The 144,179-nt window shown below is 39.8% G+C and overlaps 3 protein-coding genes across 5 annotated transcripts; 1 reads left to right on the top strand and 2 right to left on the bottom strand.

Annotated features, from left to right (window-relative positions):
• Positions 1 to 47,685: 47,685 nt before the first annotated feature.
• LOC117554885 (protein turtle homolog A-like) lies at positions 47,686 to 109,003 on the bottom strand. The gene is given in 22 exon segments (XM_034229454.1): positions 47,686 to 49,260; positions 50,112 to 50,185; positions 50,654 to 52,876; positions 53,185 to 53,221; positions 53,618 to 53,788; positions 56,890 to 56,974; positions 57,327 to 57,535; positions 60,037 to 60,230; positions 61,949 to 62,060; positions 62,748 to 62,898; positions 64,586 to 64,702; positions 65,120 to 65,260; positions 68,194 to 68,336; positions 68,992 to 69,028; positions 69,030 to 69,138; positions 77,967 to 78,108; positions 84,870 to 84,981; positions 85,911 to 86,059; positions 88,750 to 88,896; positions 97,911 to 98,120; positions 98,250 to 98,344; positions 108,779 to 109,003. Coding segments are annotated over 21 exon segments (4,761 nt in total). The 5' UTR covers positions 98,311 to 98,344; positions 108,779 to 109,003; the 3' UTR covers positions 47,686 to 49,123.
• On the top strand, positions 99,955 to 102,802 carry LOC117554886. Of its 2 annotated transcripts, XM_034229456.1 has the most exons (3): positions 99,955 to 100,013; positions 100,750 to 101,634; positions 101,719 to 102,802. In XM_034229456.1, the coding sequence occupies exons 2-3, from the start codon at positions 101,287 to 101,289 to the stop codon at positions 102,049 to 102,051; spliced, it is 681 nt and encodes a 226-aa protein (XP_034085347.1). In that variant the 5' UTR covers positions 99,955 to 100,013; positions 100,750 to 101,286; the 3' UTR covers positions 102,052 to 102,802. The 2 variants fall into 2 exon arrangements, with proteins under 2 accessions (XP_034085347.1, XP_034085348.1); XM_034229457.1 differs by lacking the exon at positions 99,955 to 100,013 and having other exon boundaries at positions 100,339 to 101,634.
• Positions 109,004 to 109,855: 852 nt separating the features above from the next.
• LOC117554888 (transmembrane protein 230-like) lies at positions 109,856 to 121,417 on the bottom strand. 2 transcript variants are annotated; one of them, XM_034229459.1, is made up of 4 exons: positions 121,285 to 121,417; positions 114,528 to 114,624; positions 114,040 to 114,162; positions 109,856 to 110,665 (listed from the first exon to the last, which is right to left on the bottom strand). In XM_034229459.1, the coding sequence occupies exons 2-4, from the start codon at positions 114,606 to 114,608 to the stop codon at positions 110,525 to 110,527; spliced, it is 345 nt and encodes a 114-aa protein (XP_034085350.1). In that variant the 5' UTR covers positions 114,609 to 114,624; positions 121,285 to 121,417; the 3' UTR covers positions 109,856 to 110,524. The 2 variants fall into 2 exon arrangements, with proteins under 2 accessions (XP_034085350.1, XP_034085351.1); XM_034229460.1 differs by having other exon boundaries at positions 121,299 to 121,415.
• Between the last annotated feature and the right edge of the window lie 22,762 nt (positions 121,418 to 144,179).

The raw sequence follows: 144,179 nt of genomic DNA, 5'->3' as shown, positions 1-144,179 counted from the left end.
ACAACTGGTTTCCTCTCTGTGACCTTTTCTTTAGTGCAGTCATCTGCAATGAGTTAGAGAGAGAGACAAGAAGTGGGGCTGCAGGCTGACATGCTTAACTAACAATAATGCTTATGCTTAATTTATTATATCTGTCTATCTAGCATACAATCCCAATAAGCTGCTAGCAACTGTAAAACACTAGTGCTAGCTAATGTTTTGCAAACTATTAAAAGTGAGGCTATTACAGTAGACCTAACGTTAGTCTAGTAGCCTCACTTCTAATATGTTGCTAAACATTTGCTAGATACATGTTGGCTAGCTAATGAGCTTCACATATCAACCTGAAAAACTGCGAGGCTCCACTCGCAGCCCCTCCCCCCTTCCGCACCACAGTTCCGCTGCACGCACCCCCACCTCTGACTGACTTCCTGCGTCCCTGTGTAACTGGGAAACTGATAGAATTGGATCATAAGATCGTGGTGTTTTTGCAACTTCAACATAGGGGATTGGGATGTTTATTGAACTTCGGTTTAACACATGTATGGCTCTGCCGCTCAGCGCTGCTGCTTGCTTCAGTCTGTGTCTGCGTTCTTTCGCACCTGCCTGTAATCTGAGAAGGTCCCGCCTCTCTGGCTGGCTCCTGCCCGGAAAATCTTCAGTAATAGCCTATCAGATAGCGCTGTGGGCGGGACATTGCTCGTGTACACAGATGCCCCTTTCACACTAGCGCTTTTTCAGCTCCGGCTCGGAGCTGGAGCCTGAAAAGCGCCGGTTTTTCCTGTTCACACCGCAGCGGCGCCGGCTCTTAGCTCCGGAATCGGGTTCACTTCCAGCTCCAAAAAATTGTCGGTCTAGAGGCAAGAGCTTTGGAGCTAAGAGGTGGCGTCGCTTACGTCTCTCTTACGTCGAGGCGTGCAGGAAAGTAAACCCTCCTCCCCTGAACATGGGTCGACTGTCATGCCTGCCTACAAGCAGTAGTGCTTATAAACACACTTTATAAAGTCAGGCAACACTAACCAGGCTTCGTGTGATTCTGTTTATTTGTACCTTACTTTGACCATCCATTCATTGTTATTGATCATTGTGGAGAGAGGCAGACGTTTTGTTTTGTATTATAGCAGCTATCGGATGGAATCAATACATGGGCTGCACAGGTTGTCGTGTCCGACTATCACAAGTAGAATCATAATAAAAATACGCCGGTAAAATGTGCCTGTAGAAAACGGTTTATGCCACAATAGGATAGCAATAGCAAGTAGTCAGTTTAGCTTCGGTTGCTATGCTAACATCATCCATTTTATACCAGAGAAACTTTCATAACAGCGTTGTGATACCAAACAGCGTCAATTCAGACTGACACACATTCACTTAGGCTAAGAGGAACTGGGGATATGTATCAGCTGCTTGTGTGAGTCGGACAGTGAATACTTTAGAGCGGCCGCAGCAGTGTGAGCTAACCGGGAGCTAACGGAGGAGAATAAACTCCCGTGGAAGAGCAGCCAACACTGCAGCGGTCGGTAAATGCTGCAGAAACACATTAATAAACAATGAACCACGGCACTCTGGAGCAAAGTATAAGGTTGGAGAAGTCGTTATTCAATTTAATCTGGCTTCGTGTGATTAAAAGCAACACGATCATCGACCCGACGCAGTTCCCTGTTGTTATTGTGAGCGCCGTAATGCCGTTGGGGAGCAAATCAGCGATGTAAACGATGACGTCATGACGCAGCAGCGGCAGCACCAGTCGGGTGCTGGGCGGTGTGAACAGAACGGGAGCAGAAAAGGGAAACCGGAGCTGAACCAGAAAAGCTCTAGCTCGGAGCTAGAAAGGGAAAAGCGCTGGTGTGAAAGCCGCAAGAGTGGTGACTGCAGCCAGAGAAACGGCCGCATCAGAGCCAAAGTTTTATCGGCAATTTGATAAAAAAAAGGCCGATACCGATAATCGGTCAAATGCGGAATATCGGCCCCTACTTTCCACGTGTTGTGTCCCTGTTCCTCGTGTCTCCCTGGTCAGGTTCTGTATTATTTTCGCCGTGAATGCTAACGTTAGCGCTGCTAGTTAATAAAACCGCGCTGTGCTACTGTAACACACCTACGGGCCTCAGCGGTGGCATATTTCGAGAATAAAACAGTTATTTTTACACATTTTTCACCCAGTGCAAGTGTGTTTTTTTAAGTTCATGTTTGGTGGAGCAATTTATTCTTTTGAATATGCCAGGCATTGCTGGCAAAGTTATATTTCATACCCGCTCAATGTCCTACTTCCACCCTCACTTGACCTCACTGCAGAGGATCATGGGAGAAAATGGCTGCTTGTTTTGGGCTGCATATTCAAATATAAAGTTGAAATAACTTTAAATCAAAGTCAAGCGTCATGGAGAATGAACTCAATCGTCAATCGTAAAAGACAAGGTTATAATTATTTGTATCATCAATTAACCATAATCGTCAACAGGTGCACAATGGTCAGATATTTCATAGGGGAAAAAATCCATGTATGGATTCCCACAAAGTAATCACTTCAACCAATATTTCATGCTTTATTATAAAAAAAAATTCAGCAAATGTGGATTTATTGATTTTTAGCTGTAATTATGTCTAGAAAATGTGATTAACACTAAGCTGAATTTGCTTGATAAAGGTAATCTATCATACCTCTACAGTGTTTCCCACAGATATGAAATATACTTGGGCGGGTGGTGGCAAGAAGGGGGAGGGGGGGGGGGGGGTGCGCGTGCGCGCGCGAGAGAAAAAGAAAAAAAAAGTTTTAACAACATTATTTATTGACTTTTCATTCCGGTATAATCATTTTGCGCAAAGATGGCACTGTTTGTCAGAGCACTTCATCCTTCTGGGATTTCATGAAGAACAGCTCCAACGCCTGTGTGTATGGGAATGCCTCTGGTGCTGGTCCATTAACTGCCAGTGTTTCCCACAGATCTGAAATATACTTTGGGGGGTGGTGGTAGCGGGGGGGGGGGTTGAGGTGACGTGCAACAACATTAACCTTTCTGTTGGTCGCTTGTTAGCAGACCCTTCACGCGATGGCAGAGCGAACAGGTACAGGCAGGGTCCATAATGATATCCCTATAGTTTAAATCTACTACCCACACTTGAACATATGGAAATGGGCTACTATTTAAAAAAATAAATGTATTTATTAATGTATTTAGGAACCTATCCATGTGATTTTTAGTGGGGGTCGACCTCAAATACTCTAGGGGGGTCCAGGGGCATGCCCCCCCGGTAAGATTTTATTTTTTATTTTGGAGTTAAATGCATCAATCTGGTGCATTTTGAGGGGAAAATAAAGAGACTAGATCTATGGAAACACCTATATTAAACAGAACTGTATACATTTCAATAATCATAAAATCAAGGCCATAACCAACAACATCCCATTTCCAATATGAAAAAAACACTGAAACTTGTTAATTTATTTTTGGTTCATCAGCCTCTCCTGTCTCCCTCCTCTCCCCCCTCTCCATCCTCTCCCCCTGCTCCTCTTTGAGGCAGCAGCAAAGACTAGTTTTCTCTCAACAAGTTTTAAAAGTGTATCTTACCTTTTTTCACCTAGTTAACTTTTTATTTATTTATTCATGCATATTTTACTAATCACATTACATTTCATTTAGCTGACGCTTTTATCCAAAGCGACTTATAATGACCGATTACAGGGACATTCTCCCTGGAGTAACTCAGGGCTAAGTGCCTTACTCAAGGGCACACTAGTGGTGGTGTTCCTGGCGGGATTTGAACTCACAGCCTTCCGATCTTCAGCCCACCTCACTATCCATTAGACCAATCACTACCCTCTCAAATGGAAATATGTGTTTACATAAATGGTGACCACACCGTTTGAGACCCACTGAGAACTTAGACTAAGTTAACTATCTAAACACTCAGAGAGTCCTTTACCTCACCTGAGCTGAGGTTATCCCGAGCTTGAATGACACACAGAGACCAATCAAGGGCTTTGATTTATGATCTGTATGACAGTGGCCATGTCGGCAGGCCACATCATGTGGACAGCCAGTCACCCTGTGTGAGGCAGGCCACTTAACAGGCCAGAAGGAGGCGAGATCAGATCAAGGGAGCGAGGGATCATTGTCTACAAGTTAATCGATCGCAGATGGCGTCGTGGTCACGGACGAATACAAAAAAAAAACATTAAAAAAAAAACATTAAAAAAAAAAAAAAAAACGAAATGGGTCGCGAAATATACTTGGGCGGCCGTTAATATACCTGGGCGGCCCGCCCAGGTATATTCTATGTGTGGGAAACCCTGCTCTAGGTTAAGTAGGCTATTGTTTGCATTAAGAAGATAATGTAGATAGAAATGCTGCCTTGAAAAGGGAAAAAAAACATTAATCAGATGTTCTTTTGGAGCCTAACAGTGAGCAGGTTGCCTGTGTGCCTCACATTGTTCGTCATAGATTCTTCTGAATAATAGTGCTATCCAACCTTGATGACTTAATTAAATTCAGGTGGTGGCTGATTTTGTCCTTCATTTCAAGACATCAGTACTGAAAAAGTAATCCATTGTATCAGTGTAATGATAGATAATGTGATAATGGAAGAATTATCCACATTATTTCATTATTATAATTATAAATCACTTAAATAAGTACAATTACTACAATACGAAAAAATATATATAATAAAACACGTGAACAGTGAACTTAAAGGTTATTCAAATGATTATATTATAATATTACTGCTATATTGTGCGTGTTCATATTCATAAATAGCAGTACATCTGATATTGGATATATATTATATTCTCTGCATTACAAGAAAAGTATTTTCAATTTCACCTGGTGAGCAGAGTGTCACTCACTGTGGTGCATCAGGGCAATGAAAGAGCTGCACCTGAGCAGTAAACCTTATCGGAACTGTTTTAGGATGATGTGATCCTCTGTTGAGCTCCGGAAATCCTTTTATCACTTGCCCCTCCGCAGAAGGGTCGGTGCTGCTGGAAACTGGAAGATTTATCCGCCTTGAAGGACAGTGGTTTTCAGCTACTGCCTGCTAATAAAGAAAATACAGTTGAAAAAAGACTTTGAATGATACTTGGTGACATTCAGAAGGTGTGTCCCTTTGTCAATTTGCATTGCAAACTTTATTGATATGCATATTTGTATATGTTTAAGGGCATCTGATCACCATACAGTGAAAGACTGTCCTCAACCGAAAAAATATTTTCTTCTTGCCATTTTAAGGAAGCAGAAACAACACATTAGACCCTTCAGTTAATTTGTCAAACTACTTAGCAACATTAGCTATGTACTGTACACATCCTCATTTAAATAGCAACATTAGCAAGTCATAAGTAAAGCTTAAAGGTGGGGTAGGTAATTTTGGAGAAAGCAGCTCGACTGCGCTAGAATTTGAAAATACACAGCTAGAGAAAATCTGCCACTTTCTTACAGAGCCCCTCCTCCAACACACACGAACGTACACATGACCAATGAGGGCACGAGATAAGTTTGTGCACAGATGGAAGGCTGACAGGCAGGTAGGCCATCCAGTTATTTTAGCCAGGCCGGCTAAAATGATTGGTCATGCTTTTTACAGTGCTACGGCTTCCACAGATGACATTTTTTAATGGATTTTTTGTCAAAGCACTTTAAGAGCATTCCATGGAATATAACAAAACATTCCCTCTCAGAGCCCAATATGATCAGTCGACCAGGATCAAAATTAAAACTAAATATCGTTCCAGGGAAGGCTAACCGAGGCTAACCAATGAGCACCTGCATGTGTGTATGAGAATGGCCCTGACACCATACCTCATTCACACCAACGGTGTTTCAGGGCCGGTTCGGAGCTGGAGCTTGAAAAGCACCGGGTTTTCCTGTTCACACCGCAACGGAGCAGCCTCTTAGCTCCGGAATCCGGTTCATTTCGAGCACCAAAAAATTGTCCGGCCAGAGCAAAAGCACCGCATACGTCACGCTTACGTCGAGGCGGGGGCGGGGGCAGGGGCAGGGGCGGGATCAACTCCTGAACAACAACAAAAAGCCGGCGTTTTATCCAGCTTGTACACAACGATGGAGAAACTTAACAAGCAGCAGTGGTCCACTGAAGAGACCAGCTACCTACTGGGAATCTGGTCTTCCGAAGAGGTACAGAGGAAGCTGGAGCACAATCGGCCATTGTTGTTGTTGTCGGTGTCAGCTGTGAGGGGTTTCCGCGCAGTTTGGCTTTATGAAGCAGGTACGCAAACAGTTACGTCATGACGCAAACGATGACGCAATGACGAAGCACCAATCAGACTCTGGGCAGTGTGAAAAGAGCCGGAGCTAAACCAAAGAACCGGTTCTGAACCTGAAAAGCTCTAGCACGGAGCTTGAACCGGAGTTGCTTTGGTGTGAATGAGGTACATTTCAGCCCAGATTTACAAACTCCTGGCAGGACAAGCTCCAGCTCAATTCTCGCACTGAACAAAAAAAAAGTGAGTGAGGGACTGCAATATAAGAGGGAAAGAAAGAGAAACTTTAAACTGTTCAATTGTTATGATGTGTAAAGAAAGACTGATATTGTTCTATAATCGGCTGATGTGAAACGGTTAACAAAGAAAAAGGGAAACTCAAGCTGCTGCTACACTTTATTTTATTTATCTAAAATTAAGCACTTTTAAGATGCACATATTTTCAAAAGCTATTTTATTTATTTTCTCTATAATATTTTTAAATGCAGCCCGAGAGGAACATTACACATATCCACAGTATTTTACTGTATATCTATATAGTTCAATGTTAATCGACAATAAATAGTGTTGTTTTTTAATGTTACTTTCTTTATTTGATTGGCAGTCAGATGTTGATTACATGCAGACGTTGATAAAGCTACAGGCTACTTCAATATATATCACACTAATTCATAAAGCAAGTTAGACATTTTGATATTCCGGACCTTTGCATGGGGAGATTTTCTCTAACTGGACCTCGTTGAATTTTAGTTGAATAGGCTACCCCTGCTTTAGCTGAAAGAGAGACAAAGCAGGGTCCCCTAAAATGTGTTGCACATTGAGCTGGGCCTACAATAGAGATTTAGCATGCTAGCTAACGTGATTGCACAAAGATTTTTTAACAATTTTACGTGGGGCATATTATTTAATCCTTATAAAGAATGTGAATTAATGGTGAAAGAAAACATCTTATCACCTCCTTATGTTAAGACATCATTGTAATATATATGTACAATCTTCTGTGCTTCATCCACAAAAATGCCCTGGCTGTTTGTTAGGGAGAGTTTTTTTGCTCATGAAAGAGATGTACCTGTCCATAAATCCTTCACATCGCTTACAATCTGGCTGGCAGATATAAAGTCTGGATGGCTAGTAAATTCCTCATGTTGAATGTAGATACAAACTAAAATGAAGTGGTAAAGCACATAGGGCAGGCTCCAATCATTTTTGGAATTTTTTGGCCATTTGGAATTTGAAATGGTATCATTATTCAATACATTACCCCATACATCAAATACCCTCACTCTAATTTTGGAGAAACCAGCTCGAGTGCGCTAGAATTTGAAAATACACAGCCGGAAAACAAATCTGCCACTTCCTTACAGAGCTCCTCCTCCAACACACACGAACGCACATGACCAATGAGGGCACGAGATAAGTTTGTGCACAGATGGAAGGCTGACAGGCAGGTAGGCCATCCAGTTAGCTGGGCCAGCTCATATGATTGATCGTGCTTTTTACAGTACTACGGCTTCCACAGATGACTTTTCTTTATGGATTTTTTGTCAAAGCACTTTAAGAGCATTCCATGGAATATAACAAAAAGTGTATCTCGAGCCGGTTTCTCAAACGTACCTACCCCACCTTTAAGAGTAGGCCTAAACCTCAAACAGACAACGGTATCAACTCATTAATCACACTGCAGCACTGCCATGAAGCATATGCTGCTTTATATCCTTTTTTCACACTGAGTGACACCATCATTTCCTACATTTCCATGATTCTACATTGAAGGAGATTTGTAACTAGCAAATAAGATCCTTAACTCATTGGAAATATATATTCTGAGGTAGTGAAATAAGTGAAAAATAGACACATTTTCTCAGAGACTTCTATACAATCAGACTTATTTTGCAACCAGTGAAGTCACCATTTGAGAAAAGCACATTTAAGGCTCTTTGACCTGGCTTCACTCTTCAGACCTGTTGGTTGCTGCCTGTGCCTTGGCCTTGTGAGAGTCGATAGACTGGAAAGTGAGACATACAAATAATAACAAAGAGCTTGAACACACTATGAAAAACTATTTTTCTTTTACCCTTACAAAATGAAATTTATAATAATACACTTGGCGGATTTAATCATTGTTGGTTCATATGTCATTAATGTGCATGATCATTGAGTTTGCAGTTGATGAATATTCTTGTACCTCAGTAAGTGTTGTGAAATGTAAAACATGTTGGTACAAAAACCTTGACTTCTTATACAAGCACAAACTATAAACTAAAAGGATTTACCGCACACTATTGTTATTATTTTTCTATAAAACAACATTTATTGTAGGTTCTCATTATATTTCTCTCTGAGACCATGGAAGGCAGAGCCAAAGTAACAACGGTGGGTTGAGAGTCTTGCTCAAGGACACTTAAACAAAAGATCAATAGACAGATTGATTTTTCCACAAAACCAAACCTGTGACTTGCCAGGAAGCAACTCTGAAAGGTGGATTAAGTCTTAAGATAACACTCTTCTCCCACTGCTTGTTTCCAACATAATTAACATTATTGACGCCTACAGTGGAGCTTACTCACATTCATCTCGCACTGATTTGTTTTCATTTACGCTTTCCTAAAGCAGTGGGCTATGTGCGCTCTATTCTTCCCCACTCAGGGATGCGATACAGAGAGAAAACAGTTTACCAGAACATTCTGCATGTCAGCTGTCACTAGTCAGCTTGTACGTCAGTGAGTTGTGTGTCTCTCGGCAGCAGATGGACACACAGCAAAGCACTGTCAAGTCAGTATAGAGTACATGTATTCTGAGGGAAAGACAGGAGCTCCTGGGATCGGGCCTGTAGAGTAAGGATATCATGGACATTACACAAAATCACATTTCATCTGTTTCCGTTGTTGTGAGCTTTCTTCTCTGTAGGGTATACACAGTGTGTGATCAAAAAGGAACAGAGTGGAAGACTTTAGTTATATAACACATGATTGCACTACGGCTGAGGATTTATATTGGAAACTCACTGTAAATGAGACTGAGGGAAATGTATCTTGTTGTATTTCTCAATTGAAGCAATCTACTGGTTTGCCATCAACTAATACATTCAAATATTACTTTTTTTCACAAGAAATTTAAAATCACTTTAATTTATGACGCTAGAATATTAAGGACTGTATTTTTCTTATTTTATAGGACTCGCCCTAAAAGCCTTTTCAAATTAAGATAAACCAGGATGTTTTATGGGTAATGCAAAAGGCAAATATACCTACTGTTATCTTGCGCTGAAAGCTCTTCCCGCTAAGATTTCCTTGGACTGCAATGTGCTTGGTCTGCATTTTTCTTGATTTAGGCCCAGCTTATCTTAAGCTTATAGAGATGTCAGCAAAAACCCCTTTTAATAGCGCAAGGCTCTTAATTCATTACCAAATGTAAACTTTGCTGCAGAGGAAAGCAGGATGGGCTGAGGGAAAATTAGAGGGTGTATTCTACTCAACTAATTGCACTGCAAATTCAAGCCCCCCTTGGGAGGAGAGAAAAAAAAATTCAAAACACTCAGACGTTTCTCTCTGCATTTATTAAACCCATCTACCCAAAGGGTGTCATTTTTCCTCATTTTAAATGCCATTTAATAAACCTTTTTTTTCGACAACAAAAATAGACACATCTTTCTTTGCTTATATCAAAGTTTCTCCACTTGACAAGGAATTAAAGGAGGTTGGAACAAAAGGCAGCTTGCCACACCAGTGCCTCCGCCTTACACCACAATTACCCAAGCAATGCTAATTCCACATGAATAGCAAAGATGTCAGGCATATCTTGCCTCAAAACGATGCAGAGAAACTAGTCCATGCATTTGTTACTTCAAGGCTGGATTATTGTAACTCCTTATAATCAGGGTGTACCAAGAAGTCAGTCAAGTCGCTTCAGCTGATTCAAAATGCTGCAGCTCGTGTACTAACCAGAGTTAGGAAAAGGGACCACATTACTCCTGTTCTGGCTGCCTTACACTGGCTCCCTATAGAACACAGGATAGAATTTAACATTATTCTTCTCGCCTACAAAGCCCTTAATGGGCAGGCGCCATCTTACCTTAAAGAACTCATTATACCCTACTGTCCTACTAGGGCATTGCGTTCCAAGAATGCAGGGTTGTTCCTAGAGTCTCTAAAAGTACAATGGGAGCCAGAGCCTTTTCTTATCGAGCTCCACTTTTGTGGAATCAGCTTCCAGTTTGTGTTCGGGCGGCAGACACCCTATCCGTTTTTAAGAGTGCGCTTAAGACCTTCCTTTTTGATAAAGCTTATAGTTAGGGCTGATTAGATTCAGCCCCTAGTTTTGCTGATATAGGCTTAGTTTGTCGGGGGACATCTTACTTCTTCCTTCTCTCTGTCTATACCTGTGTACTCTCATGTTCCGATTAACCCAGCTTCCCTGTCTATATACGCCGGGATCCGGAGTCATGGATGATCCTGCGGTCCTGTGTCTTGGATCGCGAGCCCTGGATCTTGAGTCGTGGCTGTGGTCCTGGATCATAGGTCCTGGATGGATATCCTCGTGGATTAATCTTCCTATTATACACACATGCATTTCCAAACATTTGGACTACCTATGTTGCAAATGTATTATCTTTTCAATTTACACACGGCATCTATTGCACGTCTGTCCGTCGTGGGAGAGGGATCCCTCCTCTGTTGCTCTCCCTGAGGTTTCTCCCATTTTTCCCTTTAAACTGTGGGTTTTCTCCGGAAGTTTTTCCTTGTACGATGTGAGGGTCTAAGGACAGAGGGTGTCGTATTGTCATACTGATATTCTGTACACACTGTGAAGACCACTGAGACAAATGTAACATTTGTGATATTGGGCTATATAAATAAACATTGATTGATTGATTGATTGAGATGTGCAGCTTTGTGCATAGGCATCCAACCAAACTCCGCTGAGAAAAGATGAGACCTATCGACAGTGCTGCTATGGTCACAAAGTGGAAATGTTCAGATACCTGCTTGTGATGACTGGGATGATTGGACCCTTTGATGCAGAGCTTTCATCCTGTCAGGCGAAAGGACTGATGTGAGGACAGAAATCCTGGCAAATTGGTCATTTAACAGCAGACATCAGAGTGGAGCATAAGCCAGAGCAAGTGCTGCTCCTGTCGCCGGCTCTCAGCCACCCTCTTATCTTGTCTGAAGAGACAGGTTTCAAGGTCAGACAGTGACCCCCCAATGCTCCATGCTGTCACAGTGCTCACCTCACGCTCACACACACTACAATCACCTAACTGGGACACATGTTGTTGTCCCTATCACAGTTTGTGTAATAGAGGGCTTTGAGGTGGCCCTTATAAAATGATGTCTTCCTGGAAAACAGTGAATCTTAGAGGAAATATCAAATACTTACCGCCTTGTGGGCTTCGGAAAATCTTGAATCTGGCCCCTATGCAGAGGAAGACAACTGTTGTCATCTTGGATTCTATGTTGATGCAATGGCTTTCCAATATTCCTTAGTTACCTCATTCTGCACTAGTGTCTTGACCAAAAAAAGAGACTTTTTGGACCCACAGGCTAGCGAAATGGTTGTTGCGATGGCAATGTAGTTTTGACTACTTTGGTTTGGATGGAAATATCCCATCAAATATTGATAGCTAACCATAACATGTACAGATATCCATAACAGTGTCCAGAGAATAAATTATGTTGACTGTTGATGATCTTACTTTTTCTTAAATGCCATCAGCAGGTGGATTTGTTTTATTCATTGAGTAATACATATATCCCAACATTTACAGGACGGATTGAAAAAAAACATGATTTAAAAAATGAACATTCTGCTCTATTGCAGAAGACTTAAATTCATAAGAAAAATGTAATAAATCAAGTGAGAAGTGGGGTCAATTTGTCATTGAACTTCTATACAATCTGACCTATTTTCACTAGAAATAAATAAAAATTGTAGAAAATGCAAGAACACTTTTTCTAATAAAGATGGTGGACTTGATACATATGATACTTGCTAAACATCTGCATGCCTGCATTGTCTTTGTGAGAATAGCAGCATGCTGGCTCTAGCTTTTGGCACAAAACAACCTAAACTAAAGAAGTAATTTTTCTAAGTAATCATGGTGCAATGAAAGTTTATTTTAAGAGGCACAAGGTAACTATTGTGCATCTTGCCAACCCTAGCCCGACCATAATTATTAGCGCTGTTCAACAACAAGGTCTCTGAAAAAATAGTTTTTAGTAATAGAGTTTGGCCTTTCGGAAAATGCCTATAAAGAAGGGGAAAATATGAAAGCATGATTGCACGTTATCAACTCGCTTGGCTCATATGTATTTATGATTTAAACAGGGACTAAACTGCAGTGTATTTTTGGTCATCTTGTTGTGGGCGGGTTGAGGATTTGTATGCACTGTACTATATGTGTAATATATGCTGGTAAAGGTAGGAACAAAGACTGCAGATGTACATGATAGATAGCAAGATGGATGGATGGAGTGTTCTGTTTAAGTCTTTTAAAAGAGTAAAGTTACAGAAAAATACAATACATTAACAGATTTTGGAGTCCTCCTGATTAATTTTTTTATTGATAATCACCGTACAATTTTGTCAGTGCTGATTTCAAACAGTGCTACATCCTAAATGATGACATCACTTTATTATTAGTATGCAAGACCATACTCTTGGAATATCATCTCACCTTTTCCTGTGGAGTTAAATGGAAATGGTTTAAGAGTTTTTGCTTTTTATCCATTTCCCAGACATCGATGCAATAACACTCAATTCAGTCACGTACTTATGGAATACACCTATATTGTAATTTATATTAAGTTACATTATATATTTTTCTCTTTTTTGAGGTTTTGTTACGAACAATAAAAGTCTGGCCACACCTTAATTCAAAGTAAACTTCCTTGAGATACTGAGAATCAAAGGTAATGGGAACTAAATTAACTTTATAATTCCACAACACAGAGCAATATCTCTTAAAATGCAATTATACTCTTGTGTCTTTTCACTATGAACCATTCATATAGCTTATTGTCTTAACAAAACAAACAGTATAAAATATAACTTCAATAAAATTAAACAACAGGTCCAAACTGAGCTCTCTATCATAATAAAGGTCTGTCACTGCAGAAATATCCACATATTACATAGTTAAAGTACTAAGTAACGTGATCATGTCCTAAAATATCCAATTAAAGTATGTTTTTCTACACATATACAGTAGAGAAGGCGCATATCCCTTTTCTAGTTGGTACTGCACTGAGTGGGTTAGAGTTCACATTTCCACTGATGATCCCAATGAAACAACACCAATTGAGAGCTTAGCAATTCAATATGCAGTGGAACTAGCAGTAACCTGCATGGGATTAGCATGCACACACAGCCATTCTTTTGATTGGGTTGCGCCCCCTTGAATAATAAAGACATCAATGGTTTACCATGACAGCCCAAGGAATCCATTTAATTGCCTTCCTTGCAGCAATATGTCTCAATACTTGCAGGGACAGATAACAAAGATGAATATTCATGGCTGTAGAAATACAGCTTACGTTACTTTCGGTGGCACAGGAGACGAGAAATGAACTCTGAATTGTCTTCTCTCAATCTCATCCAGCATGTTTAAAGCTCTTGTTCACTTATCTGTCTTCATGAGTGTTGCCTGAAGTGATTTCTTGTACCCATGACTAATACTGTGTGAGTTGCACAGATTGAGACTTTTGAGGAAATGTTAAAGTGGTATGCATACAAGGGAAACTCTTATTTTCTTAAAGCAATGGAACAGAGTAGTAAAAATAGAGCTGGTTATTAAACCTCAGGTCTTTCTTTGTATTGATTAAGATGTGTATCTTAGCATCAAGTTTCAACAATACGTCTACTGAAAGCTAGCATCAACTGCTGTAGACTGCAGTGTCATAACATGTGGTCGCAATAGTGAAGCAACAATTTGATTGGTTTTGATCATAGATGTGTCCAAATCTTTAAAATAATGACTAAGCTGCAACCACTGGCTCTAAAAAGTAGAACTACCTTAAAAAAGTTATTATTTTAAATGTCCAGCAGGGGGCGACAACTATGGTTGCAAAACAATTTGTGAGTCAGATTGTATAGAAGTCAATGAGAAAATGACTCCACTTTACACTTGATTTGTTACCGCTCTAAACAACTTATTAATTAATTTATATTCTCAAACTAGTTTCACGTCTACTTCAATGCAGCATGGTGTTATTTTTTTAATGATGGTCCTTTTTGGATTAAAATAGAACATAAGGCAAGGCAAGTGTATTTATATAGCGCCTTTCAACACAAACATTAAAGACATTAAGAAACAAATTATAAAATAGCATTTAAAAACACTCATTTAAAAGCAAAGATAATAAAACATGAAAAACAAAGGTATGAATTAAAGTTACAGTGCAGTGTGAGATACACACATCTGAAATGTTTAGGTCTGAGTCTCAATCGTTGCTAATTTGTTAGCAGAAATAGTTTTCTATGACCTCACTTTCTTTCTACTTCTTTGTTAACTTATCCTTTAGTTATTTCAAGTGTTTCATGCTAAACGAACCCCCCTTTGGAAATGTGTATTCAGACCCCATGGTACCTCTTAGTTTTTGCCAAAACTATTCCTTGTTTTTTTTACGTTTACCTTGTCTTTCTGGGACTTTTTTGGTATCCTCCGCGAACCAGGGTCTTGAAACCAAAATGGAAGTGAGTATGCTTTAAGGCTGTGCTGCCTTGTGATTCACAGGTCCGGTTTGAGCGTTGTTTGGTGTATTTTGGTCGCCAAAAATGTCTTGTTTATCATTCAGTTGTAGCTAACTCTGACTCTTGACAAAAAACCAAGATGGCGACAGCGAAAAAGCCAGAATTGAGGCTTGACATTGAACTGTGCCCCTTCTTATTAACAATCCAAATCACTTCTGAAACTAACCACATTAGCCTCAGGTGTTTTATTTAGATTTGTGTACAAACAATCCAGGATTCACATTCAGTAAGATGGGTAGAAAACCAAAACAAAATGTCAACATAGATATAACTTTATTGGTCCCAATTTGGGAAATGTTTGTGTTGCAGCAGCATAAAAAGACATGGCATTGTAGCAGTATTAAGACATATGTTGACTGGTTGGAAACAAGACCAGTGAATGTGTTTAAGTTTATATGTGGCACTTTTCCTTGAATTTCCAAAACCTTTAATAACTTCTGCATTAGCAGCTGGGGCTAGCTGACAAAACAGATGGCATTGAAGAGCCTGCAGCCTGTACCAGTGTTAGCTATATGTTAGCATACACATTACATGTCTGCTTCTTTACTTCAGCAACATAATAAGCAAAGAACATTTCTCATACTGGATAGTAATTAGGGCTGCACGATTTTGGGAAAAAATCTAATTGCGATTTTTCTGACAAATATTGGGATTGCGATTCGAATTGCGATATTTGTTTTTAAGCGACCCAACGGAAGTTTATTGTAAAATGCGGCCACAACTCCGGCTAGGAAGGTCGTATCAACGTGCTCCCGTCTCTAGCACCCTCGCAGCCCGAGCTACGAGTGAAAAAACTAAACTTACATGAAACTTCAGTTGGGTTGCTTTAAAGTCAAGCTTCAGTTTAAGATTCACCCTGTAATAGAAACATGTGATGGAGCATTACTAACCTGACTCAGATGGTTTGTTTCACCAAAGCATCTAAAGCTCCATTGGAAGCCATTTGGAAAGGGCAGGCACTTTCAGAAGCACTTGGCAGGTGATTGGATCAATCTGTCTATCACCTTCCATCATGGGCTACTTCTGATTGATTAACAATGGCTGGTACATGTGGAGCACAGCACTTCTGATTGGTGTGGATGACTGACACACAAGAAGAAAAAAGTTGTAAAAAAAAAAAAAAGAAGAAAATTAAAAAAAATCGCAGGCTTTGCGATTTGATAATCGCATCACTTCAAATTGCGATTTCGATTTAAAATCGATTAATCGTTCAGCCCTAATAGTAATAACGCCAGCCTGTATGAAACTCCCACTTTCATGAAAATATACCAGTCAACAATACATTGTTGTTACAATTTGTGTTTGATGAATGCCATGTAAACAAGAGACAAGATGTACTCATACATCTACTATGTGAAATTACTCACAGTGTGTACAAGTACTGCATTGTCATGTCCTTTTGTGTGGATTAACTCCCGCTTAGCGGTTAATTGGGATCAACTGGTAGACACCTTCAATTAATGATAACAATGGGATTAATAAGTATAATAAACACAGGACAATGCTGTGAATGGATCTGACAAATTGTCTTCTAAGAGCGATGCAAAGCACTGCAGGGGGGGATTTTTTCACTTGTTTAAGACACTATTTTAAAAGTGTAAGCTATGGTACAACATGATTTGATAAGATGATGATTTCCAGAAGCAATTTGACACAACAAGACCATGGAAGAGCAGGGCTGTACACAAAGAGACAGAATAACAGTTAACTGAAGCATCAGAGTGAATAATGGAGGTTATTTGTTGAAGTGCGTGTCAGTGTGACGGCGTGTTCAAATTCAGTATTTACCACTTCCAACTGTAAACTTACTTAATTATTATTCTCCTCGCAACTGTTGCATTGGTTTGAAACCCAGCAAGGGCTTTTAGTCTTTATGGCTTTCTTTCTAAACAATATGTGATGTCAGGGCTTTGGGAGTAACGGATTACATGTAACAAGTTAACGTAATGAAAACAAACTCCCTCTGGAGGGAACTTGGGGATTGTAGCCTTTGCAGACATGCACAAACAACTTTAAAACACACTAAAGGAAAACACATGTTATTGGTATTTATTTTAGTTTTTATTTGCTTTGCATTTGACATTGAGGTAATCAAAAAGAAACAGAAAGTAATCAAGTTAGATTAGTTTTATATTTTGATACTCAGAATATGTTACATTTTGTACAGGTAACTAGTCATTGTAATTTAATTAGTTTTTAAGGTAACCCTTCCAACCCTGTTTTGTTCTACTTATAGTAAGTTCAACTGGATATTCTAGACGCATTAAAGGGAGCAAACTGTGTGAAGTTTAGTCAAAACAAGAAAGTTTAGTCAAAACAAGAAAGGCCTGATGTTGACTTTTAATTACAGGCTGCGGGTGAAGTGAAAATAAATCAGGGGTAGTAGAGGTTAGTTTGTGGCTTTATTTATTGCGGTTTTATCACTGAAAACACCTTGTATGCAGACAAGCCCGCCTTAACCTGCCATCAGGCCCTGGGGCTGATAGTTTTTGTAGGTCCCCTATTTAAACAACAAATCAAAGTCATTTATAGCCTCGGCAGGCTCTGTGATCGCACTTCTCCACTCTGCTCTACGCGCGCCTGGTCCTCTCCTCCAGATGAGTGACGTATCGGGCCTCCCTCATGTATCTGTCCGGTTGCCGTTGGCTCCCCTCCACGTAGCAAGTCCTCGTCGTCCTCCCATCTCCTCCAACAGATAATGTCCCTCCTGTCTGTTTTTCCTCTCCCGCTACTCCAGCTACTCCATCGCTATCAGAACCAGACGGCCTACTTGGCTCCGAGGCCCTGCGGCCGGCACCGCTGCCGCTCGGTACAGAACTCAACTGTCCTTCCTCCTCATCCTGGCCTAGAGGTTTAAAATAACCTGTAAGCTTCGGCATGTTTTGTAATAGCTGCTTGTCTCGAAACTCCTTTTCCCTCAACAATTTCCTTTTCCGAGCGCCACTCTCAAACTTTTTCTTCTCCGACATTTTCTCCTAAACAACTTTCATCTGTCACTCAATCACTCGCAATTTGAATAAGTCACATGTGAAACATATTCTCATTCTGATTGGCTGTTAAGTGGTGCCCACTGACTGTTACGGAGTCATCTCTGGAATCCATCGATCAGATTGATTAGCGGAGCAAATGATCAAAATAGTATGGAGGGAAGATATTTTCGTTTGGATTACTGTTCTGGGGGAAGCTCACGAGTGTGTGTGTGTTGTGTGTGTGTGTGTGTGTGTGTGTGTGTGTGTGTGTGTGTGTGTGTGTGTGTGTGTGTGTGTGTGTGTGTGTGTGTGTGTGTGTGTGTGTGTGTGTGTGTGTGTGTGTGTGTGTGTGTGTGTGTGTGTGTGTGTGTGTGTGTGTGTGTGTGTGTGTGTCATTTTGCGTTTGTGTGTACTGTGTTTGTTTCCCGGGGAAAACACTCATGAGAAACACCGGCTGTTGTTATGCCTGCTGTGACGTCAAGTTACTCTGTTCTCCGCTTGTAATTATGCCGTTACAAGCTTCAAAGTTGTATTTATCATCTGAATTTGCCGAAACAAGTTTGATATTCTGAAAGCCAAGACTTTTTTAATTTGAAATCAGATGAACACAAACTGTAACGGACCCTGCCGTGTTATCTATGATTACTATACACCTTACATTCATAATTTCAGCCGGATGGAGGGGGGGCGGCGCTGTGGAAGTGCAGGGTGGTGAGTGAGAGCTGTCATCTTCCCTTTACAAGCTTCAAAAATGTATTTATCGTGTGATTTTGGAAATAAAAGTTTCATATTCTGAAAGCCAAGACTTTGTTTATTTTTTAAAACACCCGGAAAAAAAAAATATTATATATTTAAAAAACAATTTTTTTGTATTGGCTCATGATAGGCCCCCGATCTCCGTAGGCCCCTGGGCTTCAGCCCAGGTCAGCCCGTGCATTAAGGCGGCCCTGTATGCAGAGCATGTGGAGCTGCTACTGAGAGACAGAAGACGGGAGGACGGGAGGGAGGGAGGTTGGAGAAAAAAAAGGCGTTATCTCACAGAGATGCCTTGTCTAGAGTAAATTACCAGCTGCTCGGGGAAGTAGCCTGTGTAGAAGTGGCTTGTGAGGCGAATCACTCCAGTGGTTTGCGGCCTGCAGGGAGCTGTGTGGGGACAGCAGCCGGGCACTGAGCGATGAGTGGCAAACAAACAGTTCACTGAGTGACATGCAGCGTACGCAGCATGGACACCCCGGGTAGGAGGTTAAAACAGCAAGTGCAGGGAACTCTCCAGGGTGGCAGGAGAACGAGCGAGAGGGGGAGAGTTTCTATGTGTCAGACATGAGGGTGTGTGGGTGTGTGCCTACTGCAGAGAGAAGGGGGGAAAAGCGAGGTAGAGGCAGATAAAACAGCAAAGATTAAAAAAAGTCGTCATTTACTAATTACATGTTATCCATTTTATGATTGGGTGTTACGTCATTTCTATTTTCCTAGGCTACTGCGTGTTTACACAAGTTGCGATTAATTATGATTGTACTTAATTACACATCACAAATGATCTGAAGATTAGGATATCAAATTGAATCTTTAGAGTGTAATTTTCGTTTAAACACTTTTCTTATGAAACGTCTTAATTATTTCCCCACAGGAGTATGAACAGGAGCCGACAGCAATGCTAGCTGCTCTGTTGAGAAACAAAGTAGCTTTGCGCTAAAGGGCTAATGCTAGCATGACACAACATGACTATAATGCTGATATTTATTTTTATTTTTTAACACTTTAATCTCAACCTGAAATTGCAGTTCAAATGTATAACTTATTACAATAAAAATACATTTCTATGTTAATAGAAGTATTTGTTTTCCATTGTATTTAATGCCATCTTTTTATTGTATATTTTTAATTAAACTTCTTGTGTTTAAATACATATTTGTTATTCTATTTAAAATGTTTTGTATTATTACTTTATTCAAATGAATGAAGTATGCTGACAGAAATTAATTTATAAACGGGTGTACTTCGGTCTTGTTTTTGGAGTTCATTTAATAAAAACCCAGACATTTTTCACAAAAAAAGATTGAGCCTCAACATGGATAGGAGAATTGTTAATCTTTTTACAAAAACTAAATCATTTTAGAATATTTTAAATATTGTATATCCTCTTTGTGAACATAATACTCAGCTAAAAATCTAAACATACTCTTATTGATCCATTAAAAATGACATTTCTACTAAGCTACTGTATAAGGGACAGTTATTCAGACTTTTGTGATAATGCAAAAAAATAGGTTGCAAGACAAACGAAAAAAAAAAAAAAAGGTCCTTGTTGTTTTAACTCCATTTAAGCCGGTTTCTGTTTGAAGGGCTTTCTGAGGTGAGAGTACTAACGCCTACATTCGAAGATCATTTTATGTGCATCTTTCAGCAAATGACTTCCAAACTGCACTCTTAATTGCTTTTTTGACATTCTGCTCCAAAGCACTGAAGAAGAGTGTACTCAAGAGCTCAGAAAAACACAAATAGAGTGACTACATTTGACTCTGCTTATCCATCTTATTTACACGGCTTTGTGACATTGAAAATAAGGAGGACACAGGAAATCAGTAATTGATGAAGACCAACAAAACTTCTCTGCTTGAGAAAACATCAGCCAAAAGGTGTCAAAGTAGCCCTTGTGCAACAACAGCTAAATGAATGCCTTGTTATCAAACTAAATGTATCATCCTAACTCATTTCAATTTCAATGTGGATTTAATAATCAAACTGAAATGAAAACTGTTTTTGTATTTGATTACAGGGAAATTATAGTCTTTAGATCTGATGACTGCAAGTGTTGACAAGTGTTTGCTAAACTAATCATAATTGAAGCACTGTTTGCTGATTTCATTTTTATTTTCAGATACTTTTTTCTTTGTTGAGTAAGTTAAAAATAACTGTGGGGCATCCCGTTGCTGCTTCTGTGTGGGAATCAAAAGTCTCTTTCCAATTAAATGTAACACTGAATACATTCAGCGTTTTGTTTCTTTAATTTAACCTGATAATAGTTTGACGTTAATTAATGAAAAAACCATGGTATCCAAAGTATTCTCCTGTTCTACTTGCACATGGAGAATAGTATATTTAATTATTGTGTGCACAGCAAAGTGAACTTACTTTTGAATAGCAGTCCAAATGCATCAGTAAAATAATGAAACTGTTTTGTCTTTTTTGTAGTGACATTTCTAAAGCTAGATTTAAACGCTCTTTTCTTTTGGAACTATGCAAAGTAAAATCTTTCCCAGGAGGCAGCTCAAGTCTCAGGCTCTACAGTCATAGATGGATGCCTTCACTTTCTGAGACGACACTTAAAGCGAAACAAACAAACCAGGAAGATGATCAAATTACCGTTAACATAAAACGACTACAATGAAACAAAAGACTGCAGACCAAAGAGTTCAGAGCAGCTGAAAGGAGACCACAGAAAGACTCAAACAACTGGGAACAGAGGCCAAACATATCAACAGAGAACTAAATAAATCTAAATGAGACTCAAAATGTCAACAAAGAAACACAAAACCATACTAAAGAGACACAAAATAACCATAAAGAGACGATAAATAACTAGGCCCAGGGGCCAAATATCTCATAATTCAATTTAGCAGTGGGTACTCGCAAGATACATATTAAAAAGGAAATATTCAAATGGTAGCACCAGAGTCCAAGATGTCTGGCTTTCAGACCCTTGTATATAAATGTATCTACAAAACACCAAATCCTACAAGTCCCATAATGTGACACTATAACATCCTTTACCATGTTTAACATCTGGTAAATGCCCCCTCTCAAGCTCTGTGCTCTTAAAGCTGGATTACGTAGATTGTACGTCTTAAAGGTCACCTGTCATGCTATTTTTATGCAATAGCATAGGTCTCAGATATATAAAAAAATATAAAAAACATGTTTATGAAGTGTTTTGGTCAAAAAACCAAACCGATCAATCAATCAATCAATCAATCAATGTTTATTTATATAGCCCAATATCACAAATGTTACATTTGTCTCAGTGGACTTTACAGTTTGTACAAAATATCAGTATGACAATACGACACCCTCTGTCCTTAGACCCTCACATCGTACAAGGAAAAACTTCCGAAGAAAACCCACAGTTTAAAGGGAAAAATGGGAGAAACCTCAGGGAGAGCAACAGAGGAGGGATCCCTCTCCCAGGACGGACAGACGTGCAATAGATGCCGTGTGTAAATTGAAAAGATAATACATTTGCAACATAGGTAGTCCAAATGTTTGGAAATGCATGTGTGTATAATAGGAAGATGAATCCACGAGGATATCCATCCAGGACCTATGATCCAGGACCACAGCCACGACTCAAGATCCAGGGCTCGCGATCCAGGACACAGGACCGCAGGATCATCCATGACTCCGGATCCCGGCGTATATAGACACCAAAAAGAAAGACATTTGGGGAAGCTGGGTTAATCACAAAAAAAAAAGATCACCCATTCTAGCCATGTCTCATATCCCTCTATTTCACTTCCTGTTTCAAAAGTGCTGATTCTGGGTATAAACAGGTCTCTCTTGAGAATGAGAACCTGTGTCTCAATGAGATTTTCACCTGTATAAATAAAGACTAAATAAAAAATAATACGTTTATCTGCGAAATATACCTTTTATAACTCAATCAAATGTAGCCCTGTTTTGACTAATGATTTGTATGTGTACACACATATCACTTACATTATTCAATACATCCTTTGTACTGAAGTATTCAAAAGTAAAAATTACATTTTTAATATAAATGAAACTCTCTGATTGTAGAACCACGCAAACAAAAAAGCAGATAGCAACACCTATACAAACTGTCAACAAATCTTTGCTGAGTCTAAAAATAATCACAAATAAATAACATAATGAAAATAAATATATTGCAATGCTCAAAACAACAGCATCCAACAGTCTCTAATCCTTGGATATTACATGTCACTGCATGCATGCACCGAGCACCCGTAGCGCGGAGATGATCATATCATTCTGTCTTGTATTACTTAACAAAAAATAAATAAAAGCTCTTTGAGCTGTTACAACCTGCCTTAAGGCTGGAACAAATAGGGAGGCCACACAGAGTTAAATGCCAAATATCTGTTTATTCGACTCGTTCGCGACCGACACATCGCTACTGGCAGATACTGTCTAAAATTCTACGGTGATGAAACACAAGGATTATTAGATCAAGGATTATTTCTGAAACAGTTTGGAGCTCAAAGGCTTTCTCTCTTGCCGGTTATACCACAAGGTGAGTTCCTTTTTATTTCCTGCTTCTTCACACACATGCTCTCTCCAGTACAGGTTAGCTCTGAGTGTTAGCGATGCTAATGTAAACACCGACCATATTACGTCCAAAACAGTCAGGCATTGTTTCTGATAGCAACGTTTCTGATAGTGCTGTGGGTCCGCCGCCAATATTACGTCATATCGGACGCAAATCTGGATCCGCTCCGTTGTACCCCCGTTTTTAGAGATTTGGGTACGGAGGAAAAGAGAGAGGGTTTTATTTTCTGACGCTGCTTGAGTTCCCTGACACACCGGGGACACATATTTATGTATAAAATACATCAAAAAGTGCATTTTGCATGATAGGCCCCCTTTAAGACAACTCAAGATCAAACTTCCTTCAAAATCCTTCTAAACAAACAGAAGCCCATACACAACTTTTGACAAGCTCAGTCACACAATTGTTGAATTGTTGTGTTGAAATGTTATGCAGCACACAATACCAACAGATGGCCACCTCCAAAATAATTAAAAAGACGTCAACATACACCCAAAATGATAAGAATGTCATAACTTTCCAATGTTTTCAAGGGAGTTATACTGAAAAGCAATCTCATTTACAGGCTTTCCATGTCAGCTGATTCTACAACAGTGTGTACCAAAGTGAATCATGACATATTATATTTGTTCAGACAAGCATAAGAAAGACTATCCAAGCAAGGACCTCCAGAACTCTCTTTCTTCTCTTGTCTAAGAAAGGATCGTTCTTCTATTGCTGGGTTGAAGTATCACTAAAACCTCCTTCTGTGTAAGAATAAAGACACCTTGACAGGCTGTGGTTTTAAAATGGTTCCCTCATTCACTGAAGTTCCCCCTGAGTCGAGAAAGTATTGTTCAGACTTTGCTCGCACTATAACAAGATGCCCGGTTACGAGTCAGGCCCTCCATAACCTCAAACATGCGGTGAGTGTTATTCTCAAAGCAAAAAAAACCTTGGTTTCTCACCATGTGAAGGCTTATGTTTTGTTCACGGAGAATTCTAAGATCAGTATGAACTAAATGAGTCTGACCAGAAGCAGCTTGTCACAGAGAAGGTCAAGTCAATCCCTATCCTTGCTCTGTGGTGGGTCGCTGACATCCTGTCTCAGTCCCAACGGTGCATCCATGACCTTCTTACTGAATAACCACTTCAGCACACAAAATGTGCCAATGTTCTGCCCCCATCTTCCTGCTTCATTCACAGATAAGCTTAAAAAAGTTCTCTCCCTTTCGGTTGCCTAGCGGCGGCAAAGTGTAAGGCTCACTCCAATCGAGCATTTTCCCTGAGGCTACTATTACACTTGTTTTTGTACAACTACTTTAATGTTTTAGACCTTTTCACAGTGTTTGTGTATAGTTTGATTCACCTTCTCTTGTCACTCCTTTTCCCAAAATAACTAGATGGTCAAAAACCAAAATGGAGATGGGCCAGACCCCAAATGTGAGGCTTCACAACCATAGTCCATGTACTCATTGGTGACATCAAAAGAAGTAACTCCATTTATTATGTAAAGTGAATGGTTTAGTAGCCAAAATATAAGGGCTAATGTTGAGGGGAAAGATAATGGATTGGGTTCAAATGTATAGTTAAAATAGGCAGGTACATCTGTTACTGTACCTCGCATAACATAATGTGAATTACTCATGTGACGTAAATTAATTAAATTACAAGAGGTCAATGCCCTCTTGTAATTCCTAATAATTGAGCAGCCAGGTAAATAAATGACCATTCCAACACATTTAGGACATGCTTATCACCACTAATAACTACTTATATTGCCATTTATGGGCTGATGAAAAGATGCAATTGAATATTAAAGTCCTGCCACAACGTTATTTTTTAACTGTTGTTATGCATGTTGTATAAACCCCTGCTAGGTGTCACTAGCAAACCCCCAATGCTTTGTTTTTCTTACATGTGTGGTTATGATAAAGCGCTTGGGCTGAGTAACAGAAAACACCACAGGTCCCAGATAAAACCTTTTGAAGTTGAATATTCCAAACTACATTCAAGTATTTAAAAACAAATTACCATTTGTATCCAGTAGCTTAGCAGGCTCTTGTGATCTCTGCCTGATGGAAATCAAGTGACAAAGCAAAGTATTTGTTGTCCCTGCCCACACGGGGAATGAAAAGAGATATTTGATTGTGGAAACAAATATTTCAAAACCTGTTGTGTTTACAAAGATAATAATTATGGTTGGCAATGGGAGGGAAGTAATTCAAGTTATGTCTAGTTTCAGTGCTGAACAAAAACAACTTTTTCTCTTTTAAATGCTGTGACATCTTCGTGGCTTCGAGGACATGTTTGACCAATTGTTCTTATTTTGACACGCAAAAAATATAATCATGATGGCAAGGTGGTAAAATGATGACATTCAGCAAAGCCCTATATCCTGAAATGAATTGTCAATGTTAAGCACACAATAATAGGTAGGAAGTACTTTATGACTTCCCCTCTCATTTAAAATTCTATGTACTTGAAATATTAAAAGTAACTTGTTGAATGTTTGTGTAAAAAAACTGTTAATGGGATGGGTTGGGGGTTGTTATATCCTTTATAAAAGTATGTAATACCTCTATATTACATTACATTACATTGCATTTAGCTGACGCTTTTATCCAAAGCGACTTACAATAAGTACATTCGACCAGGAAGACACAACCTTGAAGAAAACAGAATCATATAAGTACATCAGGTTTCATAGAGCCAAACATTTCAAGTGCTACTCCACTGGCTTTAGGTAAGCCAGTCCTTTATTAGAATAAAAGTTAATAGTTCTAACGCTCGAAGTGGAGTCGAAAGAGATGAGTTTTCAGTTTGCGCCGGAAGATGTGCAAGCTATCTGCCGTCCTGATGTCAATGGGGAGCTCATTCCACCATCTTGGAGCCAGGACAGCAAACCCACGTGTTTTCGCCGATGGGAACTTGGGTCCCCCTCGCAGCGAGGGCGCAACGAGTCGTTTGGCTGATGCAGAGCGTAGTGCACGCGCTGGGGTGTACAGTTTAACCATGTCCTGGATGTAGGAAGGGCCAGATCCATTCGCAGCATGGTAAGCAAGTACCAGTGTCTTGAAGTGGATTCTAGCAGTTACCGGAAGCCAGTGAAGGGAGCGGAGGAGCGGAGTGGTGTGGGAGAATTTAGGAAGGTTGAAGACCAGACGAGCCGCTGCATTCTGGATGAGCTGCAGAGGTCGGATGGCACATGCAGGTAGACCATCCAGGAGGGAGTTGCAGTAGTCTAGGCGTGAGATGACGAGAGCCTGGACCAGAACCTGAGTCGCTTTCTGAGTCAGCTGGGGACGCATCCTCCTGATGTTGTAAAGCGTGTATCTGCAGCAACGGGTTGTAGCAGCGATGTTTGCAGTGAAGGACAGGTTGTTATCTAGGGTCACACCCAGATTCCTTGCAGTCTGAGTCGGGGAAACAACTGAGGTGCCGATGTTGATTGTTAGGTCAAGAGTGGGACAATCTTTTCCCGGGAGGAAGAGCAGCTCAGTCTTGTCAAGGTTGAGCTTGAGGTGGTGAGCAGACATCCACTGAGAGATGTCAGCTAGACAAGCAGAGATGCGTGCAACGACCTGGGTCTCTGAGCGGGGAAAGGACAGAATTAATTGGGTGTCATCAGCGTAGCAGTGGTAAGAAAAACCATGCGGGCTACTGACTGATCCGAGCGAGTTTGTGTACAGGGAGAAGAGGAGGGGACCAAGAACAGAGCCCTGAGGGACCCCCGTAGTTAATTGACAAGGGTCGGACTCAGACCCTCTCCAAGTCACCCTGTAGGTACGGTCTTTCAGGTATGAGGTGAGGAGGGAAAGTGCAGAGCCTGAAACTCCATGTTTTTGGAGAGTGCGAAGGAGGATCTGATGATTCACCGTGTCGAATGCAGCAGACAGGTCCAATAGGATGATGACAGAGGAGAGGGATGCAGTTTTGGCAGTGTGCAGTTCCTCCGTGACAGCAATGAGAGCAGTTTCTGTGGAGTGACCTGCCTTGAAACCAGACTGGTGCGGATCCAGAAGGTTGTTCTGATTGAGATAACAGGAGAGTTGTTTGAAGACAGCGCGTTCAAGTGATTTAGACAGGAACGGGAGGAGAGAGACAGGCCTGTAGTTTATAACATCAGACGGGTTGAGAGTGGGTTTCTTTAGGAGAGGGTTTACTCTTGCCTCCTTGAGACTGTTTGGAAAGTGACCAGAAGTTAGAGAAGTGTTGATGAAATGGGTGAGAAACGGTAGAATATCAGGAGCGATAGTCTGAAGGAGGTTTGAAGGGATGGGGTCCAGAGGACAGGTGGTAGGGCGGGCAGAGGTAATGAGGGTAAGAACCTCACTTGGAGAGAGAGGGGAAAAGGAGGTAAGTGTGTTGGTGGAAGGAGGGTCTGGTGACCCAGCGGTGAGTAAAGGTGAGTCAGAAAAAGAAGAGCGAATATCATCAACCTTTTTTTCAAAGTGGGTAACAAAGTTGCTTGACAGAAGTGAGGAGGGGGGAGGAGCTTTTGGAGGGTCCAAGAGGGTGGAGAAGATGGAAAATAGTTTTTTAGGATTGGAATAGGAAGATTGGATCTTATCTTGAAAGAAAGTGCTTTTTGCCTGAGAGATCGAAGCAGAGAAAGAGGAGAGGTGATAGGTTAGGAGGTCGTCACGGTGTATATGCATCACAAATGACCATAACAAGCGTCCATGGACTTCTTAGCTTCTGAAGTGTGAGTTTAATAGTGTGTCGCATCTCCCGCTGAGATGCTTGCTGTTTCTGCGTTGCCTCGCTGACACACTTCTGGAGATGCTAACGCTAACAGAACTTTTTTTTTTTTTTTTTTAAACTTTATTTATTTTTATTTTTTTATCAACAAACAGCCAGACAGACAACACAATAGCAGTTGGCAAACAAGTTAGGATGACAACAGTGTGATTTGTGTCCGACAGGATAAAAAACAGAGACAAAACAAAAAATAAATGAATAAAACGAAACAAAAAATGGACTGCGACAGGACAAAAACAAAAAACAAACAAAAACAAAGTCAGGATCTAAAGGCTCTGAGTCTAAGTCCATTATTAATACCATAATGCAATTTAGAGATCAAATAATGTGTATAAATGGAACAAAAAGACCAAGTATATCAAATAAAATAAAAACACAGCACTTGTTGGTCAGTCAGCCGCCTGCTAATCACAGTTTAACACCGCAGGTCCATCACCCTATTGTACAGAGACATCCGGCATGTGCAGCTCCCGTATATACTTGTAGAAGGGGTTCCACATCTTGTGGAATTTCCCCAAGGAGCCCCTCACTATGCACCTTATTTTCTCGAGTTTGGCTGAATTTAGGACTTCTTTTAACCACGAGGTGTGTGAAGGGGATGTTGGAGACTTCCACATGAGCAATATCAGGCGTCTGGCTAGTAAGGTAACAAAGGCTATGTAGGCTGTCTCCAGAGAAGAGAGTGGGCATGTGGGTGGGGTTACACCAAACAGTGCAGTCATGGCATTAGGAGTGACCGGTTTTCCAGTAATTTCTGACAGTGATCTAAAGATGTCAGTCCAATAAGAGTGTAAGACCGGACAAGACCAGAACATGTGTGCGTGACTCGCCGGTGCTTGTCTACATCTGTCACAAGTTGGGTCCACTTCCTTATATATTTTAGAAAGCCTAAGCTTAGTGAAGTGTGTGCGATGTACTACTTTGCACTGAATCAGTCCATGTCTAGCACAAATAGAAGATTTGTGTACATTAGCAAGGGCTTTTTCCCAAAGTTCTTCTGAAATCTCCTCCCCAAGATCTGTTTCCCAAAGAGATTTAATGGAGTTCAGGGTAACCAAACGAAGAGAGTAAATCTGAGCGTAAATACACGTCATCATTCCCTTCAGCGTAGGTAACGGCCTAAGGAGTGCGTCTAGCGGCGAATCAGCTGGGTGATTAGGAAACTGAGGAAATCTATTATTAACAAAACTGCGAATCTGTAGATACCTGAAGAAATGTTGCCTAGGTAGTGCAAATGTGTCAGATAGCTGTTGGAAAGAGGCAAATGTGTTGTGAATATAAAGGTCTTTGAATGTTTTAACGCCTTGGTTAAACCAAATAGTAAATGCGCCATCTACTAAGGATGGAGGAAACACATGGTTTGCAGTTACGGGGGCTAGTGTAGAGTATGTTTGGAGATCAAAGAAACGTCTGAACTGATTCCAAATGTTCAAGGTTGCTTTGACAATTACATTTTTAGTGTAAGCAGAGGAGGGGGTCTTAATGAGAGAGTGAGCCAATGCTGAAAGAGATACTGGACTACAGGAAGCAGCCTCCATTTCAAGCCAAACAGGCGGAGAGTGCTGTGAGTCAGACTGCAGCCAGGACTGTATTATTCTCAGGTTTGTAGCCCAATAATAGAACCTCAAATTCGGCAGAGCAAGTCCACCCCGCGCCTTTGGTCTCTGTAAAAATTGCTTGCGTATCCTTGGGGTTTTCTTGTTCCAAATAAAGTTAGAAATAATAGTGTCAGTTTTACGAAAAAAAGTTTGAGGTAGGAAAATGGGCACACATTGAAATAAATATAGAAATTTGGGGAGTATATTCATCTTTATAGAGTTAATTCGGGCAACCAGAGACAGATTTAACACTGACCAACGGTCGAAGTCTTCCTGTACGCGGGACAAAAGGGGGGCAAAATTTGCTTTATAAAGATCTTTAAATGTATCGGTCACCTGGATCCCGAGGTAAGTGAAGCTGTGTAGTGCAATTTTAAATGGTAGACTATGTAGAGGGAAGTCACGCGCCGCTCTATTTAAAGGGAACAATTCGCTTTTACTTAAATTGAGTTTATAACCGGAAACAGCACCAAATGAGCTAAGGATAGAGAGAGCTGCAGGGACAGACACAGATAAATTAGAGACATAAAGAAGAAGGTCATCCGCGTAAAGAGAAGCTCTCTGTTCTACCCCATTTCTGAAAATACCTCTAATGCGGGGGTCACAGCGAAGAGCGATGGAGAGGGGCTCAATAGCTAAGGCAAATAAGAGAGGGCTCAAGGGACAACCCTGCCTGGTGGAGCGGTGGAGCGGTGGAGAGGGAAATATTCAGAGTGCGTATTATTTGTTCTCACTGAAGCTAGGGGAGAGGAGTACAATAGCTTCACCCATGAGGTAAAGTTCTTTCCAAAGCCACATTTCTCCAAGGTGTGAAAAAGATACCTCCACTCCACACGATCAAATGCCTTTTCTGCATCTAAAGATATCACAGCTTCAGGTACAGAATTTGCGGAAGGTTGGTAGATTGTGTTAAAAAGTCGTCTTAAGTTAAAAAATGAGTGCCTATTTTTGATGAAGCCGGTTTGATCGGGAGAGATAATGGTTGGTAACACGGTTTCCAAACGTAAAGCGAGCATTTTAGACAGGAATTTAAAATCCACATTTAACAAGCTAATTGGTCGGTAGGAGGAGCATGCAAGGGGATCCTTATTCCTTTTTAAAATGAGGGAGATCGAGGCCTGATTAAGCGTTGGGGGTAAACTAGTATAATTAAACGATTCACTAAACATATCTATCAAAACAGGGGATAATTTCTGTTGAAACTTCTTGTAAAATTCCAGTGGATAACCGTCCGGCCCCGGAGATTTTCCGCCTTGCATCGATGCAATAGCAACGGAGAGTTCGACAGCAGTTACTGGCTTCTCCAAATCCTCAGTCATATCAGGATGTATCAAAGGGACTTCGAGGGTGGTAAAAAAATTGTCCAAATCCTGCGTGTCTGAGCTGGTTTCAGATGTGTATAACGAAGTATAATAGTCTCTAAACTCATCGTTAATTCTTTGGGGATCGATCGTAATGTCCGAGGATGTTTGGATTCTGGGAATCTGGTAAGAGGCAACATTCTGTCGTAATTGATGCGCCAGTAATCTGCCAGCTTTGTCACCCTGTTCGTAATAATTACTTCTAGCCTTAAGAAGAAGTGCAGCAGCCTGGTCTGCGGTCAGCGTATTAAATTCCGATTGAAGAATGAGGCGTTCCTTATACACATCTGGAGTTGGTGAAACGGAATAGAGGTCATCCAGTTGAGCAATACGCCTCGTTACTTCAGTTAGTCTCTCTCTTTTCTGTTTTCTCTTATGGCATAGGAAATAATTTGCCCTCTAATGTAAGCTTTCAATGTCTCCCATAACACAGATGCAGAAATGTCCGGAGTCTTGTTAATGCTAAGAAATATGTCAATTTGGTTGGAAATCAGCTCTGTAAAATGTTCATCCGAAAGCAAATGCGTATTTAAACGCCATGGGGTTTGCGTGCGTACAGAACCCTTAAATCTGATACTCATTACGACAGGGGCATGATCCGAAATAACTGTAGTTTCATATGAACAGGAGCTCACGGAAGGGAGAAGTCTGTCATCTACATGGTAGTCCACAATATTGTCAACAAACTCTAGCGATCTCCAGCTGAAGAATGAACGACCATCATAACTGTTTTTAAACAGACCCACTGTAGGATAGGCAGTCTATTTACAGTTCTTATTAACAAAGTCAGTGGCCACCGTAGGATCCTCAAACCTGTGTGACGTTCCGTTCGGCATGGTAATTTTGAGAGTTGCCGGGAAGAGGAGACCAAACTTCACATTTGGGTAGGAATGTAGAGTACGCTTAACTGGGACAAAAGCAGCTCGCTTCTTGGCAACGGAAGATGTATAGTCCGGGAAAATGGAGATCCTCTTGCCGTTGTAGAGAAGAGGAGAGGATTCACCAGCCTGCTGCAGAATCTGGCTCCGGATATGAAAGAAGTGTACCCTTACAACAAAGGGCCGAGGTAAGGTCCCCTCCTTGGGTCTCTCTCGCAGGGTCCGATGGGCACGGTCAAGTAGAGGTTTATCGTCCAGCTTGAGCAAGTCCCGGAGCAACTGCGCGACGAAATCAGTGGCACGGGCTCCCTCCAGTCCCTCCGGAATACCCATCACACGCAAATTATTCCTCCGCGATCTGCCCTCAAGATCCTCACATTTGTCACCCAAGCATTTCACTTGTGAAGTTAGCATGTCAACTGTAGCTTCCAGCTTATCTATCCGAGTGTTGTGGTCAGTGGCAGCTTGCTCCAGATCACGGATCGTGGCTTCGTGTGCCTCTGCTGCGCGCTGAAGTGGTTCAACTGAGCTCTTCAGTTCTTGTCTCACTGACAATATTTCAGAGTGCAGACTCGCGGCCGATGCATCAATTTTCCTGAATATGTCATTCTTGAGAGATTCCATCATTGACTGTAGCAGCGAGGCATCTAGGGTGTCCCCAGCAGCGTCAACAGTAGCAGCGCGAGCCGATTCAGGAAGGAGTGAGGGTTTGAGGCCTCCTTTTGCGAGGTCTTGTTTAGATCGAGTAGTAGTCATTTTGGCCGGTTAAAAATCAAAATAATTGAGCTAGAGTAATTTATAAGTACCTTATGAGTTATATTGCCTACTATTAGTGAGCCAAACTGCACAATGGGAAAGTATTTTGAAGTCACTAATCTCGGAGCTGTCAGGACACAGGTCTACTCGCCTCCGTGCATTTTTGAAGTCTTGCTAACACTAACAGAACATGGCATTGAGAACAATTGAAAACCTCATGACGCAGTGTACCAATTACAGTAAATTTAGCACCCTCGTTATCGTGGACTGACTGACTCGTCCACCGCTGAGGCGCATGGTGTCTGAACATCTCTGTGCTGCCTTGAAATCATTTGTTCCACTTTGTAGCCTACTCACGCAGTGGGTGTTCTGTAACGAGGTCTCTTTTTATGTTTATTACACAATGAAACACACACTGCCTAAGATATCTTCACAAACCACATAGTTCGGTTGTTGTTTAATGATGTATTGAACCATACAAAGCCACGACAATACGACATTGTTGAAAGCATTGGTTGAAGAGGACATATTGTTTTCATTTTCAAGTTCATATTTGAATGTATGCTTTACTTTGACATGTGTATGCTTTAATATTCAAAAAGGTCTTTATTTTTCTCATACTGCTTGTGATGCAGTAGCTCTTTTCACCCTCTGTCTGAAACCAGAGCCCAGTCTGCTCTGATTGGTCAAAAAGTATACACCCCTTAGCCTATCAGTACAATGTATTGGAGAGCTCGCCAATAGAAGCACAAGTGTAACATAGGGATGTCATTTACGGAAATAAACAAAGGAATCCAATGCAGGTGTTTTACGTGGAAGGGGTGGGGGAGTATGTGGGACATAAAACTATATAACACACTACAGGAAAGGTAAAACCCAAAAAGCATAATAGCGCCTCTTTAAGCCTCAACCTGGTTAAAAAAAATCCTGGAATTTGATGGCGAGATGTGAAAGTATACGTTTATGATTATTTTGTACTCGACTCCCAAAGGTGGCATAATGTGAATCCAAGTGCTGTCCTTCTCACTAATCTAATTCTCCTTCTTTTTTTTTGCATGTTTAGACTTTGGTGTCCTGTGATTGGTGTTAAGTTTAGCCTCCCCTTTCACTTTTGAATTTATATTGCCTTTTTCCCCCAACTGCAACATTACATAAAGGCGCACAATGATCATTTCCAGTCCGGTGCAGATTCTCTGGCATGTTTTCACTGCACAGATGATGTAACTGTCCATTGTTTTAGAGTGTAGAAGTATGAGTGTTGAATTTCTAAGCAATACACCAAGTCTCAATAGTGGGTTCAGCATTTTACAATATGACCTGACGGTTTTACCATTAGTTAAATAAAAAATCTAGTTCATGAATATTTGAAGCTCTTAAGGAATGTATGCACCTACAGTCAGCTCATACTCGATCTAGTCAGAATCAAATCCGCCACAGAGGTTATGTTTTTGGTTCGGTTTGTTTTCTTGCAGGGTAAAATAAAAATTGCTGGACCAATGAATCATGGACGGATATTTGATTCACTTACAGAAGTAATAGTCTGCTTTTCTGAGTGCTCTAGTTGTGACTGTGATTGCTCAAGGACATTCTGGAAAAAAGCATTGAAAAAGTCTTATTCCCTTATTTTATTAGAGGTTTTTGGTTTAATCTTGTTTCACCAAACCAAATGAGTTATCTATCCTGTGGTGCCAAATAGATTTTGTCCCTGTTTCAACAACAAGATCAGTGCCACTGTTACATGGACTTGTTTCAGTACTCAAATGACCTCTTTAGTTACAAAAAAAAATGTTGATTTAATCCGAGGTACGCTTTTACAGCATTCGAAAGCAGGGCTTTGCATCTGACTGATGTCTTTAACTGTAATGTATTGTACACTGGCATCTGTTGTCTTTTCCGTCTGGCAGAAGTTATAGACAAGCACAAACGCTCCGGGCATTGTCCAATCCCAGATACTGAGAGTTAGCGGTGATGGACGAACACAAAAGACAGAACGGAAGAACTCAGAAGGGCGAGCAGCTGGAGACGACAAGCAGATGCTTGCAGAAATCAGAAGACAAACAGCCAGATGTGAGCACCGGTGAAGGGTTACACAGTACACTCGACAACAACCATTGCAACCGAGCAAGAAATTAGCTAACAGACAGAAAAGAGTATACTGTACAGTACAACACTGTCCTGGCATGAATAACTCAATAGACTGCAGCACAACAAACTGATTGCAATAACTTTTTTCTTAATCTAATTTGTAGTTTGGCTCACCGCTCGACTCCACTAACCCATTTGTAATCAATGTGACTAATGGAGTAATCTATCTGCCTGAAATAAACACATTCATCGTGTAAAATAGTCTATTGACGGCTGTATTTGGAGGTGAAAACATACAAATCATATTGTAATCAATGCATTTCAGGCTTTAGGCCATGCAAGAAAGTTTCATGGCATTCTGCGATGGATTTTCATCCCAAAACTGGCATTTACAGTATGAAGGATAACGCAACAAACACGCTGTGCCTTTGTGTGGCACTGCAGGACATTTTGCTTGTTTGGTGAAAGCTCACACTGACAGCACTTCTCTGTCACATGTGCTCACGTCGCTTAGTTCTGGCATTCTTGTCTTTTAAGTGATTTGTCCAGGAAGAATATGTTGCCGTTCTGCCCAAGCCCCGGGCCTTATACAAATGCCATTTCACAACATATTATGGATATCGCACGCAAAGTAAGATTACATGTCAGGGACAATCTCTTCACTCGTGGTTCTCCTCTGCTGTCTGAAGACGGGGGGTTTTTTTTTTAAGAGGGGAGGGAATCAACAGGTGGTTTATGGAGATTGCTTGAAGGTGTGCCGCTGTGCAGCTGCTCTGACTGTAATGGACAGCTGCAGGCAGATTCTTCTGATTGAGGCCAAACTGTCATGAGAGTGACAAGTCTGAGACAAATTCGCCAAATCGAAAGCACTACAATCAGCAACACACCTGAAGATTATTCAAACCTGTGACTAAACACTCCAAAATGAAATGGATATTTTCCCTCTGGTAAGTCTTGACACTCAGATAGAAGCACATACTTACGTGTACAGATAAGGACATTCAAGACCGACGTTCTTTTTATTTTTACAGCCAGCGATTGTCGAACAGCCTCCCAGAAGACCTGAAGGCAGCAAAAAGCATTCATACTTTAAAGAGCCAACTCTAGCCATTTTTTAATCTGGTTTATAATTTATATGTAATTATTATAATTGTATTATATAAAAAACACCTTAATTTAAATAGAAATGGCACAATCTCAGAGTGTACAGACGTCAAAGGGAGGAGGTGATTGATGCAGTGATTCATAACCCTTTTGACATTTTAAAGTAATGTTCACAGGTTAGTGGGTTCAACCAAAGAGTGTTTTGTTTTTCCTTCTGAGATTTTGAAGGCCACAGAAAGGTGAAAGCATCCAGTAAAAGGAAAGAAAAAGGCAACATTACATTTAAGCATGATTTGGTGTGACAGAATTGTTTCGTTCTTTCTGGTTCAAAGACGAAAGAGCAGAAAAACAGCATAAAGGAATAAGAAAGATGGCATAAGAAAATTGTACTTACATCACCAAGTGGGCAGAAACACAACTCCCAATGAGGAAGATGATGATGACAGCTGCTAGATGTGTACATAAATAAACAACAATGTCATATCATATTGATGATGTTAGTCATTTTAGTAACTGCTTTCATCGCGAGGCGATGTTTACAGAGAGAACAGCTGTGAGGTCCATGCAGAAAGCAGAGCAGTGTGTAAAATATATCACTCAGTATAACAGGCCTACATTACTCTCTGTATTTGTATGCTGTAGTTTAGTAGATATCTACAAACAAAGAGTCGATATTTTTCTAAGACCATTTAGTGCTTCACGTAATAAAATGGCTATAGCCTTATTATGCTTTAGGAGCTGTAGGTGTGTGTGGTACAGTGTGTGTGTGTGTGTGTGTGTGTGTGTGTGTGTGTGTGTGTGTGTGTGTGTGTGTGTGTGTGTGTGTGTGTGTGTGTGTGTGTGTGTGTGTGTGTGTGTGTGTGTGTGTGGCCTAGCATTACTATACTTGTGGGGACCTACATCTGTTTACACAGTCATGTGTGGGGACTCGCCTCCCTTATGGGGACAAATTGGAGGTCCCCATGAGGGGAATCATTAAGTTTAGGGTGAAGACTTGGTTAGGTTTAGGATTAGAGTTAGGGTAAGGTTAAGGGTAAGGGTTAGGGTTAGGCATGTGTTGGTTATGGTTAGGATAAGTCTCGAGGAAATGCATGTAAGTCAATGTAATGTCCCCTGAAGTGATGTATACATGGTATGTGTGAGTGAGTGAGTGAGTGAGTGAGTGAGTGAGTGAGTGAGTGAGTGTGTGTGTGTGTGTGTGTGTGTGTGTGTGTGTGTGTGTGTGTGTGTGTGTGTGTGTGTGTGTGTGTGTGTGTGTGTGTGTGTGTGTGTGTGTGTGTGTGTGTGTGTGTGTGTGTGTGTGTGTGTGTGTGTGTGTACAGTAGATGCAGCGGACAGACAGGTCTCAGGTGGTTTGGTGTCCTATGCTTACTTTTAATACTTGTAAATAAAACTTTTGGCCCTTAATTTCATTTCCTCATTGTAGCGACCAGAGAGGGGGGGGGGGGGATATATCCAGTCTCTGATAGTGTTACGTTATGAGAGTGCTTTCATACTTATTTTAATCTGAAATTGTATATATTTTATAGAAATATATATAGAAATATATATGTGTGTGTGTGTATGTCCGCATCTGTAGCCTGTTATTGTCTCATTATACCGCACTGTCAATGAATTAAAAGTAAATATATAAGTCATCATGAACACATCTGTCCGTCAGGGCTGCTGTGCCTCCTGTCATCATTAACGGACGTCTCTTTAAAATGACTGCTCTGAGGAGAGGAGTTCTCATTTATCTAACCGCCTGCTGCTTCCCCTCCTCTCTCCTCGGTTCCCCTCCTCGACTCCTCCGCTCGCATCTCCTGTGGGCGAAACTAAGACACGAGGATAGGAGTCGAGGAGGGGAATTAGAGAAATGAGAAAGGGCTGTTGGTGCCCTGCATGAGACCAAAAGTCAACGTTGACATATTTATGTAAAGAATGGTTCTTTACTTTCCTGCATTACCTTTTAAATAAAAGTTAATTCAAAGCAGATACAAAAACGTATCTACGCAACAAACGTACCTCATTCAGACCCAACCCCTGAAGTTGTCCTTAACATAGCAACCAACCAACCAAGTATTTTGGTTCAAATTCCCAGTAACCACGTACTAAAATATAGCAAAGTCTTAGGTCAGGCAGGCCACGAAGTCAGACTCAGCTCACACTTAGGCTGATAGCAGCTGCTGTCAATCAAGCCTCATCAGCTGATGGATCCCTTCTTTGCATCCAATTGGCCAATCTCATACACTGAAGCCCTTCCTTTTCAATATGTATTTAATCGAAATAAATACTTCTGTTTTTTTCACTTTGTCAGTCCTTGCTGCTGTATGCACAAAGAAGGGCCCAAAAGAAAGTCATACAAGCCAAAGTCTACACTGCAACTACAAATCAAACATTCATTTGGTCCTAGATTCACTTTAACTGCAGTGGTATTTGACAGCTTGCAGCAAAATCCATGCAAAAATAACGCCAAGGACCCTTACCAAGCGTCCATATGGGACAAGTTGAGAATAAAAACAGTTGCGGCTACACCCGTTATGATGTTGGCCTCATTTCCAGATGTAAAAATCAAGAATTTCTTAAACATTTTCCTAACTAGAATGACGCATGATCCTTAAACAACAGACAGTGCAAGACACTATCTCCTGAAGGTGGTTAATTAATAATTATTCACTAATGACTTTTAATTAAACTGACAATTGCAGGCTTATCTTTCTGTAACCATAATGAAATCACAAAAAAACTGTTTCTGTGAGTTATGGGAAGTATTTTGATTGACTTTTATTAGTATTAACTACCTTTTTTGTGTAGAGGAGAAACGGCAGCCAGTCCTCCTGACTGTTCTTTTGTGTTGTCTGACAGTGCTATAATTAAAACAGACACTTTGCCAGGTTTACTACTGTAATTACTGAGGAAGCGTAGAAATGCCCACTCAACCCCCCTGGTAGTGTCGCTATTCATGCGCAGTTCAATTTCCTAACTTTTTTTTGTCTTTGTCAGAGGGGGGTCCAATGCTTCAAACTCCTCATTTCAAATTGGTGATGTGAAAATAATAGGCTAAATGATCCTTCATAATGTGCTTTTTTTTTAAACTTGAGGTACTTGCTGGACCGCGAGCTTCACACTGATTTCAAAGACGATTTGTCAGGCACCACGAAAACTGCTAAACACTGCCTGAAGAGTCTTATTGGGTATCACTGTGAGGAAGAAAAAGTCAGTCAACCTTTTTAAATGTAATAATGATGATGGGTATATTTTTAATTCTCCCCAAAGCCATTTTGGTTGCGGAACCAATGGATATTGAATGTTTAGGAACATTTTACTTAGTTTTTAATAGGTCTTTTTATTCCTCGTCCAATAAGAAAGCTCCATCTTTAATTTATATGCCAGTTAAAGGGCTTACCTGCTGACATTAAGCTACTGCAAATTCAGTCGGTTTTCAGTAGTGATCTCGGGTAATCGCACCCTGCCATGATCACAATCCAAATGAGATGGAGAGATGAAAAAGAAACTGTCTTCAGAGGCGGATAAAAACGAAAATCATACATCTTTAAAACCTTTCCTGTCAAAGAAATTCACTAAATGAATGGGTAACTTTTTTTTGTATAAATAGTTTGACAGTGAACTTTGCCGAGTCATTTTCATGCCAATAGGCGCCCACATTTCCCCCAAATACTGTAGTTACATTTTCAAAGGGGTTCTGATCAACGAGGTTTATTGATTTTGAAAGTGTTTGTGTATGCAAAACACTGAAAATGGCCAAAGGGGAATATCAATCGGTTTTAGGAAGTTCAAAAACCAGAGGCTATGAAAGGTAAAAATGCTTCATGTTTATTAATTCAAACAAAATCCATTGCATAAATTGCTGTCCTTTAAAATATGATTGACACAGGAACAAATAAATCAGTTTTAAGAGGCAGTAGAGGAGATTTACGTATACATGTGAAAATATCATGCAAAAAAAGCTAATTGCACTGTACATTAACTCTTTAAATGTTACTCTTACAATGTTGCATTTATATTTGAAATGATGAAAACCCTGATTCAGGGATTGAATATCAGAAGTATATATATCCAGCATATGTTTCAATGGTATGGTTTTACAAGACAAACAATTACACAAAACACTTAAACTCAAAATGTGCTTATACAATCAAAATGTACAAATAAACCAAATTATGACATGGAAAAATGTTTTTTAAGCCAATATTTAAAAACTCACTATCCTTATTCAAACGTAAACAAAAGTACTTCATAAGACATCTTGACATACAGTATTTCACAATCTTAATGAGTTTAGTTTCAGTATATTGCTGTAAACAGTACTGCAATCTCCATAAATACATTATACAACTTAATGCTTGATTTGATAGAAATCTCATATATATATATTCCAATATTCCTCATAATATAAAATGTACATATATTCCTTCCCTTTTAGTTATTCATCAAAGTCCACACTTAAAATATTTCCATTTCAAGTTCATGTAAGTTAATGAAAATGAGTAATTGTTATCAGACATATTAAAAAAATTCAGACACCTTAAAAGTGCTTTGTGATATCATCATCGAGCACTTTGAGATATTTCAGCTGAAGTACGGATGCGTTGTCAAGGACATATTATAAAAAAGTACATCAATTTGGGTGAACACACTTTGTAATCAATGACAGAATAAGAAACACAAGGTTATCGCCCTCGGGATAACAAGAACATAGATGTGTCTAAAAGAAAATAAGTCTCTTGGGCAAATGCCTGATTAAAGTGGAATAGAGGTTAAGAAAGATTCTGCTGTACTGGTGAGCCAATACAAAAGAATAAAAGTCATTCTTTCCCCTGATGCTATTATTCCACACTCAGCTGGGAGGCTTTCGCTGCAGTAATTAACTTTGCTGTGAATTCTCGCTTCTCAGTGCTGGATGTGCAGATAGACTGATTGAAAAACTCCCATTAAGGTTCCCATCTTTAAATGATCCAACTCCCGCCATATTTCTACGGAAATACAGCTGATAATCACACTAATTTTACACCTGGCAGGAGATAATAGTCGCGGCTTATCGTGGGCAACAAGCGCTAATTGCCATGCCCGGATAAAAGTTAAAAGAAAATACCTGCTGGAGTACTCAGAAATAATGATGTCGGCAAGGTTAAATTAAATGTAAACACCTCAATCACAGCGGAAAGCAAATATTACATTTGAGCGGTGAATAACTAATTAGGGGTGAATTTGTTGTGGTGACCCCTCAAGATGTTAAGTTCAATGTACCGTACAATGTTGTTATTTCGTACGGTGGCCGACAGATGCAAAAACAAAAATGTGCCAAAACACACAAACGTTTTCACCAACATGAAAACCCATGCGCATCATTTCCAAAATATTCACCAACTTGACGGAACATGCGCAGCGTTTATGGACGACTTTATAATCGCTGAATGTCAAGATTGTGTTCGTGTTTTGAGCTTCTTGCAGGGGTTTTTATTTGCAGCGTTCCATTAATGCAGTGCTTTTGCGCATGTTCAGTCAAGTTGGTAAATGTTTTCTAAATGCCACACATGTGTTGTCCAGTTGGTAAACATGTTACTTTATTTGAATGTGATTTAGCACATTGGTGTTCATATAGTTGCATGTTTTAAAGCGTTCCTCCCAATAGATATGTTTTGGGCCGTTGTCCTGTCGTCCGCCATATATTTGCTTGACAAGAATCAAACAAACACATCATTTCTAATATATTAAAATTGTATGTTAGTACCATAAATGGTCCAAAAACACATTTGATATCATATGGAACTGTGAAATAAAGCAAATCCTAATAAATGATACGGCTTTGTTGCTTTTCAATAAATTAACCGACAATCGTTAAATCACTATTTAGCTTTCTCGCTTTCTGTCGATGAACTTTTGGACTGCTTGAACTTGTGGATTTCTGCGTTTCAACTTCATAATGCACATAATCAGGGAACTCTCTCTCTGTGAATGACATGTCAAAGCAAAGCTTCCACTGAAGAGGAAAAAACATTGTGAACTTTTAATTACGTTTGCCTTCAGGTATCACGACTGAATGACTTTACCATAATGGAAGTCATTTAAATACTGGGAAAGCTTGACTTGGAAATTGACCTTGAAATCAACATTTTGAATGATATATGTTTTTTGTTGGTCAACAAATGCCATATGGTAGAGAAAGAAATAAAAGCATTTAAAAGATTAATTTAGTAGTTTTAATTTGGAAAACTATTAAAAAAAAAAAAAATTCCAAACAGGTTTGTACACTAATTTTGCATCCACTTAATTACTTTTACCAATTAATATTCAAATTCTTCATCATTTTGCTCCCCGTCTCATTCTTGGATCAATTCCAGGAGTAAAAAGCAAATTAATCTACTGGCTATAGTAAAGGCCAATCAATATCTACACTAAGTCCCTTCTTAGCCTATTGTTATTTACAGGCAATATGTAAATATGCAAAATCCAACCACACTCTGCAAGCTTTTTCTTGGGAACTTTTTTCAAAGTCACAGTCTTGATATTTTCATTAAATCAAACTCCTTTTTTCATTTCAATAATGGTCGGAATTTTAAGTGGAAGCTATTTTCCCATTACCTCTCTAATTAACTGGTTTTCATTGTTAGAGGCAAGGCCATTGGAAAAGTCTTCACATCCATTATAATTCAAAAGAAACAATTCATATGCAAGTCACTGTTTTTAATTGTATCGAATTGACAACACCCTCAGTGTTTACCCTATCGGGGCTGTATGGAGATACTGCTAATGCAAACCAAACATTTCATACAACAGCATGATGCTTCAAATTGAAAGCTTTTAATTGGAAAAACAAGAGTTGGCATTTATTGTAAAGCAGCCAGAGTTAGAGCAAAGTAATTTAGGTGTTGAAAATAAATCTACAAAACAAGGCGATAGGCATTTTCAACCAACAGCTAATCAGCAGATCTCTTTGCTACAAGGAAATGTATTGCACATTTTCAGTTCAACTTGTTCTATTTTTATATGGTGCAACTGTCAGAAAATGTAATTTCCCCCTGGGATTAAGACATTTTGATTGATTAAGGGACGCCATGAAGTTTAGTGTCTGCCTTAGGGTCAGGGTTAGCCCTGTTATCGTAAAAAACCAGGACAGAAATCTCATAATCCATAGTTTGTCTTATAATGCATACATTACTCTAATATAGTACTCCATGAGGTAAGTGGGAATAAAGGTTCAAAGACACATTTTCACTTCAAACCATCAGCGCCTGAAACATCCGTGTCAAAGATCAACTAACACAACAAACATCAAAAGCGATATATAGCATCATACCTCCAGACTTATTCGCTTTCTCTATTCAAAGCTGAATCCAGCTGTCATTGTGTCACGAAAAGGAATCGAGGGATGAAATGAACGAATAATATCACTTCAAAAACAACCACTCACTTGTGTGATGGCAGGATTGAGCCCGGAAGAAAGCCTGAATGTCAATTAACACGCCGCTGAAAAATTCACACAATGCACACATTGTGGTGAAAACACAAACTGTCAAAGTCAAACTGATTTGTCGTCTGAATGCCACGAGTCTTTGCCTTTGAAACGAGCAGGGCGGCACTCGTACAGTCATTACCGCTCTCAGCAAAACTGTACTCTGCCAACACAGAAAGAAGTGTGACATACAAGTCTAAACAAATGGAATGGCAGAGGGTTACCTCCATTACCTCCGATCATGTTCTGTAATCTAGTTTAATTGGAGGCACAGAGTGTGCTTCAAACTACACATGAATACAAATAAAATGATCATTAATATCTGATAATTATCACTTTCGATACTGCTTACATTAGATATTGTCAAAAGTTGGTGTTTCAGGTAGTTCAGTCTGGCTTGGGAACCGAAGAGTCACCGGTACAAGTCCCAGGACAGACCAAGGCCCATTCCCAAACCGCCCCCTACACCTCCGTTTGCGCGTTCACGCGGAGGGTCCGCCATATTGAGGGCTGTTCCAAAGCAACGAGTGTGGAGGGGGAGTGGGCTATCAAGCCCTCAAACAGCGAGTCTGCAGCGGTGCTGACTTGAGACCGGTCTCTACCTGACCGGAGTCACACTGTGTGTGTCCGTCAGGAAACAAGCTGTTTACAAGTAGTTCCAGCAAACATCCACTGATAAATTGCGATGTTAACAACCTCATGATGACCTCATATGTTTTTAACTCAGGATCATACCTGTGTTTAGTCTAGAAAAAGGTAAATGTGTGCATTTTATTATAAAGTTGTGCATATTTACAGACCGTTGCAAAAACTAAGAAGCTTATAAACATCAGGTTTCAAACTAAAAGAGCTTTGAAACACAATGAAAGATGTTTGGAGTTTTATTTGAGTTATTCATTTAAACTTTTTGTCGAAGAGATGCTGATTTGAAACCGTTGTTACATACAGTTACGGCATTTCCTGTTTCTGCCGGAGAGAGGGGAGGCCGTCCCAAAGCTTGCTGCTGTATTTACTCCCTCCATCTGACAGGAGGGAGCCTCATTGAGCTGCGAGTGTGGCTTCAGACGGAGTTCACTCCATCACGGAGGGGTAGGGTCGAGGGAGTGGTTTGGGATTGGGCCCAAATGTGAAGAATGGGCTTCATGGTACAAATACTTATAAGGGCTAAATGTAACTGTGTACGGTGCGGTCATCATGAACATGTGTGTGACGAATGAAGAGGAATTCATTAGAATCATCCCCTATCGAATCAGGTCTGGTTTTTGACTAGTGAGAAGAAGACTGTCTGTTTTTTTTAGTTACTTCAATAATGTTCACCTGCCACCTCTCAAAGAGTCATCCAGGAAACAACTGAGAGAGTTTCTTTGAGTTCAGAGTCAACCTGGCTCTGAGTGAGAAATACATTGACGGGAAAGTGTGTCTCTTTACGGCGCAGTGAGGCTTGGTGCTTGTTAACGACTCAGTGGGTGTGCTTTGTGTTCCTGGGTTACTTCACTGAGCAAGAGTCTGCTGCTGAGCAGGGGCTCTCACTTGTTCCTCTCTTCAGGGGGGCTTCGCTCAACGAGAGTCACATTGAACAAGAGAGTAGATTAATCGGAATGCTGACAGATTTATCCAAATGCAGGTCACGGTAACAAGGATCACAACAAGACTCCTACTAAGGATAAGTGTCAACAACGGTCTTAACAACAATTGCATTCAACAAGTCTGAAAAGGATTTGCAGTGAACGTTTCTCAACAAGAGTCACACTGAAAAAGAGTTTAAGTGAGAATGAGGCTGACGGGGAAGTCCACATGACTTAAACTAGAGTCCAAACAAGATTTGTGCTTAAGAGTCTCAACCAGGGTCTGAACAACGATCACACAGAACTACTTTGAAGGCGTTGCGATGAACGTTTCTCAATAAGAGTTGCGCTGAACAAGAGTATACTCAAGAGTTTTGCGGACAGATAAATGAGTCACATTTTGAAAGAGTTGTTCTGATCGAATGAGACTAAACAAAGCTTTTGCTCAATGAGTCCTAACAAGAGTCGCATTTGAAGTCTCAATGAGCGCCGCTTAACAGTCTAAACGCTGACAGATGAGTCTAAATAAGAGTCGCGCTAACTAAGACTTTTGCTTCACCTCAAATAAGACCTTAGCTGAACGATTCCCACGAGTCACAGTAAAGAGGAGTCTCAAACAACTTACATTTGAATCAGAATGTTCACATTTCTATCTTTGGTGGGTTTTTTGGTCATTATCATTATTTCTTTTTCAACTAATTCGAAGGACACTGCCACCAACTCACTACTTGAAGAAGAAAGGAACACTTTTGAATGTGTAGGAATATTAAAAGTAAAATCTGAATAGAGTTTCAACTAGTCTGTCAAAGTTCAAATACATATTGGTATTTTTCTGGTAAAAATTGGGGAAATTACCATATATGGTTGTTGAATTTCTCTGGTATAAATTGGGGAAATTACCATATATGGTTATTGAATTTTTCAGAAAAACATGTACTTGCCATCTGATGATTTTAAAATGTTTAAATCACATTGTTGATTTGAATTATTAGTCTCCAGTCTGCAGAATTGCACAGCACTTTGACATTAACAGTTACTCAGTCATTATGGTAAGTTGCCAAGGAAATATGAGCAATATATATTTAGACTTTAGAATTTGACATTTATTTTCTTCAGACAATAAATTGTGTCAAGTTTGAACAGTGGCATCCTGGCATTTACAAATAATTGATTTGCTGCTTGATAATCGTGATAAAAGCATACTTTATTTAAAGCTAATTCCACTAAGTACACAAAATAAGAGAACAATCTGGCAGAATAACATTCAGGTTCTTCCCTGATTGATTCCACTATTAAGGTTTTCATCAAAAGCAGGCAGAAATATAACAAAAAAAAAGATATTATATTGAGTTTATGTCAAAATAAACTAAAAATGCACACAGTATTTGATGTATTGCAAGCACAATATTTAGATTTGTCGGCAAAAAAAGTAGTGCTGACTACAAATCCCCAGAGCATCGCATGGTGGTTTGATGATTTACAGAGTACAATATGTGTACAACTGAAAATGAAATTGTCTTAAAGAAGTGAAACATTAATGTGCAGTAAATGTAGCCTCTATGAGTGAGTTTCAATTATAGGATGGATACCCCACCATGCTTTGGTACGCTGTGGAGCTCTGAGTTAATTATTTGGTTGACTAATGTGAAGGCCTTAAGCTAGAGCGGCAAGCAAAACCCAATTTTCATTTTTCTTTCATTGTTGAACAAGAAAAGAGAGCATGAGGCATGAGCGTGATCCTCTCAGCAGGTTTTGGGCAGTGGTGGCAGGTTTTATACCAGGATAGTTGCTAGTTTTATCCCCAGAACTAACAGGAACAGACTGAATCGACATTGGAAAGTATAGCTTGGTCAGATCAATGGTTTCAAATGCTTTAAATCTTCCGATATCAATATATAACACAGGTTACATAGCACATATACAGTGTATATAGTACCCAATCACACCAGAAATTCATTTGTGCTTCTTACTCTTGAAGAAAGTCAACAATATTCCCGTCTAAGCAGCCTGCTCAGTCAACAAATAATCAAACATGACTCATGGATGTACAAAGATAACTGTTTTCAGTATTGAAGGCTGTCCCTGTTTATTCTGTCAGAGTTGCTCGATGTCGCACAAAGAAAAAAACTGCTTTGTTTAGCCAGATTAGTAACTTCTATTGAGCGGTAGAACAAGGGCTCCAGTGTTTCTTAACCTTGCATCCGTATAAAGGGATCAATAGACAGTAAATGACTGTGCTGTATAAAGAGAACTGGATACAGGTTTTGAGGCAGGGCAGGCACTGTTCATTTCTGCCGAAGTTACTTAGTATGACTCAATGTAAGCCAACAGCAAAAAGCATTTTTAGGCCCAATTGGGTGACTGACACAGAAGTTGTAGAACAACCATTTGGCCACTATAAAAATGTGTCTTGACAGGAAGTTGATTATGCCGAAGAAAACGTAATGATTTAAATATAGGGCTATTTAAAATCATCAGTCTGGGAGGTTGATGCACCTTAAAAAAATGGTCTGTTGTTTTACAGACGACAAAGGTTGGTTTACAACTGAACCAATACTATATGTACAATTGGTTTCAAAGCCTGTCATTAACCATGCATCCAGTTCTCTTTATACATCCATGAAGTGAATGAGTTGCAATGTGGGTACCCAAAGACCAGTCGCGAACCGTGTCTATCACAACTAGACCTTCTGTAGACACACACACCCCCCTCCACCAACCACCCCCCCCCCCCGGCGTTATAGTGTCCGTCTTGTCACTGAATTGTCGTCTTTCTACCCAGAGACCCAGAACAAGATCTGATTTGTTGCTTTAACACAAAACCACTGAAATGCGTAGTGCATGGTCCGAGAAGGACAAACAAATCAACGTAACACTGTACTATTACAGATCAACAACACAGATACCATTCTCATTTATTCATTTTATATACATTTGATTACATTTTATTTATATAATTAAATCGATTTTTTTGTTTTGTTTTATCTGAGTGTTCCAGGGTATTCTCTGAATACCTTGAAGGCCCTGACGGTTCGCCACTGCCAAAGACCAATCATTGTACCCCATTGTTTGCCTGGGGAACTTAATGAGATAATAGAAACTTTAAAATGAATATTAGCCAACGATAAAGATCGGTTTTTTGGGCACTTCCATAATATTTGAAACAAAGTCAGATATGTTGGAGTAAATCCATTTAACATACGGTTTCCCCTGAAATGAATTCATTTGGGTCTTTTGTTGTTATACAGTAAATAGTGACGTGACTGAGCACTCAAATGTTATTTTACTTTCACAATTTGCTTGTAACTCTTAATTCAGATTTTTGTAATATTACAAGGCAATTTCATTGTAAGTCGATGAAAAAAAAAAAGTATGTTGAAAAGTCTGGGACGTGTTCACTACCTGTTTCCACTTAGCAGCACCTCCGTTTTCTCCCATGTGTCAATGACAACAGGTAGGTGAGTGTGAAACAGGCTGGGGCTCATCGAGTGGATGAATTGACCTTTTGTAAATGTAAGTCGTACCGTAAGAAAAAAAAAAAGCTAATTTCCCTTTCTGTCCATAAAATAATCAACAAGGACCCTCAAAGTTTACTTGATCTTCTTCAATTACCAAACATAATTAAAGGTCTTGCATCGCTGAACGAAGAGATGCCTGGAGAGAAAAATAAGGCTTTTATACACATGGTGAAGATTCCAAAATGCAGTTTCTTAAAAAGGCAAAAGAAAGCAGATAATGATCTGATGGGAATCCGTATTATCATGAAAGTACCAGTGTAGCAGAATTTCTTATTCTATTTATCTTACTTATTTATTGGCATTTCACGAGCAGCTAATGTTGATCTCAAATGTGATTGATGCCATCAAGAAACGTAATCATCCCCGGCCTGAGTCACTTGATGATAACTGAGATTGTTTTTCTCCCTTGTGTGGCCACTGACTCATCCCTGGATGATGAATGCATATCAAACCACATGAAGAAAAACGTGGTGAATCCATCAGCATGGCAAAAAGCTTTCACATTGGCACGTTGGCAGACTGTCTCAAAAGAAAATGCCAAGAGCGTGATGGTGGACGGTCACAAAGAAAACTAACTTTTTACATCTCTGCATGAAGGGTAGAGGTATTTTTGTGTCTCCAATTATTTTTCCTGAGACGTGTTTTGTTAAAAACCCTTATATTCTAACTGTGTAACAAAGAAACCAAGCAGAAAACCCCTCTAAACTGCTTTTGTCGTCCTTTTTTTCCAATTTGAATTCAATTACACAAAACCTCACTTTCTGCCACATGTTTTTTCGTCATCTCTTGATGGAAAAAGTGAAAGGACACACCAGGTGAGAGGAGCCGTAGGCGGGCGATGTCAGAACAGCACGGTGTCTGGTTCGGATTCAGCGGAGCGACTGCTTTGATGCCCCAGGAGTGCCTTAGTGGAGCACTGCATTCTGGGAAGGCTACAGAACGTTGCAGGCTTCAGTATCTTCAACGGAGGGAGAAGGTCTGCGGGTAAAGAGAAATTATCTTTGAGTTCTCCTGATGCGATTTTAATAAATATCTGCATCTCCCACAGATTAATACTCTCAGAGGTTAAGGGTTGAATATTCAATACTTGCTTCTGAAATGTTGGTTAGCTTGCAAAGTTAATTTAAATGAGTGAAAACATGTCCGACCTTTGTGGTAATGTATTATTTAAGCCCAGTTACAAATGTCACCTGGATCAGATAAAACATTGCTAAGTGTTTCAGTAATGGCCTGATAAATGTTCTCTCTACTAAGCATGCCACACTACGACTAAAAGCCACATAATTAAAGTCTACTGGTCTTGTATCCAAAAATTCAACAAAATCATGGCATTTCGATGGTTAATGGTTGAAGGGATACTTTCTACATACTTTTTTTTCTTGTTAATCAGACACTTTTATGCCTCACAGTACTTTGCCATGGCGTATTTTTAAACTGCCACACCTGTAGCGGCCGTATTTCCCCCCAAATAAACTATTTCATTGGATATCTTTCTATTTTGAGATGAGGGACTTGTGCTATGGTATTTATGATGTATTTGTTTAGGCTATCTGGAAAGCAAAGTGCCTTTCTAGCACATTTCATTTCCTAAATCTTCTTCATCCACTAAGAAACATGTCATCCTCTAAGATTAAACGCTGAGGATTTGCCACTAAACTGAAGACACCGTTTAGATGAATAGAGATTAAATCCATATCCATCACCCAGCATATCATTTAGTTTCACTTCCAGCATTGATTTATGAAGTAGACATATGTAGGTATTTCTCACCAGTGTTCATACAAAAACATAACCTGCATATTATCGACGAGAAAATCAAAATTCCTCACCCTCGTGATCTCCAGGCTGAGAGCAGAAATCAGAAGCATCCCACTCATAATTCTCATCAACTGAGGCTTTTCTCCTGGAGAGGTCACAAAACAACACTTAGTATATAAACACAGCTGGGGTGGATGAACACTTTAAAATACAGCATATGAATGATAAAAATCTCTCAATAAAACTATAAAACAGTGTTTGCATATAATTTAGTCTGTTCGTTAATTAATAACGTTTTATATTGTTGTGAAATTCCTTTAATCTTTATTTCTAACATAAATTGACACTTGTTCAACCATAACTTGTATAATTACATTTGACACCAACTACAGAACAATTCTAACAAAAACGATTAAGTCCGTTTCTTTGTAAATCTGTTGAAAATGACCTTGGGTTTGTGAATTGAAACATGAAAATAACAAAGCGCTGTCATTGTTTCCTTTAAAAGAGACTCAAATTGAAAGCTTCATAATAACCACAAGGGACAAATGCAGCGCTACAAGCATTAACCCCCGCATTTTCTTCTACAAAACATTCTCATTGTTCTGGATACCTTTGGTTCAGCTCCAGTATGTGACTGTCCTCTGCGTGCACCTGGCCCTCCTGTATAGTCTCAGGTGAGCTGGGGAGGGTTGGTGAAAGCTGACAGAGGGAAAGACGTCTGTTAGCCGGCTCCATGCTGCCTCGTCCGCTGCTTGCGTAACTGCTGTAGCTTCCTCCTGAGTCTGGCCCACCATCATAGCCCCCAGCCTCCACTTCCAGTGCCTCTTGATAATTATCAACAGGCGGTAAGCATCTGGACGCCTCCTTCATCGCCTCCAAGGAACCCTCTGTGTCCTTAATGGCCTCCTGGTAGTCCATAGGCCATTTGGCAGGAAATATGGACGCCTCTCTTCTTGGCTCGTAGTGGTGAGGCACGTCTGCTCTGCTCCTTGGAGATAAAGCGTCCTCAGCAGGAGGTGACTGGCGGGCAGCTTGGGTAGCAGAAGGAGAATTCGCAGGAGATATGGAGATATTCCTGATCATAGAGCTTTGGGGTTTCGAGAACAGAGTGTCTGGCCGACAGGAAGACACATCAGAACAGTTCTCTTGGCTGAGAGAGTCTACCCACGCATCGGGAGTCAGGAACCTGCTCTCTTTACGTCTCCGTGAGTCAAGGCTCTGACTTCGCCTCTTAGAGTCCAAGAGTTTGGAGCGTTGGGCCGCATCTCTCCAGGGTTCTGGAGTTTGCGGAGAAGGCCTGATTGTACCATCCACCAAAGAAGGACTGCGGCAGGTAAAGCCCCTACTCGCATCTTCGTGCCGAATTCTATGAGTCAGGGAGTGCCCTCTCTGCACGTGAGATGCAATTCTTTCGTGCAGCATGGGCTTTGCAGGCCGCGTCACACACAGTTCCAACTCTGGCTCATCCACACTCATCTCCACACACACTTCTTCACGATCGGGCTCGGGGAATTCTACCTCTGCTTCTGAAGGGTCTGGCACCCCGTCGAGAACCAAATGACATTTTTCTGTATATTTGCTGCAATGGAAAGATGGTGTTGAAAAGCTTCCATGGCTGAGATTGTTCCGTCTCCCTGCCTCAGAGCATGAATCATTCGTTTGCATTTCTAAGACTGTGGATTGTGGTGAATATTCACAGCCCTCGGGTGCTGCCTCAACACTTTCATGTCTCTTGTGCTTTGAGGAGAGAAGTGGGAGAGTTAATCTGCCTTTGGAAAGAGTGCCTGCCTCCTCAGACCAAAGGGGGGCCTGTTTGGTGAAGGGTGGAGCAGCGCGACGGTTTCCGGATTGAAAACAAGAGGGATTCCCGGGGGAAGACGTTCTGAAACAAGTCTGGGTCAGATGAGGAGGAGGAGAGACAAGTTGACGGGGGTCCCAATGCACAGAGGATGAAGAGAAAGGGCTCTGTGGCAGAGAAAACCTGTCTTTGCCGCCCTGGGGGTATCTGTGGGGCAAGGTGCTGCTCTTATATTCCCACAGAAGTTCATTACCATCCGCCTCTATCCCTTCCACATCCGAATACTCCCTCTTCATCTCTCTCATGGAGCCTCTTTCCAGCGTGTACCTCTGGAGCTCCATCTCCAGCCCCTCTCTCTCCTGAGCCAGCTTCAAGCAGCGACTCAAGTTCCCTCTCTCGCGCTCGTGCTCCATTTGGAGAACCAGAGAACTGGCGGTGGTCGTTGGCTGACCGAAGCCTTTTCGGATATGCGGGAGAACTGGAAACGTGGGAGTTATTCGTCTTTCTTGATGAGAAATGGTGGCCAAACTACTGCTTGAGCACAGGCTGCTTAAGTCAGGATCGGGGGTATAACGGTGATGATTGGGAAGGCTCTTGGACATTTCGTACATTTGGTTTGCAGGATTAGCTTGTGCAAAAGGCGGGAGGTCAACAGAGAGCACAAACGCTGGCCGCTTCCTATCTTCCCTCTCCGAGTGCAGCGACAAAGACCGTCGGACTTTAGCTTGGTCGTAACTTCTTCTTTTCTGGTCGTGATTGTTCGCTACGTCATTGTCGTACGATAGGAGTGCGAAACGGCCATCTGGACCGCGAGAGATCATCTCGATTGGCGGAGAAACGGGAAAAGAATGTGTCCGAGTCAGGCGGCCTCGGGTGTAGTTGGACTGGAATTGCTTCTGCTGATGAGGATTCTCAGAGCTAAAGGAGGAACTGTCAGTCTGCGAGAAGGACGAGGAGGTGGTGGGATACAGGATGTTGGCCGGGAGTAGACTTTTCTTCAACACACTGTCTGGACTGCCAGTGCCTGAAGTCTTTCTGTGGGAGAGAGAAAGAGGTGGAGGGAGGGGTGAAAGAAATGTTTTTTTTGGGAAAAAACGGAGGAGTAAGAGGGAGAGAAATAGCGAGCGAGAAAAATAAGATTGAGTGAAAGAGGGGGCGGGAGAGATGTAGACAGAGCGAGACCAAAACAGCAGCAGCAGCAGCAATAGATGACAATGAAGAAGAAAAATATCTGAAAAAGAAAATCACTTAAAGTGGTGGCATTTTCAACATTTTGTTTCATGGGGAAGCAGAGGGAAAGGTCAATGGGAGACGTTATAATGAAATGATAAAGGAGTACTTACATTGATGGGGGGCATTTATAAATGGCAGAAGGGGGCTCTGAAAGGGAGGGAGAGGGATGAGATGACTCATTAAGATGCATCCACACTGACCATGAAGTAAAAACACAATCATCCCTTATAAGAGCACATTAAAAAGGACCGGAGGCCCAGAGGCTTGACCAAAAAGTTAATTACACTCACATTTATCAGCCTCTAATGAGAAATTACCCTAATAAGCAAGTAATGTAAATGACATCGATAACTTTTTTAACTGGATGGACGAGCCGGGACAGGAGGAGCGCCAAAATCCATGCACTGGGGTTTGATTTATATAATGGATTGAAAGTGCCTTCAATATTTTATTGAATAAATGATGATATTCATGATGCAGTTCATCAAAGTGAGTGTCTGCTGAGTCTCTGGGGCAGGGGGGGGGGGGGGGGCGGCGTTTTACCATCCTTCTTCTTTCTGCGCCGGGCGTCCCTCTTGTGGCTGATGAAGCAGGCGGACCCCAGCAGCAAGACGAGTGCCAAACACATGAAGCCCACCCCCCCCAGCACGCCGGCCAGAAGAGGCTCCGGGACGTACTCTAGGAGCTGGGATGTGGCGGGGTAGATCTCCATCCCTGTGGACATTTCATCAGGGATAGTGTTAGAGAAAAAGTCAAAGCAAGCCAAGTGTTACTGTAGTGTCAGCAAATAATATGAACGAAATACAAACTCATTCAATTAAAAAGCTGTTGATGGCTGTAGTAGTAGTGGATAATAAGACAATACAAATGAGTAAGATGCCAAGATATAATTATTCCCTTTCATAAAATATATTATCTCTTATTTAATAACATTCCATACAATGTTAATGAAAGCAATAAAGATAAGGCAAGGCAAGTTTATTTATATATATATTTATATAAGTTAAAAGTGCAGATATATTTATTGCCATTATAAAATATATATATTTAAAAATACATTTATTTAATTTATAATTTGTAATGTTATTAAATTAAATGTATTAAAGAATACATATTTCAGTATACATGTTTAGGCATCTTAGGTTTTGCTCAAATAAAAAAGTTAATTATTTAACATTGTTAACATAACAAAACTTTACATTGATCCAAATATCATTCATTGATAATCTAGACCAGGGGTATTCAACTAAAATTCAACGAGGTCCAGTTAGAGAAAATGTCCCCATGCAAAGGTCCGGAACATCAAAATGTCTAACTTGCTTTATGAATTAGTGTGATATATATTGAAGTAGCCTGCAGCTTAACGTCTGCATGTAATCAACAACTGACTGCCAATCAAATAACGAAAGTACAATTCATAAACAACAATATTTATTGTCAATTAGCATTGAACTATACAGATATACAGTAAATACTGTGGATATGTGTAATGTTCCTCTCGGGCTGCATTTAAAAATAAAATAGAGAAAATAAATAAAATAACTTTTGAAAATATGTGCATCTTAAAAGTGCTTCATTTTAGATAAATAAAATAAAGTTTCCCTTTTTCTTTGTTAACCGTTTCACATCATGACTTAACAGTTTCAGACGATTATAGAACAATATCAGTGTTTACATCATAACAATTGAACAGTTTTAAAGTTTCTCTTTCTTTCCCTCTTATATTGCAGTCCCTCACTCGCTTTTTTTTTAATTCAGTGCGAGAATTGAGCTTGAGCTTGTCCTGCCAGGAGTTTAAATCTGGGCTGAAATGGTGTATACATACATACATACACATGCAGGTGCTCATTGGTTTCAGTGATGCAAACACAGGTAGGTGAAAAAAGAGAGAACTATTCGAAGCAGAAAAAAAACAGCGTAATATACCGTCTGACAAAGGCCTGTGCCATAATGCTTCAATTAACTGCTATTCTTTATAATATACTCAGATCAATAGGAGACAGAGATGTTAAGTTAAAAATCAAGGGTTTTTATTATTATTTACAGCAGGGGTGGGGAACCTTTTTCCTTTCAATTTTTACAACATCCTCCGAGGGTCGTACAAATGATTGAACTCAACCTCTGCTTAAAAAAACTAAAATCACAGCCCATTCATTTGGCCTTTCCTTCATTCTGTGCAAAGAAAAAGCAACCTCTTAATCCAGATATCTCACCATGACTCGCGCATGCATGCATGTGCACTGTGTGTGGCGTGACCACCAAAACAGAAAGATATGGACACAAGATGTGTGCAAATGTATTTAGTATCCTATCCATGTGAACATGATTTAAGTGTGTGGGGGGGGGGGTCCTAACCTCCTCTAGGGGGGTCCGGGGGCATGTTTCCTCGGGAAGATTTTTTTTTAAATATTGAAGTTAAAAGCATCAATCTGGTGCACTTTGAGAGCAACATGAAGAGATCTATGGATACATCTCTCAACACCCATATGAAACAGAACTGTAAGCAGATTTGTCTTTTTGGATATTTTACAAATCACTCCTTTTAAACTCGTGTTGTTTTTAACAACTTTTTTGTTACTGTCATATAGTATTTTATACCCGTTTTTCATTTAGTATCATTAATAACTATAATGATCATATCAAGGTGTGCCTTAACCTCACTGAGCTGAGGTTATTTGAGCCTCTCTTCCAACTGGTTGTAGAAAAGCTCTTTAAATTCGTTAGCATAGCTAGCTAACCAGATGCTAATAACAACAGATCGCCACTGTGCTTAAAACTAAAGACACAGCCACGCAAACACTGCGGCATGTGTACGGCTCCTTATGGGTACTGCAATATTTGAAGGGCTGGAGCGGCGTTCCGGTGCTCTCTGTCAGCACTCCTTTCAGACGAGACACGTGAAGACACGTTACGCTCGTGTTGTGAGTAACCTGTCCTTGGTCAGGAAAAACAGGTACTCGCTTGTTTAATTATTTTTGCGGTCTAGATTTCTTCTTTTTTGAAGTGAGAAGTTGTCCGTCAGTCGGACTGACTCCCCACCCCCAAAACGAAAACTCTGCGGTTCTCCACGAATTACACAAGTCACCCAAATCAGCGTTAAAAAAGCGGGAGGTGTCGAAAAATCCCCTATTAATGTATTGATTATAGCTCCGGGTCCGTATAGGTCGGCGTCTGGGTCCGGATCCGGACCGCGGTCCGCCTGTTGCCGACCCCTGATCTAGACATTTAAATTATTTTTAAGAATACAAATATATTTGTATAGTCTTTTTTTTCAAATCCTCAACATCAAAAAGAAAGACAAAGAAATTAGACATTGCATTTAGTTTGGCATTTCTAGTTTTAAATTAATCTAATCGCCAATCTACATACATGATAACCATTATCAGCCGATCCTAAATCGAGTGAGAGTTATGTTAAACAGTAATCAAACCATCTCTCTGATTGTTGTTAAACTCCTCCTGCAGAACCAGTGGGAATTATAAATGCCTCAGTTTGATATCTCAGTAGCATATCTAATGAAACATTCATTTCACATTCATTTCACATTCACATAAGAAACAGAAAAGACCAGCACATTCCCTCCCTAACTCTATTTAGAAGTTATTAGTGGAGTTATTTCTATCATTCAGGCCTCTAATGGTCAGCATTCCCCTGGAGGCTTGCTCTAATTTCGGTCCAACGCTGGTAACAAAGGGGGGAAAATAAAGAAAAAGAGAGACAAGAATTGGAAAAGTAGACTGAGAGAGGAAGATGGGATTGAAACTGAGGGGTGGGATGAGAATGCGAAGGGGGCAAGGTTGCTTTCGAACACCTACCCATGGTGGAGACATTGACTGATGGACTGGGCTCGCTCAGCAACTCCCCGCGACGAGATAGCAGCCGCAGCTCGTACACACAGTCCTGAGAGATCCACACACACACACAAACACACACACACAGTGGGGAGGACAGAGGATGAAACCACACTTTGTCAACACGGGGACTGTGCCTGCAATGCTAATGAAGTTCATTTGAATTTGTGTAGGCCTATATACGAGAGAAAAAAAGAAGGCAGGGAGAAGAAACGGCAGCAGAGGCATATTGAAAGATGACAGAGAAGTGATGGCTGCCATGTAGTCTGCATAATTGAGAGTCTACAAACATAAAAAAGGCATGGATGTACTGTACAGCCTATAAAAACAAATCTCCAAGGCATTCAACAAGTGGCGTGGACTGATTAGTCTCAGGGGGAACGGTGCGACCGGCTTGTTACCTTGAGCAAACCCGGAACGACTATCTCGCTAACGTTGCCGTCGATGTCCTCGTCCAAGTAGAACCACTCGCCTTGTTCGATGCGTGATTGGAGGAGGAATCCTGTGATCGGAGGTTGAGGAAGGGACCATCTCAGCACGACACCTGCTGAGCTCTGATTAGCTGTGAGCGACGCGGGGGGCTTCAGTTTACTTCTCCTCAGCGGAGGATCTGATGCAGGAGAAGAAAAAAACCTTCAGTTAATCAGCCAGATATATATACACTCGGGCGGAAAAATGTAATTACTGTGGAGGAAATTGCTACTGCCACAGATGTTCCACCTTGGGAGTATGAGAGGAGTAGGGTTGGGGCTGATGTTAGTTATTTAGAGTCTGTTAGGGCCACAATAACCTCAACATGAATATTTGATAGCAGCCTTTGGTTGAGTATGGCACAGACATGCAAAAAGCCATGTCTCAAACATAGGAACAAAACACTGGTATTTAGCCGCTTTCTGGCTGTTGTAATTGTGGGTCTCAATCATTTAATTTAGTCTCTTCTGTAGTTTCTTTATGTCTCTTTAAAGTGGTGTTGTGTCTCTTGGAAGTCATTTTGTGTCTTTTCGAAGTCGTCTTTTGTCTCTATTGTGATTGTTGTTGTCTTTGTAGTTGTTTTGTGTATTTTTCTACTTGATTTGTGTCTCTTTTAAGTGGTTTGTGTCTCTTTGAAGCGGTTTTGTGTCTCTTTGAAGTGGTTTTGTGTCTCTTTGAAGTGGTTTTGTGTCTCTTTGAAGTGGTTTTGTGTCTCTTTGAAGTGGTTTTGTGTCTCTTTGATTATTGATGATTGGTTATTTTTTCTCTCTTTTCATATTTTTCATTGGTTTTTGTAGCCGTTTTGCATCTCTGTAGTTTTGGTGTGGGCAGTTCTTAGTGGTCTTTACATATATATCATTACTACTATTATTATTATAAATACACACTATTATTATTATTTATTACATTACAGATTTTATTGTTATACTCCTGGAAATAATTACTGCACTTTATTCTTTAATCCTAAGTATGTATGCTGCGTGTATTTTGTTGTCTTATGTTGTGATGTTTTGTTTTTGTTTTGATGGCACCCTTGAAAGGGAGAAGCATTTATCTCATTGTACATGTATAATGACATTAAACTATTCTATTCTATTTTACGTTTCTTAGGTGGTCATTTTGAGTCTCTTATCTGTCAGAATGCATCTCTGAATAATATTTCATTGAAAGTCAGAGGGAGGCCTAACACTTTTGTCTTCAAAGTTTTTTCCCTGACCTCCCAGGATATTATGTCTCGGTCGGGAAGCACACTTTGTTCCCAGCGGCAAAATTCTTCAAACTTTGGCATCCACTGCCCTGGCAGACTCTGAACAAACATTTCAAACAGTGCGAACATTTGATCACCCCTGGAAGTCTGTCGACATCTGTAAGATCAGAAATAAACCTTTGAAGATACAATCCACTTCAGGATGACAAATAAAACAGCTACACCAGACATATGAGAGGTTGTATTTGGTCACAGCCCTGGCTTAGAGGCAGTTGCAAACATGGCGTGACAGTGTTAATATGGCGGGAATAATGTTGTACCGTGTTCACCATCTTAATTGTTAAGTTAAGCATGTTAGCATGTCTTTACCCCCAGACCTATATGTTCCCAGGGTAAGTTACTATTTCCCCTAAGCTCATGGCCTTTTTGAAAATAACTTATATTCTCAGCCATGTTTTCTCCCTAGGCAACATTTTTAAATGTACGTTTCAATGGATCACTATTTTGATTTCCCACACCCTCAGCTTTGAGTCTAGTAATGTTATACCCACATTTGTTGCCAAGACCATTTGCTTGACTTTAAGCCTTGATATGTCCACACTTGAGTCAATGCAGTTTGACACTATCCATTTGAATCAACCATCTCTATTCGTCCATTTGTAATTTAAAATGGGAAGACAAACCTAACACATCTCTTACACTAAGGAACATAGGAATGACCCCAGTGCTAGCATATGCTAATGGTCAGGAAACGGGAAATGGTCAGGAAAGCGGTAAAAGGGACCGCTGAGAGAATTTTGGGAAATTCTTTAGTTTTGAAGATGTTTGGTCTTCAAATATTTGAAATGGCAATGATGATGTTGCTGTAAATCATCAACTGTACATTCGTCCTTAGAGGGATAGGAGTGTCTATACCAAAATGTCATGGCAATCCATTCAATAGCTGTTGGGAGATTTCAGTTTGGACCAACAATGCAACATCCCAAAACATATGTTTAGGTTTGTGTTCGTAATGCTATTTGACCAAATTATGTTAAGATGTCAAGATAACTTAAATGAACCAAAAAGTTGTAATTGCAGAGTGGTAATAAGGATCTTTATCTGGGTACAGACGCCAGGTTTTATCTTAAAATACAGCACAGGATATTAACCAAGCTTCCTGTTGGCCTTTGGGCAAGTTACTCAGGTATTCAACTTTAATTAGCTACAGTTGATATAATCTGCTGGCAGCGTTTGGCTTTACAACCGGCAAAACTGATGGTCAGCACTGGGTAAAAATGAACAGCCTGAATATTCTGTGGGTTGTTACTAATAACAAGGATAAATATAAGACCTGATAAGAGATGTGTAAGCTCAGTGAGCATTTTGCAAATCTGCAACTGCGACCGGCATATAATCCTCGGATTTAGAGGAAACTGCAGAATGATACTGACCCAAGGTCCGCATGGTGGTTATCTCGCTGAACGGTCCTGTTCCCATCTTATTCTGGGAAAGGAGGCTGAACTGGTATTCTGTGGCAGGAGACAGGCCCGTCACCTGCAGACTGCTGCCAGAAGACGGGGGCACAGGCACAGAGAACCAGACCTTCTTCCCATCATTAACACTCCTCTCTGAAGTCTTTTTCACCCTGCAAAAAGAGAGAAAAAGTGAGAACAAAAGAGCGGCGGGGAATTCTGGCAGTCTGGTTTTATGAAACATGACAGAAAGTAGGTTTCATTAATCATTCATACTCATCATCAGCTTCAGATTTCAGGGCGAAGACAGCACTGATGTGTCCCTGCTGTTCCACATAGAGCTGGGAACTCAAATTATGGGCAGTTTTATGTTCCTGAGGATTCGGATGTCTCGTTTATACGGAGCAAATTACTTGACCCAGAGGCTAAAATAAAATCTATTCACCTATTTAAACCGGAGGAACTTTAGAAAATTATTAATATCAGTCTGAAAGCTACAACTTTTGAAGATGAAGGCTTTTATAGAAGTTCCGTTCTTTTATGAGAAAATAGAAAAGGCTAGAGTGAAACTCAGGTTAACCTGTGGATGATTGACTGGTCATTATTTCTTAGGCAATTTATGTTACTGCAGGTTATAGTCATAAAGCAATGAACGAGGACAAGGATTTGTTTACACGTGAAATGTGTTGGTGTTTTTTCTCTTCTGCATTAAAAGGTGGGGTAGGTAATTCACTTCAGAAACACTTTTTGTTATATTCCGTGGAATGCTCTTAACATCCCGATAGCAATGAATATATTAAATGCTTTGACAATAAATACATACAAAAATGTCATCTGTGGAAGCCGTCGTACTGTAAAAAGCTAGACCAATTATTTTCACCGGCCCGGCTAAAGTAACTGGATGGCCTACCTGCCTGTCAGCCTTCCATCTGTGCACAAACTTATCTCGTGCCCTCATTGGTCATGTGTGCGTTATTTTTGGCTGCGTACTTTCAAATTCTAGCGCACTCGAGCTGGTGCCTCCATTCTGTACCTACCCTACCTTTAATCGACATAAGTACATGGGTTATATATTTTCAAAAAACCTCTGCTACCATTTTTAGCCTCAATGAGAAAAACTGCCATTGAAATGTTAAAGGGAAAATGCTCACAATATATCTTCTTCGCGTTATTACAGTACAGAAAAAGCGCAAGTGTTGTTTTTCTCCATAAAAGGGATTTTTTCTTTGCACTTTGACTTTTCTTTCATATATGGTATTAACATGTCAGGCTGGCAGAGCGAGAGGAGACTTGAGAGGGCTGTTTATACTGATTGGCTGAAATTATATTTTAAGAAACCTGTGACATCACACTGTACCATTACTCTGGTTTCAGACAGAGGGTGAAAAGAGGTGAATGAAGACCTTTTTGAACATTAAAGTATGTAAACATGTCACAGTAGAGGAACAATATGCATATATCAACCTAAAAATGATCATAATAGTACCCTTTTAAGGAAGACATTATAACTGGACTAAGTACATTTCTTCGGTGCATTGGCTGCAGTTTTATATTTATTTCCTGTACATACCATGACCTTGACTCACTTTTCATACAACACTGTCATATCAAAACTTAACCTTAAAGCAAACATCCTCAATTATTTCAAAGCTAATAGAATAAGCACAGATTCACATATGTCTTCCGCTTTCTTTTTTTCCCTCAGTCACCTCCTATTGTAGCTAGCATGGCCAGTGCATTATGCCCTGCAGCAGCATTTTTTATTGTAGCTGCCAAGAGGTGATAACGGATAAATGAATTCCTCATCCTCGATATCAATAGAGTAATACCGGTGCAACCGATGGCTGCCATGGTTACAGCGAGAGAAGAAAGTGGGAGGCTTTACACCCACCAAACTGAAAATGTCTGTGCTGATCCTCCATCAAAGCCTGCCTCCCAGGAAACGTTGGCCTGCCTCACCCCTGGAGAGACGGACAGAGAGGCAGCCGCATGGGGACTGGTGCCTGTAATGGAGGGAACAGTTGAACGTGCCAGAACTTGAAAGCGCTTAAGTTTAGAGCAGGGGTGTCCAAACTACGGCCCGAGGGCCAAAAGCGGCCTGCGGGACAATATGAATCGGCCCTCAGCAAATTAAAAAAGTATAATGGAATACGGCCCACAAATGAAAATTGAGCTTTTCTTGTATTGTACTTATTAAATATATCTGTAAACATATATTACAGAGAGAGTAGTGTTCATGTGTTAACTTAATAGTAAGCCCAATTACATTTGAAAATATGTTCTAACAAATCTAAATCGATAAGAAAAAAGCCCAATAACTTATATACATAACAAACTTGAAATATACCCTTCATATATATGTAAGGGATGTGCTGCTAACAAATTAAATGAAACTCTCTGGAGAGCTGGGATGTAGGCTGTTTATTGTTCTTAAATCAGATTCAAGTATCAAGCATAATTTACCTACTTTTGATTGATTTTGCTAACTTATAACTGAACTTATGAGGCAATATACTTCACCTCTAGTGAGCGGCCCGGCCCTTCAAATATGTTTCTGTATGTGGTCCTCGGTGAAAAAAGTGTGGACACCCCTGGTTTAGAGGCCGTCTCTAGATTGCCATCAATAGAGGTTCAAACAGAAATCAATTTGAAAAAATAACAAAAATGTCCAGTGACCAGTGACCACTAACCGAGGACAAAGACTTGTGTGACTGCTTTCACCGAGGCTACGCGGTTTGTGGCGCTGCACTCCCATGCCCCCTGGTGGTCTTTAGTGACGGGCTGCAGCAGCAGAGAACCGTTGCGTTCAATGGCGTAAGATGTGCGACGAACCAAGTCCATCTACAAGAACAGAAAGAATATTTACACATGTAAGAAACTCTCTATGTCTCACTAAATACAGTATATCAAATCAAGCCTATCTCCAAATAAATATGTTTAAGATTAACTGAGTTGTCCATTATGTTTCAAGGGAGACTTATTTCCTCAGAGGAAACGGCTGTAGTTTTAAATACGTCAATAATTAAATAATGATTAAATAAACTCCTTGGTTAAGTTTAGTAAAAGATTATGGTTTGGCTTAAGTAGTTTGTTTTCTAAGTTAAGTCAATAAGCAAGTCAATGTTGATTTTTTGTTTCACGCGCGACACGAAACGCAGTCAATGCTCGTGCAAGTGTTCATGGGGATGCTAATAAAGAATAAGAATATGTCTTAAGCATGAAAGTCACACACAATAAAAAAAAATGCAACTGAAAAAAATACAATTCATCAAACAGATAGAAGGTTGTTAAAATTCGACATGGTATAGAATAGATGATGCTTTATCATTATCAAGGTAAATCGAACTTGTTTAATAATGTTGATTCTTCGTCATAATGTCCAACTCTAATATATACTGCTATCAGAAAGTATTAACATCTTAAGTAATAAGCGTTTCTCCTTTTTTGTGTTTTTAATAAAACAATAAGTACCTTATCACTAATTTCATTAAGTAAATTACACAGCATGAACAGCCACTTTGTTAAACTGTTAATTGATTCTGATCCCATTGTCTGTGAGTCATGATTTAAAAGCCTTTATTTCCTGCAGGAAAAGGGGGAGGGGTTAATTTGCTGATTTCCAGAGCTCACTATGTCTGTATTGAGGAAAAGCACTGATTCATTGCCTTGTGAGGCTGCACCAACACAGTGGACAGATGATATTGCAACCACTAGATGGCAGCATTGACAGAATGCTTAGCGTTGGCGTCCGAAGCGTTACAGTGGAATGACAAATTGGCGCAAAATGGCAGTACAACTGAATATGTAGGCAGGGTATAATAATAACAAGTGGGATTTAATCAAATCCTAGGGCAGCAGAGGACGGTTGGCGTCCATCCACTCCTCCCTCTAAACATCCTACGCCAAACACGCTCTTTTAAAAATTCAACACAGTTTTTGCCAATTGACAAACGCTTCCTACATTATATATTGTGTGAGCTACGACGAGCCACTAGCTAACAGTGAAGTTAAGTTTAACATGATTCCTAACTGAGCTCATTGCCCAAACTAACATGTAGAAGAGTCATTCACAGAAATATATTAACATTTTACAAAAAGGAAAGAGACAAGGATTTAGAAAAATACTTTAGACGAATATGAAAATGTTGAACATATATTTGGTATAAACCAAATCAGAACTGAAACAGAAAATAATTTAACCGCTCATAAAGATCATAAGATAAGATAAGAACTTTATTGATCCCAATTTGGGAATTGTTTGTGTTGCAGCAGCATAAAAAGACAATAAATAAACAAGAAAGTAGAAAATATACATGTTGAATTTACAAATGAACAATAACAAGATATAAAGCAAAGTATTATATTTACATAAGTATGTGACATACATCAGGAACATGTTTTATTAAGTGCACAATTCTGTAATCCTTCAGCCTTTAAACACTGCATAGGATGTCCTTGTCAACATGTGCAGGGCCATAAATAAAGCAGGACTGCTTAATTATTGAATAAACTGCACAGGGTAATTTACCTTGCTCCAGGTCACTTTAATTGTGGGGTCCTGGTTTCCTTGACAGGAGATGAGCAGAGTCCGGCCAACCTCCTGTCTGTACTCCTTCTCTGGGGTGACACTGAATGATGGGGGGTCCTTTGAATTTCCAGAAAAACATAGCAGAGAATCAAGGAGATTGCAGCAAAAGCAACAATGGGATTTTAAAAGACTGGATTATCGCCGTTTTGGACGAGATTATCTCAATAACAAAAGGATTAGCAGCACAATTAACTCTCCTAATAATGGGAAACATTGTAGTGAGTGTGAGTTGACTTATATTAATGCCAGGGGGGCTCACGCATCCAAGTGAAAGGTCAATAAAATGTTGTCAGAGTTAAGTTTTTAATTCTGTGTGACGGGTTCATTTATGGCTAATTAACATGTGCATACACTGGAGTAAATGGACAGTTTAGCAGAACTAAAAGGACATATTTGGTTGCAGTTTCTGAGCTTGATGCGTCACATTATGAATTTTAAATGTAGTTATTATCCATTGAGTTAGAGCACACTTACTTGTAGTATTACATCCACTGGCTCAGATGCACCCATAGTGCCATAGCTGTTGTATGGGGTGCAGGTGTACACACCTGCTGTATCGTCATTGACTGTGGTCATGAACAAAGAGCCCAATGGTGTCAAGGACCATCCTGGATACTGAGAGAAATGTACAAGGCTCACAGCACATAACAAAGACGAGCTAGCACACACAAACAGACACTTGAATGATACATGGCAGCAGTACATGAGCAGAGAGCTTAAACAGCCAAAAGGCAGGAAATCTCGTACGCATGAGCTCCTCAGCTGCGCCTGAAGGATTTACAGAAGAATTCGTGAGATCTGCCGTCCTGAAGTGGTTAAGTACTTAATGCCAAACGGGCAGATTATTTCCAAACTTCTCTTAAATGTTGCATTATATAAAGTGAATGAAAACAGCTTTTGATATCTAAAGAACATGAAGGAGATAAAACGGTCTTCTGTTCAAAACAAACGCTTTTTTTGGCAAGGGGCATCCATGATTTATTTGAAGTGTGATATAAAGTGGCATGCTTATGTTGGCAAGCAACTAACAGGCTTGTATATTGTACTTGCCAGTATATTTTTATACAACTAAAGCATACTCTGCTTTATTTATTTGTTCACTCTACTGGAACTATACTTTATGAAATCAACATCATGCTGCATCAGAGAAAATCATTCATTTACACGGAACATTTTGTCAGAAGTAATGCAATTTTCTCAGACTTTTTGTAACCAGTGAAGTTGCCCCCTGCTGGCAATTACAAAGAATGCAGGTTTAAGGCAATCTTGCAATGCCTTCACAGCCCTTAAGTGCTCAAGTACTTAATGCCAAACTGGCCGATTATTTCCAAACTTCGGATTGAAAACTGTACATCATTTATTAATGTTGACACAGCCTTTGCACAAATGTAACTGAAGTAAATGTAAAAGACTGTTCTAATAAAACAGAAACCTGTGACATCACACTGTACCATAAACTCACTAAATATATTTTTACTGAGATATCAATTTGAGTGAGAAATAGCGTAATTTTTTCATAGACTTCTGTACAATAACACTTATTTTTGCAACCATTGGAGTCGACCCCTGCTGGTCATTAGAAATAATGAAGGCTTAAAGCATTACCACAATAGGCACTTTCACACCGGAGTACTTTTCCCAGGAATAGTTCCGATAGTTCCTGGGATTTTGCATTCACACCAAAGATATCTGGAACTAGAACTTTTTTTCGGGAACCTTTTCCCCCCTTTTCAGTCCCTGCTAGAGAGGTGGTACTTTCCTGGGGAGGAAAAGGTTCCAATTTCTGATTGGCTGGGCGAATTGCAAACCACACCCCGTAAAACTCCGAAAAGTGTTATGAAGCCGCCATTTTATTTGCTCGCATTAGCATTATTAGCATTAGCCTAGCGCACCAACGGAGAGAGAATAACTTATGGCAACACAACAGAAAACGTGGGAGCGGTGGAGTGATGAGGAGGTGTCGGCGTTCGGGCGATTTGCTCGGAAGGCTTCAGTAGAAGCAGCTGGGAGTCCCGGCAGCTTCCACTGAAGCCAGTCCCCAACTCCGGGGACTTCCGGCCGGGGACTTCGGGTGGCAGTATACGTCATGAAGTTGTTTGCGGCCTGCCAGTAAACCCAAAGCAGAAGAAGAAGAAGTGACGTCAGCGGCTTCATTTGCGTAATCCTCCCTCAGGGACTTATTCCGGTGTGAACACGATCTACAAGATAGTTCCGGAACTAAAGATTTCCGGGGAACTAAGTTCCGGGAACTATTCCTGGGAAAAGTACTCCGGTGGGAACGCGCCTAATGACTTCATGGCCCTAAAGTGGTACTTAATGCCAAATGGGCAAATCATTTATATCTTCTATTAAATTGTACATGCTCAGCTTTTGCAAGATGAGGTAAAAGATGAAGTGGTCTTCTGTTCGTATTAAAAGAAAAAAATATTATGGACATTTCCTTTAAGATGGATCCCTCAGTTCTTAATATAAATTCTCTGGAGAGCTTCGAAAATCCCTTTTTGATGCATTTGTATTATAAGCCATTACATGTTCTAGTCATTTTTCCCCAATAAGCCGCACCAGAAGGCTGGTGTTGTGCTATGAATGCAAAAGGTTCGCTCTCACTTTAATGAAGTCAAAACTGCCATTATCCTTCCCAGAATGAGGCTGTGAGAAAGTATTAGTGTGTGTATGAGAGCTTGTGACATCCAGTGTGGAATTGCAATAATTGGGAGAATAACAGCCTGACTCCTCCCGCGCATCAGGGAGCACTACAGGAATAGATCACATTTCCTGTGGCGCTGCTCATCCAACGACATGTCCATCGCAATGACACCAAAGTGTCGAGGTAGGGGGGGACAAATGCAGCATGTGGAGGGCAGGGGTGGGTGGTTGGATGGAAAAAAGGGGTTTAAAAGCTGGCACCCTGTGATTATATTTTGAAACAAAAGTATGTTTAAATATGGATTTGCGATCTGAAATGCTGAGGTTAAAAGATCCTGTGGTGCACTACTGAGGAGTACCCCAGCCTCTCATCTACAAAGGTTCCTATACTGTACGCATCGCATCCATCAGAAGAAGCAGAAGATTGAAGTGGAAGTGGGGGAAAGAGAAACGTGAGAGCAAGGGGCAGTAAGGAGTTCCTTGGGGATTGCTTCAAAAGCTTTTAAGATTGCACATCCCTGTCCTTTAAGGAATGACTGTCCAATTGAAAGCATATTTCCAATAGTGGACACTGAAAATGTCCGACTTAAAACGAAAAAAAACGTCTTCGCCCTGCAATAGCAAGAATAAAGTTGCCCTTCTGCTAGTAAGAAAACTTGAGTTGGCCGATTGTTAGAAAAGCTTTTCATGATGAGCTGCTGACAGCGGCTCATAGATGTCCACAGTCAGCAGCGGGGCCTGACATTTCTCTGCTAAAAGAAGATGAATGGATTCATCCTGTAATGTTTGCAGCATCAGGGTTCAATAAACGGAGCGATGTTGTCCGGACAAAAACAAGGGACAGTAAAGGTCGGTCACTGTTATGGCAGCGCTTCTCAATCCGAAATGATCATTTTTATTACCAAGGACAGGTCGAGTGGTTCTCCATCTTTGGTCCAATCCACACGAAGCAGAGGAGGCTGAGCGGCCGATGGACAGGCAACCGTTCCCTTCATACCTGTCGGGAGGTACGATTTCTGGGGCATCGGAAGAGCCTGGGCTGGATCTGAGCAGAGGAAAGACATTTGAATACATCTGTAATTTATACGTACATCGTTTTGTTATGAATTGCTGCTAATTGAGATGACAAAGCTATTTTACACTGTGTTAAAGTCGGCTCAATAAAACAAGTTCTACTCTGGTTAGAAAACTGTTGGAGGAACACTCAAACCAGGTGTTTCAAGTGTATGGGACAGTTAGTTACCGTGACGTCAGCTTTAACTAATGCATTTGAGAAAATAGTTCTGAATATTATCAGAGATGATCCTCACCCAGCATATTGCCTCTCAGAGGAAATGTTATCTGAAAGGGAGTTAAAAAACAACCCTGGACTTTAAATTGTACATTTTAAGTTCCCTCTGTATTTATTTATATAAATGTATTGCCGTGGCAACAAAGTTAACTCAAGTTTAAGAGCAACTTACCAAGAGCTCTACAGGCTAACAATACACAGGTAGTATATAATTATTAGGTACAATATATATATATATAAAATATTTTGCTGAAAAGTAATTAGCAAAATATACCATTCATGTTTTATTCGTAATAACCACTTTGGTTGTAAGTGATTTGTTGAGACTCTTGAGGAATAGAAAAAAGAAAAAGGAAGTATTTGATGTATTACGAGGGCTCATGACTGCAGACTACAGACAGAAACGTACGCTTCACGGTGAGGTTGGCGGAGGCGGTGGGGGGGGTTCAGCAGGCCATTGCTCGGCATGCAGGTGTAGTTCCCAGAATCCTCAGGGATGAGACTGGAGATGAGCAGAGTCCCGTCTACCATGATCTTCACCCGCGACTTCAGAGACCTTGAGAATAGAAAACAGATGGAAATTCTTCGATATGTAAAAAAACCCAGCTGCTGGTGAATAACAGTGAGAGGCAATTCAGCTCCTCCATTCCAGTCAAGGCAAACACTCTCGGTGAGCATCAACAGTGTGGGAGTGTTTTTTTGCTCTTCTTCCTGTGAGTTATTCACCACTGTGTGCAGTGGAGGTTAAGGAAAATTCATTTCATTTCAGTTTGTGGGTAGAAGAGGGCCCACTCATTTTATACATTCTTACATTTACAGAGAAACATGGAGTACTGTACCAGGCTGCAACAACTTACTAATGCTGATAATATGTGGGACGCCTCACAGTCACACATTGCGGCACATTACCATACAGGTCAGATTACTCATGTACTTTTACTGACACCGATAATTCCCCAGACTACTGTTTTTTTCACTTCACATAACAGCAACCTATTTAGCTTCCCTTTAGAATATTTTTATATTACCAGTGAAAAAAAGGACATATGTTAACAAGTCGCTTGCAATGACAAACAAACCAAAAATGATCACCAAGAGTTCTAGGCCCTTTGGTCAATACTGAAATATCTCAACAACCATTACACAGACTGTCATGGTGTGAATTTGACTGTATTATAGCTTTGGTGACTTTCCATCTAGGGCTGCCGTCATAAAGTAAGAGTGACTTGTCTTATAGTGTAGCCAAATATCTACAAAACAAATGACATTAATTATTTGGCTGACTGTGCTAATTAGCAAATGTTAGCATGCTGACACGCTGAACTAGGATGTTATTGTATACATCACATCTGTGTTAGCGTGTTAGCATGCTAACATTAGCATTTAGCTAAAAGGACTATTCTTGGTAAGTACAGACATCAATCCGCAGTTATCAGGACTGTCAATTTAACTAAGTAGTCGTCTAACGTTATTAAACTATATCGGGGTTGCATGACTGACTTCAGCACTACTAACTACAGGTGGACACGTGTTTGCCGTGAAGACGTTTAAGACTCTTATTTAGCCACTTGTTAGCAACCAACACTTTTAAGACACGTTAAAGCTTCCAGTTCACAAGTAGAGTTTTTACGGATGTAAAGTATGTCCTAGAACAAAATGTTAAAAAGTCTTGTAATTGGTTTCCCATCAACCCTATTTCAGGCATCAAACCAAAAGCTCATTCAAATATTCATTGACTTGAACCAGAAGGGCTAAAATGGAAGCTTTTATTGGTTAAAGGACTCATTCCTGCATCAATCCAAAGCCTAAATTATGCTAATAAATCAACTCAATTCAAAAGTTGAAACAGCTAACTCACTGAATTCTGTTTGAGGGTTTATGTTGTTTCCATCATTCATATTTGATCAAATTGAATCCCTGTGTCGTTAAATATACAGAAAATAAAAATGAAATATTCAGCGATTATGACAACATAAATTGCTTAATCTTGAACACAGTAATGCCAATTTTTAAACTAGCTTTTATGGTCAGCTATAGCCAAAAAATACGCCCTTTAAGTCATGACTGTTAACAACTGCTATATTTTCCCTTTACACTGGTGGATCCTTACAGACATCTGATGGCAACAGGTTCCATCTGCAGTCTCTAACTGCGGTGATGTTTATGCAATGTCAAGCCACAATCAAGCACAGCAGATCTGCTGGCGGATATTGAAAGCACCCGCAACAGCCAAAATAACCCCAGAACCCCCTGGTTATGTGAACATCAAGCGTCCCATTCATAACCTATTCCAAACAGGTTGCACATCAACAGGCCTGTTGGAGATTGCAGCAATTAAAACATTTCCCATGAATCTACAATAAAATGGTGAATAACTTTACTCTCTAATAATTCACTTTTTCTGAGCCCACTTCAGGCCCTAGTGTGCCTCGGGTACTCCAAGGCTACAAAATTGCCAAAAAGTGTGTTTGGCAAGCTCTCAAAGAACTTGGCAGCTTCCTGATTGCATTCTGGCTGTGATGCTAGGTCAACAAAAATAAGGCCTGTGGTGTCCTCTTGTACACACAGAGCAGCAACTGAAGAGGGAGAGAGAAAAAACAACTCTGTGGAGAGAAAGTACTGATAGTTGGAGGGACATCTGAAGCATGACTCAGATATATTATCAAAATCCACAGTCATCAGCACTTGGATACATGTTTTAGAAGAGTGTTACAGACCTGTATATCCTCGACCATATGGATAATATTGTCTATCCTGATGTAACATTATTACCAAACCAGCTTAATCTCCGTCAGCTGATTATTTCAAACATTAATATGCGCGTCCACGGCATATATTGCACGAATGTAGGTATCCAGGAAAGCCCAAGGTATCCGTTATAAATTAGTTTTCCACAGCAGGAGAAAATGGACATGAGGCGAGAGAGGGCGTGTCAATTGCTCAAGTCTCACGGTTAATGCATGAGCCCTGTGAAAGAAGCAGGAGGTGTGTGATTTACGGTGAATAATGCACACACTGCAGCTGCTGGATTGTATTTAATGTGATTTCATGAGACAAAGAAGAGAAATGTGATTAATTGAAATTGAATGTGGATGAAGTTTCGCCATCCTCTCCTTTTCCTGGTTATATTTGCATGTTTCTTTTCGAAATAAAAGCTCACTTAAGAAGATTTCAGTTAATTTTCTGTAGATTGATTTATTACAAAATAACAACGGTATAAATGTCAGGCATGGTCTTTCCTTACGTGTTAAAAAACATTATTTGTTCAACTTTAGGCATAAGCATAAAGTATATTCCACAAATATTCCCTCTATCTATGATGATTTACTTTTCATAAGAAAATCTTCCTGTGCCAAGCTTCAAACACAAACCCCCATGAAACTGAGATATCCTTATAAAGCTGAGTAATTGTAGAAAAAAGAACATTTGACAAAAGAGCTTTTTATCCCGCTAACTCAAAGCAGATCAGAATAATCCTTGTGCTGTACTCAGCTGTTAACAGCATTATACGTCAGCTCCAAAAAGCCTCTCAGAAACTTTTCTCCTTGTCAAAATCAGCTGGAGTATTAACCCGAGTGTAATTTGGATGAATTAGTATGTGTGATGGAGAAATGTTCAGGAGGGGAAGTAATGCAAATGAAGCCCTCCACCTGCTCGACTGATCCGAAACCAGCCACAGCTTTTTAAGAGTGTTCAATCGTCTAGTGGATGAATCCTGAACCGCTCTCCACTCACTCTCGCTGCCACTGAGCACTGCTATTGTCAAACCTCTTCAACAGAGAATAGCATTCAGTGCTTCCACAGTTTCAGGCAAGCGACATCCTTTGCTTTTACAGTAACATGATGGACGTTAAATATGATGTGTTACGTGAATTTTTTGGCAAATGCTATATCCTGTTGTCTTCATTAAGTCTGCAGTGATTAGTTATTTTGGCGATTTAGGTTTTTATGGGAGAAAATGCTTTGATGGCAGACACCCTCTCCACAATTAAGAGAAGGCTTAAGACTTTCCTTCAGAATCAGAAACAGGTTTATTACCAGGTAGGTTTATACGAAGAATTTGACTTGACATCATGGTGCGTACATACAAATAAAACATGAATTAAAACACAGGTAGGGATCTAGAAAAAAATACAAAATACAAAATATAATACAAAATATAGTAAAATATAACAATATTTACATATGGAATGAAAAAAGGAATAAAATATGAATAAAAATCGGCAGTAATAAAAAAGATAAAGCTTAAAGTTAGGGCTGGCGATAGGCTTAGATTACGGCTTTCAACTATAATAATATTAATACGCGTTATTTGTATAGGACTTTTCAAGCATCGGGTGCAAAGTACTTTAACAAGGTTCACATCACAATTTAAAACACAACCAGAGATTTATATAAGGCAAAAAAACCACATGACTTTTATGGTTATTTGGGTGAAGGTTCAGTCAAAAACGATATTATGATCTGTGATGATGAGAGCACTGAGACTGAATCTCACATGTTCCAAGGATTCAAAAAATTATAATTGGTTTAATATTATTATAAATAAATTGAAAGTTATATTTTAGAAACAATTTAATAAAAAATGGAGTAAGTAAAAAAGCCAAAGGATTTTGCACTTAAAAAGAATAGGAAATGGATTAAAATACAGAATACAATCAGTAAAGTACTTCAGACAACTACAAGTAGAAATTGGAATATTTGTATTTCAAAATTGATGAATTGATTTTCAAGGGCTGCACATTTTTCCCTGGACCTTTGGGGGACCAAGGGGTTTATAATATCCACTTCTGTTTAAATAAAGCTAATAATCATTGTGTCCCTTCACATAGGAAACATGTACTCTATAGTCAGTCAGCTACAGTATAATGCAGCGTCCATGTTTTCTACAGTAGCCCAGAAGGGACAGACTAAAGGGAGGAGGGCTAAAAATGAACGCAGGAAATCTGTGCATTAGTGAAAGAGAAGCAGAGCAAATCAAAGCGCTAACAGGGGCTATTTTAGTGCGAGGGCAGGGTTATAAGGAGAACATCTGAACATGAAATCAAAAAGTCACGCTCTTATAGCTGAATACCACACTTTTGAATACAAATAAGTGGAAAAAAGCTCTATATGATTTGATGATAAATCCTACCACCTATGGTACTTTCAAGCAAAAACACTGATAATCACAACATCCATGGAAAAGTCAAAAAAGCACTAACTTTTCTAATGTGCTTTTATTTTGTCATGCCCATTACAAATTGAAATCACAAGAAGTAAAACATTTTTACCTATTATCATCTCGCAGTTATTGTTCCCATCTCTAAAAGGGAATATAATGGACAAAACCTTACCTCACTACGAAAAAGCCACTTTTCTGATCCACCAACAAAACATCTCTATGTTCCAGTTTGTATTGTCGAACACCTCGGATGTGCCTGTAAAAAGTAGTAGCCAAATATAACTTCTTGTGTATAGAGAAATTATTTATTATGATGTCCCTCCAAAAGGTTTTACTCAATCAGACACTCCACTCGCTCTTTGAATAAATACGCACCACTCCATATATTTGAGTTTTTCACTGAGAGCTTTCTTTGGCACTGCTGTGTTATTTTACATTTGCTGCCTTTTGTTGTGATTTAAGTTCAAGCTAAATATGCATTTTAACAACAAATCCTCTGACCACATTACCCCCATCCTCATCCAACTGCCACTGGCTTCCTGTTCAATCCCAGATCAACTCCAAAAACCTCCTGCTCACCTAAAAGACCTCCACAACCTGCCCCCCCCCCCCCCCCCCCCCCCACCTATCTGGCTGACCTGCTTCAGGAGTGCACCAAACCACCATCTTTGAAGACAGAGGGTGTCGTATTGTCATACTGATATTCTGTACACACTGTGAAGACCACTGAGACAAATGTAACATTTGTGATATTGGGCTATATAAATAAACATTGATTGATTGAATGTTTAAACAGCATTGTGTCGTCTGGTGTTGTATTATACAATCCATTGCTTAAAACAGCGGTTCCCAACCTTTTCCAACTCAGGGCCCACTTAAGAATCACATTTTTTTCACGGCCCATTCAACCATAAACAATACGGAGGCTAAATAAAGTTCTCAGAGTACTTTTTATTTTAATTAGAAAAGGAGCTGGCTATCAGTAACAAACAGACATTTATATTACAAGGTTTAGTTGAATACTCGATTCTGATTGGTTAATTCAGAACATGTGACACGTTGTTAATCCAGTAGTACAGACCGCTGTCAAGGACTGTATTGACCGTTGCTAAGGAGGATCAAGAAAGAAAAAGGAAAAGAGGTTCACATAAAAAGAAAAAATCTTAATAATGAAATGTTTCCACACAAATCATAATGTTTTGGAAATTATTTGGCGGCCCACTTGTAATGCCTTCGCGGACCACTAGGGGGCCGCGACCCACAGGTTGGGAACCGCTGGCTTAAAACCAGAGCAGTATGATAAAACCGTGAAGTGAAAGGCATTGCACTGACAAACATAATACAGTTTGCTAACCGTCCCCTCGCCTCGTCACCATGGGTGCTCAGGCTTTTGGCTAAACTAACTAAAAGTTTAAATTAGCCTACTCACCATCAAGTGTATACTTTGTATCCTCCATGATTGCCTATTAGTGTTTTTTTTTTAATCATGTTCTGTTGCTTTTAAGAAGAAGAAATTGAGCCTTTATTTATCGCTCGAAATTCAGTTCTCAGGCGCTAGGGAGCAGTTGGGGGTTCGGTGCCTTGCTCAAAGACACCTTGGCAGGGCCCAGGAGGCAAACTTGCACCTCTCCAGCTACCAGTCCGCACAGATCATTGTAGCATCCCATAATCCCCTCTGTTTCAAAAGTGCTGATTCTCTGTCTGTTACTTTAGATGAAAATAAGGAGCCCCTCCAAACGCCCCTCTGAGAGACATTTGGTTAAAAAGAACACAATGGTGCTCTAGGAGGAGATTCAGGTGATAAGGTGGTGGTGGGGGGGGGGGGGGGTTACCTTAATAATAATAATAAATTATATTTCTATAGCGCTTTTCTTGAACCCAAAGACGCTTTACATTTGGGAGGGAGGGTAGACAAATAAAACAAAAACAAAACAAAAAAGAAACAAAACAAAACAGAAAAGCAGTCAGGAGGAAGTTGGTTGAGAGGGGGGGGGCTTATGGATATACAGAGTTGAAGAGGTGGGTTTTGAGGCGGGACTGGAACAGGGTGAGGGACTCACGCAGGTATTGGGGGAGGGAGTTGGTGATTGGCTAATGGTTACACAAGCCAAATCGTTATGACATCATAAAGTGGCCAAAAATCTGATCAGCTCATTTTCAGACAGGTTTTTATAGAAATGGATCAGGAGAAAAAGTGAGAATATTTTTACACATGTTGATGTATAAAAGACATGAAAACGTGGATTTTGCATAATAGGCGACCTTTAAGTATTAACTCAATTATATGGTGTCCTTGGGTGTAATGAAAGGCGCCCTTATATTAAATGTATTATTATTATTAAAAGTTTGTTAGCAAACTCAGAGAAAGAAATCATGAGTTTCATAAAGAAATGACCTTATCTGACTTCTTTATACTTTAGGCACAAGGCTTCTAAATGCGTGTTTAATTATTTAGTTAGAATAGAGATGAAAAACGGATACCTTTTTTGCCCATGTGTCACAAAAGGTTGATTCAGAATGTACCTCACATGCGCCAGACCTGCAGCAAAAACACTTTTCTCCACTTATACTATGTCAGTTTTACAAGGGCATTCAACGTTAGTCATCAAATCCTTCAGTGAACCGCACATGACTGCATGTCACACAGGCTTTTGGGAAATGTCGCTTCTTGTTTTTGCGCTGGGACCCGCTCTCATGTACAACGGAGCAAGACTCGAACATGGAGGCAGATATTAGTTTCTATTGATGGAGAAGCAGCCTCTTTTATTACAGTGCGGTCCGTGCGATGGTTTTAAGGACCTCATTCAATCACAGCTAAGACGAGTTGGAGAAAGTTGACCTTGAGTGACTTTCTGAAGCAGATCATTTGGAGACCTGTGGTGGAGAACTGAACTCTGGTGTCGATTACAGAGGAGCCATCCAACCTCTGCAGCTTATCCAGAAAGCACATCATCCCTTACTTGACAAAGAAGAAGGATGTATCTTCTACTGATGAACAAAGGTGGGAGAAGAACTCAGATCTTGTACGTGAGTAATTAGAAGTACCAGAGTGTAGGACTACGCTGTTACAAGTAAAAGCCCTGCATTCAAAATCTTACTCAAGTCAAAGTAAGTACAGTACTTGAGTAAATGTTCTTAGTTACTTTACACCACTGCTGATGAAGACGCATATAAAAAGGCTCTTTTGATGAAGAAGCAGATTTTTTTCATTTATTTATGAAGACGTTATTATTTCCTATTAACGAAGAAACTAATATTGGCTTCAGGATTATTGAGGAAGCCGATTTTTAGATTCTATTGATATACTGTAGAAGCAGAATCTTATTTTACATTTTTCTTATTAACAAAGAAGCAGATTTGACTTTTTAATTGATAAATAATCAGATTGTTGCTTGCATTGATGAAGAAGCAGATGTTAATGTATGTAGATAATATAGTGGATAACATTGTTTAACTTTGCTGCAGCTAGAAGATAGAGACTTTAGGGCAGGGGTCTCAAACTCAAGGCCCGTGGGCCAAATCCGGCCCGCGACTTCATTTTATGTGGCCCCGCAAGAGCTTGCAAAGAATATAATAGGGTTACATGCCACTTTACAGAAGCAGGTTGCCCATAAACTACATGTCCCACAATGCATCTCGTTTTGTGACACGCGCACTGAAGAGACTTGCAATTATTTGCCCTGGACTTTTGCTTTCAGACGTAGTTTATTACTAAGTTATTATCCTATCCGATAATAATCCAATTCAGAGGCAATAATGTAATATGATACAATATCATATATATCATATTTATATAGTTACAACCGGCCCTTTGAGTGCAACCTTTATGCGAATGTGGCCCGCGATGAAATTGAGTTTGACACTCCTGCTTTAGGGGAATAAACATATTTTTTTAAATCTTCACATTCAAAAAGTTAATCGACTAATTTTACCGCAGGTCCTTTGTTTATTTACAATTTCCACTACCTCTTTTTGTTGATATCATTTTTCCTCCCTCACTGTGAAACATTTTCTTTTTCAAATCTTCCATCAAAAGCGCAAAGTGAGATTTGATTTAGATGGAAAAATCAAAGCAGAGCCCGTAGAACTAAGAGAATAAAACAGAAAGCTCACAAAGGTAACGTTTTCCTCCGCCTGCTGAGGGACCTGCATTAAACATCAAAGGGGGGAGATAAAAAAAAAGCTGTGTTTCAGGAACAAAGAGTAAAGAGCGCACTCACTCGATGTGATGGACGTTCTCTCCACCTTTCTGCCACACGTAGGTCATGTTGGGGGGGTCGGCCACCGCCTGGCACCGCAGCAATGCATTCTGGGACTTGTTGAGAGAGGTGCTTTTGGGAGGTATGACAATAACAGGCGGACCTGTAGGGAGTCACAAAATATGTGATTACAAAAAGGGATACAATTAAATATAATTCTCTAAAATGGAAGCAGAAATACTTTATTTATCAGAGGGGGAATTTAGTTTTTGTAATAGTCGTTCTGTTTTAGAATTATATTAAATAATAAAACAGTATGGGGAAAATAAAGACCTTTTTGAGCATTAAAGCATGGAAACATGTCACAGTAGAGAAACTAAATACCAATATGAACCTGAAATGAGCATAATATGTCCACTATAATTATATACTCACTGTTAGTCTTTAAAAAAAAGCTTTTCACTTTCCTCAAAATCTGCTTTATCATTTCAATTCAGCCGGTGAGTGTGGCAGAAGTCACAAAAAGTGCCCTTCTTTTTGTCCTTTAGGCTACACTTTTGCCGATAACGTTACAGCAGTGTTCAAAGTTAACTTTGACTGCAAAATAATGTTTGTATCAAACAAAATGTTCTGCTTCAATTGTTTCTTTTCAGTGTTTATCCTTTCAAAAACATGTCCACTGCACTTAAAAACCCTTTGTTTTCTCGCTTGCCAGACACAAATGGAGACAAGCTCCTGTATTAAAGGGGCGCCCGGTCTCAGAGCAATCCAACAGCAACATAAATAACGTTTAAAATAAAATAAAAAACAACTTTCTTTCTTAGGGTCAAAGTGTCATTAAATATGATGACAGTCATTCAGAGCTTCATTCAAAAAACATTAAAGGAGCTTTGAATGTAAAAAAAAAATGTGTCTTCGGGCACATCCCAACGTTTAAATCATACAAAAATAATACATACATAAATCTTAGACTTAAGGAGGACATGCTTTGCTTATTTTTAGGTTCATATTTGTATTTCGTGCCTCTACTTTTCGTGTCTTCATGCTTTAATGTTCTCCCTTTGTCTCCCCCATAGCTCTTATTTATAATGTGCATTTACTCTACCCTTCAGTATCTTTGAAACGTCCTAAATGCATCAAAGAGGACGCATATTTGTTTTTCATTTACTGTGGATCTATGAGAGAGTTACTGATAAATAAAAAAGATACGTAACATACCGACATGAAAGTGGAATCATGGCGGAGTTACACATCATAAAACTCTGATCATGATCTACCTCACACAGAGATGATTAGTATTCGCCTCTGTAGTGTGAATGTGATACGACACACTAAACACACAGTTCTTATGAGTTGAAGGGATTGAAGGGAAAATATTGGAAATATAATTTTGAATGTTGGTGCAATACATGAGGATATATATTAAACTGCCTCTATCCGTTTTCAATTATTACATAAACAAACTCATCTTTAAACAGTTCCTTTAACGTGTAACTGTAGCCAGGCTGACAGAAAGCCACAGCTCGATTGAGCCTTCTATGCCCATAGCACTCAGTAGTAATGATTTTATGTGCTTTTTTAACGATAAAATTGTTACTCTTAGAAACAAAATCAATGACCTCTTGCCTTTGACCAGTATAGTGTTATCAACAGCTCCCGGAAACGTAAGTTCTAATATTACACTAGATAGTAAACTAGAATGCTTTTCAGCCATAAACCTTGAACAATTAAATTCAATGATTCTCTCTTCTAAACCATCAACGTGCATGTTAGACCCAATTCCAACTAAGCTGTTGAAGGAAGTTTTTCCATTAATTAGCACTTATTTATTAAATATTATGAATATGTCTTTATTATCAGGCTATGTTCCACAATCATTCAAAGTAGCAGTGATAAAACCGCTTCTTAAAAAGCACAACCTCGATCCAGAGGTTTTAGCCAATTATAGACCTATTTCCAATCTTCCGTTCCTCTCAAAAATTCTTGAGAAAGCGGTCGCAAAACAGTTGTGTGATTACTTAAAAAACAATGATTTATTTGAAGATTTTCAGTCTGGCTTTAGAACACATCAGAGCACAGAGACAGCTCTGGTTAAAGTCACAAATGACATTCTAATAGCCTCTGACAAGGGACGTGTCTCTATTCTTGTTTTGCTCAATCTCAGTGCTGCATTTGATACTATCGACCATGATATCTTATTGCAAAGACTAGAGCACTTAGTTGGCATAAAGGGAACTGCTTTAGGCTGGTTTAGGTCCTATCTATCTGAACGCTCTCAGTTTGTACGTGTCAATGATGAATCTTCCACGCAAACCAAAGTTAGCCATGGAGTGCCACAGGGCTCAGTGCTCGGACCTATTTTGTTCACATTATATATGCTTCCGTTAGGCAATATTATAAGGAATCATTCTGTAAACTTTCATTGTTATGCGGATGATACTCAACTATATTTATCAATCAAGCCTGATGAAATTAATCATCTAAATAAAATTCAAGACTGCCTTAAGGACTTAAAAACGTAGATGACCTTAAACTTTTTGATGTTAAACACGACCAAAACTGAAGTTATTGTACTTGGCCCGAAGAATCTACGAAACAAATTATCTAAGGATATACTAACTATGGATGGCATTAATTTGGCCTCCAGTGAGACTGTAAGGAATCTTGGTGTTATATTTGATCAGGATTTATCCTTTAACGCCCACATAAAATCAATTTCAAGGACCGCCTACTTCCATCTACGTAACATTGCAAAAATCAGGCATATCTTGCCTCAAAACGATGCAGAGAAACTAGTCCATGCATTTGTTACTTCAAGGCTGGATTATTGTAACTCCTTATTATCAGGGTGTACCAAGAAGTCAGTCAAGCTGACTCAAAATGCTGCAGCTCGTGTACTAACCAGAGTTAGGAAAAGGGACCACATTACTCCTGTTCTGGCTGCCTTACACTGGCTCCCTATAGAACACAGGATAGAATTTAAAATTCTTCTTCTCGCCTACAAAGCCCTTAATGGGCAGGCGCCATCTTACCTTAAAGAACTCATTATACCCTACTATCCTACTAGGGCATTGCGTTCCAAGAATGCAGGGTTGTTGGTTGTTCCTAGAGTCTCTAAAAGTACAATGGGAGCCAGAGCCTTTTCTTATCAAGCTCCACATTTGTGGAATCAGCTTCCAGTTTGTGTTCGGGCGGCAGACACCCTATCCGTTTTTAAGAGTGCGCTTAAGACCTTCCTTTTTGATAAAGCTTATAGTTAGGGCTGATTAGATTCAGCCCCTAGTTTTGCTGATATAGGCTTAGTTTGTCGGGGGACATCTTACTTCTTCCTTCTCTCTGTCTATACCTGTGTACTCTCATGTTCCGATTAACCCAGCTTCCCCAAATGTCTTTCTTTTTGGTGATACGCCGGGATCCGGAGTCATGGATGATCCTGCGCTCCTCTGTCCTGGATCGCGAGCCCTGGATCTTGAGTCGTGGCTGTGGTCCTGGATCATAGGTCCTGGATGGATATCCTCGTGGATTCATATTCCTATTATACACACATGCATTTCCAAACATTTGGACTACCTATGTTGCAAATGTATTATCTTTTCAATTTACACACGGCATCTATTGCACGTCTGTCCGTCCTGGGAGAGGGATCCCTCCTCTGTTGCTCTCCCTGAGGTTTCTCCCATTTTTCCCTTTAAACTGTGGGTTTTCTTCGGAAGTTTTTCCTTGTACGATGTGAGGGTCTAAGGACAGAGGGTGTCGTATTGTCATACTGATATTTTGTACAAACTGTAAAGTCCACTGAGACAAATGTAACATTTGTGATATTGGGCTATATAAATAAACATTGATTGATTGATTAATTAATATTAATATTGCATTATTTATTAATATTATTATTAATAACATTATTTATATATTTGTATTTCGTTTATTATGTGAATATATTTATTTATTATTATTGATTGAGGAAGTACTGAGTTGTTTTACTAAAAATAAATAGTGGAACAATAAATACAAATAAATAAATGCTTTATTAAAAGAATGTTTGTGATATACCAGTATTGACAATAACCCTGATACTTAAAAAAAGGAACAAAATAAATATTTATATATCGATTAAATGTTGTATAAAACCATCATACTGCCCTGGTGAATTATCACATCCAAGATAATGATGTAGTTAAAATGTGATAGTAGCAAATTAGGCTAATTTAAATATTTGTACACAAAATAGAAGAAAACATAAGAAAAAGTATGTGGTGACAATATTTTGGATTAAAAAATAAAAATCTACAATGTTTGTCGAAAATACTGCATAAAAAAAAATAGATAATTTGTTTTACCATAAAGAAGTAAAGTACCTCCTCCATTGTTAATAGTACAGCATCTAAGTAAATATATTTAGCTACTTCCCACAATTGGAGTGTAATAGTGAATGCATCACTGGGTTAAGCAACAAACACTCATATTATTGTGAGAAAATGAGCTGGGGATTTGAGTGTTGAAAGTCCTGATTACTGCTTGACGATTACACCAAAGCACAGGAGAAAAGCTGTCAAAAAGAAACTTTTCAGAAACAAAATAATTGAAAACATAATAATACCCAATACCCCAGAGACTCGTGCTAGAAATTTCATGTAATCTCCTAGTAAACTAATCATGAACGCCTGTCAGAAGGTGTTGCCATACATTAGTTTGGAGGTTACCGAAAGCTTTTAGACTTCATCCAGATCAGCTATAGTCTCCTGTGATCCATCCATGTGGCACCGGCGCACAAAAACACAGCCAAAGCTCACATAATGTGACTAAGACTGACAGTATTAAAGCGGTATGTGCTCGGGATGATTATTATTCAAAACTCCAGAGATATTATGCAAAAATAAATAAAAAAGACAATGTTTCCCCGCGCAGCAGCACAACGCTCCAGACGAGTCCTGGCCCTCCGGAGAAAAAAGACCCCGCAGTAGGTGTAGGTGTAGGAGTACAAAAAAGGAGTCAGGAATAAACAGCACAATTCATTACGTCGTGCTGTGTTGGTGGTGTAATCCTATGATACATAGCATCACATTTGCATATTCTACATGTATTTGTCCTCATATTGGGCAGTCAATTCGTACATTTCAGGCAAGTCGTTGCTGTCAAAAGACACAAAACTATGGAATCTACCAAATGAATAAAAAACCGAGCACATTGAAGTCCTGGATTCAAGAGAAACAATGTTGTTCTTAAACCTATTACCCATGTAGACACACTTGTATTTTATATATAGAATGTGTTAGGGAAATTATTGCCTAGACTACCTAGACTCCTAGATATGACGTACAGGACCAACCCTGACGTCTGTTTATCTCCTTTAAGGACATAGGCTGCTTCAGCCATAATGTTATTGTTCCCATTCTGTGACCGGTCAACATTAGGTCACAGATGGTCTGTTGTTGTGGGTGCACTGGGACACTTCCTTCTATGTTGTTTGTGGACTCCAAGGTATGACATCTTCGAGGCCATAAGTGACGGACGCAAGTGACTCAGTGTGCCCAACTGTTTAAACTATCTTGTCAAAATATGTTGATTACTCTCTGTGAAACCAGTTAAATGGGCTAACGAGAGAGAGGCGCTCCAGAATTGACGTGGCAACCCACCCGTGCAGTCAGACCGTGACTGCTGTGACTTGTGATGTGAATCTCTCCGGCCGTAACTCCAAATAAACCTCCAGTGTTTGACATCAAAGCTCCTGCTCTACCGTGTCTCCTTCCTGAGTCGGTGACTCCCACTGCATTGCTACACAGAAGTTTCCCTTACAGAATGTATCTAAGTGGATGTGTTTTTTGTTTTGAAAGAATAACTTTTCCCTACAAACTCAGAAATGTTGATACCTATAGGCCTACAATTGAAATTATATTATTCTTGATAACCCAAAAAACAAGTGAAATTCTATATAGGCCTACATGCCATTGTTATATTGCTCATATTAAAGCTCATTATTCCTTCACTAATATATGTTTTAAATATATATTTATTTATTATAAGGCTGTCCTTCAAACAACTGTTTTAATTCAAGTTTCTCACCAAATACAAGATTACATTTGAATAGTTTATGATAACGATATAATAATCCTTTGCCCAAATCTTATATTTACTGAAAGCTTGAACGAGTCATTATATAACTCAATGAAATCTTGCTGTGTTTACCTTAGCTGTTAACTTCGGTAGCTAAGCTTACCTCCAGCTGCTAACAGCTAACAGCTAACATTTGGTGTCTAGTTCTGCTCTGATTTTAACACATATATACTCTTCTGATTTAAAAAAAAAATGCATATCAGGAAAAACAAAATCCTCCTGAATAAGATCTCTGTTTGTACCATTAGCTAACGACCGGACAAAATGAGTATTGGGCCTGACAGTGCTAGATTGCTATGGTATGGCTAAAAATGCTACTGCTATAGCTAGTAGGCTAGCTATAGGCTATGTGTTTTCTTGGGAATCTGTCACATTTTGAAAACATTACATCTCATGATATAATGACATATGTTCAAGCCCACAGCTCAAGAGAAATGTACATTTTCAATAAACCAGAAACATTTTTAGATATGTAAAAAGACCATTTTGTTCCCCCTGCAGCAGCTTCACAAACTCCTAAAAACCGCGTTAAATCTCTGAAACTCAGCCTGCAAATTGAACCAAACGCAGAGCTTCATGACGATAAAGCAACTCTCTACATCCCCAATGAAATCCTGTCTCAAATGATGATATCAATATTATCCACACAGCGCCAGAACATGAGTGAAATTCAGTTTGAGTTGCTGCTAAGACTTGTGTCATATGATGCAAGAAGGAGAAAGAGAAACGGATGGCATGCAGCCAATTTAGGCGCGCACACACACACATCCCAGAGAATGAAGGAACACACACACACACACACACAGTGACCTTTGATCTTGACTCTGGTCACTCGGGTCACGTTCCCCTCGGAGTTGGAGGCGTGGCAGGTGTACTCTCCTGCTGACTGTGCGCTCACTGCTGGCAGAGATAAGGCTCCTTCCTGTAAACATCATTATCAGATCAGCTGAGAGGCACATTGACGCAACTAGAACATATAAATACATAAATGTAACAGATAGTGTACGCACATACAGACAGGTACACACATACTGTACATGTGATACATACTTATGATGGATTAAAAGATGTGGAATGTGTGTAGGATACACTAAGGAATGCACTTTATTGAAACACAACGCATTTGGTGAAGAAGTTGAAAGTCTGTTTGCAGAATAAGATTTTAAGTGTTTAATTTGAAGGATTACACAGGGCCGTCCCTTGCTCAGTTGAGGCCCCCTCCGCGAGGTGAGGCCCCACGCAGTCTGTGTGATCTTCCTGTAAGGAGGGACGGCCCTGGGATTACATCAGTGCTTCTGGTTTAATTTGTTAGTGTTTCCTAGCTAATTCAACATTTAAGAAATTCGTTAGTTATTATTTGGAGGAAGCCGACCACTAGATTGTGAACCAGACGGATCCGCCTATGATTTTTTTTTATATTTGTTTATTTTTATGAGTAATATTGTTTAATCTAGTTCCGTCGCTACCAGATGCAACAATGGGTAACCATGAACACACTTTAACACATACAGTACTGTATACAACCCTTGTGAAATGAATTTGATGGTATGTAAATACTGTTATTTGTTCATTTTATGTACATATTTGACATAAAATGAAGATGAAATGTAATATAATCCAAGCTATAATCCACTGCTCGTTAATGCAAAGAGCAAATCAGACAATCATGTCGCAGTCATTTCGTGCATTTAAGGATTTATACATCAAGATGATATTTTTAAGATCAATCTAAATCATCAGAATTTGGCTGATTTAAGTGACTTTGAACGTAGCATGGATGTTAGCTTACTGTAGCACTAGACACAAAAATGAAATCCATATTCATCATTAAAGCACAGTTGTATAACATACCTGATCTTCTGTCCTTTGAATGACACTGCCATCCTTTAACCAGGTGATTGTTGGAGTGGGGTTGCCATTAGCAACACAGGTAAGCGAGAGGGATCTTCCAACCAGAGCTTCCACCACAGGAGGCGGGGCTTCGGCGAAGGTGGGTGGAGCTACGGAGTAAATCATTAAAAGATTAACGTCAATTCATTTATACAAGGAAAGGATTTATACAAGTAAATCCCCTTCTGTTTCATTTGTAAAACACAATATTCTCTATGAAAATACACCTAAATAAGGGCTGGTTGATATGTAAAAACAAATATTACGATATTTCTGATGAAATACCTTCATATCGATATTGCGTTGGGTTGACAATTGGTGCTTTAACAAAATATTTATCAGTTATAAATAGTATAATTGCTGGTAGGTTATGAAAAATTAATTACTTTACTGTAAGCCTTTACAAACGAGAAAAGGACACTTAATATCATATAAGAAATGACGATATCTAGTCTTATATTGCGACTTCGATACAATATCGATATTTTGCCAGGCCTTAAAATAGAGGAACATTTTGCAAAATAAAACTCTACAGCAGCCACAAAGCAGCAGCAATACCAGAAAAAACTTCAAAGAGAAAAAACTGAATATCAGACAAAAAATCCTTGGTCTCCATTCTCAGCATTTTATCAATTCATGTACAGCAGCTCAGCTTCGTTCATTAAACAGCAGCCGTCTGTGTTCAGTTAACTTCCATCAAGTTCCATTATTATTTCAACCAGTGCCAAAGTCAAAAAGCTGCCTTTTTTTTTTTTAAACTATAAATGATTTACACTTTGATCTCATCACAGAACACAGAGAATTTTCCTTTAACGTCCGACCCTAAACGAACCGCTTGCAACAATCCTTCTGATTTAAACCTTTGTTGTAACTTATATTAAATAACCAGTGGAAAAAGTTTCTTTCTACAAGACTAAGAATCATTTTTTTGTTGTTATCTGGATTACCGGTTGAAATGTTTGTTTTAGTGTTGGAGAGGCCTGGTGAAACTATGGTTTACCGGCAAACACTCCTGGTCTAAAACAAATACACTTTTAAATGTGAATGGCTTTTGTTCTTTGAGCATTTTCAGCCCATGGAGGCCTTTGACAATCTCATATATGTTGAGACAAACACTAGGGAAATAAAGAGCATACCTGCGAGGGCTGTCAGTGATGGTGCGTTCAAGGCCTCAGTCATAATCTATTATATTACACTCGTTTCTAACGGGTGCACACAGGCCAACTCGGTGCAACTGTCTCGCCTCGCTTTGATCTGCAAGCGTGAGCCCCAACTTTGTTCTGTATGTTTGTGGCAAAGGTTTTCCCAATTGCGTATAAACTTCAAAGCACAACAAAATAATGATGCATATTTAGATGTATTATTTAGACCCATCTATACGTAGGGTGACAACTGTAGTCAGGAAAAAAAAAGCGTGGAGAAAGTCAAAAGTCGCCCAATTTACCTGATCTGTAAAGAAAGTTTACATTAAAAAAAGTTTTTAAATAAAAGTTAAGTTTAAACAACGTGTACACAGAGTTTGAGTGGTGCTTTACAGAGTAGTAGACAGGGATGATGGTGTAGATGATTTAGTAGTTAAATTGGACTATTCTGCTAATAAGGCTGAAAACCATGTACTTGGAACCTTTAGATTTATTGTATTATTTGGCATAGAAAGGGACAATTTCTGCAATAACGTCATTGTATACAGTAGGAAGTGGCAGAATGGAAAATACAGTAGGATCTACAGGAACTTGATAGTTCAAACCTGCTCAGTGCAGCTTTAATGTCAAACTGATTAAATATATCTCAAGACATTTGTATAAAATAATAAATGCACTTTTTATTTATTTGTCTGCATTGAGAGACTGACGCTAACGCTAACCCACCTCCTTTGTACACTAAGTGACACTTTGTGAGAGCTGCCAATGACTAGGCTTATAATGCCACCACTATATATATATACTCTAATAATAATATTTAAATATGAGACTATGCACTTTAGCCAGTATAGTGCACTATAGTAGCCGACATTGCATCTCATAGTAACATCGGCCCTAAGAAGTCAGTCAAACACTGCCATGAGAAACGCCCACCAATATGTATAAAACATGTATTATCCTCTTTTGAAAAGTGGCACATTATGTACAACACACAGCATATAGTTTCAAGTATCGTTCGACATAAGAGCCTCATATATTACATTTTGACTAGACCAGAGACTGTGTATAAGGATCTGGTTTCATGCAGCCTAAGGCCAATGTTCCCTTTTTAAATGCAACTTTTGGCATCAAAGATCCGCTCCTGCTGCCATTATGATCCTGGCTCACATTGGGTTTGGTTCTAAGAAAGATATGGAAAGAAAGTTGCCACAATAAGAGCAAATTATCAAATGTAATAATTGCAGCTGTTTCTCTGCTGATGTTATAAGTTATGCATTCGGACTTTGTGTTTTGATTGGCACACCAGGCGAAGAGCAATCTTATATTTTCAAACTACATATTTTCAAAGCAGGTTTTGTCCTTCTTACTCTCCAGGGAAGTTTTTGTTTTTGCGCTTAGGGTTGTGTCTGTCAGCAGGAAAATGACAAACGAATGGCCTTTTTATTTTTTCCAAAACTTAGTGGAAGAGTAAAGCATAGGCCATGAAAGAACACATTAAATGTTGGAGTGGATCTGAATCACATGGCTGACACACGCAGTCATTTTCAACTATGGAAAAAGGCCTTGCCAGAGGTCTCTCCGAGTGCCATTCTGGTTAAGGTTAGGATCACTGATTTTTCTCCTATGAAGCGAAAGAAACACAAACACACACCACCCACCGGTTATAGAGAGCCGAGTCCAGGTAGCATTTTGCGGCTCATCCGTGGATTCATCCAGCAAGAGGATTCGACACTCGTACAAGCCCTGGTCGCCCAACTGCAGCCCCTCCACCCTGAGGTCGGTGAAGCGAACCAGAGACACCCGCCCTGCAGAAACAAAGCACACAAAGACACATTATAAGCCTGCACCTGATGCTGATTTCACCTGTCATTTCACTCCAAGCATTATTGTTCTGGCCCGAAACAGTACATTCACAAACAACACACAAAAATAAATCCTGGTTGCCAGGTGAAGGCTTCCTCGAGCTGGAGCGCGGCTAGTAACACCGGCCCTTTATCTTTTTTTCCCGGCTGCCGCTCACATCTCTCCGGTGTCCTTCTAGTTTTCACACTTTATCAGACAGACAATTGTGTGGCAACTCAACAGCAGGGAACGGCCCGGCTAAAGAGAAACTGTCAATGGAAGTATTATTGAGCTCTGCTCTCAGGAAAACAAGACAACATGAACACAATAAAACAAACTGGAAGCCTCAGTGCTGCTGGGATGAGTGTGTGGCGACGGTAATTATTAACCTAGGCTTTTTAGTGGCAGGAAGGGACAGTCGAAAAAGAACCAGGAAGTTGGAGTTAGGCATGTTGGCAGAGATAACACACCTTATTTACTTTTCCGTGCTGCCAAAGGGGGAGTAAATCCACGCGGGGAGGGAGGAAAACAGTGGGGGAAAACACACATCAGCAAACACTCTAGGGATTACGCATTTCAAAATCCTAGCCTTTGACCCGTGGGAGCTTTATTTTCCCCGTGGTGTATTTACTCGCTCAGTGCGATATAGGTCATACAGCACCTCAGAGGAAAGGTTGCTTTGACGCAGGGAAACGTGATTGAGTGTCATCGGATAAAAAGGAAGGGTGGAGGTGAAGTGAGAGCATGACCCAACAAATGCCGCACAATGACACGATGCACCACGACAAGGGATTTGAATGCGAGGTAAATTAAGCGTGAGAGGGAAAGCAGAGAAAGAAGAAAGGGAAATGTGTGTGAATGCTTTGAGGTTTTAGTGAGTTTTTGGGCGTGTAACTCAACTGAAAAGTGTAGGTCATTAAGATTTGAATGGTTGATGGATAACAAAAGAGACAACAAACAATGTCTCTGAGAAAACTTATTATAATACAATGAAAATTAGATAATAAAATAGGAGGCATAGAAACACATTTCACTATAGAAACGACATTAATTAGAGGCATCAAATGATGAAAAAAAGTATAGGTCTGGGTCAAAATCAAAATGATATATATAATATAATTCATAGTAACTTAATAAATCATACAAATATTATAATATGATATACAATATAATATTATAAAATTAGTATAAGTAGTTCTGTTGTCTCTATTGAACTAATTTAAATCTTTCATTTTTTTATTTTAGATTAAAGAAAATATAATTTGCAGTAAATATAGATAAATCATTATAAGAATATTATAATTTATAATCAATTTTTATATAAAAAGGAGTTAATATAATATAAAATATAAATAATTAGCCACACAAATGTTTATTTGTGTCTCTATTATTATCTATCCTACCTTGTATTGCTGCATTTTGATGTATTTATTCAGCCATTTTAATTGACCACTTTTTTTTAAACATCATATGCACTTGCCCAGCTTCAGCGTTGGACTTAAATATTTTGTGCCTGCCTTCAGCCAGATACACAGTGGAAACCAAGAGGAGGCTGATTTTGCAGCTTAATGCCAATGTTTTTTGGAATGAAGTGAGTCTGGCCTGATTAATATGCAACACAACTGCTCCGGTGGCCCCTGTAAGAATAGTTTTCATACTGTTGAGAGTAAAATAACAAAAATAATCCCCTTTTGTTGGGAAAATACTGAATGTACTCTTTCAATATCAGAGTAGCACATGATAACGAAGGCCCAACTGTAACTGACATGTACATGACAGGATGTACATGTATGATTACATGGAAGAGCATCAGGACTGTTTTAGGCATATGATAGCTATGTGATTAACACGATGATTCAGCCTCTACGGAGATAGACATATGACAAGCATGCTCATTTCTGATGTGGGTTTTAGCTAATCTGAACTAAACATTGAATACTGCTTTAAACCGGTATTCCTCCATCTTGTGACTGTGTAACTCCCTCTCTTGTATATCAGCATGTGAAGGACACAGTTCTGGAACTAGTTGAACCAAATGCTCTACTACTTCCATTCTTGCAAGGATAATAAATACATGTATCCTGATATTGAAGCTCAAGCCGGTGACGAGTGACACCTTTGCTTGATGTTCTCTGACATTCAGTCAACTTTACTGACATCCTGCTAGCTTCAAAATGTTCCAACGGAGTAAAAATACCTTAAACCCTTGGTGGTAAAAGACTAAAATCATTCTTTAGATCATGACACGGGAAACCAAAGAGTGAATATGATACCTACAACAGGTAAAAGCCCCTCCCCTATACCAACATCTTATATTCCATCCCCTGGACCCCCTCCTCTCACTTCTTTGTTACTAAACAAATACCCTTTATCAATTCAATTCATGCACAAACACACTGACCACACCCATATCGATTCTCACACACACACACACACACACACACGTCCAATGCATTAATTGCAGAACTGTTTCTAACTGTAGACGCTCAACCATCAACCCCAGAAGGCTTGTTCCCTCAATACGGTCTCAGGTGACGGGGAAACACGAAACCATTCAGCGCTGTGAGGAAATACAACTCTTTACAAAGGAATAGCATCAGTCTGATTTGAAAGGCTAACAGACTCTTCTGGCCTTAGAGGAGATTATTAAATGCGGCAGCTATGTTGCTTAAGGTAATAGCTTCAAAAAGGGGAGGGGTTTAATCTAAATTCATTAATAGTGAATTTAAACACTCGTGTAAAGTTTAAAACAGGACTATGCTCAGTTTGAGGTTCATATTTGTGACTCTACTGGGACTGAACTTTGGGATTTAAGCCTTTGCAGACCATTGACATCCACAAAAACCTATATAATAAACTACAGGAAAGGGAAAACCCCACAAAGCATATTGGGCCTCTTTAAATCGATTGGTCAGTCTATTATTTTTCCTTTTCAATGCATTTTTTCCTTTAATACCATACGAATAAAGGATTTCTGACGCTGACTCTTGGATTCAACTTTAAAGAGCTTTTATTTATTTGTTTTGCAGCGTTACCCAAGTTGTGTTCATTCCTGTCCTTGCTTCCTTTGCTTTTTTTAAGCGCTGCAAATGATGAAGCTAATCAGGCTTTGAACTACAAAATGACCTTCAAAGTGAAACATGCAATGTAATGTAAAGAAGCAGGCCCTTAAAACACGTTTTGTTGCCTCAGTTTTATTCAGAGGGAAGGCTGCACCAGAGGTATTGATTTTGCTTCTCCCAAAATTAATGTGTAACATTTTGGAGACAAAGTTAACAAAATCAATGTGGAAAGTATTCGTTTTGGACAGCGCCTCTTTATGAAAAATAATTAAAATTCGATACTGCATTGTGTGACACAGACGTTTGTGGCCCTGAGAATGTGATATTCACGGGCGGGGAGCCAACGTCGTCTCTGAGGGATGTCGTCAGCTCTTGGCAAGCGGAGGCATTCAGGTAGCGGTTAAAAAAAAAAAAAGAAGCAGATGAAGTTTCACTCCTCGCTGCTTGTTGCTCTATTAAACCCCGCTGTGTGCGATCGAGCTGCCTCCTTGCTGCTCTAACAAATATGAGTAATCCCCGGGTAAACCCTCATGTTTGTCTATGTGGGAAAGGAAGCTCATTAGCATTGTTAACTGTGTGTAATGTGTTCAGATCACACACACTCCTGCTGATTGTGATGGGATGTGCACGGTAGAGCAGTGCATTTAGACAGCTGTATTTACTTTTTATGGAGTCAGCAGCTGTATGGGAGCTGAGGGACTTTCTGTCCTGTTCACAGAGCACAGAATAATCCTTTGATCTTTACTGCTCTATTACAACAAATACATTTAAACCCTTTTAGCTCTTAACACCCTCGGGGGAGCAGCCATCTGATGTATCTCACACTTTAGTAGCTGCACACACAGTGAAACACACAGCATATTGATGGATGAGGTGGACTGTAGGAAGTTTGATGTATATCCTCTTAAGGCAGCGGTGTGAATTCACAGAAATGATTACTCAACAAAGTCAGAAAAGACTTCCACTCTGACTTTAACACCAATGACTCCTGACTTGGACTTTTGACTTAATGTCTTAACTGTTGCCCAAATATGACAAAGTATGTTATGGTGTGCCATAAATTACCCTTTATTTACTGATAAACTACCATTAGAAGATATTCATTTATTCTAGTCCAAAGTTAATAGAGTGATGCAGGAATGAGTCCTTAAACCTGGAGATGACTTGTCATTTTACCACTTCTAGTTCCCTCGTCTGAAAGTCAATGGGTTTTTGAACATGTTTGTGGTTAGAAGCCTAAAATAAGGCCTGTGGTTAACACAAGCTTAAGAGATTTTCACGTAATGTTGCACGGTATAAAATACATCAGTAAACACCCCACTGGTGAATGTCCAAAGCTTCCATGTGTCATACAAATGGGGGTTGCTAAATAGTGACTAAATGAAAAGACTTAACCTCATCACACCAAACATTTGCGCCTTTAGCTTAGCGATGGTGATGCAATGTAGTTTGTTTATAGCCTTACATTAGCTCTTTACTTTTGTGCCATTGCATTTACGCTTCAAAAATGGCAGTGATGTTAATGTGTGGAGATTATCCTATTGAAAAAAACCTTTAGATATCATAATTGTGTGTTAGACAGAATGCTTCTTTTCTGCAATTTACTCAAATCCAATAAGGAAATGCCATTGCTTTTTGTCGAGGGAGACCGTGAGATAATAACTAACGGGTCGACGCACAAAAATCAGTGCACCAACCCATTTTCCAAATCCAGTTGTATAGGCCAATCCAACAGCATCCAATCAGGTTGCAGGAAAATCATGAAGACCTAATGTTAGGTTACTGAGCACCACTTCGAGAATGCTGTTAAATTTGATTAATAGCGCAATTTTGAAACTCAAGGTTTGGGACTTGAAACTTGTTAGTCTCGACTTTGGAATTAAGTGCAAGGACTTAAGACTCATTATAGGTATGGAAATAATTGACCCTGTCTTAAGGTGATGAATAAGGAGCAATGGTGGGAGTAAAGCGATTCCCAACTAAACTTGGATTTTAACACCAATGACATTCGACTTTACTTGGGCATGAGTTTTTTTACTTAAAGATATTTTATATCTTCGCCCGAGCCAGAAAAACGTAAAGCATATTATTTAATTAGCGTGCCCCAAATCTATTAATAGACGTATGTGTTAATTGAGACTGAACCGACCAGATCCAATTTGTTGGACCAAAACCAAACCGCATCCAAGTTGTATTTGAAAACCATGAAAAAGTAACGTTGCATTACTGTGCACCAGTTGGAAAAATTGATACCCAGGATTACACTACATTATATCATTAAGCAACGCTTTTGTCTAAAGCAACTGACAAAAACTGCAAAAACACTTCGATATCGATATGTTGCCTGCAAGGATTGAGGATCCAACCACTGACCGACTAAAAGGGACACCCTTTTACCCCCAGAGCCACAGATGCTCACAGCCTGATAAAAGTGCATACCTAAAACAAACAGTTGTCAGCCAAAAACATTTTGAAGACTTTGAGTAGACATTGGTATTAAATTGAAAGAAAATGCACACTATGACTTGGGACTTGCGAGGAAAGACCTATTTGGGCCTTGCAAAACAATGAATTTCTGTTTTAAGGTCACAAACGGCTAAAAAAGGTGGGTGCCATAGCCGAGTGAACCTCTTGGATATCTCAGGTAACCATAAGAATCGCACCTACTAAACAACAGTGGGACTCTGGGTCCAGAACCGTTGAGACACCTGAGAACATGGCCTGGGGGGGGGGTGAAATCCACACTACTTGACCCACCTCTAAAGCGTTAGTTTCCCATGCGGCACCTGTTACTCCCCACACCAGCCAGTACCTGTGAGAAATCCCCGAGCTCAGCATCAGAATGGACAAAGCATCTTTTTTCAAACCTTTTTGTATTAGCAGCTTTCTGTTAGTCACCTGAGAGGCATGTGATTAGCAAACCTGTCCTTTTTATAACAAGGCCCTTTATTGTACTTTATGGTCTAGCGAAGCTTACAAGAAGTGTATTCATGGGCCAAAGGCTAGGCAAATATTTAGGGTTTTTTACCACCAGTATCTTTTTTACCCCGCATCTTCTGTAACAAAGAGCCAAAGTAATGAAGTATGACATCAGAGCACGTTGAAGGATTGTCTCCACAGTTAATGACAAAAAGGCTACCGTCTCTTAAGAGCCCGGGCTAGAATTAAAGCCTGCCCCGCTCCCACTCACGATAATTCATCAGCCAAGGTTCACCCTGACTTTATTGCTATGTAAATGTCTGTATCTTATTTCCTGCTGGGGTTGGGCGAAGGAGTGGCATTCGACTCAAATGAGGAATGCTCTTGTTTCAGCCGAAAGCAAGTTCTGATCCTTTGACAAACATATACTTCATTGTAGTGATTACTGTTGTTTACTGTGTGGCACTGCAACCAATGGATCTGAAATGCACTTTTGTACGTCTTTTATACATGAATATGTGTCCCCGGTGTTTTCAGGGAACTCACCAAGTGTCAGAAAACACAACCCTCTCTCTTTTCCTCCATACCCAAATCTCTAAAAACGGGGCTGCAACGGATCTGATACAGACTGATACAGATTTGAAATATCTCTGACGTCAGAAACAAGGAGCTCCGCCTATATGGGCAACTCTCCACCTATGAGGGGAATGTGAGGTTGCCGTGGCATGGTAACAGCATGGTAACAGCATGGTAACAGCATGGTAACAGCATGGTAACATGACGCTCGTGCCTCACCCCCCTCCTTTGCAGGGGGCCGTGGTCAGCTGCAGCTCATTTGCCACAGAATCAGCCCTTGCAAAAACAGGGCTGGAAAAGAGCAAATAGAGCGAAATGAGGCATGGCTAAAATGCATGATCTGTTTGGTATTTTGAAAAAAAAACTTCACAGACATGTTTTATATAGGTATGGCCCTACAATATATTATTAAAATATAGCATGATAGGTCCACTTTAAATCATCCTGGTGCTTTACATACTTGGTAGCAAACCAGATGGGTAATAATTAAATATTTGTTCGGGGCTTGAGGCTGTGTGTTCATAAAGGAAAGGGAAGTGCAGTGATATGGACAAACGCATTGATTGATTGATTGATTTGATGAGAGTCGGAAAATCAAAGAATAACACTGGCCTTTTCATTAAATAAGGGCAAACCCGAAAAAGCATAATAGAGCCCCTTTAAATAGGGCTGTATATTGGAGAGGATTTAATATAGAAATATGCAGCATTTGTAGGGACCTGCTGATTGACATATCGGCCTTTTTCTACTTTTATTTTCCCCTATTGTACGAAGCTTTTAAGTTTGAAAGGAACATCCTCTCAGTCCACATGGTCTGAGAGAACCACATTCTGTATCAGCTAGTGCCAGCTTTTCATTGAAGCCATACAATGTTTAAAGTGAGTAAAATATTTCAAAACTTCCTCGAATGGGCGCATAGTATACTAAATGCCCTTTTTTTTTTTTATCAGTTTATACACATTTCCCTAAACTTCAGCCTGATGTATTTGACATTGTTGGAAACAGACTTTAAATCAAGCTATGTTGATTTGAGCCACGTTTACTGTAGCTTTGCAGCATGAATTTTTAATGACTGATGCAACAGCTGGTAATTTGGGTTTATAAGGTTAAATCTCTAATTGTTTCATTGTTATATGAAACAGTGATTGTTGGAGTCTCCTAATGACGGTGTTCAACTCGCTGAAAATCAATGGCAAGTGATAGTTAGCTGCTCCCACCTGAATATTAAAAATAATGCATTTATTTCCCTCTTTGAAGTGGTATCATCATGCCTGCTGGGGGAGTTTATTTCTAAAAGTGCATTTTAGTCAAAACATGGCGCTCCAGCAGAAATTCAAATAGCCTTTGGAAAAGTCAAAAGGTCGAATATCTCTTCAGGCAACTCTATGGAAAATAAAAAAGACTGATAAAAAAGGAAGATCCGAGCCACCTAGACATGCTCTCCTCTGTCCACACTAGTCCCATTGTGTGTGACTTTAAAGGATAACAGGAGCTACACAAAGGTATTCTTGGTCCATTGAGGATCCTTTTCCCCACAGACTGTCTTTGTTCTGGGAGCTGTGGGCAGAAAGTGAACAAAAGATGATGATGCAATGCAAGAGTCTTAACTCCTTTTAAAAAGTAGCTCCCACTGAGGCGGGTTTGAAAGGCCATCAAGGTGTGATGCTGAATGTCCTCTGAAAGCCATGTGAACTGAAGCATGTCGAAACCATCCTCATTCTATTCATTTTCTACCTTCTCTGGCCTCGAATCACATACATGGTGGCATAAAGGTCTGTTACTTAAGTTATTGTGAGAAACTTTGCAATTTTTTTGTTGTTCAAATATGCATGTGGTGGTTTAACATCATGTTGCAGGTGAACAGTAAACAAGACTACGAGTCAACAGGCTTTCTATTGGCTGTACTCATCTAAATCAGCAATTCAGATTAGCTTAATGCTAATAACAGTAACAATGAAGATGTTAGCATGCTGTTTTTAAGCTGGTGTAATGTCTAAAACTAAGTTTAGGGTGACCCACTTCTTTTCTAGGTTCAGGAAAAGATTATTGTTTAGGTTAAAGAACATTGTTTACATAACTTTGACATAACTTGAAATCCAAAAGGAAAAAGTGTAACATCCCAATTGTATTCCCAAATGTCATGAACACTAGCAGTAAGCTCACTTAAAAAGTGTGTGCTTGAGCTATGCATCAAAGTACATAACACTTGCATCATAATCAAATTACATGAAGCCAATGAAAGCCAGGTTAAAAATAACGAGACATTTGTACATGTAGATCCGGCATGAATATATAGAGAGACAATATGTCCTTGTTTAGACAATAACAGATACATTTGCTGTAGCACAGTGAAGAGAAGTGATGAGTTTAACATTACAATGTTCTGTTGGATTACATGTGATCCTTCCCATAGTGCTTACCTTCATATTGTGGATGTAGGCGAGGCGCATAAGATCCAAATTTGATCAGGACGGGGATGTCCAGTCCTTTTCGGACCCACTCCACTACATGCAGGGACGCTGATGGCACAGTAGCCGGCCCTGATGGAGTGAAACTACACTCCAGCTCCACCACACCTCCAACCTTTCCAAGGACCTCTGGATTGACGCCTTCAGCGGTCACTGTTCGGTCTATAAGAAGCCAAATTGACACGTTACTTGATTGACTTGGACAACGGTGTGCACATTATATGGAAAAGTTTATCTGAAAAGACAGTGGGAGGCTAAATATATTGTTGATCAAACGATGGAGATACTTACGAAATAGGCAAACAAGTGACACCACAGTGAAAGTCTGCAAAGATAATTTTGCTGACCCCATATCTGTCACTCATGCAACCTGCAGCATGTTCAATCTGTTGGCAAAAGAGACACAATTGTCACAATCACATTACTTCCTTGGCTGCACGCAAGATGACTGCCGTCTGTGACAGATTTCTAAAGTAAGAAGGCTAAAGCAGAGCTGTCATATTTTAACAGACAGGAGGAGAGGAGTGTTTAGATTTTCATACAGATTTCCAATAACTGGAATTCTTCCCATATCATTACACAAATGGGTAGAGCTGCCTGTGCTGCCAGAAAACTCCTGGGCCCTATATCCTTTTTCTGAAAGTAAATGACATAAATGCCACATAAATCTCCCAAGAGTCACATGCAGAGCGACATTTAAGTGTTTTACTTAGATCACATCAATGGAGACATTTGGCTGGGGCGGCCAGGAGACTCAGCACTCAATGAGGGGGATCAGTTGAGCTGAAGGCAGCGTACGCATCAAAGAGTTCAACTTAATGTCAAGACGCTGCGACCGATTTATTACGGTCAAAACAACCCTGGCTTCCATTTTATCACTTGTGTGAACCCGAGTCAGGACACCAACAAGATACTGTAGGTCAGATTCAAGACATACAGTACACACACTAAACACATCCATTATTTCACCTCCTTTCAAGCAACCAGCCGCTGTTTGAAATAAATGAGTAAATGCCACACATGCTTATGATAGGTGTCATATCATGCAGGACATTTACATTGAGCTGCTGGATAAGGTCAGATGTGACAAGAAATGAGCGCTCATATCAGCTCTATGTCCACACACCATTTCAGCTTGCTAGCTTCAGCTCATATCTCATTAAGCTGAGGTAATGACAGTGTGCACATGTAAAGAGCAAAGGTGAACATGTATACACTCACAAAGGCAAACATGAAGAAGTGTGCCAGATAAGAGACAGAAATTGCCCCCCCCCCCCCCCTGTTCCACATGCGTAGAAAACTGAAAATGTATTTTGAGTGTTTGGTCCAAATAAAAGTTGATAAAACTGCAGCTACGAATGACAAGTCCCGTGCTTTTTGATACATTAATCAACCCCAACTTCCTCCCAAAGACAACTTCTGCGTACTATAATTTGGAAAGTCACTGTGATAAGTCAAAAACAAATGCAAGCCAGGAGAAAATATGTTTCCCTTAAAAGCATAATTGGCTAAATGCAACTCCACTTTAAAGCAGAAATTGTGTAACTCTTGATTGCGGTGTTGGGACACTTTTGTTTCTCAATGCAAGGCACAACAGAACGTAGGAAACTGCACAAATCCTTGAAAAAATAAGAATTCAGTTTTAGTGAAGATTTGTCTTGGAATTTAAAGCACTGTGACTGTGCGTGGAAATATAAATTAATTTCTTTGAAAGCTACCTGCCACAAAGTGCATGTCAACATGACCTCAAAGCGCGCAATACAGCTTTCCTGTCCACCAGCATGGAAATATGTCATCGACAGCACTTAACCCTGTAAGGCCCACTGTTGTAATTTTACAACATTACTTGAAGCTATCCTAAAAAAGTCAGAAAATGTTTTAGTTTTTTTAAAGACTACATTTACATAGTCAAAAGGTCCTTTTGTTCAGCCTCACAATGCTATTGGGTAGTAAATGTGTTTATGGGTCCTGCCCTCTGGCCATACACTCACAACACTTCAGAATCTTCAAACGAGCAACATCTTTGTTTTATTGGACTGGATTTGTCAGATTCAAGTAAGTAAAATGTAAGTTTTTTTTTTTGTGATTATCACAATGTCTAGAACATGTACATATTTAGTTTTTGTGGAATACATTCATCAAATTTGATTTTAAGCAGCTTATGTCTATGTTGTAATATTACAACACTGGGTCAGTGTGGTAGTCAAAATAGCATGAGCACCTGTCATGGAGATTGCCCTTCTTATATGTTCACATATGGAAATAAAACAATATAAATATAATGTCTTTGATAATTCACTATAACTAAGTTCTAAATGTGTCCTCTGTTAAGATTTTGAATTAAGACCAGAATTGAATAAATTAATACATTATTTCTGATAGAAGTATGTGAAATGATATCTCATGATATCATGATATCTATAGCAATATTTTAAACTCTACTTGTATCTTATCAGTTAATTAGTTACAGCAATTAATTTAACTCTTCTCTGGTTCTGGCAGAAACAGTTCTTTCTGAAATGTGTTGGGACACTTGGATGTATCCCTTTTAGTATGATAATTAGCCTGTTAGCATTAGCCAGACAGTATTGTGTGACTTGTTGAACTGGTTTACCTGCATGTGTGGGTGTAGGTATTCCTTTTATTATGATAATAGGCGAAGCCAGAAATGGCTGGAGTCTGTATGTATTGGGAGACCGACACACACGGTACCCCCCTGTTTCTGATGTGATGGCACGCAAAAGATTCCAATATCTGTTGATATCATTACATTTTGTAAACAACTTGACAGTGTCAGAGATGGAAAAGAAAGAAAAACTCTGGAAACTCAGACCCTGGCTTGATACATTCAGAGAGAAATGCCTGCAGGTGGTACCAGAAGAACGCAACTCTGTGGATGAGATGATGATTGCTTTCAAGGGGAAATTCAGCAGCATCAAGCAATACATGCGAGGCAAGCCACACCCATGGGGGTTCAAAGTGTGGGTGAGAACTAGAGTCTCTGGAATGATCTGTGACTTTGATGTGTACCAAGGCAGTGTCAATGGGATACGAGCCAAGTCTGAACTTGGATTGTCGGGTGATGTTGTGATGAAGCTTGCCTCCATGCTTCCAGAAGGTCAGAACTACAAGATCTACGCAGAAAACTACTACCCGTGTCCCATTGGTAGTGAAGCTCCTTGATAAGGGGATTCATTATGTGGGAACAGCCAGGCAGTACGCTTACCCAACTGTAACCTTGAAGAGGAGAAGAGCTTGAAGAAAAAAGGGAGAGGAAGCTTTGACATCCGAGTGGAGACCAACCACAACATCTGTGCTGTCAAATGGTATGACAGCAGAGCGGTCATCCTTTGCTGGACCACACCCTGTGCAGAACATTCAACGCTGGGACGAAGCCAACAAAACCTACGTAGAAGTTGAGGCCTTCCATTGTGGCTACGTACAACAAGTACATGTAATGGGAGGTATGGATTTGTTGGACTCGTTTACGGCCAAATATAAGTTCCCCATGAAGTCCCGACGCTGGTACGTGTACATCTTCTGGCACACCATCATCCTTGCTGTGATCAACGCCTGGCTCCTCTACAAGCGGGACTGCAGAGCTCTAAAGATGGCAAAGCAGGAGATCCTGAAAAGGAGACTACTTCAGGCAGATCTAGCATCCTCTCTCATCCTGGTAAGAATGCATTTCTGCTATTTTTTTTTATATTTCACTGTAATATTTTTGACTTGTATCCTAATGTATTTTTGTTCTAATCAGGTGAACACAACTCCCATGAAAACACCAAAGAGAGGGCGACTATCTTCAGGCAACGGGAGCCCAGCAGCGACAGTGACATCAAGGAGCCCGTTGATTGCTCAGAAGAGACCATCCTCAGGTGATGGGAGTCCACCAAACAGGGCCCCATCCAAGAGATCACAACCTCCACTGGCTGTACGGAAGGACCTAGTGGCACATTTTCCAGGGAAGACCAAGAGAGGGTGCTCTAGACACTGCAGTAAAGGGTACACAAACACCCAATGCACCAAGTATGACGTCCGTCTGTGCTTTTCTGACGACAGAAACAGGTTTTTGGACTACCATATTCAATGAATGACTATTCATAAAAAATATGACTGATATGTGATTATTATTCATGCTATATACTGATATAGGGCTAAGTAAGCAATCAATCCTGCAAATCAACCCTTAGTTGTTCAATATATTTATTCAGACAATGTGAGTAGAAATACAGGAATTCTGCTCCCACCTAAGCCCAACGTTGCAATATTACAACATTTCGCTAAAAACGTACCAAAACGTGTGAACACTTTCATTTCTGCTCCAGAGGCGACCTACAACAACATCTGAAAGGTCAACAAAATCAATTCTAATGTTTTTCTATTTTTGGGCTTAAGCAGTACAAGACACGACAAGCAACATCATCTAAAGAAATATTAACATCACTTAAGGCATGAATGACGTCAAACATCAAGTACGACTCAATGGGGTTGTGTACTTTATAGTTGCAGCGCTGTATGTATACTGCTTGAATTGGTATGGTCGTATATTTTTCTCTTGATCCATCTGTCTGTAAGGTTATGTGTTATAATAACCCTTATACAGCTTTTATACTGTATAAGGGTCCATTATAAAACAACAAGGGTGACTTTAATAGGTTTGTATGATCAAATAATGATGCCAGACTCAGTGACCTGTACACTTCCTGGATATGAACAGCCAACACACCTTCATCCGACAGTCCCTACGGCTTTTATGGGCCTTTTCATTTCAGGGCCAGGGCAAAGTCTGAACCGGTGAAAAACAATTACGCAGTCTGTCAACAACTGCATGGCTTGTTCCAACAAACTGCCATGATTCAGCAAACAGCACCGCATCCACTGATTGTCGACAAAATCAAAGTCCCCAATCTGAAGCGTGTCTGCTGAGCGCCCAGAATCCCCTGCCTTCCTGCCCTTCTTGGTTTTATGCAAAACAGCACAACAGAGAGTTCATCCAGAACACATTACATTTGTATCAGACCTCGAGTGTTTGCTGAGACTGAGCCAGGAGGGCAAAAGGTAAAGTTTCAACATTATAATTATTGTTTAACATCCGAGCACACAGCAGGGGAGGAGGATAGAGCAACACAATCGCACACATTAAGATGCCTGTTGCCATGACTAGGCAGCGACGACTCGTCCCCGTTTGGCACATAACGAGCAGATTCTCAGCATCGACTGCCTCCTGTTAACTCAGAAGAATGGAGATGATAAGGTTTGAATACCCTGTAATGGCGTTCATCATTTCTCTAATTAAAGAATAAATAACCAGACACTTCTACTGTCTAAATAAAGAAAGCTACAGATGAATACAAATCTTGTTTATGGTTTTATGGCTCTGACAATAACAATTTGTTTATCCTGGCGAAATAGCAAGGCAATAAAGTGGAAAAACAGCGATAAAAAAATATATTTTGTGGGAACAGAGCAAGCAGGGAAAGTGTGTAAAACGTAGCAAGCAGCAAGATCAGAGCTAAAAAGAAAACCTCGTTAAGCTGCGGGACATTTTATGTCATTAAATCTGAAACCAAATAACTTGCAGAGCTGCAAAACAAAGCGGTCTGCACAGGTGGAACGCTCCGCCATGGTTACACAGATGGTCTCTAGACACTTCCTTCCTCTGACATACACAAGCACAGTGACAGCGCAGCACTCTGGAAAATGTTTAAAGCTGTAATAAATGAGGCGGTAGCTCACAGAACAGAGAGGCTGTCTCACACAGATTTATCAGCTGACTGAAATAGAAATGTCATTGACAGGCACGCTGTAGAAATTCTGCATTGTTGCCCTTTAGATCTACAGGAGGAGAGAAATTGGGATTGGCTGATTAATCCAGACTGAGGCACAGTAACAGATTTATCAACACTTCTTATCCCAATGCATTCAAAACAACGATAAAGAGACTCCTATACATTTGGGTCCTGATAACATTCCATTTATATGGCATGACAATTGCCGTGATCCACGTTTGTTTGTAGGCTCAAAAAGTATTTTATTATGTTCGAGGTAATGATTCAGAAAGCTACAGGTACTGAATCCTTAATGTGAAATGCAGGATATTTGTTTAGTGGGTTGTTTCTAGGCTGTTTTATCTGCTAAATTGGACATTAACCTCTGAACACAGCGAGTAAAAGAGAACAAGAGGCAAATTCCTAATGTGCTGCAACCTTAAAAAGATACACAAATATACTTAAATCGTTAAGCATAGAGTTAGCTGTAATGTTGAACACTTATTTAAAAAGGGATATCATCCTTCTCTCCACACATTCTTCTAAGTCATTCATTCATGGTATCACAAAAAGCAATAAAACCGCTGACAGTTTAGTTGGAATTCAAGGTGTGCTTAGCTAGTAGCAGGTAGACACAAATTATATTTGCCAAAACTTGCATATATATATATATATAACGTTTACCAGAGCACTACAACACACCAGGTATACATCGCACAAGACTCGGATTCAGAAAATGTAACAAAAATGCTGAAAATATCTACATACATGGACAAATTTTACAATTTTACATACATGGACATTTATCTATGTTTATTCTTTGTCTACAGGTGTCTGCATATGAATGAAGATATCTGTAAGTCAAAGGACAACGCTTGTTTTCCGAGTTGTGAGCAATCATGTTTCGACCAGGCTTTGGTTGGATGCATTCTGCGTGCTGAACAAGCTGTTTTTAAACTGTTATCGGAGTATAAAATGGCTACTTGTGAAAGTATCAGATTCTTCTTAGAAATTGTCTCTACACACACACTCCATTATTTACTAATCTGAGTGCAATCCATGACCAATGAACGGAGAAAGAAGTGATGGCTAAGATATCCTTTATTCTGGATTTCCATTTCTGGATATCAGCAGGCAACACCAGAAAACCCAAAACATTGACCATTGCCACCAGACGCTAAATCATAATAGACAGATAGCAGATGGGTTCCGATATCGATCTACTCCTGACTTAATTGACGAGTAGATGACTCATCTCTTCTTGCATATAATGTAACTTTCCACCCCACAATTACGGGGTGTTCATCGCAGGGGACTTGTGTTCAGAAATATTAAGTAAAACTTCCGGCCTTGTAATGTCTGAAAGCTTGAATTCTTAATTATTGGGCCTCTGAATGGATGACTTTGTCCCACCCTATAAGAAACATATCAACACATCCTCTATAAGGAAATGGATATCCCAAACACTTGTGATTGACTTGAAATGTGCTAGTCAAGATTTTGAGACCTGATCAAATTCGATTTTGTATTCTGACAAATCTTATCACCACAGTCCGACTATCTCAATTTGTAACACACAGCCTCACTTGCAAACTCATTGTATTAACTTTGTTGAGACTATTCATCTTGACATTTACAAAAAAAACATGTATTTATTCTGTTTCTTCTCAACAGCTCTCGAGTAAGCTGAAATCCTTTGAAAGTTGTCAGAGTGCTGATTGCCAGACGCCTCAAACATTTTAAATAAGTGCTGCTCATTGACATTCAACATGCTGTTACCTACCGATGCAGCAGTAATTGTCAGTGTGATTAGGTTACTTCAAAGATTAAGTTCTTCGCCAGCATTATATTGTTGGTGTACATTTTATTCTTCTATAGCTCTGAATAAGGAAATAAAAGCCAGTTTTCATAGACAAGCTTTCTCTCACAAAAGAAAAGGCTCTACGTCGCTCAGTTTGATGTGCACTCAAGAGAAAATAGGACTGACTGAAAAAGGTAGATAAAATAAGAAAAAATAAAGAGGTTTCCTATGCGTGGGTACTGCATCTCCGCGCTCAGAGTACAAACATTAGTTATCTTTTCAATGTATCAGAGAGCAGGCTGGAAAATCCAGATGAAAGCCACAATCTTTTTGATGTTGTAATCTATTCAATACATTGCAGTTGTATACAGAATAGCAATGATGTAAAGGGTTACAAAATAATAGATGGGGCAAAGTCTCTGTTTTGTAAGTCACAAATTACATTGAATTCTTCTAAATTCCGAAGTCCAAACATACAAGATTGTAATAAGTCAAGTCCAAGTTCTGAACCAAACCCATGACCACATGTACCCTCTATTGTATAGTATTGTCATACTGATATTTTGTACAAACTGTAAAGTCCACTGAGACAAATGTAACATTTGTGATATTGGGCTATATAAATAAACATTGATTGATTGATTGATATTGTTTTGACAGACTAACAGTGAGTATAATATTACAGAGGACATATTATGCTCTTTTTCAGGTTCATATTTGTATTTTGTTTCTGTACGGAGACATGTTTTTATGCTTTCATGTTCAAAACCAGAGCCCAGGTTAGCTGGCCTGCTCAGTTGTGATTGGTGAACCACTTATATATGTCCCGCCCCTTAACCTCATGTACAATGGGTTGGAAACAATAGATAAAAGAAGCACAGTTGTTATATAGTGATGTCATTCTGAAACCGAAGTAAACAATGGAGTCCAATGGAGGCGTTTCAGTCGGGGGGGGGGGAAACTCTGGAGGGAATTTTGGGATTTTAGCATTTGCACATCATGGACCAAAGTGCAAATGCACTGAAGGAAAGGGAGAACCACAAAAAGCATAAAAGGGCCTCTTGAAAATAGTACTGGAGAAAATAAATATTAAAACCAATGTGTTTATAATTTTCCATTAAATTATTAATAATACTTCTGTTTAAATATCTGTCAAATGTTTTGCATAGAGCCATCTGTTTTTTGTTGACAGCAGCAGATTTCTTACACCTCATTCTGATGATCTAAGGCATCATCTGCTGTCTGTCTGTCTTTCCCTAAAGAGGTGGCAATTTGATTGGCGGCTGTCAAATTCATTAAAAGCTTCTTCTTCTTTTCCCACTCTGAATAAAACAGAAGACTAGGCTACTATTGAGAAGTCTTTTTTAATGGGAGACCTGACCAAGATAGGCAGCAGCAAAGTTACAAACAAAAAAACACAAACATTTGAAAATAATTAAAAACAAAGCATGGGAACTAACATTTTAAAATAAAAAGGTCAAGTTTTATAACCAGGTAGACCTAAAAACATTGCAGTCTTAAGAAACAAGCCTTTCATTCTTTCATTACGATTTAAAAACATTTAACAAGATAAATTAATTGAGTTTTAAGTTGTTCTGCAACACATTCTGCGCCATTGTTAACCATTTCTGTATGCTATTGAGACTGAAATGATAGAAAATCCAGAGAACGCAGAAAAAGAATATTGCCTGGAGATATTCAGCCAGATAAGAATACTACATTGTATGGGAGCAGACCACAAATAGCTTTTTATCTAAAAGGTGTAAAAATGACAGAGCCCACGGGTTCCCTGAGCAGGCCATCCTAACCAAGAGTATGACTCACAGTTATGAGTCAGACCATATCTGTTGTCATAAAAATACAGAGCTTTAACAACAACATTTTAAAATGGTGGTGGGTCTTGAGGAGGATTTCAAGTTTTTCCAACTCAAAGTCAATTGAGTTCATTCAAGTTTATTTCGCATCTAACTCCAAATGAATAATACCTAAATATACCTTGATGTTTGCTAGCTTTGGCCATGACTATCAATGTTATTAAGACATTATTGAACCAAGTTCTGGGCCGTTTTTAAAAGTACAATAGCAGCAAGTTAACATTGCAGCCACTTAATCCAACATTCTGACATGGTCCCAGTCATGCAATTGCATTTACTAAGGCAATAGTGTCTCCTTTTACCCTCCAGCAGGCAGGATCAAAAGTAATGCACTTCAACACAGCATGCAAAAACACTGGTATGGGCTTAGGAGTGCTTTGCCATTATTAATTTGCATCGACTTCAGTCTGCTTAAGCATCATATTTGAAGTGTTTACTCAAACTTTACTGCATTCACGTAATGCGGGTGGTGTCGATCAAGTTCTTTCCCTTCATAACAACATTAAATTATCCTGGCCTCCCTCTGATGATGTAACCTTTGTGTAAAATTATATTGTTGGGAAACTGCACCCATCTGGCAACTTGACGGTTGCAATCAAACCAGAATTGGTTTGAGCCATGTCTAGGGGAAGTTATGAGAATATTTCTCTCATAATCTGTGAAATTGAGGGACCTCAATTCAAAGTGAACAGAGTTAGGAGATGACATTTCATATTATGTGTGGCTCTACGTATTGTTAGGTTGCAAGAAATATGGAGAAATAATAAATGATATTCATTTCCTTCCTTGCTACTGAATATAATATAGAAGGAAAGACATGGAAGACTTAATGTACAATTTTTGTACATAGCAGGATTGGAAGCGTTGGGTTGTAATGTTGAACTTGTTGCACCCTGAATATTATGTTTAATTAATGGGAGAGCAGAGACCTAGTATTATTATTTTTGAAGCTTCTTGGTACAACAATTCCAGACATCCAGTTTTTCAGGGTACAAAAAGTCGTTCTAAAAAAGGCTCACACCTCTATCCCAATGAAATAATCCATTCTATAGGGAAATAAAAATCCTTGGCCTACGATGACTAACACTGACTCACGAATGAATATGTGGGGCTTAAGCTGCTCCTGCTGCTGAGTTGAAGCTCCACAAACTTTCTGCCAATTTCACATTTAATTATAATGAAAAGACCCCATAAAAAACGTCATTGCTCACGTTTAAATGCATGCCGTTATTCGGAGGATTGAGAGGATATATCGCACTCCCCAGTATGGGCTCAGAGCATTAATTTCACATCCTTCCAAAACAGCTGGAAGCCAGAAACACTTTCAGACTCATTAACTGCAGTGGGGGGGTTGTTTAATTTAGATTTTCCTACCTGTAACTCGGTTTTCGGTGTGCAGCCGCTGTGCAATTTCCATTTAAAAACGCATCCTTCCTAAATCGCTTTTAAGTTAACCGTGTGCCCAGGATAGTTCCGTGTGGAGCTCCGGATCACCGTAGTTCTGATTAAAGCGGGGCCAGGTCTTTTGTGGTGTTGAAAAGGACCTGAAACACGAGCGTTTTCTTTTAAAACCCGCTAGGCAACAGGTGTTCATTTCACGTTCAGGTGACAATGAAGCATCGACCCACTTTGCTGCTCCCTCCCTGTGAAAGTTCAACCCCACCCCCTTCCCCTCCAGCTCCACCCCTGCCAACTCTGGCTGGTGCGGGGTTTAAAGGACTCAAACCATATTAAAAGAAAGTTTGCACTTTAAGCCCTCTAACATTCAAGCCAGTGCAGATTTAATATGAGTTTGTTTTTGCAGCAGAGAATGATAAGGCGATTTATTTTGCCCTTAATCCCTTTTTTTATTTAAACCAGTGTATTGGTGACCACAAGAGGGTGTCCTTCACCTCGTGTTGGTGGCCAATCGAAGACATTAGGAACACTTGTTGGCTGTATGACTCAGAAATATAAGAGTGTGCCCTTCATACTTTTGTGTGGTATTTCATTATGAAATACCACACAAAAGTATGAAGGGCACATATCATGTTCTCTTGCATAAAGTGATGTGTTTGGCAATGAGAGGCTGTTCTTTGCAGAGTTTCTCTCTAAAAAGAAAACCTTTTCTTGTGTGTGAATGGCTGTTTGGTCTTGGAAACACAATCTAGTTACTTTCCAATAGATTTAGAAAAGAAGAAAGTTTGCCTCGATGTGTTTGCTTTTCTTACTTTCTAATCCTTTCTTTGTATGTTTTTTAAATGAAGAAAGTTTATGTTACAAGGAAGGAAGGACTTTCAGTATCATTATTTAATTAGTTGAAATCTGTGTTTCAAATAGGCCTTTTGGTTTCTTTGTTACGTAACTGTTTCAAAATGTTATCTCCATAATCTACCATCACAATCAAATCTCAAAGGACAATCTACATAATTAACTTTCTTGCTTTTAAAATCACAGTAACAAACTTCTAAATAGATTTCTCCTTTACTTCATTTTATTTTTTAAATCAGGCAATGCATGTAAAAATACATCTTTCTTTGATATTCAAAGACAATTGAATATGCACAAACAGCAAGACTTCATACAGAAAGTAATACATTTCAGTTACAAATATAGTGTACCTCGACAAAGTAATCAATCTTTGGATAGCACTGCAAATATGATATTTCAAGGGAAATATCAGCCCGTTTGAGCTTTGCATTGAAATGGTATAGACTGCAATTGCAAATAAATACTTGTTTTTATGATATACTATCAAAACAGCAGTGCAACTGTGCAAAGAAAACAAAGCTTCTCTGTCATTCAGGTCATGGACGGTCTAGCAGGAGTAACTTTAAAAAGGCATCTGTGTTTTCTCTTATCTCAACACTTATTTATACATCAGCGACATGTTGCTGTACCGCAACAGGTCCCCTTCTCCTTAAGTGCTTGGCTCTTTCTTTATAAAGTTATATAGAAAGCCTCTAAGGTAATTCAAGCATTTGTGTGGAAGATAATACAACACAGAGCTTTAAATAAACAACACAGAATCATAAAAAACCAACTAAACATGTGTCTCCAGTGATAAATTAGTAGCTAGATACATTCAGAAAGTAAACAGCAGCCAACAGTCTAGGTTATAAAGTATGGCGAGTGTCGGGGTCAGTCGCCAAAATCCGGGATGTCGTCATACGAGTAACCCCTGTAACCCTTTGCGGCGTAGTAGGCGATTCTCAAATGGTAAAATCCAGGAAGGAAAACAAGCACCCCTATGATGATGACAGGAATGGTGCGGTCTGGGTTCTGAAAACATCAAAAAAGAGAAAATATTGAGTTGAGGGTGAGGATAAATTGACATTCTTTGGATTTAAAATCTATTTCAGGTGTGAATCAGACTCATATTGACTCACTCACACATCAATACCCTACTGCTGAAAGAAGCTTATCAGATTTTGATAATGTACTCATCAGGCTTTAACATGCTTATCTCCATGTTTGCCTGCCAGCACCATATAAACAGGCTCTGGATGAAAAGGGTGTGCAGGAGGCACAGACGTGATGACTTCATCTGTCTGAGATCTGGTGTCATGTAAATCATAAGTCATTTCACATTGAACCACCACCAGGCAAAGACAGGCAATCCTTATCATCGTCGAGTAAAGTGTTTTATTTCCCCACCAGATGGCAGTCTTGTGCACTGAGTAACTGTAACGCCAATACACTGCTGCATGGGCCATGCCTCAACTTACTTAAGCACTTTGAGCATCATTTCTCTTTCTGTCATGTACAGTATCTATTTGGCATGTATTTGAGGTGGTGTTGCCAAAAAATAACAGGAGAAGTGTTTTGTAGTTTGACAAAAATGGAAATGGAGGATTATGAATCATCTTTTGAATCTTCATATATGTTTATAGCACCACACACACGTGCAATTTAGACATTTAACGTTTTCTTTTAGGGGCAGTTGGCAGCTACATGTTGTATACAGAGTCTGGGGAACAGTGGGGGTCCAGTGCCTTGCTCAAAGGCACCTTTAAAGTGCCCATGAGATAAACTAGCTCCTCTCCAGGTAAAAGTACACACTCAGTACTTGGTACGTTCAGGGTCTTGAACCATCGACCCTCCATTTCCCAAGCTAATGCAGCGTTGACTCTCGCTGCTGTTTTTCTGAGCTTTCAACCACATTTCATAGTCTTCATGATCTGATGGAGTCTGCTTAGTTGAACTATCTAAATGAGAATCGAGCAAACTCCACATACAAACATATATAACTGTGTGGATGAAAAAGCTCCAGAAAAAATGTCAAAACAATTAAACCACATTACTTTAAATAGAACCTGCCTACATCCAATATTTCCTTCCTCCATTGCTCGAACATTGAGTAATTTCTGGTATTAGATATGCTTTTTCAACTCGCGTGGGCTAATTGGCAAGTAGACGGCTCACATACTTTGATGCCGCCTTCATGTCAGATCAAATTCTCCGCAAATACAAATATGCAGACTGGAAAAAGCATTCACATTAACCTCCTGCTGATTATCAAATATATCATTTGAACAGTTATCTCCCAAGTGGAGTCCTTATTTGAGGAAGCAGGACCACAGCGGGGGATCTTCCAAAGTTGGCACTCAAAGAGCGAACATATCAAAATCATTAGTTGTAATTCAAACACGCAGAAAACAATCGTCGCCAAATAAGCGCAGCATCAGAAAACTGGCTGCAGGGCAAAGAAATGCCATGATAACATCTCAATTAAAGCTATTTAAAAATCAGATTAACTCAACAGGAGTTTTAATTACAGCATGTGTGTGCCACTATAAAAGCTGCGTTGGCTCTCTAGATGTGTAAAAACTGGGCTCACACCTCAAGACTTTGTTTTACCGATTGAAATATTTGTATGGTGTTGCGCCAAGTGTGGGAAACTGTCAAGTACCAAAAGCTGTCTTGTAATGCTTGGCCAGATTAACTGGCTTGTTTACTTGTGTTAAAATCAGATATGTTGTGATGTAAAACAAAATGGTGAAGATTTGAAAATGTTAATTCAAGCTACTTTTGTTTTCTTAAAGCTGCTTATGTTTAGATTACTACCATCAATTCTAGAAAAACAAGTACTTTTTCATAAATGTTGCAATGTCATCGTATTGGCACTTAAACCTTACGTGGAGAATGAGCACTAGTAGTGACAAACGATACCCGTCCCCAGAATTGATACACTGGAGGTTTGTCGATTGTTTGAAATCACTTGTCATATTTTAAAGACGTGAGCCATTTAAGACAAATAAATAAATCCCTGAAATAAACCCTCTTTGAGATTTGAATAAAAGGTATGCATAATATTAAATATGGTAGTTTTCTTTATGTCATCTCTTTTTTCAACAACTATTAGTTGTCAGTCTATGCCTCCCTCTTGGCAGTAAGTGGGAGGGTAAAACATTGTTTGGTGCGCAGTGAAACATTTCTTTTGAAAGGCTAAACCCCTTAGCTTAGCTCAGCAGGAGGACTGGAAACATGGGGAAACATTTAGCCTGGCTCAGTCCAAAGCTAACCAACTGCTGACTAACGGCTGCAGCTAGTTAGATCCAAAGATAATATAATCTGCGTTGTTCCTGAACCCTCAGTGAAAACTCTCCGGTGAATGTACAAGTTAAACAGACAATAAATGACCTCAGAGAGCTTTAGATGGATTGCTTCCTTTGGCGATGGCATGTTGTCGCCTTTTTCTGGCATTTGTGCTTTTAGCCGGTGTACTGCTGTACAAAGCTTCACATTAAAGGTGGGGTAGGTCATTTTGGAGAAACCAGCTAGAGTGCTCTAGAATTTGAAAATACATAACCGGAAAAAATCTGCCACTTCCTTACATAGCCCCTCCTCCAACACACATGAACGTGCACATGACCAATGAGGGCACGAGATACGTTTGTGCACACATGGAAGGCTGACAGGCAGGTAGGCCATCCAGTTATTTTAGCCGGGCCGGCTAAAATGATTGGTCGTGCTTTTTACAGCGCTACGGTTTCCACAGATGAAATTTTTTTATGTATTTATTGTCAACGCATTTAATTGCGGGTGTTAAGAGCATTTCATGGAATATAACAAAAAGTGTTTCTGAAATAAATTACATACCCCACCTTTAAGTGTACAAACATAAAAGGTAGAAATGTTCTCATTTAATTCTTAGTAAGAAAAGCGATGAAGCATATCACCCATTCCTTTCTTGTCAAAAAGCATTCAAGTTGACCCGAAGACTTCCTTTATCAAACTGCTTTAAGAGATGTTTGGAGACACATTCTGGACATATTAAACAGAAAGGTAGAGAAAATATGTTATTTTTCTCATAAAGGAGCAATTTAAAAAGAGATAATTCTTGTGAGCGGGAATTACTCAGAGAACAGACAGGAGGCAGGCGGCTCAGACGGAAACATTTTTGTTAAAAATGGATTTTCCGGAGAACAAGCCTGACGGGTTATTTACTGTCAGTTTTAGGGAACACAAACATTGTGGGAGAATGTGACATGCTTCACAATGAGCCCTTTGGCAACAGACACATTCACTGTATTCAAATGTATATACTGGGGAAGTATTTCAACTACAGTCCAACCCTAGACCCAATATTGTGGTTTGTCAATAGATTAGTGGTTTGGGTTAGATTACAGATTTCATTACATTGACTGACTCACCTCCACCTTTATGGTTCCTGACAGAAGAAGAGCCCCGAAGATTATCAATAAGGAGCCAATCATAAACAGGAATATTGCCAGTGCGATTGCCTTGTAGGGGACCTTTGGCGGGCTTTTCTTGAACTGTAAAAGGTTAACAAAAAATAATGATTGGAAATAATAGCAGACAGTGCAGTGCTGCCTCAATATTGAGCTTAAAAGAGCGTATAGTTTAATTTAGCAATGAGTATTTTCTGTTTTTTTCAGTTAACAACAAAACAAATTAGCCTGTGTTAATCCCTTCCAAACAGACATAAAATACTTATTACCCTTGTTCTTTTGCTAGCAGCAACTCATATCTCCTCGAGTATAATCAAGCAGGCACATATCCAGGAAGTCATTATTTGGGATTAAGCTCAAATGAATTGGCAGTGGGAATAAAAGGTAATAATTCCTAGGCTCCTGAACAACATGAGAGCCGATGTTTGAGAAAGGAAGGAGCCTCTCACCTGTAAGTCGATGTAACCGTCGTCATCAGCTGCCAGCCGTGAATACTTGACCTTGTTGTTGGATTGTCCAGCCCCCAACATATTGCTTCATTAGGAACTGTTTGGAAAGAGAGACACACAACATATATGAAGTCAATGAACTTCAATAATTACGTCTTATTTCGTCCGGTATTACACCAAACTGCTTTCACTTACGGCCCGTCCACACGGCGGCGTGCGTTGAAGCTTCAACGCTTCTGCCCGTTCACTTTTAATGGGGTGACGTCACGCTTCGCCGAACTGCATTGTGGGAGCGTCGCTACACGTTGCTCGCTGCAAAAGTTGAGCAATGTTCAACTTTTGAAGCTTCGGCAGAAGCGTCAGCCAATCAAATCATATACCAGTACAAGCTCTAGCCAATCAAACTGCGTGCTTGTGTGTCTGGGGCGGGAGATTCATGTGATTGGTTGTTGGTCGAGTTTCAGACACGCCCGCCGGCAAGCTTCAACGCACGCCGCCGTGTGGACGCTGCGTTAAGCATCTACACTCCGATACAATAGGTGGTGCCGTATGCAACTTTAAAGATGTTTTGCAAACCGCCAATAAACTCATGATGTCACCATTGTGTACCTTTTTCAGTGTCAGTTGCTCTTAGAAAACTTTATAGAAGAAAACGTTTTTTTTTAATATTTGAAGGATAGTTTTTTGTGTTAATAGTAAGTTCCATGTTGGTCAGAACCATGTACTGTTAGCTCATCTATCCTTTTCTAAATACATCTTGGCATTTCTTACATTCAGGTGTGCATAAACTACAGGTTATGAACTTATTTTAAAAACTAAAACAAGTGCAATAATTGCTCATTTTATTGGTATCCGACATGAGAAGCAAATCATTAATTATCAACAACAAAAATTATATATGTAAACCATTTATCCCAATTCCTAATAGCTTAATATGTCCACAGAAATCTTTGAGATCTTGAGTGTACTCTTCAACAACATATTGCTCTGCTTATTGATTTGAAATCTGAAGTAGGTTAAGCTATAGCTAAGTCAAAACCTATCATGGTAGGTACATGTTCCTTTGTTGATGACATACAGCAGCTTATACTGCCACACAACATTGCTTAAATCAGTTATTTAGAAACAACACACCTTGGAAAAATATGAAAATGTTTTTTAGGCGTAATTAGGAGTAGTCTGAGAATGTAAATAATAAACTGACCTTTTTATTCAGCGTCTGTCAAAACTTTTCAGCATTTCCAACATGCGCTTTCACTGTTTGAGCAAGGGCAAAGGTGACTCTTAGTGCGTCTGTTTGGGGATGAATTAGTCAAATGAGTTGTTTGCAACACACCGTCTAAGTGCTTTGGCAAACTTGAGATGTTTCGTGTTTTTCAACAAAATCCAATTTGGACTGAATGAAACACAATTTCTTGTATTTATTAAACACGTACCAAAAAAAATAACTTTACAAGATGATCATAATTGCATCTGATGTGTCATCCCACAGAAACAGAGAAAGAAACATTGATCTGCTCCAGAGGGACGCAGAGGAGTTTGACTAGATATGATCTGATATCCTCAAGGCTTGGGTTTTGTTTTTGTGTTTGGCTCTGTGAATACTTGCACTTGAGCCCCCCCAGAGGGAGACTTAATCCATGAATACAAACTGTTGTTTCTGCTTGAACAAGAGTTTGGAGAAGCTTACAGAAACCTGCTGTGGTTGTAGCCAGCAGCTGTCACAACAACTCACCACAGAGCCTCTCTGATGAAGAAAGCTGCAGGTTGTTGTGAAGTTATATTTGCTACGAAGAGGGGATACTGCAGATTTAGCAAAAAAGGGAGGAAAGTCTTTACAATACGAGGACAAATTCTGGATGTCGCTAGATCTTCTGGGAAAAATAACTTTGAATGAGAGCTGAAACTTTAAATATGTGGGAATATTCTAGGGCTGCACAATTAATTGGCTTGGGAACCAATGGGTCGCCGATATGAGTCCTGACCTGAATGAGGACTGGGAGCTGGAGAGGTGCAAGTTCACCTTCTGGGCACTGCCAAGACACCTCTCCAGATAACAGAAAAGTGCATGTGTTTGTATATGTATACAGTATATGTATTCAGACCTAATGTGTATAGGTCCTGCAGTGCATGCATGTTTATTGTATTGAATTTAATTTACCCTTGGGGATGAATAAAGGGTCTTGTTCTTCTCCTTCTTAATCATTATGTTATTGAAATCAGAATATGGACTAGGCAAGGCAAGGCAAGTTTATTTATATAGCACTTTTCAACACAAGGCAATTCAAAGTGCTTTACAAAAAATGAAAGACATTAAGAAAATGGCATCTAAAATCAGTCATTAAAAAGAAAAGCTAATAAAATAAACATTAAAAGAAAAAATACATGGATAAAAGTTACAGTGCAATTAAACATTAAAATTGACTAGTGCAATATATCCAAATTGCAGAAAGCAAAACCGTTGGTTAAGGAGATATATTTTTAAAATATAACAAGTACTTAGTCTATCTTACAGACTAAATACAAATATCTGTGTTTGGTAAAGATCATGAATGCAGACCATGATCATTTTTGATAAACTGTATACAGTGATAGTTTGTATAATATTCCAAAAATCAAGTTTGACTGGAATCTGTCAAAAATAATCGTGCATGTTTTCCAAATCCTACTGTCGAGTAAAAATTGGTTATGGGGAATATGTTCAAATATTACAAGTACGTACTGCGGTTCTACTGTATAGAGAAGTCCTAGCCTATTCTACAGACTTAATAACAAATTCTGTGTTTGGTAAAGATCTTTTTACACCATGATCATTTTTGATATATTTCAATGATAGTTTGAATAATGTTTAAAAAATTATAATTCTCTCGCAATTGCGATATCAGTCAAAATAATCGGAAAAAAAATGTCAAGGCGTGCAGCCCTAGAGAAGTCACTACTATTCCTCCGTATTGATTTCAGACGGAGATTTGCGACAGGATTGTTTGCCTGAAAATCAGCATTCTTTCAAAGGATTTCAAAGTCCAGATCTTTGCATTAGCTTTGCATCTGGTGCGGTCACGGTGACAACAACCTGCCCCTCATCACCATACAGAAAATCACCGTGTCTGCTGTGAAAGCCTTCAGGTTTCTAAGATCCTCCGTCTCCTAGGATTTAAAGTGGGATCCCAATATAGACACCATCAGGAAAAAAAGGTCAAGCAGAGCGCGTACTTCCTGTGCCAGCTCAGGAATCTGCCTCAGGAGCGACTGATCCAATTTTACAACGCAATTATTCACTCTGTTCTCTGCACATCCATCACTGTGGGGGTTTGATTCAGCCACCAAACAGAATGCAGAACAGGAAGTCATGGCTGCTGCATTCAAACTATTGTTGGATTTATACACCTCCAATCCATAGCCTGAAATCGGGCCAGAAACATCACTGCACACCATCACATCCTGGACACAACCTGTTCCAACTTTTTCACTCGACAAAACAACAGATTTTTCACTACGATGGATACTTCACAGGAAGAATGCCTGCTGTGTTCACCCTGTAACACTAACATCCATTATACTTACCTGTACATTATACATTTTATGGTTTAAATAAATACTGTTTTAACATTTAAATAGCACCACTGTAAAAGATACATTTGAACATGTGTATACAATGTTATATCCACCTTCCTTATGTATAAAGCAACCTGTGGCATGTATCATTCTGTATTTATTCCAGCACCCTTTGCACTATAGCCCTACTATGTATGGATATACACATACATTATGGTATATCTGTACAAAGTGTACAATGTGAATGCTTTTATAAATGTAATGTATACTATATTTTGGTATTCTTGATTTAGTTATAGCCTAAAATTGCACACATATACATTACATGGTGTGTTTTTGACTGATATGTTTAGACTAACGTCTTTAAGTGGTTATTACATAATGGAGGGACTTTGCATTTCTTCACCAGCCCTTAAAATAACATTGTTTTAAATGAGGAACAAACATTTGTTAGGGGGATGGGGTTTTACTGGGGAAACTATTTACTGACTCAGTAATGTTATATTTTACACCCTGGCCACTAGGGTCCCGTTGCAATGGGTTAAAACCCCATTGCAACGGGACTACATGATTGCAACTTTTATTATTATGTATTTCTTAAGATTTTTAGCTTAACACATTATTTTCTGTTAACGACCTTTGTTATTATAATAAAACTGCAAATATTTAAGGAGCAGTGTTGGGTGTAACGTAGGGTTGCCAACTTCCAGAAATGGAGAAACGGGACACATGCATGTGCGCGCGCAAAGTTTTTCGGGTTTCTGGCGGATTTAGTTACTTTTTTTTGTTACTTTATTTCAGTTTTAGGGTTAGGATTAGGTTAGGGTTATGTTATTTAATTATTTTGGGGGAGCCAGCCCCTCGGGTTCGAAAATGTTTTTGGGGGTCAAACCCCCCAAAATGCATAGAAAACTATGCATACCTATAACACAATACAAACACAATGGTCTTACACCTGCATTAGGCTACTACATCACATTGTATATCAGCATGTTCAAATCGGATAGGTGGGCACTAGGCTCCGACACAAGGTGCAGAAGACCCGAGACAGATCTCCACTCACGGGCTTTACCCAACTGTGTTTTTCTTCCCACTGTTTTTAGAAGGGCCAGGGCCCAGAACCACATCCTCTCTCTCTCCTCTTTCATCATCACCTCCTCCACCGGCAGCGCTCATTTTCCCACACGACTGAACAGGCTGACATGCCACACAAACAGTGATGCCGCGCCCGCGGCCCACCGGAGAAAATCACACACACACACGTGCGAGCATTGTGCCTGCCCTGTCAACTGAGCGGTCCTAGCGCCCTTCGCATACAACACACAGGCACGCAGCCAGACACACTACATTGCGCGCAAACAGAAAAATATATATTTTTTCCCTTTACACGGGAGTCCGGGACAAACAAAGTCCCGTACGGGACACGCCCCTTTTGGCTCAAATACGGGGCGTCCCGGCTAATACGGGACGGTTGGCAACCCTAGTGTAACACGTTACAAAAGTAACGGAGTTACAGTAATATACTACTTTTTGCTGTAACGAAGTAATGTAACGCATTACTAATGAAATGTGGGTAATATATTACCCGTTACAATGCTCAGTAACGCAGTTACAACGCATTTTAACCCGAAATGAAATGGTGTTTTGTTGAATGTACTAACATAGCGAGTCATTCCGACACCAGAGACTAATTGTGCGGGTAGATTAGTAAACCTGGTGTGTTTACCCTTCAGGCTCCGCGTCGGGATCTTCGGGCAGTTGAATGTTATGCACCCTCTATTCAAAAAAGAGAACGGAGCGAAAAATACAAACAACAAATTGTGTCAGGTGCGCGTGACCTGCTCCGCTGCGCGTGCATCATTTCCAAAGTGCTTCCACAGCAGTGACACACATCTGTGGATAATCATTTATACGAAAATGGTTAAAGCAACCATCACTAAACGCCAGCAACACTACTGCAGACAGTAGCAACAGGTCGGATGGGGACATCACGTTACCCTCCGTTGTGGACACTAGCTTATTCCCGCCTGACTCGCCGCCCTCGCCCCCGGAGCAGCAGTCTTCGTCGCCCGAAACTACGCCGCCCCTCTGCGGCGCGCAGGTGCCAGGATACCACGGCAAAACAGAGCCTGCCCAGGTATATCTAAACAAGTACCCGCCTGTACAGTGGGGTTAGGCGGTCATTTTGCAGCTCGTGGTATAAAAATAGACAAGGGCTAGAATATTCATGTGAAAATAGTGCCATATTCTGCCATGCCTGTAGAAATGTTGGGTCAAAAATAATGCATACAATAGCACAGATGCCTTCACCACGAATGGCTACAAAAAGATCTCATATCCCAAGCTTATCAACAAGCTGATGTTGCAGCTGAAATGTTCTCCAGGTCACAAAGCCAACCTCACATGATGATGTGATACCAGTTTTCAAGCGCAGTAAATATTCTCTTCCCAGAGTATATGATGGGACCAAGGTGATGATTTAGTACATGGTTTTAATAATACTTTTGCTTTTCAATGTTTGCCATTTCAAACCATGAACTGGTTCAAATAATATTTGCCTTGATTTACAATATGTTCTCATTTGTTTTATCAGTACAGCTTTGAAGCTTTGGTGCTTTTCTTTGCCATAGTCCACTTTGGACTATATTAAATATTTCAGGATTGCACTTTTAACTCACTTGAAATGTTCTCACTTGCTTGGTTTCAAAACATAACAAATGCCATAATCTGTTCATTGGGGACCATCAATGCTATTTTTCATTGCTGTTGCCGGCCACTATTGCTCATGTAAACCTACTACTGCTGCACCCCCTGTAATCTCAGAGGCACCCTGAGTCATTTTGTTCTGGAACCGGGCTGTACATGGCCATATACTAAACAAAATAGTTGTGCATTAGTTTGAATTCACAACCCTCCTCCTATTATTATTATCTAGGTTAAATCACGTGGGGCTAATTCCTGCCAAGAATAAATAAGTAGCTTATGTGCAATAATAACATTATGTCGCTTAGGCTTGTGTCCAGGACACTAGTACACATAAAGTTATTCTCTGCTGTAAACTGAATAGTTAACCTCCGTCGGTTGTTTACGTCTCATAAACACTCGTTCCTAATTAGCTGCAGCATTAGCTTCTTAGAAGTTACGCTATTAAAATCTAGCCAACATGACTCGTAACATACGCCATTACTTTTTTACAACTCACCATTCGTCTCTTACCGTCAGTCGAGGTATTATTAGCACCGTGTGTGTGTTTATCTACAGCAGGACGCTCCTCTACGGTGCCACATCGTAGTTTGGAAATGCATCCATTGGAAATATACTTCCTTATTCCCAAATACTGCGCATGCGCATATCATCCTCTTTCTTGTCCTGTTGAAAATCAGAGGCTCCATTATCAATTCGTTACTAATACTAATAATACTAGAAATCGTCATAATAACAAAAACAATAATTATACAAATTATAATACTAATAACATAGTAATAGTGATCCAATTCCTATTCCTGAGACTTTTACCCATTTACACTTTGCCTACTTATCTTTCACAAGTGTTAGGAATAAAGAGCAGCCATGGGTTTTTCAAAATGGCCTTTGGCAATGACTGAACATCAAGAGAATTTAGCCTTTTCCAGCCGAACACATTTTCTTTTCTTACAAGACCCTTAACCTCAGCTCTTAAGTGTTTAATGGGTTGTTTTGTGTCATTTTTCTTAGAATGACATGTTCACCCTCTCATAATTCCAGTCTTGCAGTTCTCGAAATACCTTCCATCCTTGAGTATGTCAGTGGTATTTTCACTTTTGTTGCATTTCCATGTAACTCTTATGCATGCTGTATAGTTTTACTTTAGCTATTTTATCTCCCCTGCTCTTCTCTTTAATCACATTGCGGTCTTTTTGCTGATTGACTCTGCAGCGGTTTGTTTAAGTGGAAAGTAAATGGCCCTGTACTTTCAGAAAAGAGAGCATTTTAGGTCAAGCTTTCTTTAAAGTGGATTGCCTGTGATGATCACATTATAAGTCACATTATGTGTGTTTAACTGAGATGGAATTTTGAAAGATGATGCACTTACTATTGTTTTTGTTCCCTATAGGGCCCTATAACGCTCATTTTCAGGCTCATATTTTTATTTTGTGCCTCTACTGTGACATGTTTAGATGTGTGGGAGAGAAACTGCCCCTGAAGGGAACATTGAGATTGTTGTCTTTTCCGAGCATTAACATGCACACAAATCTATATAACGCACGACAGGAAAGGGAACACCTCAAAAAGCATTGTAGGGCTCCTTTGGCCAATGGCTGTGATTCCCAAAAAATACATTTATTTCGTATTTCCATTGGATTTATATTCTTTGCTCTGTGACAAATGTGTGCACATACAACACACATACCTTTCTGTATCTCAACATAAATCATAATTTGGTCTGCATGGACTCTCCATTATATAATAGCAAGCTAGGTCTTGTCCTAGTAAGTGAATATGCTGTGCAAAAGCATTGAAGTAGTTTATTATTTTTTACATATTATCTATGAGTCTAAAGGCGCTACTGTCAGCAACACATTTCCATAATCCCTTATGGAAATTGGTTGCTTGTTAGAGAGTCAACTGGGAGTCATTTAGCTTAAATAAAGACATTTAGCTTTGAAAGGGCAATAAAAATGTGTGTCCCCTGTGTGATAGTATTATATATTATATCATGATATTATCATTACTCATGCATTAATGTAAAAGCAAGGGGTTTTACTGTTGTACAGTAGTTGGTGAAGGTGGAATAACAACACTGACATATTGCTTGTTACAACCTAAATAGGAGTCGTTTTTTCCACAAGGACGAATCCAAATAACTCCCACACAACCACATGCACACATTCTGGGAAGCCTCTGGCAGTAATAAGAATAAAAAGCCGATGGTGGTGGGAACAAACAGTTTAAGCTAGGAGCCTCGCCTGTCTTTCTCTACTAATGTCAGGAAACCAGGTCCCTTTGCGGGGGACTAACTGTGCTCAAATAGGATCTCATAGCATCATAAATAAGACATCACAGTGAGGACTACACCTCTTTGATCAGTGTGGGATATATAGACAGCCCCTGGCAATAAAAAAAATCATAACTATCATCCAAGCCGTTATGAGAGAATGAAATACAGCATACATTTAAAATGACTTATCAGCAGCGTTTCTCCCTTTCTTTTTATATCAAATAAAATAGCGCATCTCCATTCCCTTTCATAACTTAGAAATGTATGAAAAGTATTTCAATCAGAGAGCACACTCGAATTCATGAATACAATTGTTGTAGAGCTTGTGATTTTCCAGAATTTAACTTACTTTTAAGTTACATAAGTCTGGTCATGAATGTATTTGTATGTGTAGTGTATCTACTGTATATGGTGGGCCCATTTGCATGGCACAAATATAACTCAAGATTCAAGGCTTTTATTGTCATTCGTACATAGTGTAGTTATGTCAATGAAAATCTTAGGTCCCAGGCTCCTCCAACAGTGCAACACAATAAAACAGATAAAATAGTGCAAGTAAATACAATAAAATAGAATAGAAGTACCATAAGGGTCTATATACAAGTGATACATAATTTGTAAGTTGCAAACAGGTGAATGTTAAGGATGTTCTTAGTAACTCACAATGTTCTGTTACAGCTAAGTTTAGTCTTGTTTGTATTTTCTGGGCTATCCTTTGTGTGCCCATTGTGCCTAGTCGTGGTCCCTTTAAGAATCAGGATGACATCTTCAGATGGGTGTGTCAGGTGATCATTAGAGAGGAAATAGGCAAAGCATGGCTCTGTGAGCAATGTGCTATTGTTTGTAAGAAATCCAGCTACATCTGCATACGTCTTAATGCCTTTGATCGCATCGTATGTAAGTATTGTTTATGTTTATGTTATTGTTAGATGATTATTTTTAGAAAATATTGTATTCTGTGGTGTTTAATGCTGGAGATCTTCCGAGTTGTCTCAATATTGTACAAGGTTAATGCAAGGAGAGTTAAATGTACAAATGGTTGATTATATGTTTAAAATATAATGCCATTTATAACTGTTTAAGTTCTAGAATTACAATAAATACATTAAAAAGCTTACGGTAAATATAACAAGGCAATTCAATTCATGTTAAAGCTGTGTTGATTTATATACATTGTGCATATGTGTGTATGTAGAAATGATCATAGAATTGACTATATTTTGTCTTGTTTATTTTAGTTTCACACCATCCTTATATCATTAAACCTGTGGGCAAAGGATTCACGTCTTCAGAGTCTTGGTGTACGGAGGGAGTTTATCTGGCTGTTAAGCTATATACACTACATATACTGGGGACAGCACAGTGAAAATACGGCATTCTAGCGGGCCGGGCAGGACAACGCAGTGTAAGCTGGAAGACAATGACAGCATCTTCACATACAGCCACTGGATGACCGTCAAAACAGTGTCTAAAGAGAGGTACACTATCAGACGGAGACTTTCCTGGTCTCTCCTTCCTCGACACAGCCAGAGGCGTCAACCCAATAGGTCAGAAGCTTCCATTCGGTCTGCAGGAAAAGTGGGCATCAGTATGTGCATCCTACAAGCGGCAAAATCTTGTCCACTATCCACCCTTTGACTTCTTCGTGAACTTTGTCAGCCAGGAGGCTATCATGAGGAATGATCCAAGCTTCAACTTTGCCTCAGACACAGCTAAACAGAATGATAAGACAGGTTGGAAACCAAACAAATATCAGGAGGTCTCTGTCCACAAAACAGAGATCTTCCCCGGAGTCGTTACTGAAACCGGTGAGCCCCCAACAAGATCTGAGGACTTCGATAAAATGTGTCTGATACATAAAAAGCCACATCCACTCCGCAAATGTCGCACATTCTGAGCAAAGCCCATTGATGAGCGTAATGCATTCCTAAAAGAGAATAATGTGTGCTTCAGATGCTGTTCTTCGTCATCACATTTCGCGAAGAACTGTAAAATGAAAATTCAATGTTTTGAATGCAAAAGTGAAAGACACCATACAGCACTTCACCCTGGACCCGCACCCTGGATGGAGGAGTTGGTCCCTGCTCCAGAGCATGGCGGGGAGGAGGAGAAAACTTCACCTCCTCCTCATGTCACCACCAAATGCACAAACGTCTGTGGCGGAGATCTGGCAGGTAGATCCTGCTCCAAAATATGTCTTGTAAATGTATATCCATCAGGCCACAAAGACAAACCAATTAAACTGTATGCAATTTTGGACGAACAGAGCAACAGATCATTAATTCGTTCACAGTTCTTTGAAATGTTCAGTGACCAAAGTCCGAGTGCTCCTTACACATTGAGAACATGTGCTGGAGTGAAGGAATCAGCAGAAAGAAGAGCCAGTGGCTATGAAGTTGAGTCTCTGGATGGAACTGTCCACATCCCATTACCCAGCCTCATAGAATGCAATGACATTCCTAACAACAGAAATTAGATCCCAACCCCTGATGTGGCTCTCAATCATGCACACCTCAAGTCAGTGGCGCACCTCATCCCAGACATTGACCCACAAGCCCCTATCGTGCTTCTCCTGGGTCGGGACGTTATCAGAGTTCATAAGGTTCGCAAACAGATGAATGGCTCACACAACCAGCCTTATTCTCAAAAGTTAGATCTGGGGTGGGTCATTGTTGGCAATGTTTGTCTAGATAGCGTCAACAAACCATTGACGATCAACAGCTTCTACACGAAAACCACAGAACTAGAGCGTCCTATTCTCCAAGTCACTCAGGATTCAGAGGGGAAAACCTCCTGTGATGCTGACTACCTTGGAAGTACTGTGCCCAATCTGGAGCATTTGCCTTTTGTGCCGACAGATCAGAACCCCACAGATCATGCAACGCGTTCGGTGGCTCCAGGTCATTTAAAAGACACTAACTGGCTGACTGGACCCAAGTTTCTATCCAAGCCAGAGCCAAGTATCTCTGAGAGCACCTATGATCTTGTGGATCCGAGTCCAGACCCAGATATCCGGCTTCAAGTGTCTACTTTGAGCACTGCAACAGCTCACAAGCAGCTTGGTTCCCAGCAATCTACCAAGTCCTCTTTATGGGAGTCACTCACTCCTTCTGTTACTCGCCTCTTGCACATCGCATGTGTGTTCAAGGCAACCCCAAAAAAGAACAGTTATCGTAAGGGGCATTTATGTATTTGCTGGCATTGCTGCGAGGCAGAATTCACTGTTGAGGAATCCAATCAGGCTGCAGATATCATCATTCAAGCATGCAAGCAGTGGTAGTCAAATCAAGTACCAAGATATGAATGGCCTCTTCGACTGACAACACAGACTTTTCCTAACAAAGACGGGAAGTTGCATGAGGTCGAGGTGAAGGTCATCGAACCAGGAGGGACTTCGCTCTTTCTTAGGCCTGTTGCAGAGATGGTGCCTTTTCTCCCCCCAGATGGCTAGGTAATGGAAGTGTTCTAGATTTGGGTGACGTGTATCACGCCAGACGGGGAGTGTTCTGTTACAGCTAAGTTTACTCTTGTTTGTATTTTCTGGGCTATCCTTTGTGTGCCCATTGTGCCTAGTCGTGGTCCCTGTAAGAATCAGGATGACATCATCAGATGGGTGTGTCAGGTGATCATTAGAGAGGAAATAGGCAAAGCATGGCTCTGTGAGCAATGTGCTAATGTTTGTAAGAAATCCAGCTACATCTGCATACGTCTTAATGCCTTTGATCGCATCGTATGTAAGTATTGTTTATGTTTATGTTATTAACAATGTTAGAGATTTGGAGGGATAACTGGTCCGCTTTTCAAATCTCCGCGCGTTCCTATGAAGCTGTTTATAATACAGGAAGGAATCCATATCTACAAAGTAACAGTTAACAATAATCTACTTTAATGGCAATATGACAATGCAATACAATCATTACAATACAACATGATATATTACAGTTATATTGTAATGCTTAAGGAGTAATACCGGCTTACTCCTGCCCTGGTTCGCATACTGCAGAGCTACTTTCACCCGAGGGCAGCATGTGAAGAAGAGGCCGAACGCCAGGGATCCACCGGATATATACCAGAGTAAGAAGGAGGGGTTTGGTGTTAGGTCAGCTGGTCATCTTTTCAGGTCATCTCATTGGGAGACGCAACGCTGGCCAGCAGGAAACCAAACAGGCTCACTTTACAACAAAAGGTCTCAAGGCCTGCATACCTACACCTCCCCCACAGAGCAATAAAACCCTGTTTACTCCAACCAGCCCAGAATGTTTATAGCCATTTGTAGTCCTTACATTTATGAAAGGATAAAACAGAGAAATCAATATAAAACACAAACACAGGTATTGTTTGAACAGTATTCACTTAACTGCTACTATTGATAACCACCAGAGAAACCCAAGGGACCTCTCTTAATATCACAAACACGGTAGCTAGATCTAAGTTGAATGCAAATCAGGACATGCTCTCACCTTCCCCCATCTTCCTTTGTCCTCAAAAACACATGTCAACAGGCCCAAATCCAGCTCACAGTTTTACCCAAATTATTCCCATTTTAAGCTTATCCATAGTTTGCTAACATGAATAAATACAAATATAACTCTACAAATCCCCCTTTTTATCTCCTTCTCCAGAGATAAACTTAGACAAGGCATTTTGAAATATACCCACTGTCATTCTTTTCTACTGTGTCCGTAAATCCATCCGAAGCTGGTATTCAGAGTACTTGAAACCTTCATGGAGACCGAACACCACTTTCCATGGCAGTGAAGGAACCATGAGGGGGTAGCTGAGTGCTAGAATCATCAGCCCCCCCCCCCCGGAGGAATAGCCCACAAGGACAGCTAATAGGGAGGGGGAGATGCAGCTTGCCCTTCACGGGTGGAACTGATCAGAGCGAAGTAGACTCCTCTGCTGCCTCGACAAGTTCCCTGTGCCGTCCTGGCTTGCCGTGTCTTTGTCTCCCCAAATCCGCTGACAGCAGCTTCTGGGCTGCCTGCTAGAGAGATGTCTTCCTCCTCCTCGTCCTCCGGCCCGCTGATGGCGGCTTCCGGGTCGATGCTGTAGATATGTCTCCAGGGTCCTGCTCCTCCAGTCTGCTGCTTCCGAGTAGTCCACGTCTGCCAGGGCCACGTCCGTCCTGATGTCGTCCCCTGGTCCTAGTAGGTGGTTTCCCCGCCGCACACTGGCTCCCGTGGTACGAGCTGTCCCCCTTTTCTCCCAGGCAGACGGCATAAGAGGTCCGCTGGGTCACTCGGTCGAGGTCGGAGAGCCTGGGGTTGAGCCACTTTGTCCTGATGACTTTCAGCCAGACGAACTCTGCTGTCGGCCTCGTGCTTCTCGGGTCCCCCTTTTGGCGCCAGCGACCTGTGTGGAGAAATCTGATACAACTCCCTCAAGCCTACGCTCAGCTGTTTTGACCCACTTGGAGCCTGTTGGTGGGGTGTCTTGAAACAACAGCCGTCTGTGAACAGGTTTTCCAAATTAATTGTAGACCTCCTATCTGCCAGTACAGCTTCAGAATCTTAATACTTGGATTGTGCCAACTAAATAAGAACCTCAACATCTTTAGGTAAACTAAATAACATATTTCAATAGCTCTGAATTTCTGACAAGCATCCGTGTTTATTTTTAAATGAAATCCTATTTAAAATCCAAATATAATATGAACTGCTAATGTTTCTGGTAAAGAAACACACTAATGTTATGGATTAAAGTATATGGCTTTTACTTCTTTACCAGGCTAATTACATGATGTTGTCTAAATTAAATTCTGTCTCAATACACTACTATGTTTTAGCTTTAACTGTAATATGTTCTTTCTACATTTCAAACCTCAGTTACTAATGTCTGTTAAAATATTACAAAATTGTTTCATTATCACAGGTCAACTTCTTCGGTTTCACAGTAGCCCCTTGGCCACTGCTTCTTTGTTACCTGTTATAATTCAAATCAATATTTAGAAACATCTCAACATTCATCAAACTGTATCTTATCCCCAGATATGGAGCAGGTTAATTACATTCAATGCTCAGTTTGAACATCTGGGTTGGGGCGGAAGGTTTCTGTCAATCCTTAAAAGAAAAATTTAAATTGTGAATTTTACAGCCATGTTGACATTTATACATTATACTCACTCCCCCCTTTTACACATGAAATCATGTGTAACAAACCCCTGTAATGGGAGGGGAACAAAAACTGTCAGGTAATTGGTTAGGGACATAACCAACATTATTTTAAATTTGACATCATTATCATTATTTCCACAGTGAACACTTCAGTGAAAAGAAGTGTTCCTCTCCGTCCTTCAGGCCTAAAAGAAACAGAATCTTCAGATTGTAGTTTTACATTTGCAAACCGCCAACTCATGTGAGAGGAAAATATCACATGTGCGGTTTCCCCTTTTTGTGGAATTTTTAGGAAACCTCTCGTTTCCCTTGGAGCTCCAAAATAATATGTTAGTCCAAAAACATGCTTGGTTAGTTATTGTTTTAGAATCATGCAGTTACACTGATCACATGCCGGCATTCATTCACACTCACACTGTCTGGTTGTCATGTCAAGTTTGGTCAGGTCCACCCCAGAGTCAGTCATCCACAGTGCCTTGTCAAGTGACACTGTCGGTCAGGGTCAAAGGTCAGTTGGTCTCCGTCTTTTTTGGCCATGTGTCGTGCTCTGCAGAGACTTTGACATTTCAGCATAGGCCAGTATCCGTTGTCTACAAAAATATGTCACGATTTCAACTATAAACTTGTGTACATAACTATTATCTTGAGTCAAAACATTACTAGGATCTGTGTCGCTCTGCATTTCATAGCTCATTATAATTCTGGTCTACTTAAAAAACAATGTTAAAGTCTTTTAGCAGTGTGTGGAACCTTGGGTGTCCGAACATGCAACAATTACTCCCTCCTTTATCAAGGATTTAAAACCGAAGTCTGGTAATAACTATGCCACAATGGTGAAATCAACACTTTAGATTGGAATTTAATATGTGGCTTGGCACTAGCCATTAATACAAACAAAGATTTGTCCTATAGAGTGGTTCCTAACCAATGAGATCACTACTTTATTCACACGTGAATACAAATGTCTTAAAGAATGAATTGTTAACATGATGAAAATATTGAAGAATATGGTTCTACTCTGTCAGTGTGTTTTAGGATGATTATCATTTTACTTTAATAGTTTCCTCTTTACTGCTATTTTTAATTTACCAAATGATTAATAAATCTTTCCGTCTCTACGTATTTATGAAGTTAATTCAAGTTATTTAAATGTGCGTTTCGTGAATAAGTGTGTTTATGTGTAACTCACTCATTCCCGTTCTCCTTTTCTCCTCCCCTGGTTTTCTCAAGCCGTGACCCCGGCCTCCTCACTTCTAATCGACCCTGCCAACTCCTCTGATTCTGTCTTCTCTTCAGTCCATCAGCTGTTGAATCCATCCGCTGTAACTTTTGTAGGCCGCCATTGGCCCAGTCACATCTGCAGCCCCATCATGCCACTGTTGTTGCACTCCTCCTTTACAGTCTCTCTGCTGTTTTTATGGAGGGCGGATTCTGCTCTCATGTCTATTGTGCCAAATCTCGCGGCGCAGTTTGGAACTTCATGTCCTGTTTGAGGGACCGATGAGAGTTTGCCTCTTTGTCAGCATGCTGGTTTGGTTCTGGATGCCACAGGTGGAGATAGTTCTGGCTGCAGTCTTGATGTAGTCTTGTTGTTGTTGTTGTTGGTTCAGCTCTGGTTCTCTGTCTGTACGATGGAGAAGGAGGAGTCTCCTGTTGGGTTAGGTCTTTTTGTCTGCTTGGAGGGTCGGGATCAAAGCCTTTCTAACTCAGAGGGGGAGTCCAGGTCTCGGTACACATTACCTATAAGAAGTCTAGCCCACTGATGTTAAATAAATCCAACCCTTTCCACTCTGTCTCTTTCTAATCATACTATCTGTCTTAGTTGTTAAATGCCATGTAAACAACATAATTAATGTCTACTTATGATATTACAAAAACTCACTCCAAAAATTGTTTCATCCATTGTTACATATTTACCCAACACAACTCTGAAATACTTACATGTTTCCAGCATCACATATTCCACACACTATGAAAGAACATCTCCATATGTTCTCTCATTTTAAATCCCACTGTTACTTCGAACAATAGTAAACCTGCAGAGCACACCAATCGGATCACAGTAATGAAATTTGAATCAAGTGTAGGCCTATGTCTTCTTTCTGAACATTTATTTATATTGTCTAAATTTGCAAACAGTTCGAGTGTAAAATGTGTTTTGCACAATGTATTTACACTCTACAGATTCTTGAGTTTACTCATCTCCTGGTGCTGTTGTTGTAAAAAATGTTCAATCCCTTATTGTTTTGTACCAGTTTACCAAACAATACCGGCCAGCAATGTAATGATTAAACTCTAAGCTCGCATAAGTTTCAAGGGTGTGATACCCCCTTTCAGCCACTAGATGGCAGCAGCAGAAGTTTCAAGGGTGTGATACCCCCTTTCAGCCACTAGATGGCAGCAGCAGAAGTTTCCAGACAAAGGGAAACGCTCTACCTTGGTTTAATATATAACAGACCTCTGGCTTTAAGCTTTTAGCATTGGTCTGTTATTTAAACCCCAGTTTTAAACGGCGACTCGATCTGATTTATCGAGTTTCCAGGTTTTGTCGTGCAGGAATCAAACCTCGCATTCACACAAACTGCACCATCTCTACGCCACTCAGGAATAATCTACCTGCAGATCCACGCCAAACTGCTCTATTTTACGTCACGCAGGACTTTCGTCTACCTGTCGATCAACGTTTACGTTTTGTATATAACTTTCCTAACATATGCATTGTATATTCCATTTAAACTATAAAAACACTGTGAAACGCCTACAGACAATCCTAAAGTTTTAGCGTATCCAATTACAGACAGGCGACTTTCATCGTCTGCTTACCTTATTTGCAAAGTTGCAGAGTCCTGCTGATTGTCTGAGATGTTTGAAAGCGTCTGAATTCTTCCTCAGCTTCGTTATCTCTAGACGTCGGGTCACCATTTTGTTAGAGATTTGGAGGGATAACTGGTCCGCTTTTCAAATCTCCGCGCGTTCCTATGAAGCTGTTTATAATACAGGAAGGAATCCATATCTACAAAGTAACAGTTAACAATAATCTACTTTAATGGCAATATGACAATGCAATACAATCATTACAATACAACATGATATATTACAGTTATATTGTAATGCTTAAGGAGTAATACCGGCTTACTCCTGCCCTGGTTCGCATACTGCAGAGCTACTTTCACCCCGAGGGCAGCATGTGAAGAAGAGGCCGAACGCCAGGGATCCACCGGATATATACCAGAGTAAGAAGGAGGGGTTTGGTGTTAGGTCAGCTGGTCATCTTTTCAGGTCATCTCATTGGGAGACGCAACGCTGGCCAGCAGGAAACCAAACAGGCTCACTTTACAACAAAAGGTCTCAAGGCCTGCATACCTACACCTCCCCCACAGAGCAATAAAACCCTGTTTACTCCAACCAGCCCAGAATGTTTATAGCCATTTGTAGTCCTTACATTTATGAAAGGATAAAACAGAGAAATCAATATAAAACACAAACACAGGTATTGTTTGAACAGTATTCACTTAACTGCTACTATTGATAACCACCAGAGAAACCCAAGGGACCTCTCTTAATATCACAAACACGGTAGCTAGATCTAAGTTGAATGCAAATCAGGACATGCTCTCACCTTCCCCCATCTTCCTTTGTCCTCAAAAACACATGTCAACAGGCCCAAATCCAGCTCACAGTTTACCCAAATTATTCCCATTTTAAGCTTATCCATAGTTTGCTAACATGAATAAATACAAATATAACTCTACAACAATTACAGATGATTATTTTTAGAAAATATTGTATTCTGTGGTGTTTAATGCTGGAGATCTTCCGAGTTGTCTCAATATTGTACAAGGTTAATGCAAGGAGAGTTAAATGAATAAATGTACAAATGGTTGATTATATGTTTAAAATATGATGCCATTTATAACTGTTTAAGTTCTAGAATTACAATAAATACATTAAAAAGCAAGGCAATTCAATTCATGTTAAAGCTGTGTTGATTTATATACATTGTGCATATGTGTGTATGTAGAAATGATCATAGAATTTACTATATTTTGTCTTGTTTATTTTAGTTTCACACCATCCTTATATCATTAAACCTGTGGGCAAAGGATTCACGTCTTCAGAGTCTTGGTGTACGGAGGGAGTTTATCTGGCTGTTAAGCTATATACACTACATATACTGGGGACAGCACACGCATGTAAAGGCAAACCCCCAAAAAGCTTCATAGAGCCCCTTACCTAACCATGCAATAATATAATTGACTGATTCATAATATACATGTATGGGGTGAAAGAACCAGTTTGCTGTTTGCTAATTCAAACGAATATTGCCACCTTAGTATTTGCAATAATTAATAGGACATTCCTCAAACTGGCTTAGCCAAGTCGCAGCCATTAATTGTATGCCATGGGCCGTTACTCCATTACATTTCCATTTGAGGTTTTTCCCCTTCTTGCCTAGACTGTTGATGAATCCACCCTGTGTTTCTGTCCAGCCTACAGGCTTTCTAAGTTAATGAAACAAAAGCGCTCATTTCAAATTCCATTTTCCCGTTTCTGAGTGCATTCCATGATTAATTGGACCCATAGTTTATTTTTTTCCCAAACAAGTCCCCATGGTATCACAGGCTTCCACCATCCTCCCTACAGAGCCCTGCCCAGCACAGGAAATCAAATTAGGATTGACATAATTTCTTTGAACCGACAGCCTTGTGTGTACAAAGGGATGACAACATCTAGTCGTCCATTTGATGGATGTAAGTGCACCACAAGTCTATCGTAAAAAAATCAAGTGTAGGCAAAGGAGGCTGCACAGAGATGTTTGTCAGTTTTCTTGCTCAGTATAGAGAGTTCAAGCTTATCCTGGCTGTGTGACAGCATGTCAGCACATAACACAGGTTGCTGAGCATGCTGGGTAAATGGCATGCCAGTTAGAGCCACAAGGACAGGGGATATAAATTGTGCTGTATCTCCTTTGAGCACAAGTATTAGGTTTAGGTGTCATAAATGACTTTTAAGCCACATACTTCTTAAATGTAAACCTTTTGCACAGGGGCTAGATTCTGTGATTTACGGTAAACTATGGAGTGAAAATCAGCCACCCTTTCCTAACTTTACGTCTGACAGCAAGAATGAGCCCCAAACACAGAAAAGAGTTAGCATTCTAGCACTTCCCTTTACTCCCTCGTCTCGAAGTCAATGGATTTGTCAATGATGTTTTGGTTAAATTCACGAAACAAGGTCTGTGGTTAATACAAGCTAACAATATTTTCACATTTTGTTCTATGAAAAAACGTCAGTTAACACCCCACTCGTGAACCCCTGAAGCCCCTTTGAGCCATAAAAATGGTGGTTGCTAACGAACGAGCATTAGCCTGTAAGCTTAGCGGCAGTGACATGAAGACATGTCATTTTGTTGTACCTCCGTCAATAGGTGTAGTTGTCTGTTAAAACATGTCCTACATTGGCTTTGTATCCAGTTTCAAGCCACATAATATATTATAGGCCTACTGGTCTATTTTTCCTAGAAATGTTATCCGGAGAAAACATTTTGTTCATCGGATATCTGAACAAGCTTAGCAATCCAAAAAGCAGCCAAACAGTGTTAAAGAAACACAGATTGTTTACTTGAAACTGCTTTATTTAGTATTTGTATTGGTTTTGATCACTTCATCTGTTGGTTTTGGATCAGAGGAGGTATAATCCTCCCTATAGAGAGGCGAAATCCCTCCCCTTCCGGTGGACCTCCATGGGACCTTATTTTGGAAAAATCATGTATTGAAGTCAATGGAGAGAGAAAGATTATCTTTTGATTCCGTTTGAATTGTGCCACAAATTACAACTTAAAAGATAATTTTGCAAGTGTTAGAAATTAAAATCAATGTTTTGATAGCATAATGCACCTTAAACATACCGTCAGTTTAAATGCTGTTTTATACTGAAAAACCAGAAGTTCTTGTGCACAACCAGTTGTTAAGCTTTTATTTTGAAAATCCTTCATCTCCGGTTAGCATGAGGCTAATATACCATTTACTATAGAGGTGAATTTAGCAGCGATATGATATGATGTTGCACACCGAAACCTACTGATTTAAACACTACAACTATAGACGTCGATATATTATTATTGTTGGATATTAAATGAAGGTACAGTTTATTTGAGTACGTTATTGTTTACAGATGTGGGTAGCATGTGACAACATTCGGAACGATCGGGAACCAAACTGCTGTGAAGTATTTCCTGTATTTTTGGAGTATTGATTACAGCGTTTAGAATGTGTTAAATGAAAAGTCATGAAAGAGTTAAGGAAGAGAAAAGGCGTGTTTAGATATATATTGAATGTACAATGTATGTCTGTATCCTCTGATATGCGTAACAACGGACATTAAAACGTTGGAGAGTCGGCCCGCAGGGAGGAGCCAGCAGAGGATATATAAACAGCGAGACCTGAGGGGTTCGGCCTCTTTTTCTCTGCTAGCGAGAGCCAGAGGACAGCTGCTTTTCTGTCCGAACAATATTCTGTTTGTGAACATAACCGTGCCATTATTTTTTAATTAAAGTACCAATTTGAAACTCCATTTAGTCTCCTTTTTAAGCTTCTCTCCTGGACGCAAGAATGACCAACACAGATAACACAAGTCAAAAAAATAAATAATGTGTCGTAAAAATGTGAAGTAACACATTAGTTTGTGTGAAGCGCTCAATGAACTACAACTCTGGTCTTGCATACGTCACCAACACCAAGATGGCCGTCACGTTAGCACATTTCACCTATTTCTTTCAAAATGAAGTGAAAAGTATTAAAAGAGGTGACAATCACTACAAGTCTCGGCATGTTGAGAGCTGTACATACACAAAAGGGGAGTTAGTCGGTTCCGTAAGAGCCAGCATGCGGGACCGGCTTTACAAGGTTTCGGTGAGTAACACGAGTGTAATGTGTAACGTTAATTTACGCGACTCTGGGATTTGTAGTCTTTCTAGTTGCGTATTGTTCATAGTCTCATATTTCAACAGTTTTACGACAAACTGTGACTTTTTGACATGGAAATGATTTTTTAAGATTGACAAACATCATATGTGTAATTCATGGCACAATTCAAATGGGATCGAAAGATAAGTTTTCTCTCTTCATTGACTTCAATACATCATTTTTCAGAAATAAGGTCCCATGGACCGGAAGTAGATGGGCGTGACTTTGCCACTCCATTGTCTGGATCTTAAATTACCAGAGAAACTAGCTTAGCAAACATAAGTGGAAACCCAGCTCACAGCCCCTCCAGGACGTCTTAGTCCTCCATGCAGCGTCAGTAAAACATAGAATTGTTAATGTGGAAGTGCTTTATTCACGTTTTTTAGGGGTTTCAATCAGCAGCTCAGTAGTTAGTTTTGAAGAAGAAGATACCTTTGAGGATAATCTATTTACCTGTGAAATCCTCCTGAAAGATGTGTTACTTCACAACACCACCAAGATATGTATTTCGGGATTGTTTTAATTGAGAAAAATGTGAAATGAGTTTGGTCTCTTAGGGGGCAACATAGTAGGTAACAAAACCAAAACAGTGAGCTAAAAGGAGCTAAAAAGCAGGGTTGGGTGCTAATTATCTAAAGGTTTGGCATGAGCGACCCATTCACATTTCATACACTCATTTCATTCAATGCTAATTCATAAATATTCATGAATGCAAGTTTAACAAAACACTTGGCATTGAGACAAAAATAGAAATAGACAATAAAATATCCATTCGCTGCAGTTAGCAGTATCCCTTGCTCCCCTGTGCGGTCAAGCTTTTGGAGTCTGAGTCATAGAAAAGGCCTCAGAGTAGATAAGCAAAGGCTCCATGTGCTTTTCATCCATTGCAGGCAGGATACCATTTTCTTTTTACAGCAACAAGCTGAGCATTCAAACTGAAATCATAAAAACGATTAGATTTGTCCACAAATAAAAACGGCTGTGATATTCTTGCAGCAATTCAAAGGATTTTATTTTTGCAGAATGTTGGTTGAAAAACGCTTTACTCAACAGTAAAACATGGTACATTTGCTAGTATGAAAATGAAACAAGAAAGCAAGCAAATCTGCATATTGTGAAGGGGTTATAATAGAATATTTATGTATTTGCTGGAGCTTGAAACAGGCCATAAACTAGCCTACTGATTGAAAATGCAAGAGACCCCAATTAAAAATAAAATGATACAATAGCTATGAAGGGTTTTAAAAGGTTTGTCATGCTTTGTGGTTGCTTTACACAGAAAATAAATTACTTATTTAAATGTCAAACTTTTACACAGGTGCTAGATTCTGTGATTTATGATAAAACTATGAAGTAAACATCAACTTTACAGCAAGAATGAGTCCTAAAAAAGTATGGTTGGAGTAAGCATGGTTAGATTCCTTTAGCTAATAGCCTACAAACTGACAAGATTGTTGTTTTCTATTAAAAAAATGTCAGTAAACACCCTGCGAGTATTAAAAAAAGCAGATTGCTAACACTTGACTAAATGAGAGTATTAAACGTCATCTCTTCTAATATTAGCCGCCATTAGCCTAGCGGTGGTGACCTGAAGTTATGCACCATCATGTCGTTTGTTTATAGCTTTGCTTTTTACTTCTGGCGATTAGATTTAGGATTTAACTATTAGCAAAGCTATTATCCAAATAGTTTTCTATTCGAGGTAGAAAATGCAATGCTTTCTTTAGGGTTGTTCTACAAAAATACGTCATTGCTGCACCACTATATTTCCCTTTAGTTTTACCAACCTGCAAAGTTGGAGGTAGCCATTTTCGCTTAGCTGACTATATTAAAAGTCTAAGGAGCTCTGTCAATACTTTCTGAATGTCTTGTCTCTTTTTCTCATTAATGAAATCATCCCGGATGCTGGTGTTCAGCCAGCCTCACTCATTCGAGCAGCAAACTGGATGAACAATTAGGAGTACTAATCTCATGAGGGCAAGCCTTTACCTCCCTATGAATAATTTAGCATTTAACAAGCTATAGCTGATAACAATGAAATGTATTTCCCTCTGCCAAGCGGAGGCTGCAGCCGCACGCTTTTGCATTCCCTTCCGCACTGAAAGGAGAGTGTGGGTTTTTATCCAAAATGTAATCACTTTGAGATGTCTGATGTCAGCGAATGGGATGAGAGGATGCTCGGAGCACTCCTCTGCAGTAATGGCTCTTTGAGATGCCTGTCTGCCCTCAGTAAGGAACCTGACATTAAAAGTGAAGTTTACTTTTATACTTTATATTTTTTGTGAAAGGTAACGCCATATAAACAAGAAGGCTACAGACAGGAACTGAATACCACAATCAGAGAAACTGCTACCCAAGGGATGGATGACGATATATCAATTTCAGGGCAGCAATGTCAAAACTTTTATTACATAAGCACCTGTGCGAGTGTCCTTTTTGCAAGGAGCAAATCATAGCTTAGAAAACCACCTTACCTTCAATAATCGCACAGATCAAGGACAGAGAGAGTATAGGGAATAGCAGGAAGAGGAAGAGAGACTTATTATTGGAGTCTAAAGTGCAGTTTGTACTTCAGTGTGTGAGTCATTGTGTTAACCCTCAAAAGAAAAACTGTCATTTAAGGTCAGGAACACACAACTCCTCATAGTTTACATCTGATAGAACTTTGTGACCTATGAAAATGAAAAGACGGCGGGAAGTAGAAGATTTAGATTCTTAGAGGTTCACACAGAGCAACTTGACACAATCCTTGAAGGGGTGTTTTTATATTTAGTGGCACAGGTCAGCATTTCTTAAACAGATGCAGATATTAATACATGGCATTATTTAAAAGCTTTTATAAATTGTCTAGGAGGGGTTCCGCAGTAAAAGTTTGCCATGTATGTTTGCAGACATTCAATAAGTCTCAGAACTGTTCTCTAATATATCATGATCTAGAGACATACCATTAGTTAGTCATGGGACTTCACAAATGCGATTTAAATTACAATAATACTAAATATAATGCACTTAAATTACAATGTATTCGGTACTACTAGCTCAACTATAAGTCAAATATGATACTCCTGGAATTATTCATACCTACATGAAGGTTATAATGTTCAGGTTTTAATTCATTTTGAAAGGTGCTAATTCAACTGTATGGTTATTCTGGTGGCTGTATGATTCTGTAAAATTGTATTAAGTTGTACACATGTCCTATAATAATACAACATAATAATGAAGGTGGACTACATTTATTTATTTTTTACAATTTTATGTTTCAAAAACATTTTTACACAATGGGCCTTATGTACACTAGCAACACTCTTAAATTGTGGATATGTTTTCTTTCTTTTTACCAAAGAGATAAAATAGGAGAAGTCACCTCCAGATGAACCGAATGTTCTTAACCATCCAAATGTGCTTTCCCCCCAATGTCGTTATAGATTGGAAACATGTGGGCGATTGTCTTATTTTAACATGGCTACCACCCCCTTAACACTAAAAAAGTACCATGTGCAAACACTCTGACACATGCGATAGAAATGGAAAAAGGCTGCAGTAGCGAGATTAAGGTTCTGATAAATAAACAAAGTAAGCATGTGATTTTACGGATTGTCAGTACTGGCAGGAAAATCTAAATCATCCAAAACCAGTATGTAAACCAGTAAGAAGCAAAACACTCAATCTTTCAAAGGTTTTTAATAATCTTGATTGGGACCAATGGACCTGAAGTTTTTCTTTAGCCAAAAAAACAAATAACTAAACCATTATAATTACTCTAAAGCAGTGGTTCCCAACCTGGGGGGGGCGCAGCGCTATTGCAGGGGGGGCGCGTGAAGCTTGGGAAGAAGTTGTAAACAAACATTGTTTGCTCGTAAAATCTATAAAGATTGACTCATTTTGAACACAACCGGCAGATAAAAGAAAAGTGGACAAACCCACGACAAGCCTTTCAGCAATAATGCCCACATCAACAAAGTATGATGATGAGGCAATACATCTCCCTGATGTCAGTTTGGTGTGTAATGTTGGGGAGAGATCTCTCTCTCTCTCTCTCTCTATCTCTCTCTCTCTCTCTCATCTCTCTCTCTCTCTCTCTCTCTCTCTCTCTCTCTCTCTCTCTCTCTCTCTCTCTCTCTCTCTCTCTCTCTCTCTCTCTCTCTCTCTCTCTCACAGAATCGCTGCAGCACCTAGCACACAGAGATCTGCCGATGGAGAACAGAGCGTTCAAAAGTGACAATCTACAAGGCTCGATGTGGTCAATGCTCATTTGCCATAAGTATTTTCGCATAAACGCAGAAACACGAGCAATCTGTCCATCAGCTGGCCAAAAGGCATCATATTCATATGGAGATATGCACCGTTTTCGACTTCCTTAACTCGGAGATCTGTTTCCCCAATTATTACGTGGAAAGTGGGATAATTAATCAAAATCTGTAAAGTAACTAAAGGTATTACATACATGTAGTGGAGTAAAAGTACACAATTTACCTCTGCACTGACTGTAGTGGAGCAGAATTACAAAGAAGCAAAATAAATACTTAAAGCGGACCTATCATGCAAAATGCACTTTTGTATCTCAATCTTTATTTATTTATATAGCACATTTAAAACAACCTTCAGTTGACCAAAGTGCTGTACAGGCAGTAACTACAATATTAATAACACAATGGGATTAAAAACAAAAAATTAAAAACATAATAAAAAGCACAATAACTAGAAACATATAAAAAAAATAAAAAACACATACAAATATAAAAATGTAATGTTCAACTAGTATTGAAAGCCAGTGCAAAGAGGTGAGTTTTTAGCTGAGATTTAAAAAGTTCAATAGACTCAGCAGTCCGGATATGTGCTGGGAGGCTGTTCCACAGTCTGGGAGCTGCAACACTGAAGGCCCTGTCACCTCTGGTTTTTTTCCTGCTCCGAGGAACCACCAACATATTCTGCTGAGCTGAGCGCAATGCTCTAGCTGGAGCATGGCGGTGCAACAACTCAGACAGGTAATGTGGTGCCAGTCCATGCAATGATTTAAAAACAACAAGTAAGTACTTGAACTGGATCCTGTAACTGACAGGAAGCCAATGAAGGTCTGCCAAAACGGGTGTGATGTGGTCATAACGTCTCTTCCCAGTAAGAAGGCATGCAGCCGCATTTTGGACCAGCTGCAGGCGACGGATCAAACACTTGTCAACACCAATATAGAGGGAGTTACAATAGTCTAAACAAGACGTTATAAATAAGTGGATTAGCTGTTCAAATTCCTTACTAGGAAGATAGGCTTTTACCTTCACCAGAAGCCGCAGCTGGAAGAAGCTTGTCTTGACAACTGAGCTTATCTGTTTATCAAATTTAAAACAGTTGTCAAAGATGACTCCAAGATTTCTGACAGAGGGACGGCTGTAGGAGGCTAAGGGGCCGAGTACGCTATTAAAGCCATCCAGGAGTTCAGACTGTCCAAATATGATAATCTCTGTCTTGTTTTCGTTAAGAGTCAAGAAGTTGATTTCCATCCATGATTTTATGTCTTTCAGACAGCTAAGCAAGGCAATCCTAGATTCCTTATTTGCTTTTATAGGCAGGTATACCTGCAGATCATCTGCAAAGCTATGGCAAGAAATGTTATGCTTTTTAAAAATTGACCCCAGAGGTAGTAAATACAGACTGAACGAAATGGGGCCTAGGATAGAGCCTTGTGGGACCCCATATGCTAGTGGGGCTGCAGCTGAAGAATAATGGCCAAGATGCACAGAAAAGGTCCTTTCTGACAGATAGGATTGAAACCATTTTAGGACGTTACCTTTAATACCAACACACAGTTCAAGGCGTGATAAAATAATTTGGTGGTCAATGGTGTCAAAAGCAGCAGACAAATCTAAAAGCACAAGCACAGCAGAATTCCCAGAATCAGCAGTTAAAAGAAGATCATTCAAAACTCTTAGAAGAGCAGTTTCCGTGCTGTGGCGTGATTTAAAACCAGACTGAAACTTCTCTGATATGCAGTTTAAAACAAGGTGTGACTGCAGTTGTGCTAAAACCACTTTCTCTAGGACTTTAGACAGGAAGGGAAGCTTAGAAATAGGTCTAAAGTTGGAGAGAACAGAATGATCAAGGTTCTGTTTTTTGATAAGAGGCTGCACTACAGCGTGTTTAAAAACGGTTGGAACGTAGCCTGAGGTGAGAGAGATTTATCAAAGTTAAAATATATGACCCAATAGTATTAAAAACGTCTTTCAGTAGTCTGGGAGGAATACTGTCAAAGGGGTATTGTGAAGGTTTCAATTTTTTAACCACATCAGATAACTCGGACAGTGAAACCAGGTCAAACTGCTAGAAGACAGCTGAGCACACAGGAGACACTGCTGGGTCTAAGGTGAGAGGAGGAGGTGAAGATCTGATGGCCAAGACTTTATCATTAAAAAATGAAAGGAACTTTTCACATAGAGTAGGTGATGGCACAACACAGGGAGAGTTACAGGGATTTAAAAGACAATTGAGAGTGGTAAAAAGGAACTGGGGCCTATTTCTGTTTTTGGACACAAGATTTGAAATAAAATGAGTTTTTGCACATTTAACAGCCCTCTGATATTCTCTTAAACCGTCTCTTTGAATCCCCAAGGAGACGTGAAGTTTATCCTTCTTCCATCTCCTCTCTGCTCGTCTACATGCGCGTCTCAGGGCGCGGGTAGAGTCAGTTAACCACGGTTCAGTCACAGGTTTAGGGTGTCTGGCTGTGAATGGAGCGATCAGGTCCAGAATATCCGTGCAAGTAGAATTAAAAAGGCTGAGAATCTCCTCAGCACTGGCATCACATGAGTCATTTAACGTGGAAAGCACAGAGTCATTAAAGGCAACGGAAAACTGTGACGCTGTCAGAGGATTCAGCGCACGTAGGCGCTCCGGAACGCACGAGTCAACTTGAGAGCAAGGCAGCATCATAGTAAATAACACAGGCAAATGGTCCGAAATACCAGTGTTACAAATGTCCCTGATACAAACATCTAAACCATGAGACAACACAAGGTCCAGTGTGTGTCCCTTCTCATGTGTCGGGCCATTAACCGACTGCGTAAGATTAAAAGAGTCAATGAGATTCATAACATCTGTAGGAGCCATTTTGTGGGTGATGTTGGTGTGTCAGTTTATTTAAGTTATATGTATAGTGCAATATTATTTATGAACACTGGGTGGCGGGGTTTAGCTGCACCGGGTGTATATAAGGAGGTCATAGGTGACAGGAGAGGGGGGGGGCACAGTAGGAGAAGAGCATACCGATTCCACCAGCCCGGCAGATGCTCATAGAATCACTAGAACGCTAAATTAACCCTGGTATGTAAAGACGAATAAACATCATCATAAACCACAAAAAAAAAAAATTGCCATTACATTAAGTGGAATCGTACTTTTGAGTGAAACTGGACAATTGGATTCACTTCAAATTGGATTAAGGATCGTTTTCGGGGAAAACAAATAATTGGATTATTGCACCATCGACTTCTCATCACGGATCAGCTGCACACGCCACAATCAGCTGGAGATTGTTCCCACCTGCGAGGACCGAAGAGGCTGAGAGAGGACTGGGAAAGCGGCCGGGTATGTGCACCGTGCAGCATGATAAGTAGATTGTAAAAGAGATATTAAGCTGTATTGGACAATGGCTTAGTAAATGGATGTGGTGCTGCAACATTGTCAGCTGTTTGAAACAGCGCGCTGTCAGCTAACGGACAATTCCTGAGAACGAAACTTAAAGGGACAGTGAACATTAATCATGTCTGGGACATCTGACGTCACGTCACAAGATGGCGCTGTTGGACTGCAATCTGTGAGAGAAAAAAGGATTATCACTCACACTGCCAAAGGATTGGAATTGTTTATTGCAAACTGCCAAAAAGCAAGAAACTTCAGTTACAAACAAGTAAAGAAGTTAATGGAAGTACTGAAAGAGCTTATGAGCTCAGAAGACAATGCAAAGGAAATACAGTTGAAACTGGTTGAATTTAAGAAGTTGTGTGATGAACTAAAAGAAAATCACAAATCATTAACTGACCTTCAA

Source organism: Gymnodraco acuticeps, unplaced genomic scaffold, assembly GCF_902827175.1.
Source record: "Gymnodraco acuticeps unplaced genomic scaffold, fGymAcu1.1, whole genome shotgun sequence".
NCBI classification, from domain to species: Eukaryota; Metazoa; Chordata; class Actinopteri; order Perciformes; family Bathydraconidae; genus Gymnodraco; species Gymnodraco acuticeps.
The sequence above is the reverse complement of the archived record's forward strand: the minus strand, read 5'-3'. Positions and strand labels throughout refer to the sequence as shown.

Coding starts and splice junctions, on each gene's coding strand:
- LOC117554888 (XM_034229459.1), bottom strand. CDS start 114,608: ATGTTGGGGGCTGGACAATCCAACAACAAGGTCAAGTATTCACGGCTG. Junction 114,163..114,527: donor ACGGTTACATCGACTTACAG/GTGAGAGGCTCC, acceptor AACCTTTTACAG/TTCAAGAAAAGCCCGCCAAA. Junction 110,666..114,039: donor CAGGAACCATAAAGGTGGAG/GTGAGTCAGTCA, acceptor TGATGTTTTCAG/AACCCAGACCGCACCATTCC.
- LOC117554886 (XM_034229456.1), top strand. CDS start 101,287: ATGACAGCAGAGCGGTCATCCTTTGCTGGACCACACCCTGTGCAGAAC. Junction 101,635..101,718: donor TAGCATCCTCTCTCATCCTG/GTAAGAATGCAT, acceptor TGTTCTAATCAG/GTGAACACAACTCCCATGAA.